Source organism: Saimiri boliviensis, chromosome 6 (genome assembly GCF_048565385.1).
Source record: "Saimiri boliviensis isolate mSaiBol1 chromosome 6, mSaiBol1.pri, whole genome shotgun sequence".
NCBI classification, from domain to species: domain Eukaryota; kingdom Metazoa; phylum Chordata; class Mammalia; order Primates; family Cebidae; genus Saimiri; species Saimiri boliviensis.
In genome coordinates this window covers 41845513-41989691 of record NC_133454.1, presented here as the reverse complement: position 1 = coordinate 41989691, position 144179 = coordinate 41845513, and the positions used below count along the sequence as shown (strand labels likewise).

General features: G+C 37.4%; 2 protein-coding genes across 6 annotated transcripts; one reads left to right on the top strand and one right to left on the bottom strand.

Annotated features, from left to right (window-relative positions):
* Positions 1-84280: 84280 nt before the first annotated feature.
* AASDHPPT (aminoadipate-semialdehyde dehydrogenase-phosphopantetheinyl transferase) lies at positions 84281-105663 on the bottom strand. Its single transcript, XM_003923752.4, has 6 exons — positions 105293-105663; positions 103493-103718; positions 92072-92193; positions 91286-91447; positions 88059-88130; positions 84281-86194 (listed from the first exon to the last, which is right to left on the bottom strand). The coding sequence occupies exons 1-6, from the start codon at positions 105473-105475 to the stop codon at positions 86030-86032; spliced, it is 930 nt and encodes a 309-aa protein (XP_003923801.1). The 5' UTR covers positions 105476-105663; the 3' UTR covers positions 84281-86029.
* Positions 105664-105752: 89 nt separating this feature from the next.
* Positions 105753-131112, top strand: KBTBD3 (kelch repeat and BTB domain containing 3). Of its 5 annotated transcripts, none has more exons than XM_003923754.3 (3): positions 105754-105878; positions 123773-124017; positions 127741-131112. In XM_003923754.3, the coding sequence occupies exons 2-3, from the start codon at positions 123785-123787 to the stop codon at positions 129344-129346; spliced, it is 1839 nt and encodes a 612-aa protein (XP_003923803.1). In that variant the 5' UTR covers positions 105754-105878; positions 123773-123784; the 3' UTR covers positions 129347-131112. The 5 variants fall into 5 exon arrangements, with proteins under 5 accessions (XP_074256612.1, XP_003923803.1, XP_074256611.1 ...); XM_074400510.1 differs by lacking the exon at positions 105754-105878 and adding an exon at positions 105893-106396; XM_010334601.2 differs by lacking the exon at positions 105754-105878 and adding an exon at positions 106411-106668.
* Positions 131113-144179: the final 13067 nt, after the last annotated feature.

Below are 144179 nucleotides of genomic sequence, written 5' to 3'. Positions count from 1 at the left end.
ACCTTTCATTATCTTTTATTACATAAAAATTTTTTATGAAATAGAAAACCAAATTTTGTGTTTCCATTAGTGTATTTTTAGTGTTACAGTTTTTAGTAATACTCTACAAATCTGTTCAGTTTTAGTTAGTTTGATCATAAGGTAAGACTTTCATAAACCTTTTATTACTCTTTAATTTTTTTCCTCAGAGCAAATCAATATTCTAAGAAAACACTGTTCTGCTTCTATGCCAATATCTAGTTTATGGGGAAAAAAACCTGAATAGCCATTTTAACTTTAGCCAATATGTTCATATAAAATCTTAATTTTTATAAACATTTGATCACTTGTTCAAACCTTTAGCTTTAATGTAAAACAACCCGTTAGCCCTCTAACCTAGGCAAAAATTTATATTGCCATACATTCTTATAACCTTACAAAAACCCATTTTATTCTTATATACCTTGTCTTTTTTATTACCATGTTAACTCTTAGCTACTTTTACTTTTAGTGAAAACCTTAGTAAGGGAATAGAAATGCAGATAAGATCTGAGTCTTTCCAGCTTCTAACTCTGTGTGTCCTGGTCCTTTCTTGGCTGTAAAGCAGGCAAACTGTACAGTTAAGAGTCAGAAAGGCATTTTATGAAGCATTTAGAGGGCCTAATCACCTTTCAATTGTACAACATTTCTGGCATAAATTTCTTTCCCTAAATTTTTTTCATGACTTAGATCATGTAGGACATATTTAGACTTTATGACTTGCCCTGAACATCCTTTTTTTCTTTCTTTTTTTTTTTTTTAAGACAGAGTTTCACTCTTGTTACCCAGGCTGGAGTATAACGGTGCAATCTCAGCTCACTGCAACCTCTACCTCCTGGGTTCAAGCAATTCTCCTGCCTCAGCCTCCCAAGTAGCTGGAATTATTTTTAGTAGAGATGGGGTTTCACCATGTTGATCAGGATGGTCTTAAACTCTCAACCTCAGGTGATCTGCCCACCTCAGTTTCCCAAAGTGCTGGGATTACATGCATGAGCCACCACCCCTGGCTGTCAGTTTTTAAAAGTTTCTTAATTGGTTATTGACTTCAGGGTGGAAACCTTGGAAGACCAGGGCCAGGAAAGAGGTTTCTGGTGCCTGCTTTTCCCAAGGAGTTCAGGCTGTTAGAGCTGGAATATCTGCTTTTTAAGCTGTCTTTTAATCATAGTACTCTTTAATAGTCCTTTTAAAATTTTTTATTACCTGATTTCAACCAGGCCAAATGGCAGGATATTTCTGACTTTTGAACTTTACCAAAGGTAACCTCCCAGGTGCTCAAAGAAGATTAAAGGTAGTTCATGGAAAGGAGACCACACAAGGTTAAGCGGACATGAAACCAGATAGGACTTACTTTCTAAACAGAGAATCGAACTCAGCCCACCAGTGTGAAAGACCAAAACCTCCACTACTGAGCTACAGAACAGGGGAGCCTCTATTGTCCTTTCCAGAAAGAATCTAGAGTAAGTCTGAGCTTGCAGAAGCTTTTAACTGGTCAAGATAATTTTTAGAGCTAACTATGACATAAACCCTAAAATTTCTGTTTCCTGGAACGCAGAGACCAAGAGAAAGTACAGCCAAGTGGTAACAAGGCCAAGATCCCAAAAACATGAAACAAGATGGAGAACCCCATCCAGGTTTTTTTGTTTCAGGGACCTGCAGGAAAATTTATTATAGGCCAGTTTGCTGGGCTGTCTTGAGCAGTTAGCTTATAGGGTCCTAAGATTACATTTTATCCTAAGGCACCCCTTGACACAGAAGAACAAATTCATAGCACAAATATATCAGTTTAAGACTAGCATCAGAATTTTTGCATTAATCAAAACTTGACGGAAGAGATATACAGTGATTTCTACCATTCATTCAACAGTTTGCACAGAGAAAAGTCAGAAATCTGACTTGTAAGATTACAAGCCTTACCCTTTTGCTGGGATACCAGTCGTCTGGGTTCCCTTTCCCTGAGTGGCCCTAGCGACCCAGCTTGCTGTACTACCATGTTGGGAGCCAAGCCACATCATAAAGGAAAATTCCACTTGGCCAGAGAAAACTAAGTATGATAAAACAGACAGTAGCCATGCTGCTTAGCCCCCAATTTCAAATTGGCAAGGCTTAAATTTGCCCTCAGATGGGCCCCATCGTCTTTAATCCAACCTCCAACTAGGAGTTTCAGCTCATGGTCTCTAAGCAAGACAGCTGCCCTGAGTAACAGAAAAAATAAAGAGGGAAAGGAGAAAATCATTGCCTGCAGCAGGGTAGGAAAGGCAAAATCCTCCAGGAGGCCAGAGAAAGACCCACCCAATGCAGTGTCACTAAGAAGTTCAGGAGGCTACAGCTGCTGTTGTGAACCAATTTTTTTTCCAGCAACCCCATCAGCTTTCAAGTTTTCCCTTTTGGGGGAGAACAAATTTCTCCATGTCCCACAATCCTGTACATGACCCATCTTGTCACCTATGGTTGTCAGCAAAGAGTGCAAGACAGATTATTCCAAAGAGAAAAGCAGTTGACACCCTGTGGTGCCAAACCTGTTCTTAGCCAATAGGGACTTTACCAAGAGCCCTCGTTTTTAAATGTACTTCAATGCATTGTTGTTCATTCAGGACGCTGCACTATAATTTATTTTTAGCAAGATTTTGCCCTTTCTGTCAAGACGTCACTGCCTCCCAGGCCTAAAGTATAAGCCAGAAGGAACTCAGTTTTCCACAAGTTAAAAAATCCTATTTTTACCTAAAATATTGGCTTTATGCTGAGGTTCTCTTGATTAACTTAGCCAATTATTTTTTAATTTTCCTACCTAAGCATGCAATGAAAATGAAAGGGGTAGAACACACACACAAAAAAAAATCCCATGAATTTTCAAAAGAAATTTTATAACCCCTGCAATATTACTGCTCACTGACAGTTCCTTTCTGACCCAGTCAGATTTAAGAGGCCTCTAACTGGATCCAAGTCAGTTCATTCCTGGATCAAATTCATTCCTGGACCCAGTCCAGTTTCTGTTGCGACTTCAAACTCAGTTTGGATCAGAAATTTGCTGTAAAACTCAGAGAGCTCAAAACACAAATCTGTGGAGCTCTGAAATCTGAGAGGGAGCTTACCCACAATCCCCAGTGGCTCTGAGAGATCAATGGACAAAAGTGCATCCTGCAGATACCTTGCAAGTTCGCTCAGCACTCCTGCGGGGGTTGCTAGAAGCTCCACTTCAGATTCCACTTCTGGTAACATTGATAAAAGAAAAACTTCACAATTTAAAGGAGTTTAACTGAGCAATTAATGATTTGCAAATTGGGTGGCCCCCAGAATCATAGCAGTTTCACAGACTCCATGGTCAGAATAAATTCGTAAGCCAAAAAGTGATGTATAAGAATCAGAAATGAGATACAGAAACACCAAGATTGGTTACAGTTCCTCCTTTGCCTTTTATGAATGCAGTTTGAACATTTAGCAGTGTATTAGTGGTTGAAGTATGGCTGCTGGGATTGGCCAACACTCAGCTATTGTTACAGGGACATACAATTAAGATAGGTTTCCAATTTTGTCTATTAAGCTATGTTACAGTTTATCCACAAGTACTCCGATACAGAAGTACAGAGTCCTTTACAGGCCACACTTAGTTTACTTTAACATATATCATCTTACAGACAGGTAACTGATCTTATCTCCAAAGCCAATTGATATCAACTGCCCAGAATGTTGCATTGTGGAGAAGTGTGAGCTTTATTGGAGCTCAGCCAACAGTCAGCAAGTTCTGCCATGGGCCCATATGAGAACGACTGCAACCTGGCTGAATGGTGTCTCCCAGGAAGATAGAGCCACATCCTAATACCTATGCTGTCAGAAATATTTGTGAGAGATCTGCAGAAGAAAAAACAAAACCCAGTCTGCTCTAGAATCTGTGTTTTCCTAAAGTCTTAACGTGAGCAACTCCATTTTGGTTTGGTTTGCTGGAGACTAGTGCATGAGCCTAGTCTGAAACAATGGCCTCTCACAATTTTGTTTAAAAGAAGATTCCCCCTTTTTGGTGAGGCTCTCACTTAGGCTAGAGCATAACCAAAATTTGGGGTCTTAGCGGCTCTCTCAGTTATCATTTTGGGTTTCTAGTCCCAGCACATTATAGGTTACGGTGCCCTAATTTTTGCACTTTTTTTTTCAGCTCCTATTATTCAAGTTGTAGAGACAACATATGACATCCTAAAGATGGCTGCCTGCAAGCATTTGAAACCTTTGAGAGAAGGCAGCACACCAGGGAGACTATCATGATGACTATGGGGAGGATAATACCCAGAGTTTGGAGTCTGACCCGTCCCCAAGCTCCCCCAAACCACACCTCCTAAAATCAAGCAGATCAAAGAATGAGATTATAATAAACAAAGAGTTTACTCACTTAACTAAACAATCTGTTAATCCCCTACCACCCAATCCATAATCTTCATTTGATGTATTCTACATAGGCTGCAGGTGTCAGCAGCTCCACAGGTACTTCTGCTTAGCCAATTCTATCATAGCTTTCACAAGAGAATTTGGAGTCTATTGTTTAAGTGTAGCCTCTCTATGGCTTACTATGAGGGATACATTTCTAATCATTGCTTCTTTTACTTTAAACCATAGAAAAAGGACCAAACAAGTGGTTCCCTTTTAGATGGGTGAAGACCTCTGGCAATGTGTTAACTCATGATGTTGGTTAAGAGGAGTGAACCAGTTTTGTTTTGACATAGTATGAGGCAACTCACGTTTCTTACCTACATTGGGCCTTCATCAATTAAAGCATAAATTAATCCATGTACAAGGTTGGCTGCAAACTCCTTCACAAATCAAAGTAAAACCCATTAGTGCACATAAGAGACTCCTTTTCCACTTATATTGTTCACAGAGGCTTAAGTGAGAAAAAAACATTCAAAGGTAAGAGTTTCATGACAGAAGTCTTAATCTGAATTTGAGAAAAGCTGTTCACATCAAGGATGCCATCTCCTTCTTGGAAAAAACTTCCCTGGTTAGCTTTACCCCAAGGATTCCAAGGGGTGCACAGTTACAGCAGTGTGGTGGGACCCTGCTCAGTTGTGAGACCATAAACCCAAAGCCCAAAGTCCCAAAGTTTTGTTGTGGTGTGGATGGCAAGGACAGTCCTTTTCTGATGTTTCCAGAATATTCAAACTATAAAAAACTTTCTTTACTTGATAAAAATAAACTGTAGCATGATAATCTACTGTCACAACATCAGCCCTCTTGCATGGGAAAGCTTTTATACAACCAGAAATCATGCATTGCAAATAACAATTGAATGAAATTTCTCTATATAAAATCTTTCAGTGACCCACCTGGTGACAAAATGCACCTGAAGCTTTGTTTTTCCAGGAATATGGAATCAAGCATTGGTTATAAATGATTTTAAACAATTTGTTTTAGCTGATTTAACATGAAACCATTTTCTTGTTATTTAATTTTGTTTTATTTGGGTTAGTACCTTTATACAAGAAAATCTGGTTATTTCTGTGATTTACAATAACATAGCAACTATAATTGTAATTGATATTACATACTTAGACCTTAGAATTTTAGAAATCCCTTATAATTTTGGAATATATATTAGTATTATTCACAAAAATATTACCTAAAAATTGAACATTATTTTGGCAATCTCATGTACCTAAACACGTCAAACCTAATCCTGTTTACCTCTTTTCTGGATGTTTTCAAGGGACCTCCAATCCATCCAGAAACTCAGTCATTAGTAAAAACAATTTTGAAACCGAAGTTTGATTTTGGAATTTTAGATTACCATAAATTTATTTTGCCAAAATGACTCAAATTTTAAAGAAGCAAAAACCTTTTATAACCTTTAAAAAAATTTTAAACACATTTTACTGTTTTCACACACCTTGCATGTGAAACTGTTTCTAATTTAACTGCATGTTATAAAGGCAACTCTTAGCAATTTTAACTTTAATGTAAAACCTGCTAAGTTACATTCTGATAAGGTTTGACTTTTTCCAGCATAGCTAGGGAATGGCCAACTCCACAGGTCCCCAGGCCTTACCTAGTTGGAAGGCAGGCAAGTTAAACCGTTTTGAAAAGCAAAAGAAGCAGGTTTATGACCTTAAAGTATTTAGCAAACCTAACATTTGAACATAATTTAGAACACATGTTTTCATTTTGAAGACAATTGTATTTAAAACTGTCTTTATCTCCTAAAGACCGCTAAAGTCATGTGAACTAAAAGGCATTACGCTTTCTAATTTTCTGACAAAGTATTTTATTAAGCAGTGTACACATAGAGAAAGAGGCCAGAGACTGGTAAAAAGTTCTTAACCTTCTGCCGGCATGCCAGGTTTCTAGGTTCTTCCCCTGAGCAGCCTTGGCAACCATGCTTGACTATGGAACCAAACACATTACCATTAATTAATAATATTCAAGAATAGGTTACAAATGTTGAAGAAACTAAGAGAGAGAAATATGACTTAAGTTCTATTTCTAAGAGTATACTCAACACTTAAAATAACAAGAAGCTGGCCAGGTGCGGTGGCTTATGCCTTTAATCCCAGCACTTCGGGAGGCTGAGGCGGGCAGATCACGAGGTAAAGAGATGATTGAGACCCTCCTGGTCAACAGGTGAAACCCTGTCTCTACTAAAATACAAAAAATAGCTGGGCTTGGTGATGCGCCCTGTAGTCTCAGCTACTCACAAGGCTGAGGAAGGAGAATTGCTTGAACCTGGGAGGCAGAAGTTGCAGTGAGTGGAGATCTCACCACTGCACCTTTTTGCATCTTTTAACTTTTAAAAAATAAAAGTTTTTTTAAACTTTTATTAAAAGTTTAATAAAATATTTAATAAAATAAATATTTTATTAAATATTTTATTAAACTTTTTCCACTGCAGCCTAAAGCCTGTACTCCAGTTTTTTTCAGACTCTGTCTCAAAAAAACAACTTTTATATATATATTTATATATATATATATATTATTTGATTAAGCAGGGTACAAGAAAGAGGCCAGACTGGTAAGAAATTGTTAATCTTTTTCCAGCATGTGAGGTTCCTGGGTTCCCTCTCTGAGCAGCCCTGATGACCATGCTTGACTGTAGGTAAACACACACATACACCACTAAGAATATAAATATATGCATATATATATTCAGGATGCCTCAAATCCAAAACGTTTAAGGATAAAAAGCTGGTGTGCTCTATTAATTCCTGAAGCCTGACAAAGGTAGCTTAGGAATTCCAGATAAATGGAATGAATGAGGACTTGCTAGAAATGCATAGGAAACAAAACTATTCACAGAACCAAGTATAAAGCCTTCCACTACAGTAAAAAGCCCCATGGTTTTCTATTATGGATAAACAAGCAAAGCCAGAGGGGAATAAAAAGCAAAGGAATAAAAACAAACAGGAAACCATCCCTAAATTTTTCTACTCAATCTACCGTGGAGACTACAGTGTTACCTAGGGCCCCCAAAACCCCACATATTTAGTATTTTATTCCTGATACACAATTCAATATCCTTAGGTTCACCAATATTGTTATACATTTTGTGCAATCAAGAAATTTTTAGACACATGACTAATCAGTACTTTAGCACCATCCACTCAGAACAGTAAACACAGGGCAAGGCAAGGCAAGCCACATATGTGAAATTTGGCTCCACACTAAATCTAGCTTCAGGCTTAGGTATATTGAAAAAGAATGCCAAATTCCTGATGCATTTATACAATACCTCTTTAATCAAGACTAAGCTTTAACTATGAAAATGTTAAGTAGCCAAATATTTCCAAGTCTTTGTCAGATATTAAATATTTTATTAAACTTTTTTCACATCTTTCTCCCCTGCTTAATGATTTCTTACCATACTGTTTTAAAATAATCTTTTCAAATCTGTAATTTGAATTACTTTGTTTTTCCACTAGTAACATAACCCTTTAGTGAGATACTAAAAAGCAAGAGATTCTGAACTATCACATAAGGATATTTATAGGAAAGAACAGGCCCACGATTTTTGAAACATATTTCCCCTATCACAACGCTTTCTTAATTGGAAATAACCCAGATATTAAATGAGCATCAAAAATAACTTTAAGATTTTAATTTACACAAAAGTTTACCTAAAACTTTTTTTTTATTCACTTATTTTTTTCACTTTTAACAGGGAGACATAAGACATTAATCAACATACGTAAAACATTGGTTTGGTCTGGAAAGAAGGGACAACTTGAGGTGAGGACTGGGCTTGGTGGCTATCACAGCACACGTGGAAGACAAATGGTTGCATTCTTTTGAGTTTCTGATTAGCCTTTCCAAAGTAAGCAATCAGATATGCATATATCTCAGTGAGTGTTTGGACAGAATGAAAAGCAGGCTCCCCGCTCCCCACCCCCACCCCGCCCCCAGTTCCCAGCTTTAATTAACACTGACATTTAAACATATCTAGCAAAGACAAACCAAAGGAAAAAAAAAAAAATCACGCTGATATGTGAAAGGTTCCCTTATCCCCCTCACGGGGCGTGCAATGGGGGTGCAGCTCACTTCCTCAGTGCCTAGCTCCTCAAACTTCTAGGCTCCAACCCACAGCAGTGTCCAGGGATAAATGTTTACAGCTGAAGCCCCAGTGAGTGGGTGTTACAGGGTGCGCTTTGAGTTTGCCATCTACAGGTGGTTTGCATTAACCAGTTCAATGAGACCCCTTTCTTTACCACAAGGATAGAGAGATTTCTCTATCCTAGGGTTTCTTACCTTGGTGTACCAGAAGAACTGGAGCATACGTGGGCTTGGAGAATGAGTGCAAGGTTTTACTGAGTAGAAGTAGTGCTCAAAAGATGGGGGAAGCCAGAAGGTAGACGGCTTTCCCCTGGAAAACTGCATCATTCCACCAGCAGATAACCTGTGGAGCTGCTTCCCCTGCTGCTGCAGGTCCTTCCGAAATCCAACTACTTCCGCGTCTGCCTGCTAGGGTCTCAGGCTTTTATAGGCCCAAGATAGGGGTGTGGCAGACTAGGGTGGTCTCGGGAAATGCACCATTTGGGCAGGAAATGCCTGTCCTCACCTAGGTCCGTGGGGTGGAGCCCTAGCCAAGGACCCGCCTTTCTCTAAGCAGCACTTCCCTTCCCCACTTCTGTATCATTTAAAGGGACCATGCTCTTCCCTTCCCAGCACTCTCGTACCAAGACAAAATATATGCTGACAATTTTGAAGGCCTTTCTATTTTTTTTCACCAATAATTTTTAAGCTAGCTTGTTTAGTAAAATTACTCTTGGGCCATGTGAACTTGAAAATTGTTTAGACTTATTTACTCAATTTAGGAGTGCTCTTTTACTTATAAGCCAGTTTGGTAGACACAACATATAACAATAAGTGTGCATACAAATAAACACATCTAGACATGTATACACATACATAAACAAATATTCAATAGCTTGGAACCTTAACCATGAGAAAGCAATACAAGCTTGCCAGTTTTACTTTGTCCCAATAGATAATCCAAGGAAGGCTTTGAACCAAAATTTCAGCTAAAGCAGTCTCCATGACAGTCTGATTTTTAAAGGCTAAACCTCCCCAGACTCCAAGGAGCACTGGGACCAAATAGTACCAAAGCAAGGAGTCAAGCATTAGCAAGGCCCTCTGCTTACAACAGCAGCACAAAAGCCTGTATACACGCAGTGCCATCCCGCTTTCCCATTAGACAGTAAACTTCAGATTCTAAACAATTTGGGGGCCAAGCAGCATTACAACTGTGATAGAAAACTCTAAGGATGAGTTCATACTAGACCTCAGAACCTCTGCCCAGGGCATCCCCTTTGGGGATGTTGAGATTTGCAGGACCCCCAAAGCATCCTCCTGTGGGGTCCAATCTTAGAGTTCCAGATGTCTCTGGCTTTACTTAGGTAGACACCAGTTCCACTTTGCATGCATTCCCTACAGAAGCTGCTATGAGCTTTCCTTTGGTACCTAAGTGTCATACCCAGGTTTAGCATCCTTACAATTTGATAAGGCCACACTTTCCCATGCTTTCCCTTCCAGGACCTTTAATGATACGAACTGGAGGCTGAGTAAGTTTTCTTTGCCCTCAGCCACTTGAATAGGGGAAGGGAAGAATTTAGCATAAGAAAAGAAGGTGTAACTCACCTGAAACATATTCGAGTTTTCTCCAACCTGAGACACAGATAGGGATCAGAGACCACACAGATAAGAGAAAAAAGTCCTTCCCCATTCAGGGCAGGGCAATCATCCCATTCACTTCTAGGCTTTCAGACAGTATCAGGGAGTGACTCCAGCTAATTGCCCTCAATTTCCAAGGAGCTACTAGGAAACAGCTGCTGAAAGTCTGAAAAAGAAAGAAAGGGGAAAAAAAAGAAAAAGAAAAAGACCCAAGCTTCTTAAGAAAACCGGGTGGTGGTGGTCAGGCTTCTCCACATGAAACCCCCTTGGTTTCACTGGCTATGGCCAGACACCTGCAGTTACATTCACGTTTAGAAAGTACCCACCAAGGGTCACTGGCTGGAAAGGAAAAGAGATTTCCTGTATGAAGCAGAAAGGAAAAGAAGAAAGGAGAAGTATAAATCTCAAATTTTGGGCTTACCTCTTCCTCCTGGCTGAATTACTAAAATATGCTAATGGTAGAAGGGTGTCCAGGTTCTTGGCATCTTGAGCAAAGAATTGGACAAAACACATAAACAAAGCAAGGAAGGAATGAAGTGATTTATTAAAATACACTCCACAATGTGGGAGTGGGCCTGAGTACAGGGACTCAAAGGCCCCATTACAAAATTTCTGGTAGTTTAAATACCCCCAAGAAGATCCCATTGGTCACCTGGGGTAAGCCCTATGTGAAAGGAGAGGATGAAGTAAAGTTACAAAGTCATTTACTTGGTCTATGCCAGGCATCCCCAAACTACGGCCTGAGGCCATTTATCCGGCCCCCCGCTGCACTTCAGGAAGGGCACCTCTTTCATTGGTGGTCAGTGAGAGGAACACAGTATGTGGGGGCCCTCCAACGGTCTGAGGGACAGTGAACTGGCCCCCTGTGTAAAAAGTTTGGGGACGCCTGGTCTATGCCCTATGGAGAGGATACTTCCGTCATAGCTGAAGTATGAATTAGCCTTGTGTTCCCTGCCTTCACACCCTATTTTCCTGCCTCATCTAGACATATGTGTCAAATACAAGAAGCTCCTCTTCAAAAGGTTTAGTTGGGTCCCTTGTTTTTTGTTACCCACTTTCAAGGCCAGACTTCTTTATCCTTTGTGCCTCCCTGTCCTGGTTTCGGTAAACAACTTTCTCCTTGATCCTAATCTACAGAGCCATACCTGCTACTCACTTTGTAAATTACCCTTCCTGCCCCAACAGCTCTTCCCACTGAAACTGCCCTTCCCTCCTCATTACACACAGCCCTGCACTCTTCAAGTTAGTCAATCAAGCTCAGCTTAGATTGTGCAGTACAACTCCAGCCAATGGAGGCAGGACACTGTAGCAGGGATAAACTGCATTAGAAATAAAAAACTTCTCCCTTCTTTGTTCAGTGTGCTCACATGGCAACCAGCCCTGTGAGCAGCACCCTTCTGCAGAAGTAAATTTGCTTTGCTAAGAAATCTTTTGCTTCAGTGCTTATTTTCTTTGAGACTCTAAGCTTTTATTCTCAACATATGTAGATACATTAATATATACCATTGTGTTACATTTACATACAGTACTCAGCACAGTCACATACTGTACAAGTTTATAGCCTAGGAGTGATAGGCTATATCATATAGCCTAGGTGTGTCATTAGCTATATAATCTAGGTTTGTGTAAGTACACACTATGATGTTAGCACAATGACAAAATTGCTTAACAACACATTTCTCAGGTTGTATTCCCATTGTTAAGGAACACGATTGCATTTCATAGGGCTACTGTCAGAATTAACTGAGATAATTTACATAAAGCATCCAGAAGATTATCTGGCACTTGGTTTTCATTTTGTAAGTTTTTGTAGTTGTTATTATTAGTATTATTACCAAGAAGTCTTAAAGAGGATGAGACAGGAAATCATATGGGAGCTCAAATAATAAACATAAACCATTGATAAAAATCTATTGCATGTGCCTCCAGCTGTCTGTATTTATTCCTATTTACTTCTTACACCAGGGCCTTAACGGGTCAAACATTTCCTGAAAAGATTGGCAAGTCATTTCAAAAGAAACTGCATGGACTTTTCAAAAGACATCTTTTAGTTGTCTTCTGTCAACTTGAAAGTTGGCTGTTTCTGTCTGAAAGTGGCTATGTGTACTGCTCTGCATACAGAGGAATGGGATGGAGGACAAGTGTATGGATTCTCTGCCTCATGTTCCTCTGAACCTAGAAAGTTTGAGACAGGTCTCAGTTAATTTAGAAATTTTACTTTGCCAACATTGAGGATGTGCCTGTGACACAGCCTCAGGAGGTCCCAATGACATGTGCCCAAGGTGGTCAAGGCACAGCTTGGTTTTACACATTTTAGGGAGACATGAGATATCAATCAATATACATAACAAGTACACTGGCTCAGTCTGGAAAGAAGAGCAACTTAAAAGAAAGGCAGGAAGACTCAAAGCTGGGAGGAAGCTTCCAGGCAACAGATAGGTGAGACACAAAGGGTTGCATTCTTTTTGTTTCTGATTAGCCTTTCCAAAGGAGGCAATTAGATTTGCATCTGTCTGAGCAGAGTGATAACTTTGAATAAAATGGGAGGCAGGTTCGCTGTAAGCAGTTTCCAGCTTATTTCCAGCTTGAGTTTTCCTTAGTAATTTTGGGGGCCCAAGATATTTTCCTTTCACACTCCCAAACAGCCCTCTAGTTGCAAACTTTTTGTAGAGCTCAGAAGTGTCTGTTACCGAGTACCAGCTTGGCCATATAGACCCTCACTCAGGTGGTGCTGAAGGAACTGCGAGGCAGACACCCAGATAGAACAACAAAGTGGGACTATCTGAGGGGCCAACAGCCTTCCAAGCTGAGATCCTCAAGTGACTGATAGCATTCCTGGTTGAAGGCTTCAGCAGACTCTGACCCACGCATTTATTCTCTCTGAACAGGTGATTATTACTAACAAATAGAAGTTCAGTCTTTTCTCATAACACAAAATATGCCAAGTAGGCAGCTGGTACCTACTTACCACTGATCACAGACAAGCCAAAAAGTAGCTATGGGGGCAGAGTCAGATATCTTAAAGAATTTTTTTAACTAGTGTATGATATTTATACATTGTCCTGACACTTTAGAATGCCCCAAGTAGGTTTCTACTGGGAGGGAAGGAGAGATGGCTAGGCTTTCCTTGCCATCATTCTTCCTAGCAAACAATATATATTATCACACACTCAGCATTTCTCAACATTCATAAACTTAACATTTCTCAATATCAATATTCATAAACTTAACATTTCTCAACAGTCTGTTATCTCAAAGATAATAAAGTGTTTAAGGTTAAAAATTATCAATTCCATCCTCTTGAATACAGAGACAGTTCACCCAGACCCAGGCAAGAATATAACTTGCCCAAATTCCATACTTACTGATAACTATAAACAGATTCCCTAATGTTAAACGAAAATTATAGGAGTCCATTGTTTTGGACTAAACTCCTGCACTAGACCACAAGAGATGAGACTAAAATAAAAATGGAGTCATTCATGCTAAAGTCACAGTCACAAACTAAAACTAAGTTGTTATCTGACCTTCCAAGACATCATGAGAGGTAACAGCCAATTTCTGAATAGGTCATTTTCAATCTTCAATCAGCAAGATAATGGAGTTCTGTTTTAATCCTTACAACAAAAAGTAGCCTGAGGTAACCTGATGTTAACCAATAAGTTATATTTCTATTATTCTGTCTCCCTCTCCTCACATGATCAAGCCAGTTTTACTTTCTTCAGCCCTTTCTGTCTATAAAACTAACCGTCTTCTCAGCTTATTGGAACATTTATTTTTATTTTACAAGGATGAGGTTTTTATCCTAAAAGGAGGAGGCTAAGACACAAAATATAATTTAAAGACTTTGAGCCAAAGTTAAGACACCTGCCCAAATTGCCTTGGGGCATATTATGGCAGCCTTTATTACAAACAGACTGTCAAAGCTCAGGAAAAAATGGAAGAAAAAAAGAATAAAACAATCGCAGAAATGAAGACAAAACTGAGGGAGACACAATGAAGTATTCTAATAATTAAAGCAAAGTAGAAGGCATACACTTCAGAAAGCTAAAAGCAAAAAAAATTAAATTTAAACAAAAAATGTCAAAAAGAATTAGAAGATCTATGTCCACTTAATGGCAAATGGTTGTATGGGGGCCAAGGAAAAGTTTTATAATTAGTCCTTTGAAGATTCACTGAAAAATTAACTCACAAAAGGCAGATTAATAGGAGAAAAGGCACATCAAATTACTTGAGTATACAAGGGACCCTTCAGAATGAAGACACAAAGACATAAGGGAAATGGTTCATTTTTAGCTTAGGTTCATTCCAGTATTGACAGCCATGTAGAAATATGACTGGACAAAAATGGTGTGTCTATTGGACAAAAATGGATGGGAAAATCCAGCAAGGCCTCTCTGTCTAGCAGCTTCTTGGTCTCTGTGAGCATATACTCCTTCCTTCTGTGTACGGGCAGAACCTTCTGTGAAATGGGGGTCTTGACCTACAGTCAAGGCCTTGTACAACCTACAGTCCAGCAAGTTAGATCAGATAATTTCTTTATGGACAGTTTCTAAATAGAATATTTTAGATTTTCTGGCTGACTTTCAGGATAAGGGGTTTTGGTTTCTATGACACACCTTGGGGAAGAGAGATTTTAGTTTTTATGGCTAACCTCTGGGAAGAATGGGACTGAGAGATAGGAGGACAGGAGAAGGTCAGAGAAAATCTTCTGCTTCTGAGGCTGCTGCTGAGGCCTTCATTTGGAGGTACTGTTTTCTGAGCCCCAACAATTGCAAAAAGCCATCATCCTATCATTCCTATAACAATGAGAAAACACCAAGGAAGGAGGGAAACTATTTTTTCCTTTAAACTCATTGAGGATCTGTGGAAACAAAGTTAAATAAATTAGCAAAAGGAACAAGGCTTTTTTTAGATTAAAAAAATCTCCATGGTGGTCACTTTTACCTTCAAGGGCATATTTGAGGAATCTGGAAGCATGGACAAGTGGAAGAGCAACCTTGTCTTAGTGGCAGACTTTTGCTGAGACAAGTTAAAACCAACTGAACTTTTATGGGCTTCATGTTGATTGGCACATTTGGCTGGAATCTAAAGAAGCTCTAAACACAGGCTAGCTTTTCTTGTACACCAGTTTTCCTCCACAAGACTTTCGTTGAGTAAGCAGTGGCATAGAGGATGTTCTGGAAGAGAGAAAAATCTTGTAGATTTGCAATTGCTTAGACCCCAGACAAACAGGAAAAAGTAATTATGGAGAATTCCCTAAAATGGATGAAAGACATCAACTATGCATTCAAATTTGGCAAACTGTAAGCATATCAAATGAAGAAATCCATTCTTTGGTATATCATAGTGAAAATTAAATGTAAAAAAAAAAATCATGTAAGAAACCAGAGAAAAAAGACAATAAGGGACATGCTAAATAAATTATAGTACATTAAGAAAAAGGAGGAAAAAAAGATACTTTTGCTTCAATCGAAACCACCTGGCACTGAAAGAAGTCTAGCATTACTGACTCCATCTTGCTTCTAGCCTCACAAGTCAGCTGTCCTCATTCTTTACTGGGCATAGGCCAAGATATCATAGAAGGATCTTAGTTTATAGTTTAACTTTGAAGAAAGAATGCTAATAGTCCCTCCATAAAACTGATCCCCTCCCTGTTTGGAAACTAATACCATCTCTGTAAGATTAATGAAAGGCCACAAGATTAGGATTAAAGGAAGGGTCTGAATTCAGCTGAAATGTGGGCATAGGTTGCCTTTCTATAATTGTTTATTGTGCCAGAGGTCACAAGATTTGTAACTTTCTCAGTTGCTCCTATAGAAAACATCATTAAGATTGATCTCCAGGTGCGGTGGCCCATGCCTGTAATCCCAGCACTTTGGGAGGCCGAGGCAGGTGGATCACAAGGTCAAGAGATCGAGATCATCCTGGTCAACATGGTGAAACCCCGTCTCTACTAAAAATACAAAAAATTAGCTGGGCATGGTGGCGCGCGCTTGTAATCCCAGCTACTCAGGAGGCTGAGGCAGGAGAATTGCCTGAACCCAGGAGGTGGAGGTTGCAGTGAGCCGAGATCACGCCATTGCACTCCAGCCTGGGTAACAAGAGCGAAACTCCATCTCAAAAAAAAAAAAAAAAAAAAAAAAGATTGATCACTAAGATTGATAAAAGAAACTAAGATTGGTCTTTTGAGATGATTTTCAGACTTCTTTATTCTGTTGACTGATTTACTTCACCTAGATCCATGACTCATGACTCAACTGGTCCTATGGGCCCCACCCAGAGGCTGACTCAGCTCACAAGGACTGTTTTTCACAACCCTATGATGTCATCCCCAACCATTCAGCAGCACCCATTCCCTAGTCTCCTGCCAACCAAATTATTCATTAAAAACCCTAGCCTCTGAGTTATCAAAGAGGCTGATTTGAGTAATAAACTCCATGTTTCACTTTGCTAGCCATGCATTAGTTAAACTCTTTCTTTGCTGTAAAAACCTACTGTTCTCAGTGCATTGGCTTTTCTGGGTGGTAGACAAGATGAACCAATCAGGCAATTACAAAATATGCATAAATATCTGTAACAATAAACACTAGACTGGTAACATTAACAATCTTCATGAGGGTGTAGAAATGCTAATGAAAAAGGCAAACTCTACAAAATATTTTAGAGATTTATTCTGAGCCAATATGAGTGACGGCCTGGGGATCATTCTCAGGAGGTCCTAAGAAAGTGTATCCATGGTTAAAGAAGTCAGTAGAAATAAATGCTTGAGTTAAGATAAGGGGGGTTGGGAAACCAAGGTTCTTGTTATGTAGAAGAACCCACCAGATAAAATAAATGGTAAATATCTCTTTTCAGGCCTTAAAGGTTTTATACTCTCATTTAATCTCTCCTAGATTAGGGAAAGGGCTAAAAGGGAAGGAGATTCTTGTAGATACAAATTTCCCCCACAAAACATTGCTTTACATAACTATTTCAAGAGATGTCAAAGAAATATATTTTGGGGTAAAATATTTTTATTTCCTACAGGGCCTATTGGCATGTGCTGCTATACCAGAGTCAGGTAAGAATTTGGCATCTTATTGCCAAAGTGAGTATGTGTTGTTAGTCTTATAATCTATGTTAATGTTAACACTGGTCAGTTGTGTCTAAACTCTAAAAGGGAAGGTGTTTAATGAGGCATGTCTGACCTCCTTTCCCATCGTGGTTGGGAATTCAGCTTTTCAGGTTTCCCGTGGCCCAGAGGGGGTCCATTCAGTTTTTTGTGGGGAGTTTAGGATTCTGTTTTTGTTTACAGTTAGCAGAGACTGTATAGATGGAAAACACATTTATGAGGAAGATTTTTGTACATTTTGATTTAAAAACAATAACCATATTACTATTTAAATCATATATAAATAAAATGTAAATCTGAAAATTAAACACAGTATTAGTTGATCATGTATAATTTATTGCAAGTTTAGAGAAAGGAAGAGTTGTTGCAAAGAAAGAGGAAATGTTTCCATTCCCTTTTCCTTTCCCTTTTGCAGAAAATGAAACCAAACTTTATCAACAAGCCCTGCTTTGGTCTCTCTCTCTCTCTCCCTAAGAGGGTCTCATCTCCACTTTCTCCCATGTCTTGCTACAGTTTCCTCTCTGAAGGCCAGAGGCCTCTAAACAGCTCCTTGGTCTGTTCTGCCATGGTTTTGGCTCACTTGTAACTGTTAATCTGCATGGCCCTAATTCTGGCTTCATTTCTACACAACCTTTCAGCTACATATTCTCATTCTGTCTTATGAACGCTGCCTTTCCACCTTAACTCCATATGTATAGGAAAAGAAGTATAACTGGCCTGGCAAACATTACCCTTGGCCAAGTAAGTCATAGGTGGGTGGCAATATAGAACTCTCCAGTGCTGCCATGCTACAGGTAGAGTTTATCATCTAAGAAGAGAAAAAAACTAATGCGACTCTCTAAACAAGGACATAAAAAGTCTCCCACTGGCAATGGGAGAATTTAGTACAGACGCTAGAGATATTTTTCCCCTTACAGTGGGTAAAGGTTTATAAGATCCAATTAGGCGATACCAGGTATCACCCTGTAAGTTTTATGCTTCAATGTATGGTTCTCTATTGCTGTGAAACAATATTACTACAAACTCAGCATTTATTGTCTCACAGTTTCTGCGGGTTAGTAGTCCAGGCATCGCTTAGTTGTGTTCTTTACAATGAAACTATGTTCTCATCTGAGGCTTTAATGGGGAAGAATCCAATTCCAAGCTTACGTGTTTCTTGGCAATACTATCAGTTCCTTGCAAGCTGCCAAACTGAGGATTTCAGTTTCTTGTTGGCAGGAGTCTGCTCTCAGTTCCTTGCCACATAGCTCTCTCCATAGAGATGTAAACAAGATGAAACTTGCTTCTTCAAAGACAGCAAGGAAGAAAGGGTCTCTTTACAAGTAGGAAGTTGTGATCTTATTTTTTATTTTTGATACGGAGTCTTGCTCTGTCGCCCAGGCTGGATTGCAATGGTGCGATCTCGGCTTACTGCAGCCTTCACCTTCTGGGTTCAAGTGATTCTCCCGCCTCAGCCTCCTGAGTAGTTGGGATTACAGTCACTCACCATCATGCCCAGCTAATTTTTGTATTTTTATAGACACAGAGTTTCACCATATTGGTCAGGCTGATCTTGAACTCCTGACAGGTGATCTGCCCGCCTCAGCCTCCCAAAGTGCTGGGATTACAGGCATGAGCCAATGGGGTCACCCAGCCTGGAAGTTGTGATCTTATTTAATATACCATGTATGCATAATCCCATACATCTCATTTCCTTTGTAATATTCTAATGGTTGGAAGCAAGTCACAGGCTTCTTCTACCCTTGGAGGAAGAGGAGGAGTGGAGGACGACCTAGAGGTGTAGGAGGAACGAGGCAGGATCATAAGGGCCTCGTTAGAATCTGTCCACCACACTCAGCACCAGAAAGGTGAAGGTTTAGTATTCTCTAATCCCAAGTCTTAATATTGGCCTTCAAGAAGTTGAGTAGTCTTCTTTACTTAAATATTTGTCTTCTGCTCACCTGCTCTCCACAGCTAGATTTTAAGTGCTCTCTGGACAAGGATGATTTCATTGCCTGTTGGTTTGCTGGCTTAGTTTTCTGTTTGTGACCCACATCCCATTCCTATTCCGCCTCCTACTAGTTCAATAGATTATCTGCAAACTCTTAGCTGAATGCATTTATTTCTTCATGATCCCTATCTCTTTTTAAGAGCTGTGTTGAATACTAAGGAATTACCTTGGAAAGAAATTTCTGGAAGGAAGACAAGTAGGCAAGATTTGGCCCTGACCTTCAAATCAACAAGGCTATATTTAGAGGGGCCAGTGGGGCTGCTTGTATCACCCTGATAATTCCACCACCTCATTAATCTTATCTCTAGAGTTATTTCCAGGTGTAAAAAGTAAAAATGCATTTGAATTTACTGTTTCAGTTGGCCAACATAGAAACCTCTTTTAAGAACTATTTTAACATTAGTTCTTCGACCTTTTATATATTCTAAACCCAACTCCATGCAGAATATCTCTGGGAACATTAGTCCTCCCTCTGAGAAAATTGTCATTGCAAGTTTTCTTGTGCAGAAACACTACATGTCAATATTTTCCAGTAGTGTTGTTTGTTTTTATACAGCAAAACTCACAGTATGCTTTTCCATTTAACTGTGAGCAATAACGTAAATAAATCCCATTTCTGAAGTGATATCTGTACAGATTGGTTGATTCTAGTAAAAGGGCTTATACAGCAAAAGAAATTGCTTGCTTTTAGTTTCCTGTGTGTTCTTTCTACTTGTTCTCTAAGCCCATGAAGATTTCTTTAACCATAAAACAACTACATCTAAAGATTTGCGAGAATCATACATTTATTCTTGAGACACTTCACTCTGTAAATAAAAAAAAATCTGAGTATTTAATATAGAAACAGAGAGAGAAAAGGATAGAAACTATTGTCCAACTCATTCTGTTTATTAATTGCCATTTCTCCCACTCATTTCCTTTCTCTTCTTTATTTCCCCAGCCCTTGCAAAGTATTACTTTATATTCTCTCCGTCACTATTTCTAAATTAGCTTTTGAAATTGCTTTTACCATGAGGTAGAGCTGAACATACTAATGCATAAAAATGCTCACAATAGAGTAAGTGGATGGAGCAGAAATCAGAACAGTTATACTTTGAGTCTAATTTTTGTTTAAATACATATGTACATTATATATAATAAATGAACTATAATATATAAATACATGCATTTATAATACACATACATAGTGTGTGTATTTGGAGAGAAAGAGAGCGAATACATATATTTAAGAGAGAAAATACACTAAAATGTGAGAAAAACACATGGCAAACTTTTAGCAGAGGGATTATGGGGAAAGGTGAAAATTGGGAAATGAGACATTCACTTGATAGATATAAATTTTCTTGCTTTTAAAAAATAGATATGTACTACTTTTGCAAAGGAAAAATAATACTACTTTCAAATTGCTTCTATTTGTACAATATTCGATTAGTCCCAAGGCTGTCCAATCTTTATTACGACCATGACAGATACACTGCAGGATTTGGACAGGGATGGAGTTTAGCAGTAATTGTTTTCCTGTTTTCTATTATAACATGTCGTTACCTCAAAAAAATTCTGCCTAAAATTCAAACCTAAGTGTATATACCTTTCACTCAGAACTTGTCGGATTCTCCCTCTGTGTATTTCCATAGTACCTATCTGGATAGAATCTCCTCCCAGAGTTTCCAGCTGTTACCAGAAGTGCAAACCTGCTGCTGCTGCAGTGAATTGCACCTGCCTGCAGCTGTCAGAATTATGAGGTTAGCTAGTAAATGCTTCCCCAGGAAAAGCTGAGATTATGTCAAAAAAGTCAATTATAAATCACTGCACAAATAGGATCCAAAGAATAATTTTACAAACAATAATAACCAAAATTATTAAACTCCATGCTTGGAGAGTACTTTATACTTTTCTGCTTTTTATGGGTCCATTTTCTCTTTTGGTTCTTACAATAACTTCATGAGTTAAGAAAGGCAAGAACATAGAGTGCCTGATTATTACTACTTCGCATTTCACTGATCTGCTCATCAACACTGCTAAAAATCCTTACGCTTTATTTTTTCTGTATTATTTTGCTTAATCATCAGTTCACCTGCAATCTCCAAAAGTGCTCAGTGCTTGCTATCTAGGGAACATAGCTGAAATAAGCACTTTTCTTCTCCTGAGAGGAAACACAGTATAGGAAGCACATTGGGTTTGGAGTCAGATAGATTTCTGATCTAATCTTGGCTCTGCCACTTACTAACTCAAGCCACCTTGGTCAAATGACTTAACCTTCTTTGCCTCAACTTTCCTATTGTAAAACAAGTTATCATTTCTATTTAATAGGGTTGCTGTGAGGATTGTGTAAGAACCTGAGATAAAGCAGCTGCTTCAAAGAAACCTCAGCTTTGGAATCTTGCTTGGCAAAATCTTTTCCCTGGCCCCATCTGCTGGAGAGAAAGAGTAAAGGTGTGTTTATAATTAAGCAAAATAAAGAGCTTTCAGTATGTAATTGTTCTGTGATCCAACGTCATTAAAAGAAATTCATAATGTTGAAAAGCAAGAAATAACTATCAGTCTTCCTGTGTAATGGCAAGAGTCACACAGCTTCCTGGCAGGAGAACTTAGAATCCATAAAACCAAAACAGAAGATTGGTAGAAGAACGGATATGTGCAAATGGAAGTAACAGAGACCAAGAGATGAGTCAGGAGGCAATGGCTGTCACCTGGGTGCGATTTGCTAGCGATGGTGGCAGTGGAAACAGATCCTAAGAGTCTGTTAAAAGAATGCAACCTATGGCTGGTTGTGGTGGCTCACACCTGTAATCTCAGCACTTTGGGAGGCTGAGGCGGGTGGATCACTTGAGGTCAGGAGTTTGAGACCAGCCTTGCCAACATGGCAAAACCCTGTCTCTAGTCTCTACTCAAAATACAAGAATTAGCCAGGCATGGTGGTGGGTGCCTGTAATCCCAGCTACTTGGGGGGCTGAGACAAGAGAATTACTTGAACCTGGGAGGCAAAGGTTGCAGTGGGCTTAGATTGCACCACTACACTCCAGCCTGGGCAATAAGAGTGAAACTCTGTCTCAAAGAAACAAACAAACAAAAAAGTCAAGGTTCATCAATTCTGAGTGTTACCATTCCATAAATAAATAAACTGTATCTCAAAAACAGAAAAAAAAGAATGTAACCCAAATGGCAGCTAAAATTACCTTGTCCTTTGAGGTTTACATGAAATTGGCTTAGGCTACTTCAATATATAGGAAATTCAATATTTTTCCTAAAGTTTCTGTACATTCCTAGGGGCCCAAATGATCGCTTTGGCTCCCTTTCTGGTTTGGGTGAAATCTCTTTGCCATCTCCAAAGCCCTGTGGCTTCTTTATGTCTCTGTTTCATAGAAACTCAGATATAGACCCAGCTCAACATTGAACATTTTTATAGTGCTGCTAAATTAGCCATTTAAACTGAATATTAGACATCCATGCTCTGACAAATTCTAAGTAGCCACAGTTCATCATTAGGAGACTTTCTCTGGAGACTCCAGCTTCCCACTTTGTTGCCCAAATCCCTTTCTCTCTTGAGTCTCCATTACTTCTTAATTCCTATTCTTTATCATATAGAAAATTTCAGTTTTCCACCCACTCCTCAGCTTTTAACTTGCATTTGCATAACCAAACATCCATTAATAAGATCTGCTAAAAATCAAGGTTCAGGCCAGATGCCGTGGCTCACACCTGTAATCCCAGCACTTTGGGAGGCTTTGGCGGCAGATCACTTGAGGTCAGGAGTTCAAGACCAGCTTGGCCAACATGGTAAAACTCAGTCTCTACTAAAAACACAAAAATTAGCTGGCTGTGGTAGCAGGTACCTGTAATCCTGGCTACTCAGAATGCTAAGGCAGGAGAATTGCTTGAACCTGGGAGATGGAGATTGCAGTAAGCGGAGACTGTGCCATTGCACTCTAGCTTGGGCAACCATAGTGACAATCTGTCTCAAAAACACAAAACAAAACACAGAAACAAAAAAATCAAGGGTTCATCAATTCTGAGTGTTACCATTCTGTAAAAAACTGTCAGAGACTAAAGTTTCAGTTGTGCTTTGCTTTTCATATCCAAAAGCCTCTGTAAATAAAATGAAGCAGTGTAGATATTTACATGCCCCCTGAAATAAATAGTGCCAATTCTCTCCACAGTTTCCTCCCAAACTTGCACATAAACCCAGAAAGAAGAAGTAGCTGCAGTTTATTTTGACTTTAAATTGCATATTTTTCATTCCATTACCAAAAGAAATCATACAAATTGAAAGTTTACCTGTAAAGATTAAAGAAGAAAGAAACATCAAAAATAATATTAGCACAAAACTCAGGAAATTGGAAGGAGAGGCCACTGAGAACCATGATGAAGTGTTTAAATCTGTGTACATTGCATCTGAAGTCCCTTGTGTTGACTACACGGACATTTTAAGTAGTGAGCTGGACATCCAGGCTCAAAGCAGGAGGATGAGGGCAGGTCAAGCTTGGATGACACAGAGATTCACATAAAAGTGATGATTAAAGCTATGAGAAAAGCTGTGCTTTTCAAAGAGAAAGGAATGAAAGAAAGTAAGGAAAGAACAAAGACTGAGCCTTAGGCAATGCCTACAATGAGCAGCTGGTAGGAGAAAGAAAAAAATGACAAAGAAGGAGCCCAAACATTGTAGTGATTGGAAGATAATCAAAAGAGCATCAAAACCAGGTGTCATCCCAATAGCACAGGAAGAGAGAACTTCAAGTAAGAGTGATCAGTAATATCAGAAGGTCAAGTTAGGACAAGAATAATCACCTCAAAGGTGTACAAAAAGGCGTAATTGTCCTAACACTTTAGTTTTTCAGTGTGTTGGGAATTAATTCCAGTTGTCAGGTGATAGTAGCAGCAGTGGTAGCATTGTTTAACATTAACTGGGCATTTAATATACGTCCAGGGTTACCAGGTGAAATACTGAGTCCTCGTGTAAATTTAAATTTTAGACAAATAATGAATAACTGTTAGTATATATTCCATCTCAGATAAACAATAAATAATTTTTAGTATAAGTTTGTCCAATTTCAGATAACCTGAAATTTAAATTTAACTGGGCATCTAGTATTTTTATTTGTTAAATCTGGCAACGTTACATACACCAAGCACTAGGCTGAACATTTTGCATACCTAACTCATTTAATCCTTTTAACAGTTTTGTCTTTCCTATGCATTACTACAAAATAATACCTGATTTCCATTCCTGAAATAATTTTAGGTAACATTTAGCTTACAATTTCCTAGTCAGTTTGTTTTCCAATTTCATGGAATTTTATCCTATGCATGCATATTCAGCAAAGACTCGTAAAAACCCCTTTGCAGATTTATGCAGCTCTTTTCTGGTGTAATTTTCTCCTCATCAGAGCTCTCCTCTGAAACTTCCAGTTGCTTCAAAGTGCCTGAACTCTGATCTCCATCTCATCACAGGAGACCATTATGATCTGCTTGGAATGTCCCTCCTTGCTACACATTCAAGAATGTGCCTGTAGCCAAAATGCCGCTGTAGTCATCAGGCTAACCTCATTTGTTTCTTTCCTTTCAGGTATCATGGTCTTATGCTTCCTGTTGTTTTAATGTCTGAAAACAGTTGTTTTACGTACTTTGTCAAGTTTTCTAGTAGTTTAAGACAGAAAGTTAAATTTCATACCTTTACTCTATCATGGACAGAAATAGAATCTGTCATATCATGTTCTAATTGGGAATAATTAATTCTTCAGTCTTTTTGTTTTTTTATAACACTCATTTTTGAAGAGTACAGACTAATTGTTATTAAACTGTTGTTCAATCTGATTTGTGTAATCCATTTCCCTGTAACTAGATTCACCAACTCTCAGTACATATATCAGAGGCATATGATGAATTGATCATTTTTGAAATATATATTTGGGTTCTCCATACCTTTGATGTAGGATTTTTTGTTCCTTGGTTCAGCTTAATTTGGGTTCTTGTCTCATGACCAGGAAAAATTAGGCACACAGATGCATTGAAAGATGAGGAGGGCAGAATTCATTAAGCAAAAGGAAAGCAATTTATTAAGTGAAATGAAAGCTCTCAACAAAAAGAGGGGACCTTCATGCATGTTTCCACCTCATAAATTTAGTATCAAGCCACTACACGCAAGTTGAAGAGACCAGGCTCCTCCCCAGCATAAGGTAGAAATTCCTGGTGGCTCCACCCTCTTCCCCCAGTGCTCATGTGGACCGTTTCTCCAAGCCACTCCACATTGATTTATTTCCCATACTGCTCATGTGTTAAGGGACGGAATTTTTCACCATAGGCATGTTTAGGCAAGCTCCCATGCACAGTGATGTGGGTGGGTCGGAGGTTCTCCAGGGACCCTTCTTTATTTGCCTAACTATTTGGCTGTTTCCTGCCTCCATCACCTTGAAATGATGACAGACTGAAACTGCTTAGCTCTCCCTAGTGGTTAAAATGTATGATCAGACTAATTACTGAAAAATGCAGTTTGATTAACTGATTAAGTCTATTTGAGGAAAGACTAAAATCCAGGACCGAAATATTGACACAATGGCAAGAAAACAGTACAGCTAATGAAAAGCCATGATGTTAATTATCTGGTACAATATAAAGTAACTGCCTGAGAAAGACAGTTGTAGTATTTCTTCCTTAGGCTCAGATCTGATCTTTCTTACTGGTAAAATCTCACATTTTTCCAAAATGTTTAGCCTTTTCTTGCTATTTATTTATCTCTATTTGTTCAACAGATTAGATAGATATGTATTTAATATGTATATTTTTAAATATATTTTTGCACTAAATATAAATATGGATAAAATATATATAAATGAAATAAATGAAATATATGTTGATGAAATACGCATATATATTTTCTAGATGAATACTAATACACATTGAATAGAAGAAGGAGACATCTGTATACTTCCATAGAGCACATTATCCTGAAAATATCACTTGGCATTATATGATAAATAGCATTTTATTAATATTTATACTAACAGAAAATGATTTTGGTTTTTCATATTTTTTCTTTATAAAACCAAAATCTATGACTTTATATTTTTATTTGATCCAAGTTTGACTTCTTTCCCCCTCTGTGATTCATAGCTCTTGACAGAGAAGAGGTTCTCAATGGTTGGTGTATGTACTGCCCAATTTACTATGGCAGTTTTCATTAAAAATTACAAATGAGAATATAAAATATCTTAAAAGCATCATTTGAATAATAGAATCAAATACGTTGCTAAGATATCAACTGTTACAGTTTTTATGCTAAAAAGCAGAATATCATTTAATACAGTTGTTAGCACAGCATTCACCTTAACTAAACAGTGTTCTCTTCATCATGGTCTCTTCTTCTCTCTATCAAGGAGATAATCACAATGCCCCCCACAGCAAAAAGAAAGATGTTTTATTCTGACACCTGTGTTCCTCTCTTCTAACACTAATTTTGCATGTGGTTAAGATTTATTACAAGACTAGACCAATATTGGTTTTTTTGCCAATCCAAATATTAATTTTCAAAAGCACATTTTAATCTACAGTACCATGCTAGAGCCACCTCACGATACAGTGAGCACTGGCTATGTATTGCAGCTAACTACCTCAACTATGCAAATGAAGCTGTAACGTCTATAATTAGAAGAGATCTCTCTACAAATCATTTGACATGAATAAGCATCCTCATTGCACTTCACAAAAGGCTTTTTAATTAACAAGGTCTAATAATTTTAAAGGCTTAATGAGCAATTACACTAAAACCAATGATAGCACCATGATGATTCATCATAATTTACTGTTTTTTTTTTCCCCTCAGATGTGATTTCTAATTATAGTGTAGGCAGGATCATGATTGAGGTTCTACCCTTATCAATATACCATTTTTATTACAAAATGAATCCTCCTGCTGCCTAATGATATGCATTCTAACAGGAAGGAGAAAGATGAAAAGAACTTATATTTATGAAATTTCACTAATATAAGTTTTCTTACACATTAACTTATCATACACACACACATACAGGAAATATGAGGAAACACATACATGTTCAGAAACTTCTCCAAAGATTACAGAAGTAACAAGTGAAAGAATTTGGGTTGAACAGAGACTTAACAGACTTTACATCTAATACTCTTTCCACTATATCACGTCTCTTTTTTTTATAACATTGTAGTTATGTATTGTTATTAATTCCACATCCAAAACTTGTATTTTAACTTCCATTTCTATTTCTGCCATTTAATAAATAATTGACTTTAATTTTTAATTTTTTATTTAAGGTGATCTTGTTTCCAATGAAAGACAGTGTATTTAATATGCCATATGAATTTTAGATGTTCAGCTACTTTATATATTTAAAAAAATTGGTTGATAGCTATCTATTTCTGTTAAAATTAATACTGTCTTCATTACATCCATTACTTCTGCTCATTGTCCGAACAAAAAGGTCAATATCGCTTTCCTGAGACCCCTTATAACACTCACCATTGTCTCTTGAACTCTGAAGCTTCTACATTAACTTCTGTTTTTCTCCATTCACTGCCAAGCTGGTTCATTAGCTTGTCCTATAAGCAAACAGACTGCAGCATTTCAAAAATTTTCTAAACACAATGCCAATATATAGATATGGTACACTTTTCCTTGGAACTCAAGAGCAGAATATAGTAGCAATTCTTAACTCAGATAGACAAAGTATCTGGTTTTTTCCACCATATCTTATCTGTTTTGTTCACAATATTATTAGTTGAACGTATTGAAAGCATGACCTGAGAACCCTCATTTGTTCTGGACTTTTCACTTAGAAGGTTTGTATTGTAAAATCAAACTTCTGGAAATCCCAAAATACTTAACTGTTGGTAGTAATGGCCTATTAGAATTGATAATGTAGACTTTGTCTCTGTTAATTTAAATCTTCCAAACTATGATCATCTGAACATTAAGCAAATAAGTAAAATTTTCATAGTTTATTTTGCCCTTAAGGGAAACTTATTTAATGTCAGTAAAATTAGATATGAATTTGTAAGGTAATAAATATCTGGACAATAAACATAAGAAGATTATCTTCCAACCACATTCACATCCCCAATGCCAAGCACAAATGTATCAGCTGGGAAATCTAATTTCTCCAGAGGAATAAGGTCATCAAACCTTGTGGGCTCCACTAAGGCTTCACATTTTACTTTAAATTGACACATGGCCCCACCGAGTTAAAACTCCACAGCTCATATACAAGTGCAATGTAACTCAGGTTCTTATTAAACTGACTCAAAATATTTTCAAATTAAAACAATCATCCTAAAGGAAAATGTGCTCTGCCAATGAAAATGGTAACATAAAAACATTGGTTCTAATATACCCAACAAGTCCAAGAGTTGATCCAAAAGAAAACTACAAAAGGCCCAAAGGATAACCACTTTGCATAACAGCTCCCAGTCAGTGAGGACTAATTACAAACCAGCCACCCCATATTTCTATGAAATGAAAACATAAGTGTGACTGGGGAGTAGATAGTTAAGTCCTCTTCATCTAGCTCTGTATTAACAAAACAAAGCTATTTGCTTCACTATTTAAAAATGTGCCACAGTGTCATGTTAGCCAAGTCACAGATGTTTAATGACAGAACCTATCAGAAAGGAAATTTAAATCCTAGACCCTGTATCAACAACAGTAAAAATGGGACATGTAGATCTTGCCTCTCTTCTGATACTGTCTCCCTATCTTCTTCCCTTAGTTTATTGGCATATGTTGGGTAAGAGAAAAGCACTATACCAAGCACCACAACTATATAAAAAGAAACAGACATGATACTTAGCATGCTTTTGCAGATTCCATAGTTTGTAGGGGTTGGGGACAGGCAGAGGAGGAAGGGAAGAAAGGATAGAAGAGAAAATTAGCATTTATTTCTAGCAAGAAGCCGAAGTGTACAGCAGTTTAATATGGGCTCTAGATGCAGATCACATTGAGTTCATATCCCAGCACTACCACCTACCAGCTTTGGGATCTTGAGTAAATTACTTAACAGTGTCTAAGTTTCCTTACCTGTAGGATGGGTGATAATAAGTCTACCCATACCCTAATAAGGATAAGCAATGAAACATTTGAAGTAAGTCTTCAATAAATATTTAACACTAACACCAGATACTACATATCTAGTGCCATCCCCAGGTGCTTTTGGAAGTACTCACTTTTGACATTCACATGACCCATAATGACCATTATGGTAGTTACCCTATTATACAGATGTGAAATTGGATGTGCAGAAAATGCAAATTTAGTGTCAAATAATACATAGTAGATAGTAGAGTTAATTGGAACTCAGATCTGGAATATAGAAGGCAATCAATAAATATAATTTGAACAAATAGATGAATGGGCTCTGAAGCTTATATTGGCAAAGCTTATATTGTTTTTCACTACATGTGCCTACCTGGCATGTAAACATCTATAAAGCATTTTACCACATGCCAGCTCTAATAATTTTTTACAGAGCTACAAAAATACAGTCAATGCTTCCTACTATATTAGTCAGGGATCTCCAAAAACATTTATTATAGAGGCCGAGAAGCCCCAAATTGGAGACTCAAGCAAGCTGATAAGCAGTTCCATCCATGCGTGGATGCCTAAGAATAGGAGTGCCATTGGTGTGAGTTCCAATTCAAAAACCAACAGGCTCAAGGCTCAATAGAGGAATGTTTCAGTGTCTTGAGTTCAAACACTAATGTTTCAGCTTAAGCAACCAGGCAGGAGGAGGTCCTTCTTATTCATGGGCGAGTCAGCCTTTTTGTTCCATTCAGGTCTTCAATTAAGCCCATCCACATTGGTGAGGATAATCTGCTTTGTTTAGTCTACCAACTCAAATGTTAGTCTTATCTAGAAACAGCCTTACAGACATACCCAGGATAATGTTTGTCTAAATGTCTGGGCACCCCATGGCTCAAATTAACACATAAAATTAACCATCACACTTACTTTCAAAAAAAAAAAAACCTAAACTGGTGCTTGTATAACATGACTTAATAAGATTTCCCTTCCATTTAAGTAGACCTAATTAACTCGTGTCCTAATTATCCTGAAAGTGAACTGCAGATTGATTTAATCTTGTTTACTTCACATTGGTCTTCCTCCTCTCTTGTAATGAGGAACACACCTTTAGGATAATTATAATTTGCTGTACAATTATGTCCAGAAAACTGAGTTTTCAAAATTCTGTTACAGCAAGAAGAAAAGGGCAACACAAGTTGCCATATAAGGTGATGGATACTACAAATTACCCTAGGTTCACAGGGCATGCTTGGTGCCCAAAATCAGATTTACTCTTAGATATGGCTCTTGATTCAGATATCGTACCACTCTTCCTCCATTTCTCAGTCTTCCTAGCTCAAGACCTTAAGATTCTAGCATGTGCAGCTCCTGAATCTATTTAGTTATTTGTTCAAAATATATTTACTGTGTGCCTTCAATATTACAGGCATTGTTGTAGTCTCTGGGGAGGCAGCAGTCAACAAAACAAAGCTCCTGCTTGCATGGAGATAAACTTTTTAATGGGGAAAAAATGTCACAGTTGTGATTAGCTAGGGCCAATGTCATCAGCAATAAATAAAATTACCAAGACATTCATGGGTAAAAAAAAAAAAGGCAGATTTATTACAAAAAGTATAAAAATATGTTGCAAGGTTGCAACAGACAGCACAGCAGAGAAGGAGCTGTCTGCAAAATGGCAGGGGCTGGAGGGAAGTTTTATAGGGTCTTGCTAGAGGGGGCTACATGCAGAACCAGGTGGTGCTATTGGGACTATGTATGGAATGAGGTCATTGTGCCCATGGGTTGCTTGTAATTAACCATCTCTCAGAACAATTGTTCATCATTCTTTCCCATCTGGGGCCCTTCCCAACATGGGGCACCTTCCTTGTTGTTGCTTATTTATCTTATCAGGACTTAACATTCCTCCCCTGACAGAACAACAATGGTAAATCTTTCGTATTGGGGTGGATATCTCACCTTCCAATGGTTTCCTGCCAGCCTGGGGCATAGAGGTGAACCTACCTATGGTTGATGGTCTGCCAGGAGAAATTGTTTGTTATTGTCCCAGATTGTGGGAGCTAGGATGTTGGATCTTGCTAGAGGAAGTGACTCACCAGAGAAGGAGAATATGTCAAAACAAAACTCGTGTCCAGTTGAATTTAGGGGAGATTCATAAAAGTAGCAGGAATCATCGGGAGAGACTGATATTCTGTTTTCAGCATTTTTTGAAGGTGAAACTGCTGAATTATTGACAATAAAAGCTTGTTTCTTAAGCCAGTTACCAAAAAGATTTTTAAAAAAATCTTTTGTGGTGTGGCTTTTTTGCCTTATTGAAAGCCCATTTAGATGACCTGGAAGTTAAACTTGATGAAAAAATGTTTCAATTTAATTAGACATAGGAAGAATGTGTTCAGAGTTATCAGTATATCAGGAGAAGACAAGACTCTTAGGAACAACATGAAAAGTTTATTTTTTATTACACTGAGAACTTAGACATATCAAGAAAAGCCAAGGTACAAAATTAAATTATGTTAGAGGAAAACATTGCTTAAAGATGGAACATTTTAGTCTTAGGCCGTAATAACAGTTAGAACCAAAGGAAAAAGTTACAGAAACTGACAAAAACTGGAGAGATTTATTATCTTAGGCTTTATCCTGAAGAGAAAAGGCTGAAAGCATCAGGAGACAGCAGAAGTTGAACTTCTGAGATATAATACTAAGAAGTTTTTTAAAGAAACATTTACAAAAATAAAAGTAAATCTTCTTGCAATTTTATTAACAGCAGATTAATACCTTAAGAAAACCTTTTTTTAACATAGTGGACCAACATTAGAAAGATTGTCCTAAATAATCTCCTTTCAATTATAACCAACTTAATCACATGTAAAATTCCTCTCATAAATTCTCCTTCATGAACTTTCTCACAGACTATCTATGACATGCTTGGAGTTTCTGACTTGTCCTAAACATCTATTTAAAAAAAAAAAAAAAAAACCCACTCATTTTACTTTAGGACAAAAATTTACCCTAGAAGATTCTTTCTCATATAAAATCTCTTATTTATAACCATTTTACCAACAATATTACTTTGCCTTTATAACCTTTTTATATCTCTATTATTTCCTGCTTCCCTTTAACTTGTTTTATATATACCTTTAAGTAGCCTTTAAGTTAGACAAAAATTAGTTTCCTTTTGTTAGAAACTTAAGGTTTGTACTGCATGATGCTGTGTGAGCTCTTTGAAGAGGGAGCAAATGAGGAGGTTATCTATGTACTGTAGATAATCCCTCAAGAGATTGCTCAGATTTATTGTTACGGCTTGTTTGAATAAGTGTTGGTTATGTTTAAACCCGTGAGATAGGATAATCTAGGTGGGAGTTATTGGTTAAAGATTTAGGTAGCTTTCACAAAAGAAATAGGGCTAATAGAGGGAAACACGAATTCAGAGGTTAGGTAAATATTAAGCAGGTACCCAAATTAGAAAGCATATGTTTGCCCCTAAGGGGTGTGGGGTAATTAGACATTACCAGGGACTGGTGAGAAAATGGTAATTGATCCCTTAAGTAATATAATGGGGTGAAATTTTTTTCCTTTGTAGGGAGGGGATACAACTAGCTCCTAGTACATGACAGGATTTGGAGAACAGTTGCTCAGAGAATATTAGAATAGAATAGGCAGTTCTTTAACCCAAAAGGGAAATTTATAATTTTATTTGCCACCTCCAGAGATGCTCTGAGTTTTGTCTTGTTGATGATGATGTCTGATTTGGAGGCCAGCTAGAATAGAGAGCCCCTTCAGCTCAAGGCCATCAGAGGTTGTGATTCTGTCCCAGGGACCATTTGGCCTTCAGAAGAGTCCTGTTTCTAGTGGCTGAGCTTGTGGTATGGGGACAAGACATGTGGGACTTTTTCCCATTTATTTCATTAGGACAGTTTGCTTTCCAGTGGCTGGGCCTTCTGCACTGAAGGCAGTTACCTGAAGGAGTGTCCTTAGGGCAATTGGAGGGTCCAGAAGAATTGTAAAGCAGCCAACCATTGAGCTGTCCCTGCATTTTTCTTTCTTCTTAGACCTGGCCTCCTTATTCTCAAGATAGACTAAAGACTTAATTGTAAGACCCATACTATAAAGACTCTGAAAGACAACTTAGGCAATACCATTCAGGACATAGGAGCTGGTAAAGGTATCATGACAAAGATGCCAAAAGCAATTTCAATAACAGCAAAATTTGACAAATGGTGATCAGCCCAGATGTGAGGAAAAAGGGTAAAGGAAGAACTCAGCCTTATGCCAACCTAGAAGAGGAGACAAGAGTAGGAAGACTCACCATTCTGAGGCTGCTTCAGATCATCTGACTTGAAAACCTCCAGAGTGGATGGTCTAGCTGTCTTTGCAGAAAAATTTAGAGTGAGAAAGAGGGTCCGAGTCTCCTAAAATGTATGTGAATTTGCTCTGGACGAGCTACTGCTGCCAGTCACATTCTACATAGGGATTAGGGACTTTAAACCAGAAAAGAGAGTGATACAGGAGTTTAAAAGAAATTACTTGGGCAGATAGTAAAAGTAAGAAAGTCCTTGGTAGGGTTCTCCTTTTAATGAAAAGGAGCCCACAGATTATTTTATTTTTTAACAAAGAGCATCCTGCAAAATCAAGCTGCAGACAGACAAGCAAGCTGAAAGTTTACATGGATGAATGCTGACAGTTGTGCCAATAGGATAAGGCTGCCTGTGAGTAGACATAATAAAAATGGTGGCTTCATTTTCCCTTCTTTTTGCCAGCCATGTGTACAGTAAGGAGCAGACAATATGGTATCAGTCAAGCAGAAAGCCAATTTGCACAATAAGAAGATTAGGGTGGGGTGGCCAGCTTCCCTGTGTGCTATGTAAATGTCATACCTGGTGCAACCAATCTGTGGGCAGTATGTAAATCATAGCGCCTCCTCAAGCCTGTCTGTAAAATCTGGTGCACTCTGTCATAGACCAGACATCTCATTCAAACCCCCTTTTCTCTTGTAAAGGAGAAGCTGTTCTTTCTCTTTCTTTTGCTTATTAAATCTCCACTCCTAAACCCACTTCTTGCATCTGGGTCTTTGATTTCCTTGGTATGAGATGACAAACCCCAGGTATTTACCGGCAGCCAAACCCCTTCACCTTTTGGCCTTCAGGCAACACTAGAGAGCAGCCCTGGCCAGTTACCATCAGTTTTCAGAGGGATATTAGAGGCTGGCTGCTGAAAGACTGAAAAGGGAAAATAAACTTAGGTCCCTCACCCAAAAAGGTGGTGGAAGTCTGACACTTCTATATGGACACCGTTCAGTTTCACCAGAGTGCAGCCTTGGCCAGAGACCTTCAGTTGTCTCCATCTTTAGACTCTGTCCTCCAAGGATCTGGAGTTGGAAGACAGAAAGGGAGAGGACAGAGTCCCACATAGGGAGAGAGGTCTTCATATACTCCCTGTATGGGCCACCAAAATGTCACAGGTGCAGCTAGCTGGGGACAGTGTCATGGGTGGTAAAGAAATTTACCAAGACAGTCATGGGTCAAGAAAGGCAGATTTAATAGAGAAAGTATGAACATATGTTGCAAGGTTGCAACCGGAAGCACAGCAAAGAAGGTGCTGTGTGCAAAGAGGCAGGGGCTGGAGGGAAGTTTTATAGGATCATGCTGGAAGGGGCTAAAGATGAAACAAGGTGTTATTGCTGGGGCTAAGTGGGGAACGATGTCATTGTGCCTGCAGGTTGTGATTCACCATCTTTCAGAGCAATTGTTCATTGTTCTTCCCCACCTGAATCCCTGCCAGACCTGTGGCCCCTTCTTCATTGTTGCTTACTTAGCTTATCAGAACTCCACAGAAGAGATGTAACAAATCAATAGTGTATCCAGTGGTGAGCTACACAATGGAGAAAAAACAACAGAGAAAAAAAAAGATAGTGTATGTCATCTAGAAAATCTTACAATTTTAAATAAAATGATCAAGGAAAATTTACTGAAAAGATGACAGTTAATCAAACCCAAATGTGAAGCCCAATGGAGGAATACTTCAGTCAGAGATAATAAGTGCAAAGACCCTTATGCTAGAAGATGCCTAATGCATTTGAGGAATAGCCAGTAAGGCAGGAGTTTGATGGACAAGTGGAAAGGTGTAGAAAGTGAGGTCAGAAAAGTAAAAAGGAACTAGATTGGGGAACAGAAGAAATCAATATTAATATCTCACAAAATATAAGGAAGGCAAAAAATATACCAAGGAATATTATATACTGGTAAAACAAACAACAGAACAAGATGGCATGCCCCATTAACATCATTGCACCTAAGAAGAGTTATTCAAAGCATTTCAAGCAGCAATTGACATAAATACAGAAAAAAATATGTAAATAAAAAACAGTACCTGGAGATTTTAACACATCTGTCTCTGAAACTGATCGATTAAAGAGACAAAAATAAACAGATATCAAGAATTTGAACATTAAATATATCAATGCTAATACACACGCACACAGAAAAAAAGACAAAGAAATCTATATTCAACAATAAGGCACTCAGGAAACATTTACAAGAGTAAACCATATGTTGAAACAAAAATGAAGCAACAATAAAAGCAAAAATGTTAATACTATGCAGACTATATATACCAACCATAATGTAATAAAATAATATTAAAATTTAGGCCATGAACAGTGGCTCACACCTGTAATCCCAGCACTTTGGGAGGCTGAGTTGGGGAATCACTTGAGGTCAGGAGTTCAAGACCAGCCTGGCCAACATGATGAAACCCTGTCTAAAACAAAAGTTACCCAGCCATAGTGGTATATTCCTGTAGTTCCAGCAACTTGGGAGGCTGAGGCAAGAGAATTAATTAAACCCAGGAGGCGACAGTTGAAATGAGCCGAGATTGCACCACTGCACTCCAGCCTGGGTGACAGAGCTAGATACCATCTCAAAAAAAAAAAAGAAAAGAAAAGAAAGAAAGAAAGAAAATATGTATTAGAAATATTTAATTAGAAAATAAAAAAAACAAAATAGGTTTAAAATGTATGCATTAGAAAAAACTAAATGGCATATTTCTAATAAGGGAAACCACATGGGAAATTTAATATTTTGATATTAGTGATCATGAAAACAATATATGTTAAAATTAGGGAAATATAGCTAAAAAGAGTAAGAATATTTTTACCCTCAAAGAACCAATTTTCACTTTTTGAGGGTGACACCACCCCTGTTGAGAATGCACGTCCTAGATCTATCTCTCAATTTACAGGAATTGCAGGGCACAGAGAGACAAATTAGGCAACACCACAGGGATGCAATCAGCAAGACCAGAGAGTGCTTATATGTTGTTTTTTTTAATAGAAGGATAAAACCAAGAACATTTTTAAAACGTTTAACTCTAAGGAAATATAACTAATAAGGTGGAATAGACAGTGATAGAAACCAAACTTATTTTAATATATCTTGTTTTGTAAAACTGGCTTTGCAACTATTAGTTTTAATAATTAAAACTAAAATTAAATTTTAAAAAATGAATTTTCCAAATCTGAAATCAAAAATAAAGCAAATGAAAGTATAAGACTAACTATAGGAAAGTTTAGTTTTTTCAAAAAATATTAAAAAATTGAGAAGGAATACATAGATCAAAAGAAACTTAAAAGATATAACAAATTATAATATATAGAACATTTTTCAATACTGATTCAAACAAATGACCTATAAAAAATTTCTGAGATAAGTGGAGAAAATTACTAGTAATATATCACTCTGTTATTAATATTGTAAGTGCAATGATGACATTGTGGTTATTTCAAAAGACAATCCTTATTTTTTGGAGATTCACATGTAAATATTTGAGAATAAAATGATACACTGTGGGAGGAGAGAAGTGGGACAGAGTACAGAGGGGGCTACATTGTCCAGGACTAATTGCTATGCTGGAGGCATGGTAGATGGAGATTCTCCATTTTGTTCTCTTTCCTTTATTTATACTTGAAATTTTCCATTATAACAGGGTTTTTAATGACTAAGCATTCATCTCAAGAAGCTGGACAAAGAAAATCAGAACAAATCCAAAACAAATAAGAATGAAGAAAATAATAAAGGTGAGGGCAGAATAATAGCAAACCCAAATGCTGGTTTGTTGAAAAGATTAATATATTAAGACAAGTATACACAAAGTAAGATTAAGTAAATGAAAAAAAAGAAAAGAAAAGATACACATAAGCCAAACTAAATATGAAATAGGGAAATGAAAGAACAGAGATCTAAAGCTAAGGAGTAATTATATACAACTATACACTAATAAATTTGAAAATATAAGTGAAATGGATACATTTTTTAAATTGTGTAAAATGCAAAATTGGTGCAAGAAAAATATAATTTTAATAGAGCAATCACAAAGGAATTGAAATGGTAATCAAAGACTGCTCCTTCCAAAAAAAAAAAAAAAACTCAGGGTATCTTAGCTTTACAGATAACCATCTATAAAATTTTCAAGAACTAATTCTTTAGTGTCTTTTTAAACATTATTTTATTAGGTTGGTACAAAAGTAATTGGGGTTTTTGAAAGCAATGGCAAAAACTGCCATTACTTTTGCACCAACCTAATATTTAATGCTTTCAATAACTTCACAAGTAAGCTTGTATTCATTTTATTTCGCATATAAAGAAATTGAAGTTTAGGTGGTTTATGTAATTTGCCCACAGACATGAATAGTAAGTGATGGAATCAGCATTCAAACGTGTCCAATTAAGACAAAAGCCATGATTCAAAATGGCTGAATAGGAACAGTGCTGGAGTGCAGTTCCCAGTGAGAGCAACACAGAGAGTGAGTGATCACTGCATTTCCAAACAAGGTATGAGGTGCATCTCAATGGGACTGTTTGCACAGTGGGTGTAGCCCAAGAAGGGCAAGCCAAGGCAGGGTAGGGCAATGCCTCACCTGGGAAATGCAATCCCTGGAGGACCCCCCTCCCTACCCAACGGAGGCCATTGGGGGCTTTTCCATTCACTCCAGCACTCTGGTTCAGATGCTATGCTTCTCCCACAGTTTTTACCACCCACAGACCAGAAGATTCCTGGGCCAAAAAGTGCCATGAGTTTCTAGCATGGCTGTTTCAGCTGGTGCCGCAGGTTTCTTCAAAAAAAATTACATAAATCTGGGTAGCTGTTTCAACTAGCCCCTGGAACACCTAGGAGAAGGAGCCACCCATTCAACTGAAAAAGAGGGGGCTGAAAGCAGGGAGCCAGGTGATCTGACTTGGCAGGTCCCACCCCAACAAAAACCAGTAATCTGAAATGCTCTGGATTGAGAGTTTTGCAGCAAGTGCAGCTGGACCCAGGACAGTCCATGCTCTGTGGGGGGAAGGGCATCTGCCATTATTGAGGCAGAAAACCACTACTGAGGAAGTCTGCCATTACCAAGGCAGTCTGCTATTACCGAGGAAGTCCACCATTACCAACCACCATTATTGAGGCAATCCGCCATTATTGAGACAGACCACCATTACTGAGGCAGTTGTAACTGTACCTTTCTAAACAAAACCACGATGAAGTTTACACAGAAGCTGGGTAGAGCCCTTGGCAGCTCAGCAATGCCTCTACTGGCAGTCTGTGACTAGCCTACCTCCTTGTTTGGCAGGGCATCTCTGAAAAAAGGCAGCAGCACATCAGGACTTACTAATAAAGCCCCACCTTCCCAGGAAAGAGCAACTGGGAAAAGAGGCAGTTATGAGTTCCACTGCAGCAGATGTAAATATACCTGCTGAGCAGCTCTGAATGGAACAATGGCGCTCCCAGCACAGCCCTTGAGCTCTGAAAAAGGACAGACTGTCTCCTCAAGTGGCTCTTTGACTACCATATATGCAAAGAGGCACCTCATAAAGGAGAGCTCTGGCTGACATCTGGCAGGTACCTTTCTGGGATGAAGATAACAGAAGAAAATGGCAGGAATGCTTACTGTTCTGCAGCCCCTGCAGATGATTCCCAGTGAAGCAGGGTCTGGAGGGGATCTCCAGCAGTACTGCAACAGAGGGGCCTGACTATTAGATGGAAAACTTAAAAAAAGAAAGAAAGAGCTTCAACATCAACAAAAAGGATGCCACCAGCTCAGAGACCCCATCTGAGAGTCACCAACTACAAAACCACAGGTAGATAAGTCCACAAAGATAGGAAGAAACCCATGCAAAAAGCACCCAAAACCAGAACGCCTCTCCTCCTGCAAGGATCACATCTCACCAGTAAGGGAACAAGACTAGATGGAGAATGAGTCTGATGAGTTTACAGAAACAGGCTACAGGAAGTGGATAATAACAAACTTCTCTGAGCTAAAAGAACATGTCCTAACCCAATGCAAAGAATCTAAGAACCCTGAAAAAAGGTTTGATGAAATGCTAATGAGAATAAACAGCTTAGAGAAGAATATAAATGAACTGATGGAGCTGAAAAACACAAGAACTTGCGAAGCATACACAAGTTTCAATAGCCGAATAGACCAAGCAGAAGAAAGGATATCAGAGATTGAAGATCAACTCAATGACTAAAATGAGAAGGTAAGATTAGAGAAAAAAGAATAAAAAGAAATGAAGAAAACCTCAAAGAAATATGGGATTATGTGAAAAGACCTAATCTACATTTGATAGATGTACCTGAATGTGACAGAGAGAATGAATCCAAGCAGAAAAACACTCTTCAGGATATTATCCAGGAGAACTTTCCCAACCTAGCAAGGCAGGCTAACATTCAAGTTCAGGAAATACAGAGAACACCACAAAGATATTTCTCAAGAAAAGCCACCCCAAAACACATAATAGTAGGATTCACCAGGGTTGAAATGAAGGAAAAATGCTTATGGCAGCCAGAGAGAAAGGTTGGGTTACCCACAAAGGGAAGCCCATCAGACTCACAATGGATCTCTCAGCGGGAAACCTACAAGCCAGAAGAGCCTGTGAGCCAATATTCAACAGCCTTAAAGAAAAGAACTTTCAAACTAGAATTTCATATCCAGCCAAACTAAGCTTCAAAAGTGAAGGAGAAATAAAATCCTTTATGAACAAGCAATTGCTCAGAGATTCCATCACCACCAGGGCTGCATAACAAGAGCTCCTGAAAGAAGCACTAAACATAGAAAGGAACAACCAGTACCAGCCACTCCAAAAATGTACCAAATGGTAAAGAACATTGACAGAATGAAGAAACTGTGTCAACTAATGGACAAAACAACCATCTAGCATCAAAACGGCAGGATCAAATTCACACATAACAATATTAACCTTAAATGTAAATGGGCTAAATGCTCCAATCAAAAGACACAGACTGGCAATTTGGAGAAAAAGTCAAAACCCATTGGTGTGCTGTATGCAGGAAACCCATCTCACATGCAAGGACATACACAGGCTCAAAATAAAGGGATGGAGAAAGATTTACCAAGCAAACGAGAGCAAGAAAAAGCAGGAGTTGCAATCCTAGACTCTGATAAAATGGACTTTAAACCAACAAAAATTAAAAGAGACAAAGAAGGGCATTACATAATGGTAAAAAGATCAACGCAACAGGAAGAGCTAAGGATCCTAAATATATACATACCCAATACAGGAGTGCCCAGATACATAAAGCAAGTTCTTAATGACCTACAAAGAGACTTAAACTCCCACACAATAATAGTGGGAGACTTTAGCACTCAACTGCCAGTATTAGACGGATCAACAAGACAGGACATTAACAAGGATATCGAGGACTTGAACTCAAATCTGGACCAAGCAAACCTAATAAACATTTACAAAACTCTCCACCCCAAATCCACAGAATATACATTCTTCTCAGCACAACATCACACCTACTCTAAAACTGACCACATAATTGGAAATAAATCACTCCTCAGCAAACCCAAAAAACAGATATCATAAAAAACAGTCTCTCAGACCACAGTGCAATACAATTAGAACTCAGGATTAAGAAACTCACTCAAAACCACACAACTTCATGGAAACTGAACAACTGGCTCTTGAATGTTAACTGGATAAACAATGAAATGAAGGCAGAAATAAAGATGTTCTTCAAAACCAATGAGAACGAAGACACAACATACCAGAATCTCTGGGACACATTAAAAGCAGTGTCTAGAGGAAAATTTACAGCAGTAAATGCCCACATGGGAAGCAAGGAAAGATCTAAAATCGACACCAAAATTGAAAAAGCCAGGGGAGCGAGATTAAAAAAAAAACTCAAAAGCTAGCAGAAGACAAGAAATAACTAAGATCAGAGAAGAACTGAAGGAGATAAAGACACAAAAAACCCTTCAAAAAGTTAACAAATCCAGGAGCTGGTTTTTTGAAAAGATCACCAAAATAGACCATTAGCCAGACTAATAAAAAAGAAAAGAGAGAAGAATCAAATAGATGCAATAAAAAATGACAAAGGGGATATCACCATCAATTCCACAGAAATACAAACTACCATCAGAGATTACTACAAACAATTCTATGCAAATAATCCAGCAAACCTAGAAGAAACCGATAAATTCCTGGACACTTGCACACTCGCAAGCCTAAACCAGGAAGAAGTCAAAACCCTGAATAGACCAATCCAAAAAGAGGGAATCCTTCCCAAATCATTTTATGAGACCAACATCATCCTGATACCAAAACCCAGCAGAGACTCATCAAGAAAAGAAAACTTCAGGCCAATATCCATGATGAAAATAGATGCAGAAATCTTCAATAAAATACTGGCAAACCAATTACAACAGCACATAGAAAAGCTTATTCATCATGATCAAGTAGGCTTCATCCCGGGGATGCAAGGCTGGTTCAACATAGGCAAGTCTATAAACATAATCCACCACATAAACAGAACCAAAGACAAAAACCACATGATGATCTCAATAGATGCATAGAAGGCCTTTGTCAAAATTCAACAGCCCTTCATGCTAAAAACTCTCAGTAAACTAGGTATCAACAGAATATATCTAAAATAATAAAAGCTATTTATGAAACACTCACAGCCAATATCATAAGGAATGGGCAAAAACTAGCAGCATTCCCTTTGATATCTGGCACTAGAAAAGGATGCCCTCTCTCACCACTCCTATTCAATATAGTATTGGAAATTCTAGGCAGAGCAATCAGGTAAGAAAAAGAAATAAAGGGTGTTCAATTAGGAAAGGAGGGAGTCAAATTGTCTCTATTTGTAGATGACATGATTGTATATTTAGAAGACCCCATCATCTCAGCCCAAAATCTCCTGAAACTGATAAACAACTTCAGCAAAGTCTCAGGATACAACATCAATGTGCAGAAATCACAGCATTCCTATACACCAATAACAGATGTAAAGTCAAATCAAGAATGAACTCCCATTCATAACTGCTACAAAGAGAATAAAATACCTAGGAACACAACTAACAAAGGATGTAAAGGACCTCTTCAAGGAGAACTATAAACCATTGCTCAAGGAAATAAGAGAGGACACAAAAAGATGGAAAAACATTCCATGCTCATGGTGAGGAAGAATCAATATTGTAAAAATGGCCATACTGCCCAAAGTAATTTATAGATTCAATGCTATCCCCATCAAGCTACCTGTGACCCTCTTCACAGAACTAGAAAAAACCACCTTAAACTTCATATGGAACCAAAAGAGAACCCACATAGCCAAGACGATCCTAAGCAAAAAGAACAAGGCTGGAGGCATCACATTACCTGATTTCACGCTATACCACAAGTCTACAGTAACCAAAACAGCAATGGTACTGGTACCAAATCAGAAACATAGACCAATGGAACAGAACAGAGGCATCAGAGGCAACACCACACATCTACAACCATCTGATCTTTGACAAACCTGACAAAAACAAGCAATGGGGAAAGGATTCCCTGTTCAATAAATGGTGCTGGGAAAACCGTCTAACCATGTGCAGAAAGCAGAAACTGGACCCTTTCCTGATACCTTACACTAAAATTAACTCCAGATGGATTAAAGACTTAAACATAAGGCCTAACACCATAAAAACCCTAGAAGAAAACCTAGGCAAAGCCATCCAGGACATACGCATAAGCAAGGACTTCATGACTAAAGCACCAAAAGCATTGGCAACAAAAGCCAAAATAGTCAAATGGGATCTAGTTAAACTCCAGATCTTCTGTACAACAAAAGAAACAATCATTGGAGTGAACCAGCAACCAACAGAATGAGAAAAAAATTTTGCAATCTACCCGTCTGACAAAGGGCTAATATACAGAATCTACAAAGAACTAAAACAGATTTACAAGAATAAAAGAAAGAAACCCATTCAAAAGTAGGTGAAGGATATGAACAGATACTTTTCAAAAGAAGACATGTATGAGACCAACAAACATGAAAAAATGCTCATCATCACTGGTCATTAGAGAAATGCACATCAAAACCACATTGAGATACCATCTCACACCTGTTACAATGGCGATCATTAAAAAATCAGGAGACAACAGATGCTAGAGAGGATGTGAAGAAACAGGAACACTTTTACACTGTTGGTAGGAGTGTAAATTAGCTCTACCGTTGTGGAAGACAGTGTGGCGATTCCTCAAGGATCTAGAAATAGAAACTCCATTTGACCCAGCAATCCCATTACTGGATATATATATATATATATATATATATATATATATATATATACCCAAAGGATTATAAATTGTTCTCTTATAAAGACCCATGCACACGTATCTTCATTTCAGCACTGTTTTCCATAGCAAAGACCTGGAACCATCCCAAATGCCCATCAATGGATAGACTGGACAAGGAAAATGTGGCACATATACACCATGGAATACTATGCAGCCATAGAAAATGATGAGTTTGTGTCCTTTGTAGGGACATTGATGAATCTGGAAACCATCATTCTCAGCAAATTGACACATGAACAGAAAATCAAATACTACACGTTCTCACTAATAGTTGGGTGCTGAACAATGAGAATACATGGACCCAGAAAGGGGAGTATCACACACTGGGGTCTGTGGTTGGGGATTAGAAGAGGGACAGCAGGGGGTGGGGAGGTTGGGAAGAAATAACCTGGGGAGAAATGCCAGTTATAGGTGACAGGGGGATGGAGGCAGCAAACCACCTTGCCATGTATGTGCCTATGCAATAGTCCTGCATGATCTGCCCATGTACCCCAGAACCTAAAGTACAATTAAAAAAACAAAAGACAAAGGGCATGTTCTTCCCTTTTTATTTTACCCTTTCCCTTTTTTCTAACTTTTATTTTAAGTTCAAGGGTACATGTGCAGGTTTGTTATATATGTAAACTCATGTCACAGGGGTTTGGAGTACAGATTATTTTGTTACCCAGGTACTAAGCCTATTAGACAATAGTTATTTTTTTCTAAGCCTCTCCCTTTTCCCACCTTTCACCCTCAAGTAGACCCCACTGTCTATTGTTCTCCTCTTTGTGTTCATGTATTCTCCAACTTCCAAGTAAAAACATGCAGCATTTGGTTTTCTGTTCATGCATTTGTCTGTTAATGGCCTCCAGCTCCATTTATGTTCCTGCAAAGGACATGATCTCATTTTTTTATGGCTGTATAGTATTCCATGGCATATATGAACCACTTTTTCTTATTCAATCTATTATTGATCGACATTTAGATTGATCCCATGTCTTTGCTATTGTGAATAGTGCTTCAGTGCATATATACCTGCATGTGTCTTTATGATAGAATGATTGATATTACTTTGGGTACATTCAGTATGAGATTGTTACATAGAATGGTAGTTTTAGCTCTTTGAGGAATTATCATACCACTTTCCACAATGGTTGAACAATTTACACTCCCACCAACAGACTATAAGTATTCCCTTTTCTCTGCAACCTCATCACCTGTTTTTGTTTTTGTTTTTGTTTTAACTTTTTAATTACAGCCATTCTGACTGGTATGAGAAAGAATCTCATTGTGATTTTGTTTTGCATTTCTCTAATGATCAGTGTTGAGATTTTTTTCATAAGCTTGTTGGCCCTCTGTATGCCTCCTTTTTAAAAGTGTCTCTTCATATCCTTTGCCCATTTTTTATAGGATTGTTTGTTTATTTTGTTTAAGTTCCTTATAGCTGGATATTAGATTTTTGTCAAATGCACAATTTGCAAATATTTTCTCCTATTCTGTAGGTTGTCTTTTTACTCTGTTGATAGTTTCTTTAGCTGTGCAGAAGCTCTTTAGTCTAATTAGATCTAATTTGTCAGTTTTTGCTTTCATTGAAATTGGTTTTGGCATCTTTGTCATGAAATCTTTGCCAGCTCCTATGTCCTGAATGGTATTGCCTAGGTTGTCTTTCAGGGTTTTTACAGTTTGGCTTTTACAATGAAGTCTTTAGTCCATCTTGAGTTGATTTTTGTACACGGTGTAAGAAAGGGGTCTAGTTTTAATCTGCTGTATACGGCTAGCCAGTTATCCCAGCACCATTTATTGAACAGGGAGTCCTTTCCCCATTGCTTGTTTTTGTCAACTTTGTGGAAGATTAGATATTGTAGGTGTGCAGTCTTATTTCTGGGCTCTGCCTAGAACTTTTTATTAGGGTAGAGTAATCTTAATTTCAATGTCAGATAAGGACACTACAAAAAAAGAAAATTAGTTTTGTTTCATTTAAAAATGTACATAAGAGATACCTGAATAAAATATTAGCTTAATTAAATCCAAAAATGCCTTCAAATAATAGTAATATTGAGCTGAAGAAGCCTTGCCCAAAGAATTTAAGAATGAGTCACCTCAAAAATATTAGAGTAATTCCTCATTCAGTAGATTAAAGAATTATCTTTGTTGATGCCACACAAAATAAGATTTGACTGGGCTTGACATGTGTTTATAACTCTGTATTTTAAAAGAAAGCTATAAATGGAAGAAATTCTCTTTTTTTTTTTTTTTTTTTTTTTTTTTTTTGGAGACGGAGTCTTGCTCTGTCGCCCAGGCTGGAGTGCAATGGCATGATCTCTGCTCACTGTAACCCCTGCCTCCTGGATTCAAGCAATTCTCCTGCCTCAGCCTCCTGAGCTGGGACTACAGGCACATGCCACCACACCCAGCTAATTTGTGTAATTTTAGCAGACATGAGGTTTCACCATATTGTTCAGGCTGGTCTTAAATTCCTGACCTCATGATCTGCCTGCCTCAGCCTCCCAAAGTGCTGGGTTTACAGGCATGAGTCACTGCCCCTGGCCAGAAATTCCTTTTACATGCAATAAAAAAAAAATTATAAAAGTTATTTTTGTCAAGTGGTTACTATGTCAGACACTATGCACTGGGCTTCATATATCTCACTAAATCCTTACGGCAATGCTATGCATACTGAAGAGTACTCTTAGAGAGATTAATTTATTTGCCTAAAATCATAGAGCTAAAAAGTGGCAAGGGATTGATTCAGAACCAGGCCTTTTCAAAAACAAAGCCAAGTGGAGTTTCCATACTCCATGCTGACTCTGTACGAGAACCAAACCAACTTGATTGGTTTCCAACAAAATGTGCCATTAAGACGTGACTTTGTAGTGGGGTCATTTTGCTCTGAGTAGGTGTCAGTGCTCCTGATTACTTTAAATACAGGTCTCTATGTTTTGGCTAGGAATAATTATAAAGAACTTCAGATGCTGTGGGGCCTCATGGAAAGAATAATTCAAAAGGCAACTGAGAAAATAGTAAATGTGATCCCAGTGGTCTCAAATACGGTCAAGCAAATCAGAATTCACAGATAGAAAGATTCACACATCCAGCATAATCAAGAGCATTCTGAGATGCAGTATACTGATTTCAGTAAGTGAAAAATGGATGTAGTGAAAAGCTACAGAAGAGTTCCAGGAACCCTTGTATATAACCTTCCCAGATCAGCTTGACAAAACTGGCAGAGCCCATCTAGAAAGTTAGAGAAAGGAAATGCTGAGGACAGGTAAACCTGGAAAATTGGTCCTTGATTTGCCCTCTCTATAAGCACTCAGGAATATGCTGGTGTTGTTACTAGTTATATGTATCTTGTTGGCAAGCAGAAGAGGAGCTGGGACTCTACAAAATAGTCAAGAGAGGCAGGATTAAAAAAGCAAAAGGTCTCAGAGAAAAGCAAAGGACAATAGCAATACTCATGCAAAACTCCTGTCCCAACTGATAATATCATTGGCAGCACCGTGGTTGGGCCCTGAAGACCATTGACAGCTGCCCCTGTGGCCAGAATTGTGGCTCTCTCTACTGGCCTGTGTAGCATCTGCATGTTCTTAGTTATATCCTTGACCCATATTAAACGGAGTTGTTTTCTTTACCAGTATTTATTGGCATCTTTCCATTAATCATATTACAATTCTATTATGACAACAGCAGAGGAAAAAAAAGGCTGAAAGATCTCAAAGTCGTACAATTTTTATTAGGTTTTGACAAACAGTACTTACTGATATTTAGCTTCTAGTTCTTCTTACTTGGCTATAATGCTGCCTTATTAAAATACTAAGTGTATATTAGAAAAAATAACTGTGAAATGAAGGAAGGGATTTGGGACCATTTATTGGCCACCACCTGTGCCAAGTAATGCATATGTTATTTTAAACCTTTATAGCAAATCATTTTATAAAGAACAAAACTTTTGCCATGTATGTGAATGAAAGACTACATTTTCCAGACATATTTAAGTGTCGACATGTGACTATGTTCAGCCAATGATATATATATAAAGAAAGATTTTAAGAAAATTCTGGGAAGTGTTCTTTAAAGGTGAGATCATGCCATTCTTTGCTTTCTCCATTCAATGTGTGTGAGGCTGGAACTCCAGCAGCTATTTGAGATCTTTAAGGCAAAGACCATACCTTAGAGGCTCAGAGCTGGTTTATGCCCTATCATAAGGATTCTGTACTATACTTCTTGTCTTCTCCTGTATGAGAAAGACGTTTTTAATACAATTTAGCCAGAATTGATTTAGAGTATTCGTAATATGCCACCGAACCTAATTGTAACTGGTAGGAGAACATAACTAACATTCCAAGTTCACAGATCTAGTAAATGAGAAAGGCAGGATTCAAAACTGCTTCAAGTCACATCTGAGTTAGGTCAAAATATTCTAGAAAATAATCCAGTGAAGACAAATATGTCTTTTAGATTCAGTTCTTCAGGAAACAGACTCTGAGATAGAAGTTGGAGATGTGAATAGAAGAAACTTAATGGGAAATTCTGTCAGGAACCACTTCCATAAGGACTGGACATAAGAAGAAAATGAATTGTGAATTCAGTCGCATTTGAGGATTCAGCAAATTCCACGGAAAGCTTTAAAATTGTATGACCCTTTAGAGATGTCTCAAACGTAGGGAGGAGAGCAGGTTCTTTGAACCCCACTTTAACCAGTCATTGAATGCTGGCTGTCCTCAATGAAGAGTCATAGCCTTGAGTGAGGTGGCTCCTGGGAAGGGGCTCAGCTATGAGCCAGCTCCTGAGCTAACATTACAAACTAGAAAAACAAGTGCCTTTGTTCTGCAGGGGTCCCTAGGTGACACTGGAGCCTCTGCTGTAATGTGTTCACTGTTAATGACATAATCAAAGAACTTAAATCTGTTTCAAATATGATCTTAGAACATATGATCATAGTCACTCACTCACTTCAGTGGCACACATACCTGAATATCCAATGTATGCAAGGCGCTATGCAGACTACCATGAGAAATACAAGGATGATTTGGATATATGGTTAGTTCTCAAGAGGACAAAATGTAGATGACAATGATGTATCATGCAAGGCTGAAAATGACATTTGTAATAAAAGAAACAAACATATGTCCTGAGAATTCAGAAAAGGAAGACATAATTTCCATCTGAGAAATTAGGAACATTTTTATAGAAATTCCAGCACTTGAGGTGGACCTTGTAAGTGGGTAAGGCTGGAACACGTAAAGACAAGAGTGGGCTTATGAGAGGTATTTTAAGGTAAGAAAATAATGGCAACAGAGATGAGTAAGAAGAAAGTTTCATTTGGTTTAAGTATAAAGTAATGAAGGGAGATAGAAAAACTTCCCATAACAAAAGAAGTTTGAGAAATATTTTGCTAAGAGTTGCAAATTATGGAATTAATTCCATAAGCATTGGGGCCACTTGATGTACTTGGAGCTAGAGAATGACACACCAGAAGCTTTATTTCAGGAATATTAATCTGGATTAGAAAAAAATATATGCTCTTAAAAATCATCATCATCTGTTCTTTAGTGAGGAAGAAATATCACAACTATTATCTCTCAAGCAGTTACTTTATATGTTGTAGCAAATAAGTAATGCTATGGTTTTTCATTAGCCAATTTTCTTCCCATTGTGTCAATATTTCAGCCCTAGATTTTAATCTTATCTCAAATAGACACTGTCTTTATTCAAATGGCTTTTTCCAGTAATTAGTGTGATTATGCACTTTAACCACTAGGGAAAGCTCAGGGATCTCAGTCACTCATACCAGCCTGAGATCTAACAAGGGCCAAGGTCAAAATACAGACTTCAAGGACAGCCAGTGGGGACAAAATTAGCACCACAGCATACCCAAACTTCCCAAAGAAAATAATTTGCTGTCAGAGACATGCTGGAAAAAAAAATCTACTGTTTATTAAGAAATATGTCACCATGCTATTACTTACATAATAGGAAAAAAATTAAAACATACTGAAACAAATAAAAATGCACACTGTAGCCTAATTCAGTGATGATGACAGTTTTGTCTCTACGTATAGTGGTTAGAAGTGCAGGGTCCAGAGTCCAATCCTTGTTCTGTCACTTACAACCTGTATTCCTTGTCTAAATTACTGGATAGCTCTACACCCAATTTTTCATCTGCAAAATTGGGTCACTAATTGTGTCTGCCTCAAGGGATTTATAGATTAAATGAGTTACTATGTATCAGTCCCTTACAACAGTGTCTGGCACAAAGAAAGCACCCAGTAAACATCAAGCATCATCATCATCATCATCATCTTGATGATTCATGTCACCTACCCACACAATTTTTTCTCATGTGAACATATTTGCATAGCTTTACATAGCTCTATATACGCCTTTCTTATCATTCAGTTATTCACATTCAGTTATTCAACACCAATGTTTAGTCAACTGTGTTTTCTTTCTTGACAACTCAGATTATTTTTAAACAATATTCAAATGAAACTACTTCTTTTTTAATCCTGAAAATCTCTCAGTAGCTGTAATTCTCTAGCAGCATCTTTCCATCTGTTGCTTCCTCTCCACCCTGCCACCTTCCTTTCCCACATTTTGTTCATAAATAACAGAACAGATTAGGCTGCAGTCATCAAGATCCCTGGATCCCGAAAGAGTGTGTCCTACTGCACGGTGATTGCTCAGGACCATAAACAAACTGACTTAAGCCAACAAAAACCCTTTCCTCCAGACATGATTCATCCATGCTAGGTTTGTGTTAGCACCATAGGGGTGGAGTTGGATAGAAGGAGGCCTTCTTTCTCATACAATTTTCTCTTTTGTCTTGCTCCCAGTTTAAGTTATGATTGTGCTAAAAAGGCCAAGCAGGATCAGAAAGGCACCTGCAGGAAAGGTGAAACATTCATATAACTAAGAAGGAGGGAAGTCCTTCTTAAGTTGGCCACAAGTTGTCCAGCCAAGTGCTCTCAATCTAGTGATCATTTAGTCATCTCTAAGTGAGATTAAGTTTAAGAAGAAGGGGACGGATCTCAAACTTTCCCTTTTCTAGACCACCTTCCAAGCATGTGGGACTGCAAAATTCCCTTCCCAACCAGCCCATAACTGCTGCCAGAGTCTGCTCACTTCACTGGCCTTCACTAGATCCAGAGCAACTATTTATACAGCATGGCCAGAGTTTAGATGTGCTGACAATGGCATCTACCCATGTAATGTAAAGCTCCTTGTGATACATGACAGAGGCCAGGGTATGCAAAGAATGGAGCAGGCTACAGGCCTTGGCTGGGGGGCTAGGGGCCCTATGCCCAGTGCTGCCACATTCCAGCATGGAACCCCAGGAACTAAGGATTCCTAAATTCAAACTTGACCTTCCAGCCAGCCATTGTGAAGCTAGGAACAAGATAGGAGGATAGAACGTAATTACATAACACTTTGTTAGTTTAGTTAATAACTCTTTTAATATTTATGTTGTAAGCCCTGCTTTGTACTCTTGTGCCACATCATGTTAACATGAGCATTTGCCTGGAGCACGCTCTATATTCACCATTCCTCTAGAACCAAAGGTGGCCTAAAAGATCAGAGGCCTAACAGGATTTGGGTCATGAACCAAGACAGGTTTATACTTAATAGTACAGAAACCAGCAGGGACAGGTACTTTAAAACGCTTAGATGATTCAAATATCTTTGTAACTCAGCACCTAGCATAGTGACTTGTCAGATGAAAAATGAAGAAATGAATGAACTCCAACTTGCCCAAAGGCTCATACAACTTGAGAAACTTGAATATAACCTTCCATTTGGCAGCGGCATTACTGCTAATATGTGCAAGTCTCTTTGTGCATGAGAAGCAATGAAGCTGATAAGCAATAACAATAGCTTTGAAATCTGCATAAAATGCATATAGGAAGAACTGTTTTCTGCTTTTTAACAACACATTGAGGTACTCACATGTGTAAACCAGGAATGCTACACTTAGAAATAAGTGCCACTTACGCTTAGCTCCTTGATTACATATTCAAATAAATGTACACAGTTTTATTTGAATGTGTAATCCTATGTGAATGGAAACATTCAAACAAACTCATTTGGTCCATTTATTCAGATCTCTTATGGCTCATTATAGTAAAATGTGTGTCCTTTTCCCATTTTTCTTTTCAAACCATTAGCTGGAAGAAACATAATTTGAAGCATTTTGTTAAAATAGCATTAAGGATGTTGGTTTTTTTTTTTTCTCCTTTGTTTCTGGCACTACTCCATTGAACTGCGATGCATAGAAATGAATGCATTGCTACAAAAATGAATATGTATTACGTACAACCTCAACAACATTCTACTGAGTAAAATGCTCTCATGTATAACAATGAACTTTTTTATGTATAAAGAAAAAAAATTGGTTCCACGAGAACTAAAGAAAAGAAATGCTTCTTTGCCTCCTCCACCACTTCAACCATTGTGGATTGCAGGATTGGTTGGGGAGAGATGGAAAGTAGGTCTTTATCATTATATAAATGTTTAGCAGGTGACGGGAAAAAAAAAAAAAGCAGCTCCAGGAAATTAGAAGAATATGTTTGTGTGTGAGGTGTGTGGGCTTTTCTAATCTTATAAGTGTGCTCCACAGCCACTGACCTGGGAAGTGATGGGATTGGAGCTGAATTTCCAGAAGGTTAATCTGGGAGCCGTGTGTAAAAGGGCAAAGGAGAAAGGAGAGTAAATAACTGTTAGTCGCAGTTAAAATAACAAGGGCCTGAAATGGGGGTCATGTCAACTGCAAAAGGAGATGGGGATGTGCTCAGCAGATACTGGTAATGGAGAAAGGAATGCAGGATTGGCAATCAAAAGAGTATTACTGCCCGGGCCAGGCGCAGTGGCTCACACCTATAATCCAAGCACTTTGGTAGGCCAAGGTGGGCAGATCACCTGAGGTCCCAAGTTCAAGACCAGCCTGGCCAACATATACTGAAACCCCATCTCTACTAAAAATACAAAGTTAGCTGGGCATGGTGGCGCAGGCCTTTAGTCCCAGCTACTTGAGAAACTGAGGCAGGAGAATCACTTGAACCTGAGAGGCAGGTTGCAGTGAGTCGAGATCGCACCACTGCACTTCAGCCTGGGTGACAGAGCAAGATTTGTGTCAAACAAACAAACAAACAAAAAAGTATTACTGCCTGCCTTCTCTCCTGAACCACAGCCCTTCATTTGAACCCTCTGATGGACCTAACACACAGGGGTATCTTTCAGAAACTCAAAATGTTCACGATACAGCCTGAACTTACCATCTTTTATTTTTGTTTTTGTTTTTGTTTTTGTTTTTTTCACATAGTTTAGGGATGTGTTAAAATTTCCCATGGTCCTAGAAAACATTCTTTAATACTATTTCTCTGGTCAACTCTGAGTCTCTATCATCAAACTACCCTTGCCTCTCGTCTCACACATATTCAACCACAAACACTATTTTCTTACTGCCTCACTGTTCAAGAAGGAACAGTATTTGGACAAGGACGAAATGGCAAAATGAGCCTTAGACAGAAAGGGTAAAGGGATGTGCAACAAGTGCCTGCCTACCTTTTAGGCTTCTCGTCTCTCTCTGGCCCATTTCAGAAACTCAAAATGTAGTTAAACTCAAAACTCAGATAGTAAGATGAGGCATAACTGGGAGGAAGGTTTCCCTTCAGGTATGAGAGGAGCCAGGGTGGGCCCAGAGGACCAACCTGAGCCAGCGTAAGCCCCACCCAGTTTATCAGAATGAAAGAAAATAAAAATTCAAGCCAAGACCCCCACAAAAACAAAGTGTGCATTTGGCTGCAGCAGCACTTTGTCTTATTCTGAGCAAATACAACCTGGCAAAAGCCAGGCCACTCTTCGCAACTGGCATAGTTGGAAGGAGAGGCTCCCAACAGCAGGAAAACCTACTCATGGCCTCTACCCAATAGAACCTTGCTTCCATCTCCACTGCTTTATGAAAATTACTCTAGGAAATGACCTTTTCACTTCCCATCTGTCCACCCTCTACCTTGCACTTCCTGGCTTTCTGTGGTGGTCCCTGGGCACTCCTGCTTCTTTGTCTATAGGTTGTGTCTGGCTCCCTCTAGTCTCTCCAACTGCTCATGTGCAGCCTGTACCTCAAGCTCTCCTTTCTACTCCTCCTTCTTGCCCTTATCTCTCTTCTGTATTTTTTTTCTCCACCAGAAATCTGAATTCATCATATGGCTTCAAACTCCACATCCACCCAGCTAACTCCTACATCTCTATCTCCAGTTACAAAATCTCACTTAAGCTCCAGCTTCATATTTTTAAATGTCTGCCAGGAATCTCCTGATATTTTTCAGCCTTCTCCAAATGAATGCATCAAAAATGAAGCTTACCAGCCTACTTTGCAAACCTCCTATTTCTTCTAAATTTCCCTACAACACAATGCTCCCCGACATTCATACTCAAAGTTTGTTATTTTTTTATTTGCTGAAAGAAAGCCCTACCTGTCACACTCCAGGGATTGAGTCAGCCTCTGAGTACACATTCCTGCCTCAGGCACCTTTAACTCATTTTTTCTTTTTTAGTCCATCTATTGCTAAATTCTAACAACTCTATTTTGGTAATACCTTGCAAATTCACTCTGTCTTATGTAGTTTGGCTTTTACTATTCAAATCCAGACCTTTGTGATTTCTTAGATCATAAGCTCCCCCAGTATATTCCTCCTTTCTAATTCATTTGACAGTTGATCTCCAAATTGATCTTTTCAAAACACTATTTTCATACATCAGAAGCCAATATAGAGAGTGGAAAGATAACTGCATCCCAACAAGCTATGTGACACTTTGCACATCACTTACTACCTTTCCTTAGCATGTTTCTTCTTTGGTAAAATGGGACTAATGATACTTTACTCATCCACGATGTTGCCAACATTAATGAAATGATAATAACATTATTTTAAGCACTTTCATATATTACATTAAGCACTTTCATATATTACATTAATTTATACCATTAAATCCTTTCAACTGTGTCATGAAGTATGTATTATTAGAATACTCTTTGCATAGATAAGGAAACTGAGGCACAATCAAGGAAAGTATTAATAATTTGCCTTAACTCATACAGCTGAGTGGTATAAATTCAGGATTGGAACCAAGGCAGTCAAATTCTAGGGTATAGGCTCTTGCTTAACACAAAATAGGCAAAAAACAGGAACTAAAATGTCAGTTCCTCTCATCTTCTCAGATATATGAGCTTATTTTTCTCCTTTTGACACAAACTAGATAGAGTTACATTTCTAACACTTGCAACTGAGTCTTAATATACGTGCCAACCAGTTGACTTCAACTCTGGTGAAGAGCAGGAAGCACAGGGGCATCTCTGTTGACCAACAAATCAAACTCCACACCAAGCCTTGTAACTTATGCGTAATCTCTTTCAAATACATACAAGACATTTTGTTAAAAGGAAGAATGCACAGAAAGCTTACCCAAACCATATTTTTCATGTATATTCTCTAAACAAAATCTCAAATGTTTACTCAAAAGCACAGGTAACTTTCAACTATCAGCTTTGTAGTTCAGAGTGGATAGTTTAGAGGTTGAATTTCCTCTCTATACAGGTATTGCTAGTATACAGAGGGTGTTGCTAGTGGAACCTGTTGACAAGCTAATAACCTTGAACTAGACACATAATCTGCATTTGTTCTTCCTTTTCAGGTTATTTATTTACTCATTGAACCATCAGTCAAATATTCAAGCCAAGTTTTATATTAATGTGTTAGATAGCATTTCCACCAGACAAAGGGTTGTTAATCATGCCCATGTCTACTTTTCATTGCCAAATAAATATTTCATTCAATAAGAGCTTTGTCTCTTAATCTTCTTACCATCCTGAAGCCAAAACAGTACTTTTTATTCCCCAATCTTTCCCTCCTCAGCCATAAAATGGACTCTATCTTTAGCCCTGGAAGCATTCTCAGCATGTCTTCTCTGCAGCAGGGCTTAGTTTGAGAGCCATCATTTAGGCTGCTCAGGTTTATCTTTATCTTTTTATCCTGAGGCTGCACATTGCACATACAGAATTTCTTTTTAAGTTATGTGATTTAAATTAAGTAGTTTCAGCTATGCTTGGCATTGTAAGCAAAGAATGTGGAACAGGAGCTTTGAATTGTTTCTCATAGAGTGTCTGCATGTAGAGATGATGAATGCTAGTCTAACTTTACAATAATGTTGTATAAAAATCAACCAACTAAATGAATTTAATATACATCAGATAAAATAACAATACACCTGGCTGTATGTAATTTACAGGATCTTAATAGTTTGTATTGAGTTTTCAATGCTCAAGACTAAATAAAATAAATCACCTGAAGTTTGAGTACTAACGTATTACCAGTATCTTCCTACATCCACATACAGAAGGCATAAAGCTGAGCTGGATGTATTGTCTGGGTTAGAATTAGGCATCTTTAGACAGGCAGATGGTTTTTTATTTTCATACAGCTTATGTGAATTTTTCTCATCTCTGAAGCAAGCTTCATTAAGATTTATGGGCTTTGCAAATAATCCTGAAAGTTTTTATCGAGCCACAAAGTTGTTCTTTGAAATATCCAATCTCATGTGTGAGGAAGATGATAAACAGGTAACTTGGTCACTTCCATGTGACTCTCTCAAACATTGAGAGGATTGACTATCAATAGATAAGCTCATATTCTTTTTGAAAGGTTGGGTTTTTAAATTTACCTTACTTATCTGCAGATAACAAGTACATCAGAAGGATGAAGCATCTGTTCTAACAGTTCCACTAAATCTCCCTTTTTTTGACTCAAGAAATTCAGGAAATCCCAAGAAAGACTTTAGAGTAATATCAACAGCTTTATTAACCATCAGAGTAATCCATTACATAAAATCCTCCCAATGGCTTCCTTCCCGTCATCTACAGAATAAAATTCAAATCGCTTAGTCTAATAAATTATTGATGATCACATCTCATTGTAGCCCTCCTTACAGACAATTTATGAACCTTAGAAGCGAATTATTCTTCCACCTAATCCACCCATATCCAACACAGAGAGCCCATGTTCCATGCTATTTCCTACCTTCGAAACTTTGCTGCTGCTTCCCTCTGCCTAGAATCACTTCTCCCTCCTATTAGGCCGTCAAACAATACTTTCAAGAATCAGGTTAAGTATAAACTCCCTCATGCAGCCTTCATAGGACTCTATTCCCACCCAGCAAGAGTTGACCTGCTTCTTTGTTTTAGATCATACTCTGCATATATTCTTATAATAACATCAGTAACACTTTATTATACTTATTATTTACATGTCTATCACCTATTAAGAGATTATGAACTCCTTGAGTACAAAGACTATTTTATTTATCTTTATACTCTTAGTGATTAAAACATAGCTCACATAGATTAGGTAACAAATGGTGAGTGAATAAACACACACATGAATAAATAAACTTTGCTTCTACACTAAAATTGTAAACTGGAAGGAAAGTTGAGCTGGGCAAGTTAGCTCAAATTTCTTAATGATCCTTTAAAAGTTCTATCTGAGCAGACAAGAAATGACTTAAAAGCCAATGGTTTTTTTCTGTTGAGAACAAAATCTCTGAAATATATGGCCACATATCTAATGCCCTTAAAGTCTGAGGTGATGAACACAACAAAGTTTTTATTACTGTTTTGGAAAAACCAACTTTTCACACAAACAACTGTTGTTTCATAGAGAAATAAGCACCTTAATTTTTTTTTAATTTGCCATTTAGGCTCGGCACAATGGCTCACGCTTGTAATCTCATCCCTTTGGGAGTCTGAGGCGGGTGGATCACAAGGTCAGGAGTTCGAGACCAGCCTGGCCAGTATGGTGAAACCCCATCTCTATTAAAAATACAAAAAATTAGGCGGGCATGATGGCTCATGCTTGTAGTTCCAGCTACAAGAGAGGCTGGGACAGAAGAATTGCTTGAACCCAGGAGGTAGAGGTTGCAGTGAGCTGAGATCATGCCCCTGCATTCCAGCCTGGGCTACAGAAGGAGATTTCATCTAAAAAACAAACAAATAAATAAAATTTGCCATTTAATGGTATGCCTGTTTAAAATACAGATTCCTTGATCCATTCTAGCCCCACTGAATGAATCTGAATCTCTGAAGATGTGGACTGCGTGGCTGCATTTTTTTGCAAGCTTACCAATGTTTCCTAAAGTTTGATAACAACTTCTCTATAGCTGGTAGACACTGATAAGCATCATTTTATGCCAAAAGTCCAGGTACTGCTGAGGGCTGCGATTGTTTCTCCCCATTTCCTGACAGTTCTTAGAACTGGAGCTTTTTATTTTTCTTCTCTGATGTAAAGCTAGCAGCCCAATTATACATGACTTTCTCACCCACAAATCATATTATTGCAAAGCACATTTTTAGAGGTTTGCTTTGAAAAGCACTTGAAAGTGATAGATAATCCAGACATTCTCTGATTTATCTAATTAAAACTCTAAGCCTTGCTGGGCACACCACATCTGTGCTCTGCTTTCTGCACTAGTAGCATCCAATTTGCTGTAGAGCACGGGTCTATGGGCTTGAATTTCATCAACCATAACATTAGGTTCAGATTATGTTAATTAATATAATTATGTAATTAATGCCAGTAAGTGAATTAATACAAGATTTTGTGGGGGTAAATGATATGCATTACCTGTTAGAAATATGCTATAAAACATTTTCTATCAGCTAAAATTATATTATTATGGTATTTTCAGCCAATTTACACAAATGTAGTAAGATTTAATTGTCCTCTTATATATCCAACTTACCAGGATATTATTTTATTCTTTTAGCTCTGGAGCCTGAAAGCTCTCCAGATCAGGCCACAGTTACATTATTATTTTATTGTTGACCTCAAGAACTTTTCAACTCATCTATGAAGTAGAATTTGATCTGTTTGAACAATAGAGAATATATGAGTTTTTGAGTAATGAGTCAAATGTTCAAACAATAGTTTTTTTCTGAGATTAGTGGCACAATTGTAAAATAAACCATTTCCAAGAAAGTCAAATGGAGATCATTCCTCAAATTCTTCTCTTCTTAGAAAAATGGGCTGTGCCTTGAGGTGGTTGCATGTTTTTTGTTTTGTTTTGTTTTGTTTTGTTTATTTTTTTTATGTTTTTTTGCCTTTTCTTTAATTTCATTGGAGAGTAGATTTACTTTTACTTACATATCATTTACTTCCACTTATAAATTTATAAAACTATAGAATATATAAGCCAGTGGGATTTTGAGGTTAACTTCCTTGTTCAAGGTAAGGTCAGTGGCAAAAATGGGACTACACCCAGCTCTACTTTTTCTACAGTAACCAAATACCCCATTTTTCTAAAAATTATCTTCAACCTCTTTTCTTTGTCTCTGTTTGTTCACCTTTTACCCAGCTCTTCAGAAATGCAATGATAACCTTTACCTTCACTCCACCAGGCACTTCCTGCAGTGAAGGTTTAGCTATGTGTTTACTCAGAAGTTCCAGGGGTGGAAACTTGAAACAAATCAGGCAATTCCAGAACTATCTCCCCTACTCGGCGATTGCCTCCAGACAAGGGTTAATTTACAGCCTAGCTTTGCCCATGATGGCACCACCACGCCAACCAATGAAAAAGACACTGAACAAGTCACGTAGACCCAACACCTCCTCACTCACTTCACCGTGTGCTATTCATGCTAAGTTCCCCTTTAAAGCCCCTGCTTTCTGCCCTGAAAGCTGAGTGGTGCCCTCAAGGCAGGTGCCTGTATTATCTCCCCTCAACTAGCACGTGGAATAAGGTCACTTTGTGTCTACTAGACCTCGCTCTTGTTAACTAGACTATGCAAGTGGCAAGCAACTGGACTTGAATTTGGTTACAACACTATGATGCTTTCTCCTGCTCTATAAATTCAACTTAATTGATTTAACATATGCAAATTAGATACCTATTTTGTATAAAGGAAACATCTTAGGATGCCCACTCTCACCACTCCTATTCAATATAGTATTGAAAGTTCTAGCCAGAGCAAATAGGCAAGAAAAAAAAAATCAAGGGTATTCAATTAGGAAAAGAGGAAGTCAAATTGTCTTTATTTGCAGACAACATGATTGTTTATCTAGAAGACTCCATCATCTCAGCCCAAAATATCCTGAAAGTGATAACCAACTTCAGCAAAGTCTCAGGATAAAAAAGCAGCATGCAGAAATCACAAGCATTTCTATACACCAATAACAGACTAACAGAACCAAGTCATGAGCAAACTCCCATTCACAATTGCTACAAAGAGAATAAAATACCTAGAAATACAATTAACAAAGGATGTAAAGGAACTCTTCAAGGAGAACTACAAACCGCTGCTCAAGGAAATAAGAGAGGACAAAAACAGATGGAAAAACATTCCATTCTCATGGTTAGGAAGAATCAGTATTGTGAAAATGGCCATACTGCCCAAAGTAATTTACAGATTCAATGCTATCCCCATCAAGTTACCAATGACCTTCTTCACAGAACTGGAAAAAACTACCTTAAACTTCATATGGAACCAAAAGAGAGCCTGAATAGCCAAGACAACCCTAAGCAAAAAGAATAAAGCCGAAGGCATCACGCTACCTGATTTCTAACTATACTACAAGGCTACAGTAATCAAAACAGCATGGTACTGGTACCAAAACAGAGATATAGACCAATGGAACAGAACAGAGGCCTCAGAGGCAATGCCACACATCTACAACCACCTGATCTTTGACAAACCTGACAAAAACAAGCAATGGGGAAAGGATTCCCTGTTTAACAAATCGTGTTGGGAAAACTGGCCAGGCATGTGCAGAAAGCAGAAACTGGACCCCTTCCTGACACCTTACACTACAATTAACTCCAGATGGATTAAAGGCTTAAACATAAGACCTAACACCATAAAAACCCTATAAGAAAACATAGGCAAAACTATTCAGGACATATGCATAGGCAAGGACTTCATGACTAAAATACCAAAAGCATTGGCAACAAAAGCCAAAATTGACAAACGGCATCTAATTAAATTCCAGAGCTTCTGTACAGCAAAAGAAACAATAATTAGAGTAAACTGGCAACCAACAGAATGGGAAAAAATTTTTGCAATCTAACCATCTGACAAAGGGCTAATATCCAGAATCTACAAAGAACTAAAACAGATTTATAAGAAACAAACAAACAAACAAACAAATCCATCCAAAAGTGGGAGAAGGATATGAACAGACACTTTACAAAAGAAGACATATTTGAGGCCAACAAACATATAAATCATCACTGATTATTAGAGAAATGCAAATCAAAACCACATTGAGATACCACCTCACGCCAGTTAGAATGGCGATCATCAAAACCATCTGAAGATAACAGATGCTGGAGAGGACGGGGAGAAATAGGAACACTTTTACACTGTTGATGAGAGTGTAAACTAGTTCAACCATTGTGGAAGACAGTGTGGTGCTTCCTCAAGGACCTAGAAATAGAAATTCCCTTTGACCTAGCAATTCCATTACTGGGTATATACCCATAGGATTATAAATAGTTCTATTATACAGGCACATGTGTGTTCATAGCAGCACTGTTTACAATAGCAAAGACCTGAAACCAACCCAAATGTCCATCCTCAATAGACTGGACAAGGGAAATGTGGCACATATACACCATGGAATACTATACAGCCATAAAAAACGATGAGTTTGTGTCCTTTGTAGGGACATGAATGAACCTGGAAGCCATCATTCTCAGCAAACTGACACAAGAACAGAAAATCAAACACCACATGTTCTCACTCATAGGTGAGTGTTGAACAATGGGAACACCTGGACACAGGGAGGAGAGCATCACACACTGGAGTCTGTTGCGGGGGGCAAGGGAGGGACAATAGGGGAGTGGGGAGGTCGGGGAGGTATAACATGGGGAGAAATGCCAGACGCAGGTGACGGGGGGTATGAAGGCAGCAAACCACATTGCCATGTGTGTACCTATGCAACAATCCTGCATGATCTGCACATGTACCCCAGAACCTAAAGTGCAATTAAAAAAAAAAGATTTTCTTTAGGTAGGACACGATGTTTTATGCTTATAATTGCCTGTAATCCCAACACTTTGGGAGGCCCAGGCAGAAAAATCACTTGAGGCCATGAGTTTGACACCCTTATGGGCCACAAAGGAGACCCTATGTCTACAAAATATTTTTTTTTTTATGTTTTAAGAAGTTTTTTAAAAACACGATTGCTGGAGTGTGGTGGTTCATGTCTTTAATCTTAGCACTTTGGGAGGCCGAGACAAGCAGATTGCTTGAGACCAGGAGTTTGAGCATAGACTGGGCAACATGGCAAAACCTTGTCAATACAACAAATGCAAAAATTAGCCAGGCATGGTGGTACATGTCGATATTCCCAGCTACTGGAGAGGCTGAGGTGGAAGGATCACTTGAACCCAGGAGATGGAGGTTGCAGTAAGCCAAGATTGTGCTACTGTACTCCAACCTGGGTAACAGAGTGAGACTCTGTTTCAAAAAATAAAAAATAGGGCCGGGCGTGGTGGCTCAAGCCTGTAATCCCAGCACTTTCGGAGGCCAAGGCGGGTGGATCACGAGGTCAAGAGATCAAGACCATCCTGGTCAACATGGTGAAACCCCATCTCTACTAAAAATACAAAAAATTAGCTGGGCATGGTGGCGCATGCCTGTAATCCCAGCTACTCAGAAGGCTGAGGCGGGAGAATGGCTTGAACCCAGGAGGCGGAGGTTGTGGTGAGCCGAGATCGCGCCATTGCACTCCAGCCTGGGTAATAAGAGCGAAACTCCATCTCAAAAAAATAAGAATAAAAATAAAAAATAAAAAATAAATATGATTACCCTAAAGTATCTGTCACAAATCTCTCTTTTAATATGAGACACTATTTCTTTATAAAGTTTTTGTTAAAACTCAATGATAACCAATAGTAATAACATTAATCTGAAAACAGAAATTATTATATGGCCTTTCGTGTATTTTCTCATTAATCCATTCAATCATCAAGCATCTATTGAGAGTCCCATTATGTCAGGCACAGGTAGGTCTAAAGCTATGTAGATGAACAAGAAAGGGTTTCTACCCTTGAGAAATTTATGGTTAGTGGGGAGAGACAGAGATATCAAACAATAATTTCAAAACATACAAATTTTGATTGAGGCCAGGAAATGCTGAAATAGTGGCTTAAAATATAACATGAAGAAGTCAACATGATAACATTTGTGGTGGGTTTTGAAGTATAGCCTGATCACCTTTTTTGAATGTTTGAGGGAAACATTCGTGCTTGGAGTTACCATCTACCAGGTTTAAGAAGTTCAGACTCACTCTACAGCTCTCATTTTCTCCTCTTTTACACACCAAAGGAGGAGTAGGTTTTAGTTTTGCTCTTTCCCAGTTTGCCAATTCATGGCAACTGGACCTTTAAAACTGACTTTGGCAGGCCGTGTTGGAAGCGTGGTAGCTGGGGCTCAGTGGTTACTCCAGGGAATAAGGCAGCATCTTATCACAGTTATAAAGACTCTTTGACAGTGGAAGAACCCATTCCCCAGTATTATGCTCTGAGAAGAGACCTATTTTATATAAAGTAGGCACCTAATTAGTATATGTTAAATCAATTAAGTTGAATTTATCAAACAGTAGAAAGCATCATTAGTAGTGTAATCAAATGCAAATGGTCCTTGAAGATCAGTACTCTATCATCCTTTCACCTCTTTACATTCACAGAGCACAGAACTGTCCCAAAGTGGTGAGGTTGCTCAGGTTGCAGAGGGCCTGTCAACTTAGAGGATGGTGAGTGGGGTAGCCAGCAAAGGAGGGTGTGGACAGTGGCATTCTGTGGAGGAAGCTGTCTCCAAAGGCTATTTGAGGAAGATACAGTGTTGGATTGAGAGGACTTCCCGCCCTAATGGGCCCAAAGTGTTTGAGACTTTCCTGAGCCATTTTTTCAGTTCACCTGTCCAGTTGCTTCCTGGAGAACAAAGTGGCTGGGTAAGAACTAGTTCCAGGGTTTGCTGCATCATGGAAGCAGAATCCAACTCTTTGTTCCTTCCCAAAACTCAAAACTACTTCCAGTCCTGATTTTCACAATGGCAACAATAACTCACCTTTCTCTGTCACTGAGCTTTGGTAAATAATGTCCTAGTCCACCAGAAAACCAAATCCCAACTCAATTTCTTCTTCCTGGAATGTCCACTATGCTTCTTATTTATCCAATCCTTTTCAAGAACACACTGATTGCAACACTAAGAGAGGCTGGCTTCCATAAATCAAAAGAAAATGTCTATATACATTGTCCACATAAGAAATGGATCCTTAATACCTACTCAACATTGAACTTCTATCTCTAAGCAGTATAGGACTGTGGCTCAAAGTGAAGACTTTAGAATCTTATTCCTTGCATTTGAGATATCCTGGCTCTATCACTTACTATCTGTGTAATTTTAAACTTTCTGTGTCAACTCATTAGAAAAATAGACATTGTAATAGCTCCTACTTCATGGAGTTGCTATACTACCTATAATTAAAACAAATAAAGCATTTAGCTCAAAGTAAGTAAGCACAATATAAATGTTATTGAGTACTACTATTTTACTAAAAGCAGCTGGAAGCTGCCTTCATAAGAAACAACTATCTCTGTAGTAGAATGCTTTACTATAGAAGGAAGAATAAGCAATTGATAAACAAGCCAGGCATGATAGCTTGCACCTGTAATTCCAGCACTTTGTGAGGCTGAGGTAGGTAGATCACCTCAGGTCAGGAGTTCGAGACCAGCCTGACCAATATGGTAAAACCCCATCTCTACTAAAACTACGAAAATTAGCTGGGCATGGTGGCATGCACCTGTAGTCCCAGCTACTCAGGAGGCTGAGATGGGAGAATTGCTTGAACCCAGGAGGTGGAGGTTGCAGGGAGCTGAGAGCATGCCACTGCACTCCAGCCTGGGTGACAGAGACTGCCTAAAAAAAAAAAAAAGAAAAGAAAAAAGAAAAAGAAAGAAATCATTAAGCAAACATTCAAAATATCTCAAAAGAAGAGTTAATATAAAAGTATGAAGGTTTTCAATCTCTCAACAAATATTTATTGAGGCCCTATTCAAAGCAAAAGGAATACAATGAACAAAACAGACCACAGTCTCTACCTCCAGGGATCTAATATTTAATAGGGGTAGAGGGAAAGATAAATACACAAGGCATTTAGGTAAAATGACAAACAGATCATGAAGATAACTATGAGAAAAAATAAATGGAATGGGGGATAGAAATCAGAAAAAATGGTGCAATTTCAGTTAGGACGGTCAGGGAAGGCTTTACTGACATGTTAATGTTTTTCCATGGGCCAGAAGAAGGTAAGAAGTCAATCCACTGGCAAACCAGGGGAAGATTTTCCAAGTTTTTTGTAAAGTTTTTCAAGTAGAAACTTGCACCGTGTGTGTGAATAACATCAAGAAGGCCGATACAGTTGGGGCAGAGTAAGAAAGAGAAACAGTGGTAGAAGATAATGTTAGAGAGGTAACAGGAAGCCAGATAATGTATGCCTTCTGTATTAGTCAGGGTTCTCTAGAGGGATAAGACTAATAGGATAGATGTATATATGAAAGGGAGTTTATTAAGGAGTACTGACTCACATGATCACAAGGTTAAGTCCCACAGTAGGCCATCTGCAAGCTGAGGAGCAAGGAGACCAGTCTCCAAACCTCAAAAGTAGGCAAGCCGACAGTGCAGCCTTCAGTCTGTGGCTGAAGACCCAAGATCCCCTGGCAAACCACTGGTGTAGGTCCAAGAGCCCAAAAGCTGAAGAACTTGGAGTCTAATGTACAAGGGCAGGAAGCATCCAGCACAGGAGAAAGATGGAGGCCAGAAGACTCAGCCAGTCTAGTCCCTCCACATTCCTCTGCCTGCTTTTGTCCTAACAGCCACTGGCAGCTGACTAGATGGTGCTCACTCAGATGGAGGACCTGCCTCTTCCTGTTCACCAACTCGACTGTTAGTTTCCTCTGGCAACACCCTCACAGACGTTCCCAGAAATAATACCTTGCATCCTTGCAACCAATCAAGTTGACAATATTAACCATCACAAGTCCACGCCTTGTCAATTTGAACCCATACATAACTCTTAAGATCATATATAATCTTCAAATAAAAGCAATAATAAGGTCATAATTATACCTAACATAATACAGCTTTCCTTTGTACAATCAGAAGTGCAGCAATTCCCAACCCAAATACTATTAGGTAAAGTTAACAACACTTAAATGCTGATACGAAATCAATAAATCTTATGTCACATGATAAAGAAAAAAAGGAAATAAAATGAAGATATTTGTAGTTCAAGCATATGCATGCATAAACATGTTCTTAACGAAAAGAGGAGGAAATACTCATGACAATTACAGTTCTAGTTTCTGCAACTGGTAATGTGGTTGTAGCTGGTATTGATGACTACCTTGTTCTACTACTGATTCTGTATTTCCTCTGCCTTCAGCAAGCACGTCAGCAGAATGTGGTTTTTTACCTGGCGGAGTGCACCAAACCTTCATTCTTGAAGGGTCTGGGGCCATTTGTAGTCCTGCCTGGATTGGGTTGTTGTTGTTTCCCATTGACCTTAATCACAGGGCATGGTAATACTCGAGACACCCTAACGGATCTCCTGTATTCCACCTATACTCTTCCTCACCTCCATTGTAGAGTAGATTGATTTCATCTAGATAGTCCAGGTCAATCACCCCAGACAACCCTGTAACTCCCTTCTTAGCCTGTTGACAGTGGTAGAAGGAGCCCCAAGTGGCCAGGTGGCAATTTTAACTTCTAGCTTAATGGAATCAGTGTTGCGTCTCCTGTTGGCAGCATTTCTCCCAGTGGGACTAAGACCTCTAGGCAAGCAGAACATGATGTTGTGGGCACAGGAAGTAAAATTTTGCTAGTGGGTCACTAGAAGTGATGGTGAGTGATTCCTCTTCCTCTTCCACCCCTTAATTCCTGGACCCGTGAATCCTGGCTATAGGAGAAACGGTACTGTATATTGGACTCTGATTCAGAGCATACTCAGCCTTTTGGAGAACCTTGCCCCAGCCCTGCAAAGTATTGTCACCTAGTTGGCATTGTAATTGTGATTTCCAAAGGCCATTCCATCATTCTGTTATCCTGCTTCAGGATAATGGGGAACAGAGTAAGATCAGTGAATTCCATGAACATGAACCCACTGCTGCACTTCTTTAGCCATAAAGCGAGTGCCTTGGTCAGAGGCAATGCTGTGTGGAATGCCATGACAGTGGATAAGGCATTCCGTGAGTCCATGAACAGCAGTCTTGGCAGAAGCATTGAGTACAGAATAGGCAAACCTGTATCTAGAGTAACTGTCTATTCCAGTTAGGACAAACTGCTGCCCTTTCTGTGACAGAAGAGTTCTAATATAATCAACCTCCTACCAGGTACCTGGCTGATCACCCAGAGGAATAGTGTGATAATGAGGGCTCAGTGTTGGTTTGTGCTGCTGGTAAATTGGGCACTCAGCAGTGGCTGTAGCCAGGTCAGCCTTGGTGAGTGGAAGTCCATGTTGCTGAGTCCATGTGTAACCTCCATCCCTGCCACCATGGCCATTTTGTTCATGGGCCCATTGGGTAATGACGGGTGGGCTGGGGAAAGAGGCTGAGTGGTGTCCACAGAATGAGTCATCCTATTAACTTTATTAAAATCCTCTCTATTGAGGTCACTCTTTGGTGAGCACCCACATGAGATACAAATATCTTCACAGTTTTTAACTACTTAGAGAGGTCCATCCACATACCTCTTCCCCAAATTTCTTTGTCACCAATTTTCCAATCATGCTTCTTCCACGTCCCTGACCATCCAACCAAACCATTGGCGACAGCCCTTGAATCAGTATATCATCACACATCTAGCCATTTCTCCTTCCAAGCAAAGTGCACAATGAGGTGCACAGCTTGAAGTTCTGCCCACTGGAAAGATTTCCCTTCACGGCTGTTGTTCAAGGATGTCCTAGAAAGGGGCTGTCGTGCTGCAGCCGTCCACTTTCGAGTGGTGCCTGCATATCATGCAGAACCATCTGTAAACCAGGCTCTAGTCTTCTCTTCCTTTGTCAACTGATCACAGAGAACTCCCCGTGAAGCCACCAGTGCACACTAGCTGGGAGAAGGCAGGCTGGCAGGAGCGGGGACCATAGGCATTTGAGCCACTTCCTCATGTAACTTACCTGTGTCCTCAGGATGTGCTCAAGCCCAATCATGTGCATGTCACTTTCATTTGATGATGGAATGCTGCTGTGCACATCTTGCTTTATGACTAGATGAGTCAGAAAGCACCCAGTTCCTGACAGGTAGTTCATGTCTCACTATGACTTGATGACCCATCGTCAAATGTTCACTTTCTACCAAAGCCCAGTAACAGGCCAAGAGCTGTCTCTCAAAAGGAAAGTAGTTATCTGCAGAAGATGGCAGGGCCTTGCTCCAAAATCCTAGAGGCCTCTGCTGTGATTCACCTATGGGGGCCTGCCAAAGGCTCCAAACAGCATCCCTATCTGCCATTGACACCTCAAGCACCATTGGCTCTGCTGTGTCATATAGTCCCAGTGGCAGAGCAGCTTGCACAGCAGCCTGGAACTGTTGCAGAGCCTTCTCCTGTTCTAGACCCCACTGAAAACTGGCAGCTTTTCGGGTCACTTGATAAATGGACTGTGAAGAATGATGGTGGCTTGGACTACAGTGGTAATTGTTGAGGTGATGAAAAAGGGGTCTGATTTAGATATATTTCTAACAAAAGGCCAACAGTACTTGCTGACAGACTGGATGTGAGGGTGGGGCATGCAAGAAAGGGAAGACTAAAGGAAACTCCAAGATTTTTAACTCAAGCCTCTGAAAAAATTGAATTTATTTTAATCATGGAGACATAACTGTGGGATTAACAGACTTTAAGAAAATGAAGATTTCAGTTTTGGACATAATGTGTTTGAGATACTTTTTTGACATCCAAGGGAAGATGTCAAATAGAGAGATACATGAGCCTAGAGTTCAGGGGAGAGGTCTGGGCTAGAGACATAAATTTGGTGATAATCAATGTATAAAAGTATTTAAAGAGAATGAGGATAGAAAGAGTAAAGATCTGAGAACTGGATCTAGGACCTGCCAACATTTAGGGTTTGGGGAGATAAAAGGAATTAGCAAAGTAGACTGAGAAAAACTGACCAATGAGAAAAAAAAAAAAAAAAGAGGAAAACTTGACTGATGTGGTATTCTGAAAGTGAAGATGTTGTATCAAAGAAGAAAGCATTTACAGTGAGTTAAGTGCTGCTGACAGGTCAAGTAGGATGTGGACTGAGGACTGTTCAAAGGACTTGGCAACACGCAAGTCTCTGGTGACTTTGTAAAGAAGTATCATCAGTGGTCAGTGAGGCAAAAGCCTGATTTGAGCTGGTTCTAGAATTATTATAATACATGAGAAGAACTGTAGATAAGGAAGTTATCTCCAGTTTTTGCAGAAAAAGGAAACTGAAATACTATCCAAGAGGGACAGATGGGCAAAAAAAAGGGTTTCTTTCTTCTTTCCTTCCTTCCTTCCTTCCTTCCTTCCTTCCTTTCTTCCTTTCTTTCTCTTTTTTAAAAAAGTATCAGTTTGGTGAAAAAAATTAGAGGGTTTCTTTAAGATGAGAAAGGTAACAACATGTTTATGTTTCTGGGAATAATGCCATAATTGATGGGAAATTGATTGATTTTCCAAAGTACATTCTGGAGTAGAGGGAATGAATCTAATGTCCAAATCAAGGGGCTGGGCTTAGACAGGAGCGTGGACATTCCTCTCCAGTGGCAGGAGGGAAGACATTCTGCGGAGGCACAGATGCAGCAAGGTGGGTGGATGTGATGGAGGAAGCTTGGGGAAATTCTCTTCTGAAACATCTGCTTTTTCAGTGGAATAGGAAGCAAGGTAATCAGTAAAGAGAGAAGATGGAGAATTTATTCAAAGTTGGAGAAGAGAAGGGAAAGTATAGAAATGTTATCTGGGTGACTGGACCAGGAATATGCATGTTTGTGGGGCAGCACTACAATCCATTTAATATCAGGGTCATGAATTGAAATGAGAGCAATCATTTGGGAAGGACAAGCACAGAAAATGCAGAGGGTAAATGGATTTGGGGGTCTGAAGGTCAATAAGGAGCAAGTATAGCTAAAGTGTGGCATAGTGAAATAAAGTTGAGAAGTGAAGATCTGGTGGAGGTTTGTAACTGGAGTATTGTAAAGCCATATTAAGGAATTTATACTTGAGCCTAGAGAATAAGAGTTAAAGTCCTTATTTTTCAGGGAAGACAATGGCACAATTTAATTTGATTTGCAAGAAAGATAATTCTGGAAAGTATCAACAGGATGGACTAAAAATTATATTAGTATATATAAGGGCCATGTAGTACCTATGATGCCTTCTTAGAAACAGGACATTCTGTAAAACTAAATTGGCAAATAAAATGTTTCCTAAAGAAATGTTGAAGAATCTGAACCCATCTTGCGTACCCTTTAAGCTTATCTAAGTGGTTTTCTTAATTTTCCTAGAAACCTCACATAAATGAACTTGTGCTCTGAAACAAATGTTTGTTCTTGCCCTGTCTCAAGGTCAGCAGAAAGAAACTAATTCTCTTTCAATTGGCATGTTAGAAATAAAGAGGAAAGAAAATCTATTTAAAATAAATCAACCATTTCTCATGATGAAAACTCTATGCTTTGGACATAATATATTGCACCTGTTTCTGGCTGACGCCTCCTAAATTAGGCTTTTAAGTGATCAAATACTGCACATTTTCACACATACCCTAAAATAGCATGAAATGCAAGTGACTGGAATAAAACATATCTAAACTAAGGACATAAAAGTGTCACTTTTCTATAAAATTTAAATAACTGCTTTGGAAACAGTATTCTATTTGATAGCTACATGAGTATATCTATCTTGACATATCAACTATCTTTGAGAAATATCATTTTTAATGATAATTTTAAATATAAATGTGGTTAAAGTCCAGGTAGAAGTAAACATTTTTTCCCTTAGTAAATTAACCATGCCCAAAGTTGAAAGAATGTCAGTTTTGCAAGAAGCAATTTTGACAAATGATGTATTTGATATTTGAACCCCAATTTCTGCAAAAAAAAAAATGCAGGAAGGCTGTGTCCTTAACTCAAAATTATACGCCATTCTTTTTCACAACTCTGTAAATTCTTTTCCACATGAAGATTATCCTCAAGGGATTGTATTTATTCAACTTCACTTTTCTTTTAAGATTCCAGGATAAGGCTTTTCTAGCCTAGCTCAGCTTTAAAATGGTTTTAATGAATGTTTCAAGATGCACAGCATAACCCTGAATATTGAAATAAAAGAAAAATACCTCAAATTATTATGATTTTTTTTCCTGAGAGTGTCCTGCTATATTGCCCAGGCTGGCCTCTAACTCCTAGGCTCAAGTGATTCTCACACCTCAGTCTCCAGAGTAGCTGGGACTACAGATGTGCACGGCTGAGCTTGGCTCAAATTCATTCTTGGATTGTTAAATAAAATAGGTCTCCAACAATGATACAAACCAAATGTCACTAGATTATGCTTACCTCTTCCATGTTACTGAAAGATTAATGTTTTCAGTCAACTAAATGGCCAACTGCACTCATTTATATATGAGGGGTTCCTAGGAAAACAACAGGAATTTATACTTGAAGGTTCAGGGTATGCATTTGTTTTAATTACCATTCACTGTCAATGTTTCATTCATTGTCCACAGGTCTAATTTAGAGCTATTTTAAATCCCTAAATGTATATCAGATTTCACAGGTATTGATTATTATCTAAGTAAGTCTTTAGCTCTTTTAGAGTGTTCATATGCTCTGAAAAAATATTTATTTGGATAAAATGCTCTAACCTTTTGTTTTTAGGAGCTACATAGGCCGGGCACAGTGGCTCATGCCTGTAATTCCAGCACTTTGGGAGGCTGAGGCAAGTGGATCATGAGGTCAGAAGTTTGAGACCAGCCTGGCCAATATAGTAAAACCACTTCTCTACTAAAAATAAAAAAAAATTAGCCAGGCATGGTGGTGAGCACCTGTAATCCCAGCTACTTGGGAGGCTTAGGCAGGAGAATTGCTTGAACCTGTGGGAGGAGATTGCAGTGAGCTGAGATCGAGCCATTGCACTCTAGCCTGGATGACAGAGTGAGACTCTGTCTCAAAAAAAAAAAAAAAAAAAAAAAAAAGGAGCTACATATACACACAAATAAAAAACCAGTAAACATTTTCCTTACACACAGCTTAAAAGTCAATGAAAGCACCGTCTTTGTACATCCACCTCGACACCAATTTAAAAACTATGATTAAATAGCCACTAGATCATCATCCACAAACTCAGAGCAATAGTTTGAAAATGCAAAATAAAAATCAGAGTTCAACAGTTATAAGTAGTTGCACTGTGACCTATAGTATTTCCATTTATATATCAATATTATGGACAGCTATTTTTTTGTCAACTAAATGATTTCACTATTAGTATCCTCTGGTATTATGTTTTTCAATGTCAACATAATATATACTTTAAAGCAAGGCTCTTTCTAAAATATAAAATCAATTTTAAAAATTTCTATTTTAAACAATTATCTACACACAAAGAGATAATGATATTCATTTAATTATAAATAACTGGCTTTCAAAGCCTACTATGGTTTTCACCAATAAAACCCTGGATTTCATCAAGAACATATGTTACACTCTTAACAAAAGCAATGACTTTGTCCTTTACATTTTTTGATACAATTATAGCCATTACTTTGACATTATTAATTCATTCTGTAATTCTGACACTTTCATAAGGAAACATAACAATATTTTTAAATTGTTAAATTGTGCACAATAAATTTAAATGATCATCAAGGACAATTACAATTTGTAGCAGTAAAACATACAAATAAAACATCCAAATTCAATTTATGGGGATAATTATTCAAAATCTAAACTTAATCTCATTTCCTCAAATGGGAGACTTCCTTCAAGGGAAGCTTCACTCACAACATCTAAGGCAGAAGTATGGCTTCCCACCATTCATCTTGATGCCAATGTGGTATAGAAATAAAAGAATATGCGTTTGAGTCTGTGGAAATTAAATTGAAATCAGAATGACATCATTTAGTAAATATGACCTCAGAAAAATTGTCTGATTTCCTTGGGCCTCAGATTGTATATTCTTGAAATGTGAGTAACTGTGCTTACTTTGCAGAGTGGCTATGATGTTTAAGTTAAGAATATTAGTCAAGTGTTAACAGAATGCCTGAAACTCGAGAGGCCAAAGGTAGAAGGAAGAGAGAGAATTTATACAAATAAATATAGAGATGTATACAGTTATGTGACAGATCATGACATTTTGGTCAATGATAGACCACATACACAATAGTGGTTCCATAAGATTATAATGGGGATGAAACATTTCTATTGCCTAGTGGCATAACAGCTGCTGTAACTTCACAGCACCATGCGTTATTCCTGTGTTTGTGGTGATGTTGGTGTAAACAACCAAAGTCTATTGCAAACAACTATGTTCAGTACAGAATACTTGACATAAATGACTGTTACTGGTTTGTGTATTTACTATATTACACATTTAATTGCTGTTAAAATTTACTCCTACTTCTGTAAAACAGCTTTAGGCAGGCTCTTTAGGATATATTCCAGAAGGCATTGTTATCAATAGATGACAGATCCCTGTATGTTATTGCCCCTGAAGAACTTCCAGTGGGACAAGATGTGGAGGCGGAAGACAGTGACACTGACAATCCTGAATTTGTACAGGCCCAAGCTAACGTGCATGTATTATGACTTAGATTTTAACAACAAAGTTTAGAAAGTAAGAATAATTTTCAAAATTTCAAAAATAGAAAAAAACTTATCAAATAAGAATATAAAGAATGAAAATGTTTTTGTACAGCATACAATGTGTGTGTTATTATAAAAGTAAAAACATTTTAAAAATAACATAATTTATAAAGTTTAAAAGCTATAGTCAGCTAAATTTAATTTATTATGGAAGAAAGAAAAATATTTTTTATAATGTTATTGTAGCCTAGTTGTAGAGTGTTGAGAACATCTGCAGGAGTGTACAGTAAGGTCCTAGGCCTCCACATTGACTCACCACTCTCTCACTGATGCTTGCAGGGTAACTTCCAGTCCTGTAATCTCCATTCATGGTGATCGCCCTATACAAAATGTACCATTAAAAATGTTGCATTAAAAATGGTGTACCACTTTTAATCTTTTATGCCATATTTTTACCGTACTTTTTAATGTATAGATATGTTTAGATACATAAACACTTACCATTATGTTATAATTGCCTACAGCATTCAGTACAGTAACATGCTGTACAGGTTTGTAGCGTGGGAGCACTAGGCTCTACCACATAGCCTAGGTGTGTGGTAGACTGTTGCGTCTAGGTTTGTGTAAGTATATTCTATAATGTTCACACAATAATGAAATCACCTAGTGGACGCATTTCTCATATTATATCCCTTTCATTAAGCAACACATGACTGTAGTTGAAAAGTGGGATATTGGCAAAGAAGGAAAGAAATTAGCATTATGTGAGCAAATAGAGAGGATAGAAGGTAAGTAATTCATCTGAGAATGTAAGTAACTATGTCATCGGGGTAAAGACATGCTATGGGATGAATTTTGTCACCCCAAATTTATATGTTAAAGTCCTAAACCCTAGTATCTCAGAATGTGACAGTATTTTGACATAAGATAATTAAGGGGTAATTAGGGTTAAATGATATCCTTAGTGTGGGCACTAATCCAATATGACTGATGTCCTCATAAGAAGAGAGAAAGACACAGATAACATAAAGGAAAGACCATGTGAAAACACAGGGAGAAGAGGGTCATCTACAAGCCAAGGAGAGTCCTCAGAAGAAACTGATCCTACTAGCACCCTAATCTCAGACTTCTAGCCCTTCAGGACTGTGAGGAGATAAATTTCTGTTTAAGCCACATAGTCTGTGGTACTTTGTTATGCCAGCCCTAGACAACTAAAACAAAAACGCATCATTCATTCATTCAGCAAACAGTCGTTGAGCTTTTATATCAGCTAGGCACTGTTATAAGACCATGGGAAAATAGGAATAAACAAAACTAGTTTAAATCCCTGTCCTCCTTGGATCTTATAGTCTGACAAGGACTGGAGCAGAGAAAGACAATAATCAAGGCACTAACATATATGCTGTGTTAGATGGTGGTTAAGTCTCACAGAGAAAATAAAGCAGAGAATGGAGATCAGGAGTGTTGGGGATGGGAAATGGAATGATGTGCAATTTTAAAGTGTCCAGCAGAAGGTCACTAAGAAGATGACTGTCAAGTAAATGTCTGATGGAAGTAAGAGAACCACGTGGGTATCCAGGAGAAGAACATTCCAGACAAAGGGACAACAAGTGTCAAGGCCTGAAGCAGGACTGCACCTGGTATATTCAAGAAACAGGGAGGAGCCCAGTGTGGTTGCAGTAAAGTAAACGAGGGGAGAATAGCATTAGTACTTGTGGTTTTTGCCCTGTTGGAATTTGCCATTTGATATTGGAATACATTCTTAAATAAATGTGGTTATGTTATATATCATTTTAATGGGCATTTCTCGCTTTTTTTTTTTTTGCTAATGACTTATTACTTACTGTTTATTTATGTTTATTTTAGACTATGGGAATGATGTTAGACAAAAAGCAAATTCAAGTGTTTTCTTATTTAAGTTCAAAATGGGTTGTAAAGCAGCAGAGGCAACTTGCAACATCAACAACACATTTGGCCCAGGAACTGCCAATGGATGTACAGTGTAGTGGTGGTTCAAGAAGTTTTGCAAAGGAGATGAGAACCTTGAAGATGAGGAGTGTACTGGCCGGCCATTGGAAATTGACAACAACCGATTGAGAGCAACTATCGAACCCTCTTAACTCCACAGGAAGTTGCCAAAGAGCTCAATATTGACCATTCTACTGTCATTCAGCGTTCGAAGAAAATTAGAGAGATGAAAGAACTTAATAAGTGGGTGCCTCATGAATAAAGTGAAAATTAAACAAAAAAGTGGGGTCTTCTCTTATTCCATGCAACTACAACAAACTATTTCTTGATTGGATTATGATGTGTGATGAAAAGTGGATTTTATATGATAACTGGCAATGACCAGCTCAGTGGTTGGACCTAGAAGAAGCTCCAAAGCACTTCCCAAAGCCAAACTTGCAAAATAAAAGGTCATGGTCACTGTTTGGTCGTCTACGCACTGTATTAGCCAGGCTGCCTTTTCCTTGAGTGGGTTTTGCAAATAGAGGTTGGGGAAGGTATTAGCAGAAGTCTAGGTAGAAAGGGAAATAGGATGATTATCCTCTTGCCTTCCTGCCCTGTAGCGGCTTGGAAATAGCTGTCTTCCTCACCATCACAGCATCTGACATAGCCTTCTCCTCCATATATAGATCTCATGGGTTTGGGAACCACTTTTGCATTTTAGGAGTAGAAATGCTCTTGCTTAGCCTAAGCTGCTGAACCATTTCTCGTACATTTCTGTTATTCTTGCCTACACCCTCTTTGATCATTTCTTTTGGTTGTGCCATCTGTCTCCTGCTATAACCCTGTATAATACAGTAATTTGTTCCATGAGTAGCCCTGGGAAGGTGGAATACTAGAATTGGATTGCTCACATATTTGATGTATATACAAATGACTTCTTTGTCAGGGGAAATTAATGCTTATCATTGGTGGCAAGTGGTGATGTCACAGTTGCTCACATTATCACTAGTGGTGGTATGGAGACATGGAATACAAGTAGGGGGCACTGTCAGAAGATCAAGTGGCTGTGGCACATGGTCACTATGGTCATGGTAGGGATTACAGAGATTGTTCGGAGGACTGGCTCTTTGAATGTCTAGAGCATTACACAGGGTAAAGAATAAATTGAAAGCAAAGGGAAAAAAATGGGTAAAAATGGAAAGCATCACAAAATCTATCGCAACTCTAGGGGAATATCTTGTGTTTTGTAGATATAGCTAAGAATCAAGCCTAGTGCTTTTAAGGGCTATAGAGTTGTAATACCAGTTTCTGACTAGTACTGTGACTCTCATGCTAAGGTAAGGGCATTGGTACGGATGGAATGGGGCCTTCAGAAATGAGATGGGGACGTTTGGGTCACCACAGGTAAGGCTGAGAAACTTGAACCGTTTACATTTCCATGAAACTTCCCTACTGGCAGAGGCAGCCCCATTTGTCTGAGGGGAAGGTCTTACCTCCTGATATAGTTTGAAATTTCATGTTGAATTTTAAACCCCAATGTTGGAAGTGGGGCCTGGTAGGAAGTGAATAGATCATGGGGGCAGATTTCTAATGAATGGTTTAGCACCATCCCCTTGGTGTCCTTGTGATAGTGATTTCTCCTGAGATCTGGTTGCTGTAAAGCAGGTGGCACCTCCCCCTCACTTTCTCACTTGCTTCTGCTTTCTAGTTACCCCCACTTCACTTTTCTCCATGAGTGAAAGCTTCCTGAGGTCTCCCTAGAAGTTAAGTAGATGCCAGCTTCATGCTTCCTGTAAACCTGCAGAACCATGAGCCAGTTAAAATTTTTCTTTATAAATTACTGAGTCTCAAGTGTTTCTTTATAACAACATAAGAATAGCCCAGTGCACATTCCCTCCTGCCCCGCAAAGGAAAAACAGTGTATCAACGAATTCACCTGAGATGGTTCTCCTGCCTCTTCCTCAGCCCAGCTATCATCAGGTAAAGATAACAAGTAGGAAACAGGTTTTGCCTGAGCCCCTTCCTCCAATAAATAGAAAAACAGACAAGAGAGACACCACAGTTATGGGTCCTTGTCTTAAACAAGCAGCATTAGAAGGTGAGCTTCCCGCACTTCCTGCTAGGGACGGCTTTGACTTCTAATGCTTTTCCTTATAGATCTTGCACTACTGGGCAGTTCCCCCCAGCAGGCCACAGCCACCCAGCAGCTGGAGGGAGCCAGCAGCACAAGTGAAAAGCCGCACAGGCAAAAAGCCACTTAGGCAAGCGAAAAGCAGCCGCTACCCGGAACCTGCGGCGCTGATCCCTAGCTCCGCTGGTGGCCCATGAGAGAAATTTCATGTGTTCCTTGTTTACTTACAAGCTCTGCTAAGATTTAAGTACAATTTAAAAATTTGTAAGACCTTTTTCTGATAATGGCTACTATTGTTATTCCAACGCTACCTCTACCACAGCTATCTCAAAATCCTATTAGAATGGAACAATAGCCTCTGAAGGGAGAAAAATTACAGCAAACCCATGAATTAAAGAGCAATCAAAAGTCAGCCAAATGGCTTTGCTCCTCAGTAGAAAAGAATTTCCTCATTGACTGATAAGTTGCAAAACCTGTTTGCTATCTTAAACGGCAACGCTATTGGCACAAGCCTTATGTACCCTTAAATTTCTAAATTTAGATGACAAATTTCAATCAGCTGTAGAAAAGCACGTTGCTAGATCAGACAGAAACAAAGTGAGACTAAGGAAAGAGTGTAAAAAAAAAAAAAAAACAGGGAAAGTGAAAGACAGGGAGGCAAAGAGGGAAGGAAAGGTAAGGAAAGAAGTAGAGAAAGAAATGTTAAAAAAAGTTATATAGATACAAGAATGCACCTTTAGTAAGAAAGGTTATAAAACAAAGAAAGCTAAGGCGTGTTGAATATCTGTGAAGGTCATGAAAAAATTATAGGAACAAATTTATGCAGAAAATGTTGTATAATATTTGTTTTGAAGGTCTAAGCAAGTTTTAAAACATTGTAAAAGAAATTCTGTGTGTAAACATATTGGCTAAAGTTAAAGAATTATCATCCGGTTTTTCTGTAAACTAGATATTAAAGCACATCAGGTTTTTCTTAAAGCACTAACCTGCTCTTTTACAAAGATTGTAAAAGGTCTCTTAGCAGAGGCACAACTCCTCGAATTTCCAGTACACCAGCACCAGCCTGGAGACTACGTCCTCAACATAGGATGGAAAGAAGAAAAACTCGCATCAGCCTAAGAAAGACTCTGCCACAACTTCAGGCAATGGAGCTTCCTCAAATCACACACGCCCTGGACATCACCTGGGGAATGCTGAAAGGATAATGCAGGAGGCTGAGCAAGTCCTGCTCCCGACACAAACATCATTCACTCTAGATAATTTATTATTTATTCTCTCACTCTGCCTGCAACCTGTATCTGCTATACTCTATTGAGCCCATCTTCTAAATCTACCTTTTTTCTACCCTGTTAACATAGATGAAGACCCCCTTTCCCAGCTTCTAACAATGCAATAGCTTAGGTAGGAGGGATAGCTTTACCCCTAGTGGGGTCCCTCAGTAATGGCACCCATTGGATTAAGGTGCCAGATAACACTACATATCACTCCACTATCCTCCCACTGTGTGTAAGTTATAAAGGTCCTAATCCTTACTGTTTACCTGCCCAAAAACAAGTATGGCTACACCATGGCAAAGGAGATACCTTAACATTCTTAGCGGCAGGTAGCCTCAAACCAGGCAGTGTAATCCATGCCGCCTTCCCAAACATTCCCTCCTGTGCAAAAGAAAAAAGCTGGCAAAGTAATGGATTCTACTTTGGTTGGGAGGTCTGTCATGGGAAACAAGCCCATAGCCTCCAGTTAGGCAATTATAACATCTCAGACTGGAGCCCCCATGGCTGATTGCAAAGCAGCCTTACTAATGTCTTCATCCATCACAGCATTAATCACAGTTTCATAGCCACATCTTCTTCCCCTATAATTTGGGCCAATGGGGAGGATGAGATATTCCAGACCCCAAGTAAAGTCCATGCCACACGAAGGCACCTTATGGCACCTGGGACATCTTAGCACTTCCCTTAACACCTGGCATGGGACATAGCATAATTTTAGTCGCAACTATACTATAACCTTTATTCATAATCACACTGATCGGTGCCTGATTTGCACTACTCATCCATATGTTTTCCTTATGGGAACTAACATTTCCATTACACTCCAAGGCCCCAAGTTTGTGACCTGAGTACAGAGACAGACTTGGTTCGCCTCATGTATCACCAATCACAACATATCTAATTTAAAAATTACTAGTGTCATGGTATTAAGAAGACAATCTGAGGCATTCCTACCAGTCAATTTAACATGTGATTTGCAAGGTTCCTCTGCCCTTGTCACCTTAGAACATGCCGTATCCCAGGTCAGACACAAAAGATTCATAGTTACACTTACAGCCTTTATAGCCTCAGCCACAGTCATCCTGGCAACTGCCAGCATTGCAGTGGCATCTATTACTGAGTCAGTACAAACAGCTGCTTTTGTAGATAATCTGGCCAAAAAATGTGTCTAATGAACTTCTCTTACAGCAAGCTATGGCTCTCACACGTCTACAAGCCCTTGAATCTGCTGTGGAATATGTGGGGGAGCAACAAGCTACACTGGCATTCTGAGGGCAATTAAGCTGAGACTGGGAACATAAACATATCTGTGTCACTTCTCTACCATGGAATCTATATAGTTGGGATGAGATGACACAACACCCCTTGAGAACCTTTCATGACAATTTAACAGCAGATGTAAAGCACTTAAAACTAAAATTTTAGAATCCCTTCATGCTATAGATCTACATACCCAACAAACAGCCATATGGAAAGGTGTGCAAGATCATCTTTCCTGGTTAGACTCCTGTTCCTGGGACTGTCCTTGACTGGAAAACAATGTTGCTAATTGTACTTATAATCGTCTTATGTTATTAATTCTAGGATGCAAAGCTGGAATAAGAGCAATGACCGCCTAGCCTGACAGACCCATGGCTGAGCACACTGGTGCCTGTCAGTCAACGGAGGCTGATATTAGAAATATAAAAGGGGGGCCAGGCGCGGTGGCTCAAGCCTGTAATCCCAGCACTTTGGGAGGCCGAGGCAGGTGGATCACGAGGTCAAGAGATCGAGACCATCCTGGTCAACATGGTGAAACCCCGTCTCTACTAAACATGCAAAAAAAAAAAAAAATTAGCTGGGCATGGTGGCGCGGGCCTGTAATCCCAGCTACTCAGGAGGCTGAGGCAGGAGATTGCCTGAACCCAGGAGGCGGAGGTTGCGGTGAGCCGAGATCGCGCCATTGCACTCCAGCCTGGGTAAAAAGAGCGAAACTCCGTCTCAAAAAAAAAAAAAAAAAAAAAAAAAAAAAGAAATATAAAAGGGGGAGATGCTGGGGCTCACTCAGGATGGTGGCAGAAATATTAAGGGAAAGTTACAGAATATGATAACAAACCCTTTTGGAAGGCCTAAGGGCTTTTTATTATTTGGCTGAAGGCAGCCTTGTCCCTTTAGTTAAATAATTAGATAAACTCCCCACATTCCTTTGTCTCTGCTCTAACTAGCTTGTTTATTCATGTACACTTTGAGTCATAGGGTCCTTCATGGGGCAGGGGAGGGGGCGGGGGCAGTGGGGGGAGGTTGACCAGGGAGATTATCCTTTAATGGTGTTTGCTCTGGGCATTGGTACCTGAACTTTAATCTTTTGAAGAACTACTCTGTTAACCATGTTAATTATCCACAACGCGGTTATTCAAAGCCTTTGTTGTAAATCTATACTGAATAAATAAGAGGAAGGAGAACTAGTGGTTGTTGCATAGCTGCGATCTCACTCAGCAGGAAGCGCACAACCCCCTAGTCCATTTGTTCACTGTACTCTGGGTTTGAGTCTATTTATTTATCCACCATGGAATCAGGGTCTGCAGGACAGACCCCACAAGTGGTGACCCCAACATGACCAATGTCACACATCCTAATGTTTCAATCCTAATAGGGAAATATAAGATTTAATCACAAGGCTGGGCAAGGTGGCTCACGCCTGTAATCCTAGCACTTTGGAAGGCTGAGGCAGGAGGATCACCTGAGGACAGGAGTTTGAGACCAGCCAGACCAACATGGAGAAACCCTGTCTCTACTAAAAATACAAAATTACCTGGGAGCGGTGGTGCATGCCTGTAATCCCAGCTACTCAGGAGGTGGAGACAGGAGAATCACTTGAACCCAGGAGGCAGAGATTGCGCCGAGCCAAGATCATGCCACTGCACTCCAGCCTGGGCGACAAGAGCGAAACTCCATCTCAAAAAAAAAAAAAAAAAAAAAAAAAAGATTTAATCACGAAACACTACACATACACAAATAGAGCATAAAAGTGCAAATATTGGAAATTATCTCTGGAGAGGGAAAGATGAAGGGGTGGTAACTGGGGGACAGGAAGTCTTTAGCTGCAAGCTGCGTTTGTTTTATTCCTAAAATGAGGGGGAAAATGGTCTGAAGTGATTATGACAAAATGACAACACATGTTACACCTAGGTGTTGGTTACACGTCATTATTGCATGGAATAAGCAAAAGCCACATATAAAGGCCTCTCCTTCTGTGCCCCAGGATTGCTGGTTGCTAAATATTTATTGGCACACCACTAAGCATAGTGGTTGAATTAGGTTCTGGATCTAATCAGAGCCTAACTGATCAAGTAACAAGCTTCACTATTCAATGAATATATAACCTTTGGTAAGTTAAGAATTTGTAACTTATTTTTCTCATCAATAAAATTCCATAAAGTTGTGAGAATAGCCTCATGCATGAGTGCTTAAGATGCAGAATAGCTTCTAATGTAAATACCACAGGACATATACAGCAGTTACCTGACATTAACTGGTAAACTGGAAATATATTCAAAGACTTTTGCTAATCCCAAATTCACAGACACTATAAGGCAGGTGTCCCCAAACTTTTTACACAGGGGGCCAGTTCACTGTCCCTCAGACCGTTGGAGGGCCACCACATACTGTGCTCTTCTCACTGACCACCAACGAGAGAGGTGCCCCTTCCTGAAGTGCGGCGAGGGGCCGGATAAATGGCCTCAGGGGGCCTGCGGCCCACTGGCCGTAGTTTGGGGACGCCTGCTGTAAGGTGTATTTATTCATCAGCTCTCTTCACATCCTCTTTAAAAGTACTGATACTTGGGAGTTGTTTTCAGGAATATTTTAAACTAAAGATATATTTGCCTATGTATATTTATAAATCTATTTAGTCCTCAAGTTCAGATGGCAATAGTTCAACTAGTGAGGAGCTGCTGAGTTACTCAAACGTAACTGGTATTTGAGTTTCAGATACTGAATAGAGGTAACAATTCTAATTTTGATAGTAAAAATTTTAATTGAAAATTTATCCAAACCTTTTCAACTTCTGAGTCTGAAATGGAAGAGACACAAATACACAGATTCATTTTAAAAATCAATGTGTGAGAGTTCCCATGCAGGAAACATATTAACAGAGACCAATAAAGCCATACATTCATCAGTATGGTATAACTGGACCCTGCAGGCATGACTATGAAGCAGCAGGTGCCAGCCCAGCACAAAACTTGGTATCTAATACTTTGGAAGAAGTGGATATAAATATAGAATTAACAAACAGCTTCACGTGGAGGGGGATAGGATAATGGGTCTAAGAAATAACTAGATCCCTATACCATTCTGCATAGGGGAACTGCCCATTCCTCTTATAAATCTCAAAAAAAAAAAATGTAACTCCTATGCCTGTGTTGTTTGCGAAAAGCTATTCCACATATAATAAATCTCAGATGTGAGAGATAACAAATGGGGAAACATAAAGGAGGCAAACATTCCCCAGGATCATGGCAAAGGAGATTCCAGGATTACAGCTGTACACCAGCCATAGAAGGCAGAAAGTCCAACTGGACAAAGCAGATTGCTCTAGGAGTGATTTTTTTAAAGACGAAACTGATGGAATAACTGGTGTGTCTCAACATACAGAGAAGACATTCATATAAATGGTACAAATCTATGCAAAGTCAATTAAATCAAGGAAATAAAAAATTAGTATATGGCAAGGATAATACATCACTCAGCTGTACACAGCAGTTACATAATCTCAATAAGGTGCACATATTCTTAGTGTAATCACAGTCAACAATGTAAACATTGAATTATGATATAATTACGTTGGGAGGAGAAAAGGGAATAAAAAGGGAATGTGTAATGCTGGGAAGCAGAAGAGGGAAAGTTTGAGAATCAAAGTAACAATGCTTGAAATTTAAAAATCAAGTAAAAGCAACATAAGTATGTCATTTAGAGATATGGTAATAAATAACAGAAAACAGATAAAAGAGTTGAAAGGGCTTGCCCCGGAGACAGGAAATGGAAGAAGTCAAAGCAGTGAGCTTTTCCTTAGGAAAATCTTATAGCTCTATTTGATTTTTTAAAGCTATGTACACATGAAACTTTGGTTAAAAGTTACAGAGAAACTAGAAACTAAAAAACACAAATCCAAAGCAGTATCAGGCTCATAGAAATTCCATAATAAATGTACTTTTATTATTATAATGACAAGACAAAGTTTTTCACATCACCATTACACTCATGCTAGGGATAACAATACTTGCTCTATTATAAATGCTACTTGACCTTTATTTACTATGCTTGGTATAACTGGACATGCTTAATAAAATAAAAAAATTATAAAACATTCAATTTTTTACGAATCAAAGCACCTAATTTTATACAATTTGCACACAACTTTTAATGTTAGTAATGGAAACAATGAAATTATTTGACTTCTTGATACGTAAGACTTTAACTCCAAGACATGCACTCAACCACATAATACATTTTTGTCATCAATATGATGGTCTTGGCATCTTATATATTACATTCCCACTTTAAATTAAGTACTACTTGCTAAAAGGAAAACAGGTAAAGACATCAAACAGACGGTTCACATTAAGAGGAATACGAAAAGCCAGTAACAACACTAACATATTAACCTCATTTGTAATGAAGAAATACAAATTTAAAAGATGATATATCATTTTTTAGTTATATTGGCAATTTGATGGAGTATTTTGGATGGGTGGGGGGAGGGAGGTCAACACATATAGTACTAATTAGAGGGGTAAATTGTACAATTAAAACCCTGTGAACCAGTCAAACCATTCCACTGTCAGAAACTTTCTCAAGGACATAATTAAGCACGTACCTCAAAATGTACAAGGACATTAACTCTGCCACTGCTTGTAGTAATAAACTGCAGATAATCAAAATGTCTTAACACAGCAAAAAATGAATAAATTATGGCAAACCTTTCTTATGGGAAGGCAGTGGGCTTCCCATTCCATTCTTGAAACCTACCTTAGCTTTTTTCTTTTCAACAGAGTTTACCAGAGACTAACAACGTTAGACATTGCCTTTTTTGGTAACCTGATCTAAGTCAATGGAAACTGAGGGGAAATCTTCTGGAGGCTTTTGTTAAAAGTCTGCCTCATGAATAAAACAAATGAGAGAAGAAATGGCCTTTTCTGCCTTTGAGACATAATTTTACAAAGACGTAAAACTAGAAGTTATAGCAGCAGCTCTTATGATTGAGAGGTGGATTAGCCTAAGGCAAAACCAAACGAGGTCAAGACAAAAAAAGTGTGTCTTTAATGACACCCCTGAACCCTGTGTTACTTTCAACAACGTCCTTGGTTGCTTAAGCCAATTATATTTGGACACTGTTACCTCTGGCCAAGAACATCCTAACTTGTATTAGCTATACAACAGAGTACGTTAGAAGCACATACTCTTATGTTACAGAGGTATATTTATGAACAGTAGATGTGTAGTTCAAAAAAAGTACAAAAACAGTATGTTCCCATGTTTTTAAAAAATCAAAATGTGTTAATATGGATTCTTTTCCAAGAAAAGGATACAGAAAGATACTCAAGGTTTTAAGAGTAGTTTTCTCTGAAAGATAGCATTTAAATGTTTCCTTTTGCTTACGTGCATTTTCTATTTTTTTCTACGTTTGGAATGTATCACTTTAAAATTCTGCCATCCTTCTTATTAATTCAATGCAATTTGGGAGAGAAATAGGTAAACATGTATTCCAGGGAGCTATCTTGAATTGGAAGTCTGCTTTTTTTTTTTAATTGGAAAAGTTTCTGTTTTTTAAAAAACTTTTGTGAAATAAAATTTGATACTAACAAGCATTTATTTGTCAGTGAATATGGAAGATTACAAACAGTTTTCATTTCCCTTTGTTATTCAGGGAACCATCATGACTTTGTACCATTTCGTATTGGAATTTCTTCTGTGAAGCAAAAACAGTCCCAAAATGAAGGATCTTCAGGTGTCATGGGAACAGCAGATGATATTAAATCATTATAGTTCAGAATAGTAAATTGCCTCTGGGTTGGTTTAGAATCATCTTGAGATGGAACCTAAAAGAGAAAAGCAGATTATCTTATTGTTATATTGCATATTAATCTTATGATCGATTTCATAATCATGAAAATAAGACCAATTTACATTTCAGTTCTATTAAATGACAACACAGTAGGATCCTAGAACGTAGTTTTTATTTCTTTTTTATTCCTATTTTGTTAGTGTTGCCAATACAACAAATAAAAAAAAACGAACTAGAAAACCTGGTTCTTGAACTTTTTTATATAACAATAACCTGTGATATTTAAAATGTAGATTCACTGGGCCCCACATCCAAAAAGTGTATTCAGTAGATAGAAGGGACCCCAAAATCTATAATTTTAACAAGCAGTCAGGTTATTTGGACAGAAGTGAGTAAGAAGGTGAACTTTTGTGAAATACTACTCTAAAAGGTGGGTCTGATAAACTGCCATAACTATACAGAGATGCATACGTCTTTAGGAAATTATTTATCCTATATTAAATTCAAACTGTATCTTATATTCTGAGATAGAACACTTTTTATTAACAAAACATTGCTCATTTGGGGTTTGTTTGATGTTTCTTAATAACTGGATTTAGGTTATGCCTTCTCAACCAGAATACTACATTCTCAACCTAATGTAGACCCTCTTTAATATTCTACACATTCTAGTATAAACAGGGCTTGGGTTTTGTATAGTGCTTTAATATGGTCCAGTACTTATTGTATATGACTGGTGTCATAGCTATGTTGTGATATGGTCATCTCAATTTTATGGATGGGGAAGCTAAGGTTCAGGAAGAGCAAACAATTCAAACAATTTGCCCAAGCTTAAAACAGGTTAAATGGTAGATATGAGCCTGGAACCCAATTTTGTGAATTGTACGCTAGTTTTCCCAATATGCCATTGTCATCTAAACATGCTCTATCCAGGGAAATAAAAAGTAAGTGCTGAATGCGCAAATGTTTCAAAAATTATAAAGCTCTATGGAAACAAAAAGTATTTTTGCACAGAGTGTGAAGCTGAGATTTAAAAACAGAAGGACCAGTAACCTGGGTCAGAACATTTTTGGATAACAGGTATCAATTTTAACATGCCATACTTTTTTTAAGGAAGATAATCTATAGAGAATTCTTAATCCTGTGATTAATCTATCAAAGGTGTGGTGTGTTGCCTGAGCTAGTCTTCTGGAAGTAATGATGCACATATATAGATCATGCTACATTCTTTCATGTTGATTCCCTAAAAATGACATGCATGTAGTTTTTATTAAAACATAACAGTTTTCCTTAAATAAATACTTCTGCAGAATCACAATTATATGCAAGCTAAGAGTCTTTGACCCTAAGTTTTTCCCCTGCATTTGCTTACTAGGTAATAGGATAAGTAAGTACAAAAACATTGTGACTGAAGAACTAAAACTGATGTGATGCCACAGAACGACACAAGGTCTCTTACATGTCTGACACTGTAACTATGGGAATAATTCAGGATATTACTTTAAAAGGAGAAGTGGATTCAATTTGCAAGGTAATTCCATTACTTATCAACCTTCAACATGGTACTCTCATATGCAACACAACCCCAATTCACCAAGAAATAAATTACTATTAAGATGACTAAGATAGTGATTATCTTGGATGTCTATTGGAAATATGAGTAGTATTAAAGTACTAACCACATTTTTTGTTGTTGTAATACTTAAGTGTATATGAATGTGAAGAAGCAGGTAACATGCTTTTAAAAACATTTCTACAAAATCCCTAGTGATCTTAAAGATTTGCTAATCTTAAAAAGTCCCTCTAACTGATATAAGGCAAACGACTATTTCCATCAATAAACAGCAAACTTAACATTGACTCATGCTTCTTAGAAAAAGAGAAATCCTGAAGCTTACATCCTGATGTCTAGATCCATCGGGTTTCCTAAGAGCTACTGCAACAAAATGGTGCTCATCTATTTTGCTTTCCTGAAAAATAAAAGGTAAATAAATATAGATTATAAAATATGTAAACCTAGATAGCAGTTTTGTTTACATTTTCTAAATCTTATTCTTTCTCTCTATATATACACACACACTCACACACATGCATATATGTATTTCCCCACCTCCCCTAAACCACTTTACAAGTTACATACATGCTAGCCCTTCACTCTTAAATAATTCAACATGTATTTCCTAGTAGGCACATTCTCTTACATAACCACAGCAATTAGTAACTGCAGTTAAGTCTAACAATGAAAAAATATTAACTGTATTCCAAATTCTGTGAATTAATCCAGTACTGTCCTTTGTGGCATATCTCTTCTCCAGAACAGGAGCCCAGTAATGGGCAACTAGGGACAAGTATTGCATTCGGTTGTCATGTCTTGTTAGCCTTTGTTTTTTTAATGACATTAACGTATGAAAACAGAAATTCCCCCAAATCTGCTTTTTATTAACAAAACATTGCTCATTTGGGGTTTGTTTGATGATTCTTAATGACTGGATTTAGGTTATGCATTCTCAACCAGAATACTACATAGGTGATGTGCCCTGTCTAGAAGCACTTGATAGCTATCTTGTCCTTCACTGGTGATGTTAATACCGTATGTATAATAAAGTGCAGGTTAAAAAAAAAATCAGGTTGCAACACTGGTATGTAAACATTTAGTTAACTACATAGTATCACGTATGAAAAATCATGGTAGAAATTTACAGGTAATACATAACCAATATGCAATTTTCTATTTTCCCTTACATATGAGACAAAGAGGAAGGTAGCTTTAAAATGTAATACAGATTGAGGCAGTTACCAGAAAAAATTATAAACACTTAAAAGCTAAACAAACTTTTCACTGAAAAGCCACTTTACTAATGCATTCTTCCATAAAACATGAGAAGACACTACAATTAGAAATAGTACTTAGGGAGCTTTTATTTTTTTATCTTCTTTTTCCTATCTTCATACCTTCAGCTACCCAAATCAGCAAAAAGTGCAATTCAATAAGGATACATTTAAGACATGTTTAAAGAGGAAAAATATATGACTAAGTATCAGAAGATTTACTATGCCAAAGTTATCACAAACTAAGTCTGCTATGTAGCCCTGTTGTTTTTTCTTTAAACAAACAAGAACAAAATAACCTGAATGTGCAAATTTAAAAATATCTAAAACAATTTTTCAGAAATTTAGAATATAAGATATAGTTCTTATATGTATAGAATATTTCAGTAAATAAGAATCATGCTTAACATATAATTAGAGGTATTATGTATCTAACAACTGACAGTTGGACACTAAAGAATGTTACCTAATGGACATACTGTTTTCAACATTTCATTTTTAAAATTTTTTGTAGAGATAGTGTCTCAGCCTCACAAAGTGTTGGGATGACAACCATGAACCACACACCTCGCCCCTAGCAGTTTTTGACTCAGCTCTCTTTCTCAAAATGCCTTTTGTCCTTGGATCCCAACACTACTCTCTTATACCATTTTGGTCATTCTTTATCTCCCCAACAAATCCACCTTTGACTATTAGTACAGATGCTCCTCAACTCACAATGATGTTATATCCCAATAAACCCACTGTAAGAAGATATGGTTAAATGGAAAATTCATTTAATACATCTAACCTACCAAACATCATAGCATAGCATATAGCATAGCATAGTATAGTAGAGCCTACCTTAAATGTGTTCAGAATACTTACATCAGCCTATAAGGGCGAAATCATCTAACACAAAGCCTCATTTACAATAAAATGCTGAATATCTCATGTAATTTAGTGAATACTGTACTGAAAATGAAAAAAGGAATGGTTGCGTGGGTTCTGCAAAAATGAATTCTACTGAATGCATTATCAGTTTCACACTGTCATAAAGTCAAAAAAAGCTGAACCATCATAAATTGGGGACCTTCATTACATTTTAAAGCTCCCTCCCGCTTTGTCTCATACGTATTCTCAGGGCTCTATTCTAGGCCCTTTAACTTCTCGTGGCTTCAATTTGCATTTCTCTCTTCACAGATTCAATTTATAGCTGCTCCTTAGGTAATCTCATAGTTCTAATTTTAAATCCATGGTTTTAATTATCATTGACATAATGGTTAAACTTATAACCATTATAATTATAGTTTTTTTACTCTAGCCCAGCCCTCCATTCCATTCACCCACTTAACATCTTCACTTAGATATTTGGTATCTCAAACGTAACATCTCACTTATTTTCTAGTATTCTGTATCTCAACAGATGATCTTATAAGTCAGAGAACTGTTCTACAGCCCATTTGCTGGACTCTGGACGTCTGACACAAGCAGGACCAATCACAGTATAGTGACTGGTCTAGAGATAAACACCTAGCCCAAGCAAGGCCAGGGAGTCCCTTCTCTAGGATTTTTGGGCTTGGAACAGAAAGCAAGTTTACCAGTTTGTTTGGATTTTTTTAAATGTAAATTGTTTGTAAACTGTAAATTATTACATGCTACAGTATGATACATGCAAGAGCTATGTCTTCTGTCATGCAGAACAGAGAAGCTGAGAAAGCTGGTATATAGAATGAGAAACAAGGGTAGGAGAAAAGTGAAGCCAAAATGTATAGAAAGGCAAAAGTAGGAGACAAAAAGGCTCTGAATATTTCATTTCCTAATTCTAGCTAATACTGGGGACTGTTACTGAATTACTCTAGTAAACCATAATTCTGTTTTTTGGCTTAAATTAGTGTGTGTTGGCTTCTCTCACCAGCAACCAAGAACTGCTAGTGACAGAAACATATACAGTAGGGAGACCAAAATCTTTAACCTGATTAATAACCTGCAGGATTGACCAGCCTAAACTGGAATGTCTCTCAAACAACCTCACTATGACCCAGCCAAAATGACTGTGTTTGGCTGTTCATACATGCAAAGCTCCAGTTCAGAGCCTCTCTTCCTTTCCTATTTTTGCTGAACTCAATGCCTCATCTTTCAAGTATTAGTATAAATGTTATATGCTCTCACACTAGCCCTGTTTTCACTTTCAGAGGACCAGGAGTGGCAACCAGATTCAGTGACTAGCCTACCCAAATTAATCATAAATACATGCATTAAAAAATGGAAATTCTTAGTTATAACAATTCTAATTTAGGTAAGGTAAATTTCTTACCTCAAATGCCCATTCTTTTTCTTCCTCTCCATCCAGGTACAAACGTGTTTCTTTATAAACCGGGCCTATATCCAAGTTTAATGGAGATATATCAAATTCAAGCCGCTGCAATTCAAATCCTAGTCCAACACCAATGGCTTTTATGAAGCTTTCTTTAAGTGCCTAAGATACAGAAAGACATTTTCTCTTAGAATTCATTAGATAAAATTTTTCATAGAATCCACAGGCCCAACAGACAGGGACTTTTAACACTATACTACATTATAGCTATATGGTTGTAAGCTTTTTTTTTAAAACCCTTATAGACAAATCATCTATATGATCTTAGGGCAAATCATTTAAGCTCTCTGTACCTGTATCCCCTCATGTGTAACCTGCGATGATGATAACAATACCTTCCTCATAGGATTGTTAAGTACATTAAATTAACTAACTTAAGAGCTTGAATAATGTTTTCTGGCATGTAGTGTATGTATCAGTGTTTGTTACATAAGACTTCATGTGTATTAGTTCCTTTATGACAGAAAACATTACTTATAAATGGTGATAAATGTTTTGTTTTAGCTCTAAGTACTTTCTAACTGAGCATTACATATAGGTTAAATTTTCTTAAAATGAAATGTCATTATAATGTAATACTGTATGCATAAAATCCATAAAGTTCTCAAGCAATCACCCATTTACTTCAAGCACTATTTGGACACTACTGGGTAACCAAAGGACTTTGATTTTAAATAAAGATAATGGAATCATTATAGACTTTTGTTTTCAAAATTAGAATTATACCCAATTCCTGTAAAACATATCCAGCTGAGTCCATTCATCTTTAAAGCTTCTGATTGTTTCCCATTCTTTGTTGGTAAACTTTCTTTTCATAATATGAAAGAATTCTGGAATTGAACCACGACCTGTCAATTAAGGAAATACAAAATTAAAAACAGCAGTTCTATTAAAATATAAAAGGCTACTCTATTACTAAAACTGTTCAAGACAGCACCCCTCAAAGAGCTACAGGGCAACCAAATTTTTGAATACATTTTAAATAATCCTAAACAAAATCTCAGCAAGTCAAAGCAAGTTGAGAATTAAGAGTAAATACACTATGACAAGTAGTGGTTAGCCCAGAAACACAACGGTAGTTTAACAGGAACTGGTGATATTCTGTAAATTATTAATTAAACAGGAAAACCATACGGTTGTTATCAATATATGCCCTAAAAAGTTTTGATAAATTTTAGCAGACAAAGCTGTTATAAATAACAGGAAATTTTTTATATAAAAGAATATTTATCAGAAGCCCACTAAAAATACTCCTAAAATAAAGTCATATTATTCTGAAGTTTTATTTTGTTATGTAACAGAGAGAAAAAAAAGAGAATAATTCTTTCATTACAATTTTTAGAAAATAAGCAGAAAGCTGAAAATTGTTCCTTTAGTCTACAATATCACCATGGCTAAAGAATAAATACTTATTTTCTTCAAAGTGTTTTCCAACTTGTTTTCTAATATAACTTCTCCAAATAAAAAGATTTTTATTATTCTTTTGTGGTTGCAATTGCAAAATAAGCTCATTTTTAAAAACCTGAAACATATCTTTAATGCCACTATTTCATAGATAACAAAATATTACACAGAATTCTAAAAATAAATGACAAAAGATACAACTCAAAGGATCTGATTCCCAGAACTAAGGGGTAAGATACATGTTAAAATTCACAGTAGGCCTCCAGTATTGAATTTTCCAAAACATTAAAATTATGTGCTTGTGTGTCTTTAACCACCAAGCACAAACTTTCTACCACCATTCATTTTTTTATACAAATATGCAGAATGCGGATAAATATTTACACAAATATGTATTCAACTAAGTATTTTTAAAAATTGATCACTGTTCTTGCCTTTTATACTTGCAGCCTAATTGGCCTGTAAAAAAGCCTGCTCCAAGGCAGGTAAACCACAAACATTTACTAAGTGTATACATAAATGTTAACTACCATATGGTAAATTACTTCCTAAATATTCTACTGCCCTGTATCCTTAGTTCATTATTACATTATTTTCTAGAAAACCTTTTGAAGGTAATCCCTTTGAGGATTCTATTAACATGGGTTGTTTATTCCAACTCCCACTTCTAAAATACCCAACTCCAAAATCTGACATTCTCAAATGGTTAATGCAACTCTGAAAGTGATAGCTGATACCACACTCTCTATGGGCATTTCTTAGGTGAAATATGCAGAGAAAAAAGATGTTGAATGCCCCCTTCTTAACACTTCACTGGCATTTAATCACTAATTCTCTCTAGGAGAATTAAACAATTAGAATTCCATTATGACCACTCAGTAAAAATATACAAGTGCTAGGTAGCAGGAATATCATGATGAGCAAAACAGACATGGTCCTTATCTTCCTAGAGAGTTTACAGTTTCTCCTGCAGTAACCAAATACCTTTCCCACACTCATCTCAAGGGTAGAAAACATTAAAAGTCAGTTCTCTCATGAAACTATTATTTTTTCCAGTACTCCTGCTTCAAGACAAAATTGTCTCCTCTTAGTTCATCAGGAAATATTTCTGCTGATCCTGTTGCTGGTATGTGGTACTATGAGTCAAGACAAGGATCCTCATTCATTTTCAGGCACTGAAATATTAAATTGTGATCTTGAGAGTTCAATGGCAAGAAATTCTTATCCCTTTTGGGTAAGAAATTTTTTTGCCATAAATCCTTCTGTTTGTCTGGTGCTTACTCCTCAACACCTTCCTGAGACTAACATTAACAGAAGCCCCTCAATAAAAACAGTTTTGTTCACTATATCAATAGTACATACAGGCTTGATAAACAGCATCTTAAAGAACACCTTAAAGACAGTAAAGACAGAAAGCTTCTGAAGTAAAGTAAATCTGGAAATTTTAAACACTGGGAACACTGTATCTACAAAAATCATAAACTGTTTCCTCTTGAATGGATTTTGGCACAAACAGCATAAGTAATAACAGTGGGAGGATATACTATCTTCAGTTTGAAAGACTGTATTATATATTTTGAGAGAAAGTATAATATCCAAAAAACCTGCATTTAAAAAGATATGTATTTTGTTATCAACAGTGTCATTCTGCTTGCTGGATTTTTCAAATTTTTTTTCATAACCTCCAAGAAGCCTTTTGATTCTTAACTAAATAAGATGGGGCAATCAAGGAAAAAAATTTAAATAAGCGTGCTAATAAAAAACTGATTAACATAAAAGGCAATCAATCTGGCACAATCACTAGAAAGCAATCATATAACTCATTATGTACAGCTAAAAAAGTATCCAATATAAGTGCATTTTCATATACTTTAGAGAGCATCTTATTTAGTCCACAAAATAAAAATTTGACAGCAACAGGCAAAGTGAATTTGTAAATATTCAGCCAAAGCACAGCAGCACCACACTGTGGCACTGTGGTGGATATACAGTGGGCAAGTGTTCTGCTACGTATTAAACACAGTTTACCTAAGAAACTGGAATAAAGAAAAATCATTAGAAGAACAGTGAATTTGTCCCTGAAACCTATTTGAAGACAGTACAATTACTGGACATATATGTTGGCAAATTCTAATAATACCATTATGTACACAGAGAATCACCAGTCAAGTTTAGAAAAACCTGATCCTCCATCTTATAGCTTGATCTTTAGGGAGAGCAGTGTTAGATATTGTATTCTGCAACAACAACTAACCAGGACCACACAGCAATTAACGTTTTATTTTAAACACAGTAGTAATCTACAACAAGATCATTTAGATCCGGTGCCTTGGGCCACTATTGCAGGTCCATGAAAAAAATCCTACCAGTACCAACCAGAACCTCAAGGCCTACCTACATGAATCCCTCTCCAAAACAAGGTCACCAATATGTAAATATAACAGTACCTCAGTCTTTAGGAGAATGGGCTGGTCATTTTGGGGGAAAGTGGAAGGGAGTGAAGCACTGCCCATCTATGTGCTTGCTTTAAAGTACCAAAATTTAGCCTTATATAATAAATCATATTGGAAATTCTAATAATTTCATTTTCTAAGTACTGAACTGTATATAATAGAATTATATATAATTTTGCTTCTATGAGAAGTGAACGTCTTCTAAGATATGAGTTAGTATGTATACTGCAGCTCATTTGTCCAGGAACTTACCCAGACAAAAACACAGAATAACACAAAAGTATCTGAGTTGCCAATACAGGTTTCACAAACTACATGCACAAAGCCTCTTGCGAAGAATACTTGCAAATACTGTCAAAGGATGTATTTAAGCCCTCAATTCGTGGAGTACAGCAGAAAAAACGCTAGTTTGAAATATGACAACCCAGGTTTGAAACTCACCATTTAGGCCATTCTAAACTTCAGTTGCTCTTACCTTGTTTACCAACACATTATAGGTATTAACATACAGAGGCAAGAAACCAGCTGATAGAGCTAGAACTACTGAGCTTTGAATGTTATCCTTTCAGGAAGAACTCCAGAGAATGAAAAAGAGGACCAAGAGGACAAAGCAAGCAGCCTTTTATTTTCAGGCTTTGAAACCTAATGGAATTTACCCTGCTGGGTTTGGAATATGCTTGAGAACCACGACTCCTTTTTACTTCAAACTTCTTTTTGTAATGGAAATGTCTACCCTATGCCTTTCTCACCACTGTATTTTAGAAGACTTGTTTTCTGCTTTCACAGGTCCACAGATGGAAAGAAATTTTGCCCCAAGAAGGATCATACCCAGTTTCACAAATAGTTGATTTAGATGATTGAGAGGATGAGATTTGCCACTTTTTGAGTTGATGATATTAACACTTACACAAGGTTTAGAGTTAATGCTGGAATGGGCTGAAAACTGCTGATGTTGGGATGGGATGAATTTACTTTGCGTGTTAGAGATACAAATTTTGAAGGGAGCCAGAGAATGGACTCACTAAGAATGTCATTCTCTACAGAAAATGTCTCCTGAAATTCCTGTCCACCCAGAACCTTAGAATGCGACTTTATTTGGAAATAGAGTCTTTATAAATGTAATCAGGTTAAGATGAGGTCATAACTGTCCAATGCTGGTGTCCTTACAAGGAGAGATAGACACACAGAGAGGAGACAGAAAAAGTCATCTGAAGGTGAAGACAAAAACTGGGGTGATGCAACTGCAAGCCAAGGACTGTCAGGAATGAGCAGAAACTAGGAAGAATTAAGTAAGGAAGGATTCTTTCTTGGAACCTTCAAAAAGACCATGGCCCTGCTGACACCCTGACTGATTTCCAGCCTTCCAGAACTCACAGAACTTTCTGCCACTTTAAGACACCATGTTTGAGGTACTTTGTTAGGCAGCCTGAAGAAACTAATATATACATGCATACAATTTAAATTATACAGAAGTATACGCACTCAAGTACCCTTAGGAGCTTTAATTTTATGTCCCTGGAGTCAAATGTTCAAATGCTGGTCTATCACCTTCTAGCTACAGACTGAGTATCCCTAATCTGAAAATCTGAAATCAAAAATGTTATAAAACTCAAAATTTTTTGAACACCAAAATTATACTCAAAGGAAAAACTCACTGGAGCACTGTCGATTTCCCACTAAGGATACTCAACCTGTAGGTTATTTATTTAACATTTACTTAACATCTCTATGGCTGCTTCTCAAGCTGTAACATAAGTACAAAAATTGGGCAGATTAAGAATACTACTTAATTCTTCCTAGTTTCTGTGCATTCCTGACAGTCCTTGGCTTGCAGCTGCATCACTCCAATTTGTGTCTTCACCTTCAGATGACTTTTTGTCTCCTCTCTGTGTGTAAAATGCCTTGAACTATCAAGTACTTAATAAATATTAGCTGTAAGGTTGTTGTGAAAGTCATTGCTAAATGTGTATCTTCTTTTGTCAACTGTTCTTGGTAACTTAAAAAGTCCTTCTTACATCCATCAAGTATGGCTTAAGCGGTTTTCCCATTGATATTTAGAGGAGTACTGCATATCTTAACAACATTAAACTCTGTCTATCAAATTTGCCATGAATATATTCTCTGGTTTGTGAAAGATGATTTAATATGACATTGTATCTGTTGACTTTGATGATTTATTTTTACCTTTTCAAGCTTCAAAAGGCATCTTTCGAAAGGTTGCTCGACTATACAATTATATTGTGTTCTAGTAACTGTTAACAAAACCTTAATTTTGTTATAGTGTGAGGCAATGACTTTCTAATAATATCACTCATAAAAACTGGTAAACGGGCTACAATTTTTCTTTTTGTTAGCTCTGTAAATTACATCCAATACAGTGTTTTCCAAACATTAAGATGCCTAACAATCAACTGGGAATATTGTCTAAATATAGAAACCCAGCTGGTTACGGTGGCTCAGACTCATTATAATCCAGCACTTTGGAAGGCTGAGGCAGGCAGATCACCTGAGGTCAGGAGTTCGAGACTAGCCTGGCCCACATGGTGAAACCCAGTCTCTACTAAAAATACAAAAATTGGCCGAGTGTCGTGGTGGGCACCTGTAACCCCAGCTACTTCGGAGGCCGAGACAGGAGAATCGCTTGAACCAGAGAGGCAGGGGTATTAGTGAGCAGAGATGGTGCCACAGCACTCTAGCCTGGTCAACAAAGAGGGAAACTCGGTCAAAAAAAAAAAAGAAAGAAAGAAAAAATCCTGATGTACTCTCAGAAATTCTGACTGCCATAGGTCCGCAGTCGTTTCAAGGAATTTGTATTTTTAATGAGCACCCTGGCTGATTTTGATACCCTGACCAAAATTTAGAAAGACCATTCTATGGTCCTATTATTATTAGAGAAAAGAAATCTAAGACTAAACTGGCTCTGGTTTCTTTCAAGATAAATTATTTTATTTTTGGATATCAGCAGAACTGTTCCACTTTCTACAACATTTAATTCTGATAATCTATGTATGATTTCTTCTCTATTATAGTATAATATTTATAATTTCACCCATTTTTAAGTATACAGTTCAGGGGTATACAGTCCACTCACGTTATTATACAATCATCACCACTACCTATCTCCAGAACTTTTTATTATTATTTTTTAAACTGGAACTAAATTTGTCTAATCCCAAATCTCTAGTTTCCTATGAAATAATTCATTTTTGTGTCTTATCCATTTAATCTGTCATCTTCTTCAATAGTATATTTCCGTAAACCAAATCTCTTATGTTCATTCTTCTTTATCTCCTTATTGATTCCTCTTCATTCTGGAAGTGTTTCTCAGATTTATTTATCAGATCTATCCTAGATATCATCAATTCAATTTTGTGTAAAAGCTAGTCTATTTACAGCTTCCTACATAGATTCTTTCGTTACTGACGTTTGTGGGAAAGGAGGATTAAGGATTTTGTAGGGGACAGAGTTGCATGTTTTTAACTTGAATTTAGTAATAAGGACAATCTTCTTTTAAAATTAAAATTAAAAAGGTTCATGGAGAATTTTTATCTCAGAAAAATATTTCTCCTAAGTATTAGCTTTTGAAATTTTTTCTTATAACTTTCTAAGTTTTAAAAAATTATTTTACATAGTTGGTTTTTAAAGGGATTGAGAGGCATTTGTTTTTTAAAAAAATAAGGTTCTGCTATAGATGCTTTTCTATAATGTGATATTGGCTGGGCACAGTGGCTCACGCCTGTAATCCCAGCACTTGGGAGGCTGAGGCAGGCAGATCACTTGAGCCCAGGAGTTCAAGACCAGCCTGGATAACATGGCAAAACCCTCTTTTATAATACTAAATATATATACATATTATAAGTCCCTTCAGGTTCATATAGACCTAACTCATTCTTTTATTACAGCTAATAATTATCTGTAGAATGCATCCACCATTAATTTATTTAACTAATTTCTATTATCAGCATTCAGGTTTTGTCATTCATAAATTGTTTGGATACAGTACCATAAACAAGATCACTAAATCATAGAGTATGTGTATTTTCAATTTTAACATGGTTTTCCAAAAAGCCTGTAGCAATTTCTAGTGCTTCCATCTATGTATGATTGTTCTTTTCCGACAATTTCACAAGTTCCAGTGTTTTACCAATTTTCTGCAAATCTGATGGGCATCTCATTGTTACTTTAATTTGCATTACTCTAATCATTAAGGTAAATAGCTTATTGACTATTGAATCTGTTCTTCTGCAAGGTGCCTATTCATATTTTCTGCATTAAAATTTATATATTATGGATATTGACACTTGTATTTACCAAATTTATTGTAAGAATCTTCCTTATTCTATTATTTATCTTTTGTATTTGATTGTATTTTTGGAATATAATTTTTTAAAATAAAAATATCTATTATTTCTTTGATAAATTCTGAATTCTGTCTTGTTTGAAAATAATAAATACATAAAAAGATTTACTGCAACTCAAGGTCACAGTCAACTTTATCTTGTTCTAAAATTAAAATTTTTGTTTACATTTAGGCCTCTCATTCCTCCAGATTTGTGTATATAGTATGCTTTACATCCACATGACTAACCAATTCTACGAGCACCATTTAATAAATAATCTCTTATCCACTGAATTGAAATATGTATATATCCTGGGCTCTAAGATTAACTCTTCCAGTTGTCTATTCTTTCGCTAATATCATACTCTTTTTCGTTTATAATGCCTAACGTAAGTTTTTGTAAATGGTAAGGCAAGGCTCTTCTTACTATATTTTTCATATTCCTAGTCATTAGTTCTTCCACAGCAACTTTAAATGTATGTAACCCAGTTTCACAGAATTTTTCATATTTTGGTATCTGGAAATTCTTTTAATAGGAATCAATAAAATCTCATACTGAGAGGCCATATACAGTAGAGAGCAGAGGTTAAATAAATGAACTTTTTAGCTGAAGTCAATTTGGACAAATGTCTTTACCTTTTATATAAAATAACAGTAGTACTTACACAATAGTCTTAAGAGGATGAAATAATACCTATTAGGCATTTAATACAGTGTTACACACTTGCAGGAGTTGCTCAAGAAATACTAGTTACACAATTAAATCCTACAGACAATGGAAAAAGACCCACCTGTAACTGGGAAGGGGGAAAACTCCTTGAGGGTGGAGACTTGGTTTTCCAGTAAGGAATTCAGAGTACAACGTGATGTATAACTTTATAAAACTACTTAGAGATTTTAAAGCTCAAAGGCATTAAAAAAAAATCCAGCAAAGTTTATTTTAAAAATGTAAAGATGAACATGTAAAACCATGGGGGGAAATTCGGGTCCTTTCCCAAATTTCAATTGTAATTTTCATGTATTTTGTCTCTTTTATTTTGCCATATTTTGTAAATATGGTCACAAAACTAAACAATTCAAAAGTTACCCTTTATGTTTATCACTGCTAACAACTTTAATAGAAAAAATTAGAAAATGAAGGGAAAACCAACCAAAATCTTCCAAATGAGGGTAGTAAATTAAGGTGAAGATAAGGAAAACACCATTCTTCCTAAGAGTAAGAATGTACTGCCCTGGCATATAGTAGGCTATATACTAGGTATGTTCTCTTCTGTGCTGCCACAGCAGCAGTGGGAGAACAGGTAGAGGGAGGAAACTGAGCTGCACTCGGTAGAAATGGTTAGTGCATCATGAAAGGAAAAGACTCTCAAAGTTCCTACAGGATTCTTACCTACGGAACAACGTAAAGTAATGGAATTGACTTTTTCAATGCACTAATGATAACCCCCAAAAGCCAACTCCGTATTTAGAGCTGACAATCTAGTAATGACACCTAGTACAAAACACAGTACTTCCCTTGCTGCTATCCTAAGTTTTGCCTAGCACGATTTGGCAAGATTCTTAGAAAAAAAATCCCTTGCTTAATCTCCTTACTTACTGCAATACGTAGAGCAATTCAAAGAATCTCCAATGAAGGAAGCCAGTGTCTACTTCCAATCCTCACTCATTAAAGAAATCATGCTGCGTCCATTCATTCTTCAGAAATCAGTGGCATGGTAATAATGCTAGTGACAATTAGAAAATATCTCTTTCCTTTATATGTTACTGGACATAGCAATATGGTCTAGACAAAAAGGCCTAGACATTGTGATTAGTCAAATAAGATTTTAAAAAAAGCTTGTGAGGGGAGGTCTAATAAAACATAATTAACAGAAAAACTAAATCTTAAATTTTTGCTCGATTGTCTATCATTTATCAAAAGCTTCAGTTATTAATTACTTGATTATCCAGTAGTGACCACAGCCAACATTGCCTGTTAAGTTAACTGGTAATAAAATCTGTTTCTTAGAGGTATCATTCCCAAGCAGATACCAACCCACTGGGCCAATTTATTACTGTGTAGTTGTGCTGACTGCATTCTAAGAAACAATGAGCTTTCCATTTCTGCTTTTAGAAAAAGTTCCTGTAACGACAGCAGAAAGCTGTTAGGTTTTGTGGGCTAATTCCCATGCTAAGAATCCTCTATAGCAACAATTCTTTTAGAGTAAGCCAGTTATGTCCCTCTTGAATACCAGAATTTTTCCTAAGAAAATTCCACCTGTGCACATCACTAAAAATGTAGCAAACAACTTCAGGAAGTTACAAAAAATTCCTTGACCCTTATCCAGGGAATCAGATCAAAAGCTATTATAAGGTTTCCAAAATCCCTAGCAGGGCCTTGTTCTGAGCAAACTTGAGACTAGAGTTGTACTGGAAAGGCTTATGAGGAGGTAAGAGAAAGAGTAGCTAGTAGGAAAATGCAAGGTAAGGACAATAAAAGCAAAAGAGAGAAGAGATTCACAGCCACACTAAAGCACATACTCTAACAGCACAATGTTTATTCATTCATTTGAAAAATATTTTACTATTATGTACTAGGCAAGATACTAAGAGATAGTGTCAAACTCTGATGTAGCTAACATGGTTCTTGCTTTCATACAGCTTTCAAGTATCAGGAAAAGACAATCACCTTGATGAATAATCAACTGAGATACATTAATAATAAAGAAAATATATTTTATGAGAGCCTACAACAAAAGAACCCAGCTTAGATTGAAGGCTCACAAAAGCTTCCCTAAATTAAGGTTAAGGTGAAATCTAACAATAGGAGTTCTCTGCATAAATGGGAGTGGGAGATAAAATTAATATAAGCCTTACAGACTGAAAGAACCATATATTCAGACCACATATGGTACAGGGAGTATAGAGATTAGACAGTTTTACTATGAAATTAGGAAGATGTGGGTTCTCTTATTAACAGCTTTCTTCTTAGCCTGTTACTTCTGTAAAAATTGCAGTATATGCAGCATAGGGTAGTTGAGAGAATTAAATCAGAGAATATATCTAAAGCACTATATAAAATGCCATGGCACACAGTTAAGTGTTCACTAAACATTAGTGATAAGTATACAATAGTTAAGAGAACCTATATTTAGTATGTATTAAATTGCCTGAGTACATTCAACCCCATAAATATTAGTGGTCCTTAAAGCCACCAGTAACAAATTTCTAAAGCAATATATAAGGAACTTAAATATTTTAATAATGCTTGCTCCTCATTTTTACTTATATAAATGTGCTAAAAAGAGCTGTATTTAGATACAGAACAAATAGTTGCCCATTGGTATCCGCTGGGGACTGGTTCCAGGACCCTCCTCAGATACCAAAATCTGTGCATGTGGCCCTGTTGAACCCGCATATGTGAAGTCAGCCCTCTATATCCTCAGACTTCATATCCTGCAAATATGGAATCTTGATATGTGTCTGATTGTGGATGTAGAATCTGCAGGTACAGAGGGCCGACTACTGAAAAAAATTCACGAGTAGACCCATGCAGTTCAAACTTTTGCATGGATCAACTGTACATGTATCTCCACGTAAGGACTACAATGTACTTTACTATTGATTCTTTAAAAAAACAAAATAACAATTAACTGAAAAATTGTGGTTAATGTTTAAGTGAAATAAGTTGAAGAACAATTCAAAAAGAAAATCTTTATATTTCACTTTACCTCTAGGCAAAGTATTATATGGATCCCCAGTAATAGATAATGCACTATTTATGTATAACTCTGTAAATATTCACAGAAATACACCCTTTTCAGACGTATGCTCTCCATTACCTTTGTGTACTGAGGACATTTTCTCTAAAGTTAAATATCTCTAATACATCTCCTGGCCTGAGAATGCTCAATAGATAAGAACTGAGGCATCAAGACACTTAACTGCTTTACTACAACAATGCCACATTACCTGGAAAACTAGTCTTCATTATATCAATTCCAACTTGCAGCTCAGGTTCAGCAGCAAGCACTGCATAATCCCCTTGATGAGAGATGTTAAAGTTGAAATTCGGATAAGGATTCGATGAGTCCTTTGCAAGAACTGGTTTTCCTTTTGCAGTTCTTTGCAAACGAATATGATTCCAAGGGATATTCAATTTCTCTGCAACTAATTTCCTTATCATCAGACGACCAGCCTGTTAAGTACATAAAACATTTGGTATGTATTGATGTCTACTAAAGATATAAGCACATTGTGTGTAAAAGTGTATTTTTTTGGTTCCTAAAATTTTCATTTTTAAAACTTTTCAAAATACTTAAGTATTAAACACACTTTAATTACAATGCTTAAGTAGATAAAAGGTTAAAGCTGGCCTTAACAATTCTCTCTCCTTCACTAGCAACCAAAGTTAACAGCTGGCATCCTTTCAGTCTTTTCTGTATTTAAGTGTGCATTTACATGTTTTTGCTAACTCTACATATAAACACAAACATGAGACTATACGTCATATCCTACCACATATAAGCTTTTACATTTATAAGAATTGGGAATTATTTGATGTCTGTACACATTGGTCCGGTCCATGCAGTTTTAGCTGTAACATACTTCATTAATATTATTTCCCATTTATTGGACATTTTAGGTTGGCTTTAGACTTGCTGTCATAAATAACTGCAATAAGCAGCCCTATTGTATCTACATATGTGCATATGTATTTCTGGATCCCATATATTGATCACTCAGCTTCAACAATTAGCAAGGCATGACCTATCTTGTTCTGCTCTGTCTCCATTTATTATTTTTTTAAAAATTACTAAACACACACACACACACACACACACACACACACACACAGACACACACAAGAATATAAGATGACAAAGCATATATTTTAAAAAATATCTTTCAGGGGTTTCTACTTTAATTCTAACACTGATTAAATTTTCAACACTGCAGGCTTTTAAAAGTAGCTCATTTCACAACTCCTTACAAATTATAAGTGTAAAAAGTGTTCACCAATGTGCCTTAAAAATTATAAACTAGCCTACATTTCAAACAGAAAGGTGTTTTAATATGTAACATTTTTAATAAAGGACTGTCTTTTAAAATGAGAGTAATGCACGATTGTTTCAAATTGCGCTATATAGTAGATTGTTTTGAAATCCAGTTTTCCATTTGTTGCTTCAAAATACATCGCTAAAACAACTCTACATAAAATATTGTTTCCTATGCCATCTAGTGAGGAAGGTTATCTTCTCCGGGCTTCAATTTCATTGGCTTCAATCCCAGGGAGCGCAGGGCTAGAAACTAAATCATACTGACAATTTCTAGGGCCTACCACGTGTAGGGTGTCCCTGGAGAATGGTGGGATATTTAACAGGCAGAATAAGCACGGGCTATGAACCCATGCAAAGAAAAAAAATTAATAAAATTTATAGATAAAGACATAAAAACATTCATTACTGAAAAAAAAATTTGTCGGCCTTCCCTACACTTATTTCACGGGTTTAGTAGGGTCTCCATTTTCAATAACCGGGAAAGAGATAATTTTTACAGCGATCGAGGCCTCCGAGGCGGTTACAATGGCCGTGGAAACCAGGCCGTGTGCGGCCTGCAAGCCCACGGCGCCGGCCATTGTCGCCCGGGCCGGCCACAGGCTCCACAGCGAGAGCGCCGCCGACAGGGCGGGAGTGTGGGGTCTCCACAGCCTGGCCCGCCTCCCCCAACATCTGCTACCAAGACTCTAAATACCAAAAACACCCGCAGTACCATGGCTGCCTTAGCGTCCCGGGCAAAGACGAACTGGCCAATGCGCTCCTTCTCCTCGGGCTGGATCGATCGCACTGCCAGTAGCCATTCGGCTCGGCTCGGCAGCCAAGTGCCGCAGGAAAAGGCCCAGCGCACGCCCTCCATGGATGGCACCGAGCAGAACCGCTTGGCAGGGAAAACCATACACTGAAGGAGGACTTCGCCGCTACCTCGGGCCCGACGGCGCTGATGCAAACGTGGCCCCACCCCCTTCTTCCCAGCGTCCGTAGGCAGGGGGGAGGGACGCCGCTACGCAGACGGGCACGTTGCCCACCGAGAACCCTCCCAGTCCACCCCCAACTCAGCCACCTCCTTTCGGAGAAAAAGCAGCTGGGGGCGGAGATCAGCCCTGCGCTTTGCGGCATTGTATGACGTCACGCAGGCGTGGCTTCGGAGACGAGTGAAGGGCGGGACCAAGGCCGACAGCCCGACAGTTACGCCACTCACACTTGCGGAAGAGTTAACGGGACAGCGGTGCAGGCCAATCGCAACCAGTCCTCTGGAGGCTGGGAGACTGGGGTGGAGACTTCGGAGACTGCAGTTGCAGGTGGGTGAGCTCCGGGGTCTGAGGGAGGAGTGGGATGGTAGCCCTTATTCCCTGGATCTGGGTTGGCCCCTGTGACCCACAGAGACAGCTGCTTCTGTCGCTCCTTCGTGTACAGGGAACGAGAGGTCTCCACTTCTAGGAGGGGGGTCTGCAGTGGTGCCCCCTGGAGTTGTGCAACGCGGCAGCCCTGAGTTGCTTCTTTCCCTTCCCCCTAGCCCCATCGGCCTAAGACCCATCCTCACACTGTACGCTCCCGACCCTTAGCAGCCACCTACCTGAAACCGTCCGTCAGAAGGCCGAGCAGAGGCACTGCCCCCAGTGCGGAACACCGACCTCGCCTGAATCCGAGGTTGCCAGCGAGCAGCTGGCAGTTTATTTGGGGGCGATGAAGCGATCCAGGTGCTGTTTTCTATTGCCAAGCCTGGGCTAGAGTCCTAGCAAGAAAACAGGATTCCATTGTTGAGGCAGCAGTGTTTCCATCATGACAGAGGTCCTTTCTCTAACAGCAGCAGAAACAAGTAAATAACTCTGCCCAGTTATTTTCTCAGGCTTTATGAAGGGTCATACTGATGTATGTCTGTTTCCTTAGTTGTTCCGTGTAGGCTGTTATTGACTCTCATATGAAAGCCCACGCGATCCAAGTGCCCTGCAGGTTTTGTCCCAGGGAAAAGGTCTCTGCAGATGCCTGTAAATGACTACCTGGAGGTCGATTAAAGTGCAGTACTGCGGGATTCAGCCGATTTCCTTCTTCCTCTGACTGCCAGGAAATACCAGCCAAAGGCCAGCAGTAGTAATTAACACAATTACCTTCCTATTATCTCTGTCCTCTTTAAGATGTGTTCTATTCTGTTTTTATCTATACTTGTTTTCGTTAACTTTTCATGATATCATAAGCCCCCTTGAATCCCTCGAAAGTAGATGGGATTCTGCGCGCGCACACACACAGAAATTCATATCCCTAAAGGACAGTAAAATGAACTATTGGCTTAATATATCATCTTAGCTAAACAAAAGCCTGTGTCACCTACCATATTGAAAATCTGCTTACCAGCTGCAGGGAGCTTACAATCTGGTAAGGCAAATAAATCATATGCATAAAAAGTACAAGAGACAGTGTAAAGATGCATAAGGTAATACTAATACCCATGTCATCAGTGATCATAACTCACTTCTTTATTTTTAAGAATCATATAACTTTTCCTTCTTGCATTTTAAATTGATTTTTATAACTTTGGTACATTATACATTTCTGCTTCCAAAACACTTCTGTGTACGTTATCTCACATGTTATGTGCAGCACTTACTACTGACAGAGACACTGAGCTCAGAAAGAGAATTTGTTTAAATTCAAGTTTAGGAATTCATATCCCATTATTTTCCCATCAAACAAGATCTCTGTGTGTCAAATCTATGGAGTCTAATACACAGACAGTAATGTAGGGATTATCTGTACTTGTTCTATCTAGAATATTCTCCCCTTCTCCCATTATCACATTCCTTGTTTCCTCTGTATCATTCAGCCCCAAATATCCTACCAAACAGCGTATCTGTGTTCACCCAGTCTAAAATAGCTCACTCTCCCCACTCCCAAACCTCAGCCCCAAACCTAGCATCCTAGTGAATATATTTTATAGGTTTGTTTAATCCCCTTCCCTGTGTACTTTTAAAAATCTTATGTGTCATCCTCTAGAGCTTAGCTTAAACCTTCTCTTAGGGCCTCCTTCACAGTACCTTTTCTCAACAGTATTGTTTATATAATTCATTTGGCAGTTAATCTAGTATTGCCTTATGACATCTCTTTTACTGTCCTGAATTATTTGCATGTGCAGTATCTTGCAGAATAGAATGGATAGTACTTGAGCAGGAATGGATAGTACTTGAGTACATTCCTGCTCAAGTAAACTTTTACAAATAGGATACATGAATAAATATTATTAATGCCTCCACAATTACTGTCAAGGGTAACACTGCTTTTTATATCCCATCTGCCTTTACTTCCCTCACTCACTTTTGTTAAAGAAATATAAATATGCAGTTCATAACTTGCTTAACTATGTTAAATGAACCCAACAATGTTATTAAAATATTTTTTATTGTATTGGTCAGGGGAAGAAGAGGACTAAAGTAATAGAGGCTCACTCAGTCTGTAATGATTGTCTTGCTTGATGCTGCTGATCTGTGGCTTCTTAGCAGGATTCTGGGAGACTCGTATTCTGTTTCCAGCTCTACTACCAATTGTCTGTGTGACTTTGGTTACAGAGGATCCTATGCATGATGTAACCTTTTCCAGGTATTAATTTCAATGGAAAGGCATTGGATGAGATCATCTCTAAGTCTACGTGTTTTTTAGATATATTCACTAACTTTTTATTGGGTCACAAACTTTATTGTACCTCAAATCTTTCCCCCCCGCAAGACTTCTTTGAGTAGCTCCCTAATTCTACCAGTTTCTCAATGAAAAAAGTATGACAGTCCTTTTCTTTGACTCCCTATATCCAATCCGTCACCAAATGTTTTTGGCTCAACTTCTAAAATACAGCTAAATCCATTTATTTCTCTTTATTTCCACTGTTAACACTCTGGTATAACCCACCATCACTTTTCATCTGAAATGCTAATCATTTTTCTAGCCTGCCTGAGAAAGGGGAGCACTCTCTTCCAATGTCTGTCTTCCATGCCATTGCACAACCTGCTTTCAGAGCTAAATCTAGAAATCCATGCCCTTAATCTTTATGCTATATTGCCCTCTAATTAGACTGAGCAGGAGAGGCCAGCAAGGTAAGAAACCTGAAGAATGTTGTGGCACAAAAACTAAAAGATGAGTGTTTCAAGAAGGACTCGTTAACAGTGTGAATATTCCTAAGAGGTGAAATAAAATGAGGAGAGAGAAGTGAGAATTTAGCTTCAAGATGGTACTGTGATGACATTGACAAGGGCAGTTTTAATGGAGTAAAAGAAAGAAATTTTATTGTAGTGGGTTGAGACAATAACTGGAGGTGATGCTACGACAGAGTGTTCTTCGAAGTTTTTCTGGATTTAGGAAGTAGAAAAATAGGATGGTAGCTAGAGGGGAATAAAAAGTCAGATGGTAGATTTTTGTCTGATGTTTGTTTAAAGATGAAAGATAGTAGAAGTGGCATGCTGATGGAAAATGTCCAGAAGTGTGGAGAAATCGTTAATGTAGGAGAAGGGAGGGGTGTGTGTGTGTGTGTGTGTGTGTGTGTGTGTGTGTGTCTGTGTGTGTGTTCACCATTCTAAAGTGGACTCCAGAGTAGAGAACCTTGTCTATGTTGTTTTTAGCTGCATTTCTAGTATCTAGAATAGTGTCTGCCACAGTATTTGTTACTCCACAAACTATGTAATATTTGTTGAATAAATGAATGACTTGGACTCCTCATACCTTCTTTCAATTCATTCTTGATACATTAGCTACAAAAATATTTTTTTAAATGATGTCATTGTCCAGTTTAAAGTGATCAGTTGTTCCTATTTCACTTGGAATAAAATCCCAGTTCTTGTGACTCATAGGATTCTGCCTGAGGCAGCAACTGCTTTCTGCAGCCCTATCTCCTGACCCTCTTGCTTTCATTAACTACTCCAGCCACATTGGCTGCCTTTAATTTCCTAAAACTGAAGTACTCCTTTCCCCCTGTAGGGCTTTATATGTGATTTCTCTCACTATCCCCCTACCTTCTTATGATTCAGTTCTCAAATGACACTTCAGAAAGGCTTTCCCTAATAGTGTAGTGGATGAAAGCAAGGGCTCTCAACCCAGACTGAATTCACATACCAACCTCCCCACTTACTTGCTATATGATCTTAACCAAACTACTTAAATTATCAAAGCCCATTTTCTCTCTCTTAAAGTGAAGATAAGTATCTGCTTTTTTTAGTTTTTTTCAAGATTAAAAGAGTATGTGTAAAACATATAGCATGGGCCAGGTGCGGTGGCTCATGCCTATTGTCACAGCAGTTTGGGAAGCTGAGGCGCAAGCATCACCTAAGGCCAGGAGTTTGAGCCCAACCTGGGTAATATAGTGAGAGCCTATCTCTTAAAAAAAAAAAAATTAGCTGAGTATGCTAACGCACACCTGTAATCCCAGCTACTCAGAAGGCTGAAGTGGGAGGATTGCTTGAACCAGGAGGTTGAGGCTTCAGTGAGCTGTGATCCTGCCACTGTACTCTATCCTGGGTGACAGCAAGACTCTCTCTCAAAAAACCAAAACAAAAAACATAGTACAAAACATGGCACATAATAAACACTATATAAGTGTTCACTGTTAACCCTTTTGTTACTATCTGAAATTGAATGCCCCATTGTTCATTTTTATTTCCACTTCCTACTTATGTCTTCACAGTATTTATAAAAACTTATAGTACCTTATTTATTATGTCTTCTTCACTGGATACTGAACAACAAAAAAGCAGGACCATGTCTGTGTTTTATTCTCTTTGCTATCTCTAGTGCCGAATTCAGTGCTTGTCATATAGTTAGCATTTATAATAAATATTTACTAGAACAGGCCAGAAATCATGCCACATATTGAAACATCAGTGACCAAACTAAGATCACTGTAGGACCCAATGAAATTAAAGCCCAGATCAGGTAGAGCACAGCTTTAATGTTCTACTTTTATCAAGTAGCATTTGATTTTTGTCATTACTTTTTATCAAAGGCTTCGTTCTTAGGCTTGACTCTTGTACCTTTATTGATTCAATTATTTAAATCAAATTTTAATGGAAGACTTTAAAAAAATAAGAGAATCATTTTTAAAATTGAATCAGTGTTTTGGGCAGGAAGGTGTTTCATTGAAGCTAGGATGCAATCTTATAAAGTACACTATTATTTTATATACTACTAAGAAAAAAATGCCAACGATGGCACAACTCTTTATCACTAAGAATTTTTTCTACTCACACAAAGAGCTCCCTTTCAAAAAACCATGTAATATCCTTGCACCTACATACAAAGAACATAAGCAAAATTAATTGCCTGAGGCACTCCTAAAACTACTTAACATTCAAAGTGTCTTACTGATTTTCAACTCAGAGTCTCCATGTCTATGTTTTGTTTCTATAGTATCATTCTCTGTTTAGAGCATTAGTGATACATCATTTCTTAAACCAATGTCCATTATTATCTCCAGGGTTTTCTTCCAAGATGCTGATATCCATATTTCACATTTAATACACACGTAATGACAAATATATCATGACTACTACCCAACCAGAGTGATTATAAGATGCCTGTCAGGTGCAGATAAGTGCGAAAAAGTTTGTGTCTTAAAATCAGTGAAATAGCATAATTGAATTTGAAGATTATTTGAAGAAAAATAATTGCCTTGTAAATTTTTGCCAAGAATTAAGAATTGTTTAACAGTTAATGTTATTGATTTTAATCAATATTTATATATAATTTGATAATATTAACTTAATATACATTGTATCATTTAAGTCTCACAACAGTCCAGTGTGATAGGTATGTCCACGTTGCAGATGAGGAAGCCAAAACTTCAGAGAGCCTAAGTAGGAGTCACTAGTTAGTGATGAACCATTTAGGACTCTTATTTCTCTAGTTCTGAATGCCATATTCTTTGTTATTTGCAAAATACACTATACAAATAGGATTTACTCAAATGAAATTTAAGAAATGGAAATTTTCAGCTCCTTGGATTTGTCATTCTGTGTAGAATAAACATGGCAGATTTTTTTTTTAAGTGTTATAGCTATGTATGATGCTTATATATTATTTTAGGATACTTGAAATTTTCTAATAAAGCTGATTTCTGTTACTACTTATAGAAATAAAAATAACTTTGTATTTATCTCATGTGGTCACTTATTCATGAACCATGAGGCTCAATAATTAATCCAACGCAAGATCTAAATTACATACATTATTTTCATGACAAGAAGTTAATTAAAAGTGTTTGTGGTTGGAGTTTTAAAAATTGATATTCTCAGGACCTATGCCACTATGTAGAAATATAGTTTTTATTCTTTTGGAAGTATCTCTTTTAGTCACCTTTGTACTGTTTTATTTACTATTTATTTTAAAACACAGAGGAATGATTTTATACCATTGAAAAAATGAGGGTTTATTTGCATTTTCTATGTTTTGAGCAAGAAGAAGGCTGGAATGTCAAAATAATTTCTGAATTGAATTGATCTTTTGTTATTTTTTAATTTTTTAAAAATAATTATACAAGAAGTTGTAAAGCTAGAGTTTCCATGTATACTTAACCCAGTTTCCCCAAATGGGCACATATATAAGTATAGTAAAAGATCAAAACCAGGAATTTGACATTGGTACAATGTGTGTGTGTAGTTTCTTATCATTTTCTTACATGTGTAGATTCCTGTAGTCTATCTAAATTATGTGTATCAATACTTCATCCCTTTTTAATGGTGAGTAGTATCCCATGGTATGGATGTACCAGGATTTGTTTACTCATTCACCTATTGCACCACATTTTGGTTACTTTCAGCTTTTGGCTATACAAATGAAGCTGTTATGAAACATGTACAGGCTTTTGTGCACATGTAAGTTTTTATTTCTAATGAGCAGCAGCATGATTGTTGAGTGATAAGGTATATGTAGGATGAGTTTTTTTTTAAGAAACTGACAAACGATTTCCACCAGCAGTATATGGGTGATCCAGTGTCTCTGAACACCCTCACGTATTTGGTGTTGTCATTATATTTTATTGAAGCTATTTTGATAGATGGGTAGGATATTTCACTACAGTCTTAATTTACATTTCCATAATGACTAATGATGTTGAACATCTTTTCATGTACTTACTTGCCATCTGTATGTTCTTTTTGGTGAAACAGCTCTTTGTGCCTTTTGCCCATTTTTTAAATTGAATTCACTGGTTTTTTAGTGGTAAGTTTTCAGATTTCTTTCTAGATTATTTCTTTATCAGATTCAGTTTGCAAATATTTTTTTTCCTGGCTCACAGCTTGTCTTTTCATCCTCTTAACTAAAGGGACTTTCACAGAGGAAAAAATATAATTTTGATAAAGTTCAATCTATTAATTCTTTTCATTTATGTGTTGTGCTTTTGATGTCTAAGAGCCCATTAAGGAGACCCTGGTTACAAAGGTTTTCTTCTATATTTTCCTCTAAAAGTTTTATATATGACATTTAAATCTATGACCCATTTTGAGTTAAGTTTTACATACAGTATGAGGTAGAGATCAAGGTTCATTTTTTTATTTCCTGTGGATTTCATTTTCTTCAGCATTTTTTTGTTAAAAAGATTCTTTTTCTTCCATTGAATTGCATTTGCACCTTTGTTAAAAGTCACTTGGCTATAATTGTATGGGGCTATATCTCAATTGTGTATTGCGTTCCACTGATCTATGTGTCTTTCTTTTCACTAATATTATACAGTATTGACTATCATAGCTATAGTAAGTATTGAAATCAGGTAGACTGATGCTTCCCCCATTATTATTATTTTTGGTTGCGTTAGATATTCCAGTTTCTTTACCATTCCATATAAATTTTACAGTAATCTATATATACAAAAAATCATGCAAGGACTTTGGTTTCTCTCTCTCTCTCTCTCTCTCTCTCTCTCTCTCTCTGTGTGTGTGTGTGTGTGTGTGTGTGTGTGTGTGTGTGTTGTTTGTATGCATCAAAAGCACTAATTTAATAACTAAAATGTTACAAACATGCCATAGTTTTAGAAACTCTGTTTTGAATTGTCTTGACTTTTAAAAATATACTGGGACCCTCAGAGAAGGGGAGTGGGCTGGGCCTTTTTAAGTTTCTGAGAAGTGCTGGTTGGTCCATGCCATGAGCTCCAGGAAGATTTCTTCCATGCTAGTGCACTGGTGACTGTCAGTAGGTGTCCTGTGCACCAAGCGAGATGGTCCCACAGGGGCTGGTCGGGCCTCCCCTAGCCACATTTGCACCACGATCCCAGCGACAACCTCAAAAAAGATTCCTGGGTTCTTTTTTTTGAGATGGAGTTTTGCTCTGTCACCCTGGCTGGAGTGCAGTGGCATGATCTTGACTCACTGCAACTTCTGCCTCCTGGGTTCAAGTGATTCTCCTCGCTCAGCCTCCTGAGTAGCTGAGATTGCAGGCGCCCACCATCACACCCAGCTAATTTTGTGTATTTTTGTAGAGACAGGGTTTCTCCATGTTGGTCAGGCTGGTCTTGAACTTCTGACTTTGTGATCCGCCCACCTCAGCCTCCCAAAGTGCTGAGATTACAGGCATGAGCCACCACACCCAGCCAATTCCTGGGTTCTTTCTGAGCCACATAAGTCACCAACTCTGTCTTCTTCCCTTTCCTGCTCCTCTTGTCCAACAACACACATGCCTGATTCTCAAGCTCCAGAGAGTCTGCTGGTTGCCTGGGCAGGGCCAGGGGTCTGGGAAGACACTGAGGGAATCTCTAGCACACTAAAGCGTGAGAACCTCTGTCTTAGGTACAGGTAGAGAGAAAGAGAGAGAGACCTCAACTTTGCGGGCTACAACTCACAGCAATAGAGGCTGATCCGGGTAAGTGATAGTCCTTGTGGAATGGGGCCAGGAGGGATCCTTCCTGCTGCTGCCTTAGAGTTGGGTGAACTCAGCAACGTTCTTTCAGTTCACCGGATCCCCTATTCCCACATGCTAGGACTTTGATAAAAAATGTGTTAAATCTTTCTATCAGTTTAGGGAGAATTAAAGGGACATCTTTATTATGTTGACTTTCCCATTAGCAGGGATGGCATGTCTTTCCATTTTATTAGTCTTCTTTGATTTCTTTTGTTAGCATTTTATATTTTTCAGCATACAAATCCTGTGCATGTTTTGTTAGCTTTATACCTAAGTATTTACTTCAGTTTTTTGTTTTAAACTATTGTACTTTTAATTTTTGTTCTTGTTTTAATTTTTGTTTCTATGTATGTATTGCTGGGATATAGAAATATGACTGATTTTCATGTGATGCTCTTGTGTCCTGTGGCATTGCCAAACTTGCTTATTAGTTCTATGAGATTTTTTTCTGGTAGATTCCTTTGGATTTTCTACACATACTATCTTGGAATTTGCAAATAGAGGCAGTTTTGTTTCTTCCTATCCAATGTATATGCCTTTTATTGAATTTTCTTGTTTTAGTGTGCTGGCTAGAGCTTACATGCACTTGGAAACTGAACAATACACTTCTAAGTAAGTGTGTACTATGATGAATAGCAGTGGTAAGGGTGGATATCCTTGCTGTTTTCCTCATCTTAGGGGGAAGGCATTCCATAATGTTTCTTATAGTTTTTTTGTAGATTTTCTCTATCAAATTGAGAAAATTCTCTTTTGCTAAGAGTTTTTCCCATAACTGGGTGTTGTATTTTTTCAAATGCTTTTCTGCATCTTGTAATTTTTCTTTTTTAGCTGCCTAATAAGGTAAATTACGTTAGATGGTATTCAAATATTTAACCAGCCTTACATCCTTGGATAAACTTACTCGGCCATAGCCTGTAATTCCTTTTATATATATTACTGAATTTTTTTGCTAATATTTTTAAAACAATTTTTACATCTATTGGTCTATAGTATGGGGTTTCAGTTTTTGTTTGTTTGGGGTACTGTCTTTGGAGTATCACAATAATATTCACTTTATAAAATTAATTGGGAATCTTCCCTTTTCTTCTGTTTTCTTGTAGTTGTACAGAACTGGTATTAATTCTTCCTTAAACTTTTGGTAAATTTAATTTCCTTAATGGTTACAGGGCTGTTCAAATTATATATTTCATATTGGGTGAGTTGTAGTAATGTAAGCACTTAATGCTATAAATTTTCCTCTCAGCACTATTTTAGTTACATCTCACACATTTTGATATATTGTATTTTAGTTTTTATTCAGTTTAATATATTTTTAAAATTATACTTGAAACTTTCTCTTTGACCCATGGATTATTTAGAAGTGTGTTATTCTGTTTCCAAGTGCTTGGAGATGTTTATGTTATATTTTTGTTACTGATTTCTAGTTTGATTTCATTGTGGTGAAAGGATATAATCTGTGTAATTTCAATTCGTTTAAATAATTTGAAGTTTGTTTTTGTGGGACAGGATATGATTTATCTAGATATATGCTCCATGAGCACTGGGAAGGAATATGTATTCTGCTGTTGTTAGGTGGAGTTTTCTATAATTGTTGAGTTCTCTATCTTTCTTGTTTAGTTCTATTAATTTTAGAGAGAAGAGTGTTGAAGTCTCCAGCTATAATAGTGGATTTGTCTTTTTTTTCAGTTTTACCAGTTTTTGCTTCACATATTTTACAGCTCTATCATTTGGTGCATATATATTTTTGATTGCTAGTCTTCTTCGTGGTGGGTGGACATTACATACTATCCCTTTCCCTTGCTCAGGTCTACTTTATCTTGTAATTATATTGCCATACCTGCTTTATTTTAATTAGTGGTTTGCATGGTATATCTTTTCCTATTCTTTTACTTTCAACCTATATATTATATTTGAAGTGATTTTAATTTTAGGAAGCATAAAGGTGGGTCACTTTTTAATCTACTCTGGTAATCTGTCTTTTAATTGGTGTATGTCGACTGCTTACATTTAGTGCAATTATTGTTATGTCAGTATTGAAGTCTGCCATTTATTTTCTCTTTTCTATTTACTCTGTTTTTATTTCTCAGGGTTTTTTTTTTTTTTTTTTTCTGTCTTCCTGTGGTTTACTTGAACTTTTTTAGAATTTCATTTCAATTTAGCTATTAGTGACTTATGAATGTTATCTCTTGCATAGATTATTATCATTATTATTGTTTTCTGAGATGAAGTTTTACTCTTGTTGCCCAGGTTGGAGTGCAGTGGCACAATCTCGGCTCACTGCAACCTCTGCCTCCCGGGTTCAAGCAATTCTCCTACCTCAGCCTCTCGAGTAGCTAGGGCTACAGGTGCCCACCAACACACCCGGCTAATTTTTGTATTTTTAGTAGAGACGGGGTTTCACCATGTTGGCCAGGCTGGTCTAGAAGTCCTGACCTCAGGTGATCTGCCTGCCTCGGCCTCCAAAGTGCTGTGATTACAGGAGTGAGCTACTGCACCTGGCCTGCACAGATGTTTTGGTGATTATTTAGCCTTCTCTGATATGATTCTAGTTGGGGGATAGGAGGAGAAAGGTAGACGCGCCTCATTATAGCCTATCCTTGGTGAAATTCTAGGCTCTCCATTGTACCTTTGCAGGCTTAAGTGGGTATAGAGCCAGAATTTTTTTTGTGTGGTCTTCTGCTGTGGTAGAGTGGTTATTTTCTTAAAACTTTTTTATCTTGTTAGGTTGCTTCTTTCCTGGTTCTGTGACTTAAAAGAGGGCAGTTTGGGGGCTGCTTATGTGTGTGCCTGTTGGTGTATCCGGTTGCAGCTTTTGTCGAATCTGGAAGATATTAGGCAAAAGAAAAACTGAGGGAACTCACCACTGTGTTGTTCCTCAGGTCACTAGTCAGTTTGATTTCACCTTTCCCTTTTCATCGTCTTCATTTGTCTTCAATATATGTTTATTTATATGTATATGTACCTCCAGGGTTTGTTTGTTTGTTTGTTTTGTACTTAGCAGGAGAAACAGAGAAAGGTATATCTAAACCTTACTGGAAGCACAGTCTTTTTTTTTTTTTTTTTTTTTTTTTTAAATAGGGGTTATATTTATAAGAATCAAATTAAATACTATGTGAATGCTGTAGGCCAGTGCCTGGCACAGCTTACTGGCTCAGCAAATATTAGCTATTATTATCATGTATGTCATTCTTACTAATAATGATCTTAAATTGCTGTGGTAACTTTTGACAAGTACATTTATGGTTGTATCTAAGGAGCACTAAAATTGCTTTCTGGGCTTTTATTTAATATTAAACTCCAGGGTCAGAATGACTTGTTTTGGAAAGAACATGGACGTTTAGTGGAACAAGCATGTTTCTACTAGTTTTATGTTTTTAGGCATGTTATTTAATCTCTGAGCCTCAATTTGCTGTGTGAAAAAGTAATCTATTAATACCAATCTTAAAGGATTATTATCAGTGTGGATGAAATAATTGTATAAATTATTTATGATAAATCCTGATACCTTCTTTCTCATTACATCACTAAACAACTGTAAAAATTCAGTTTCTAACCACTTATTTGCCTATCAATGTTTACTTGTCAAGAAAAATAGAAGTTTTCCTGTATTGTTCTCCAATTTACTGGTTTAAAGGTCCAATAACTTTTGCTGTGTGAGGTGGATGTAGATATTGAATTTAGATTGTTGTGATCATTGTCAACATTTTCCTCTATACATGCCCTTTATTTTCAGTGTATTAACATGCTCAAGTTTCTCCCATCTATAACAAAACAAAACAAAACAAAATTTCCTGGTATCTACATGCTCCTCTGGCCTCTACTTTGATGAACATTTTTGTTTTTTGAGACAGAGTCTTGCTCTGTTGCCCATGCTGGAGTTCAGTGGTGCGATCTCAACTCACTGCAACCTCTGTCTCCTGGGTTCAAGTGATTCTCCTGCCTCAGCCTCCCAAGTAGCTGGGATTACAGGTGCCCACCACCATGCCTGGCTAATTTTTGTATTTTTTTTTTTTTTTTTTTTTTTTTTTTGAGACGGAGTTTCGCTCTTTTTACCCAGGCTGGAGTGCAATGGCGCGATCTCGGCTCACCGCAACCTCCGCCTCCCGGGTTCAGGCAATTCTCCTGCCTCAGCCTCCTGAGTAGCTGGGATTACAGGCACGCGCCACCACGCCCAGCTAATTTTTTTGTATTTTTGGTAGAGACAGGGTTTCACCATGTTGACCAGGATGGTCTCGATCTCTCGACCTCGTGATCCACCCGCCTCGGCCTCCCAAAGTGCTGGGATTACAGGCGTGAGCCACCGCGCCCGGCTAATTTTTGTATTTTTAGTAGAGAGAGGGTTTCGCCATGTTGGCCAGGGTGGTCTGGAATTTCTTACCTCAGGTGATCCACCTGCCTCGGCCTCCCAAAGTGCTGGGATTACAGGCATGAGCCACTGCGCCGGGCTTTGATGAACTTTTTTTTTAAAAAAGTACATAAATTGTGCCCATTATTTCCACTTAACTCCACTGTAATCTGTTCTCTCCTCACTCCACCCCTAAATCATTAGTGACTTTTTTCTGTCTCCTTTTCACGATATAGGTGACAACTTCATATTCGAAACTCTCTTCCCTTAGTTTCTACTACTTCTCCTGGTTTTCCTGCATTTCTCTCACTGTTCTTTGTGAATTCTTCCTCTGCAATATACCTTGCTCACTTTGTGTCATTCACAAATTCTATTTCCCAATATACTTTCAATCCATCTAGACCAGCACCGGGTTTGTAGCAAGTGCTCCATAAATAATATGCATACGTATTGATTGCGTATAGAACAAAAACATTGTGAAACAGGTATTCAGTATCTACCCACATCCTTTTCTCCATGTCTCCCCTGCTGGATAGCCTGGAGGTCGGGGTAGTTAATTACTGTTTTAGAATGTTCCATGTTGATCAAATATCCCTGCCAACATCTATTATGCTAATCTTTGAGAGAACTTTTAGAAATCCAGAGCAATCTAAAGTTATAGGAGTTAATTTATCTTTTGATCCTCAGCATCTAACTTCCTCTAATACCTAGAGGTATTTAAATACATATCTTTTAGTGGATAAAAATATAGAGCAATTCCAAGGGGCATCTAGGTGATCTGGACTGAGCCAACCACTTCTGTAATTATTTTAGACAGGTCATAAAGATGCCCTACATTACTGTTTTAGGTTATTGATGCCCTACCTCATCACTAGACTGGAGAATGAGACCAGGAGTAACATCTTGGCTACATTGTGACACTGAGAGGACACTTGGATCTTCTGCACAGCATTAACATATATCTATCAAATTAGTATAGACTGTTCTCAGTCATATTGTCTGTTTACCTGCTTTGCATGCCCTTTTGCATAGTATAAATACTTCATGGCTATTCCTTTTATTTTTATTTATTTATTTATTTATTTATTTATTTTGAAACAACCTCTTACTCTGTCACCAAGGCTGGAGTACAGTGGCATGATCTTGACCCACTGCAACCTCCATCTCCCGGCCTCAAGTGATTATCCCACCTCAGCCTCCAGAGTAGCTGGGATTACAGGCACCTGCCATCATGCCCAGCTAATTTTTGTATTTTCAGAGAGACTGGGTTTCACCATGTTGGTCTTGAACCATGGCTGGTCTTGAACTCCTAACCTCAGTTGATCTGCCCGCCTCAGTCTTCCAAAGTGCTGGGATTACAGGCATGAGTCACTGTACCCAGCCCCTGGCTATTCCTTTTAAACATATATTTTCATCGTCATGAAGTTAGGGAGGCTGCCTCAAGTCTCCCACCAATTCTCTTTATTATTTCCCTTGATTCTGACACTCCAGATAAAACTAGACTTTGCAATGATAGCTCTTGTGTTCAACTTTGCTCTTATGCCCTAGGAATTATTAGAGAGCTTCTTCTCTTGTCCCTTCCCCCACTATTTTATAAGTGTAAACTTCTTGATTAATGTCATTTAAATGATTTGCTTTTCTGTTAAATTTCTTAGAAAATAAGCCTTAACTTCCACTTATTTCACACATAGTATATGCTAAATTATGTTTTTTAATATTCTCAGCAAAACAACTAGATAGATTTAGTTTATCCTCATTTTACAGATATTGAAAATAATAAAATATTAGAAGTTATTTGCCTCAAATATGACACAAGTAAATGTGAACCACCATTGGAACTGATTCTGATTACCTACTTTTTCTTTCATTTCTCATTGTTAAAAGAAAAGCTTTAGATACATAAAATTTAACAGAATTTGAGCAAAGAACAATTCATGAATCAGGTAGCATTCAAAACTGAAAGAGGTTCAGAGAGCTCCACTTCAGCAGTGTAACCAGCAAGCTTTTATAGATTGAACATGTAAACAAAGTTGTGAAGTTACCTGATTGACTACAGCTAGGCATTTGCCTTATTTGGATATTGACTGATGGAAGTTCCCTATTTGTAACCAATAGGCTGGTTGGCTGTTTGTGATTGGCTAAGGCTTGTTTTTGGTTTTTGGTTTTTAAGTCAGTTACAATAAATGTTTCCAAGTTAAGTTTCTGTTCTCCTATATGAGAGGGCTGGTTACAGAAATAACCTCAAGCTAATGGCCACCTTATTTAACAATATTATATCATACTCTTGGGAAGATATATGATTTTTATGCAAGCAAACACAAAATTTTATACAAGGAAATATATAAATACACAATTTCACATCTGTGTATTTTATAAATATTAGAAAAGAAGAGAAAACATGTATAAGTTTTAAAAAAGTCTTACAAGTGACTTATGAAGATGTCTTGTGAGGTGAAGAGTTAGTCCTGGGACATTAGCCATATATAATTGTCTTTATGCCTCACTCTAATTTGGAATACTCTTTTTCTATCCTAGGTCATATGTCATCAACATTGTTAAGTCAACATTTGAACTGTTATGATACTTAATTTCACATATAATCTTGACTGGGCCCTCTGGTGCCCAGACATTTGGTCAGATATTCTAAATATGTCTGTGAGGATATTTCTGGATGAGATTAACATTTGAATCAGGAGCCCAAGTAAAGCAGATTTTCCTGTGTGGTGGGCCTTATCCAATCAAATGAAGAATTGAATAGAATAAAAGACTTGAGTAATAGGAAATTTCTCCTGCCTGTTTGAGTTGGGACATTCATCAGTCTTTTCCTGCTATTGGACTCAAATTTAAAAACTGACTCTACTTGGGCCTGCCAGCTTTTGGACTGAAACTTAGCTGTGGTGGTTCTCAGGCCTTTGGATTTGTGCTGAAACAGTACTGTCAGCCTCTTGGAATACCCACTCAGGGAGAACCAAGCTTTATTCAAGAAGCCGAGCCACTCTGAGACTGTCATTCTATGAAGAAGCTCCAGCTAGCCATTTGGAGAGGGTGTGTTAAGATCAGTGAGAATGAGCTTTTCTTCATGTTTGTTGAACAGATAAATGTCGTCTTTTGAGAAGTGTCTGTTCATATCTTTTGCCCACTTTTGGTGGGGCTGTTTATTTTTTTCTTGCAAATTTGTTTAAGTTCCTTGTAGATTCTGGATGTTAGACCTTTGTCAGATGGGTAGATTACAAAAATTTTCTCCCATTCTATAGGTTGCCTGTTCACTCTGATCATAGTTTCTTTTGCTCTGCAGAAGCTCTTTAATTAGATCCCATTTGTCAATTTTGGCTTTTGTTGCAATTGCTTTTGGTATTTTGGTCATGAAGTCTTTGCCCATGCCTATGTCCTGAATGGTATTGCCTAGGTTTTCTTCTAGGGTTTTTTATGGTTTTGGGTATTACATTTAAGTCTTTAATCCATCTGGAGTTAATTTTTGTATAAGGTGTAAGGAAGGGGTCCAATTTCAGTTTTCTATGTATGGCTGGCTAGTTTTCCCAACACCATTTATTAAATAGAGAATCCTTTCCCCATTGTTTGTTTTTGTCAAGTTTGTCAAAGATCAGTTGGTTGTAGATGTGTGGCCACATGGTATGTGATTTCACAAAAGATTGAATAAAGAAGCAGATATGAGAATCTGGTTGTCTTCTATTAAGCCAGATGCTTAAAGAGATTTGCAATAAACAGTGTAACCCTTCTCAAGAAACCTTTTTTTTTGTTTTGGAAAATAGTTATTTTACAGTTATCCATTTATATGTTTTTATAGTTATGTACAGTTATATATATAGATATAAATATAAAATGGATATATGTGAATAGAATACATATATTAAATAGATATATTCAATATAATTATATAAAATTTATTCTTATTTTTAAATGAATGAATAAATATTTAAGTGTTCTCAGAAAAAAAAAACAATAAAAGGAGAAAGAGCCCCATCTGTTCAAGCGATCCCAGCTGAATCATAAGAAATGTGAATGAGGAAACCATACTGAACATGTAATCCAGTAAGGCCTTCAGATGGCTTCAGCCACAGCTGCCATCTGCCTGTAGTTATATGAAAGCTTCCAAGCAAGAAGCATCATCTAACCCCACAGGACCATGAGAGATAATAAATTGTTGTCTTAAGCCGCTAAGTTTTGGGATGATAACTGGAACAGATGTAGAATCAAGGTTTTCTATTCGTCTGGCTCCCCAAGTTCCCAATCTTCTTTTCTGTTTCCCACTTCCTTGCTTTCGCTGATACAACTTTTATGTTTAGAGCTGAATTTGCAGTTCAAGATAGTCACAATTATCTGATCTTTACCTATCTTGGATTTCTGACCTCATGTTTAAAAAAATATTTCTTAATTAAGATATATGTGGTTTTCCTTCCTACTTTGACATAGGCCAGCTTGGAAAAGTGCTTGCCTTTTTCTTCTTTACTAAAGCCATAATAAATTAATCTGATCTTTTTCAACCAATTATCTTGTAAAAGTCTAACCTTAGAAGCCATATAGTTTATGCTGCAAGATCCACATTTTAACAGCTACTTTGCTACCAGAAGAGAATGGCTTGAAAAAGTGAGGGATTGTGTTGGGTATATACTCAATAACTATGTTAGAAATAACATGTCTTATGTATAATAATAATATTAATCATGTAGTGAAATCCTACATAAGCTATTTATACAACTTGTACATTTTGCTATTTAACACAATTATATAGCCTTGAATGTTAGCACTTATGAAAAATATACTTTTTATTCCAATGAGGTCAACATTTATGAAAATTCAAAAGGAATTTAGTATTAAATGTCAGGAAAACAAATGTTTAGAAGAAGTTTTACTGTCTTTTTATTTATCTTAATGACCATTTTTGTTTATTTGACATCAAGAGGGCAAAATTTGGAGTCTGAAACTTGCATTAGGTTTCTACTACATCGGTGATTTTTTTTTTAATTCTAGTTCTAAGGACATATGGAATTGGCTATGGATAATTCATATGCTTTCAATCAACGAAGCACCTGTAATGGAATTCCATCTGAGAAGAAAAACAACTTCCTTATATCAGAAGATCATGGACAAAAAATCTTAAGTGTACTACAGAATTTTAGAGAACAAAATGTCTTTTATGATTTCAAAATAATTATGAAAGATGAAATAATCCCATGTCATCGTTGTGTGTTAGCAGCATGCAGTGACTTTTTCAGGTACTTTACCTTGTCTATGCCTCAGATTTTCTGATTTGGATAATTAGGTTCTGTTTTATGCTACTTACAGGAACATGCAACAGTCACTTCTAATTCTTAAAAAACAAACAACAACAACAAAAAAAAACACTAGGCCAGGCATAGTGGCTCACACCTGTAATCCCAGCACCCTGGGAGGCTGAGGTGGGTGGATCACCTAAGGTCAGGAGTTCAAGACCAGCCTGGCCAATATGGTGAAATTCCGTCTCTACTGAAAATGCAAGTAACCAGGCACAGTGGCATGCACCTGTTATCTCAGCTATATGGGAGACTGAGGGCACGAGAATCACTTGAACCAGCTGAGGTTGCAGGTGATCTGAGATTGTGTCACTGCACTCCAGCCTGGGCAACAGAGCGAGACTTTATCTCAAAACAAAAACAAAAACAAAAACAAAGAAAAACTAATTAGAACCAAGATTAACTAATAATTTTTTAGTAGGAGATAATTTAGAACTACCTTTTACTTTAAAGTATAGGTCTTGCCAGGTCACCATTTCCCAAAGTTCTCTGGAACATTAATTATTTGAAATATTCTGGGACAAAAAAAATTTTTTTGATGAGGTCAGGTTTTTGGGGAGGAATCCCTGTATTGTATTATTTTAGAAAAAGCAGACAGGATAGGTTGAAAAAAATGGAAGCAAAGTTTGAAGAAAATGACTTTGTGAGAAAAGTAAATTTCAGTCCTATGTTGTATTCATGTATTATGGGGAGAGGTGGCTCTGACTCAGAGGATTTAAAAATTTATCCTCTCCTTGGCAAAGATACCCTTATATTAGGGAAAAGTACTTCTTAGCTATAAAATATTTCTTTAAAGCACCCAACTTGTTCTAATTCTAAGCAACCTTCTGAATATAATTTGGTTTCCCATGCAGATCATCCTAAAGAGAATGTCCTAGTCCTAACATTGCAGTAATCACTATGATGACAACAGTTTCTTATTCTGCAAGACACCTGGGAGGTGTCTTGATCATTAGACAAGCCCCTTTTGATGAAACCCTGATCTTCATCCTCCCTGGTTATACAAGAAACTTCTAATTGCAACATTTTGCATTATGTTCGTTTGTGGAAGCAATTTTAATATAAATTAAGCAGGGTTTAAATCTCCAATAAATAAACTTGATTTTAAAAAAATAAGATTTAAGATATAGAAATACCAAGATGCATCTTTTATATGCAAGTTAATTTACACTGTTTTGAATCATCACTTTAACCCTTATTTTTTTACCAGCATCTAATTAGACCTCACCCTTATTGCTTTCAGAGTAAATCTTACAAGCTAGATTTCATTTAGCAAACATTTATTGATATATACTTCCTGCTAAACACCTGTAGGGACTCTTGCTTTAAAATTGGGAGCAATGGCTTAGTAGTACAGCACAGTTTACTAGGGCCATGGAGGCTATAACAGTCTTAAACTAGCTGTTTGCCTAATTCGACTACATATCATCTGTTCTTTTTTCTTCTTCTCTTGGGTAATCAAAGTTATTCTTTGAACTTCACTGGGGCCCCTACTGTCTTATATTCTGCCACTCTCGTTTTCACCAGTGTCTTCCCTCCTCTCTTATAACCTAGCGTCTCTTCCATGTAAGTCTTTTCTGCTCCCTTAGCCTTCAGGTCCCCTCTTCATCACAGGAAGCTGTGTAGTACAATGGTTAAGTAGTTGGCCTCTTAATACATATGCCCTAAATCTAAATCCAAGCTCTATCGTTTACTAGATATGTTTTATTAGGCAAGTTACTTAACCCCTTCAGGCCTGAGTTTCCTCATTTGTAAAAAAAAAGTATTATAAAACTAGGACTTAACTCACAGAGTTACTATATTGCTTAAATGAAAAAATATATGAGTAATAATTAGCATAGACCTACTACATTCAGTTAATATTAGCTGCAATGATTATTATTTCTAAACCTAGCAAAAAAATATAACTAATCTGGTATAAACACACAGCTTGATTTCCCTGTAATGTTTTCATGCTAATAAAATACTCTTATGTAGGCATTTGAATATGTAGTCTTGCACTCTTCTTGATGTTATTTTTTAGTAAATTTATCTACACATAATTTTTGCCCATAGTTCTTTGTTCAGCTTACTGCTAGTTTTTTATAGGTCTGCTTTTAGTTTTTAAAATTACTGTTAAACCAATGTATTTTTAAAGTTTTCTGCCTAGTTTAAATAACAAAAATATCAAATCCTTTATTATATATACTACTTTATTAAATGAGTACACAGTTCACATTAAAATATGTACATATGTAATAGAAATTTGACAATTTATACTCTCCTATAATGCCACTAATTCAAAATATGATCAAACTCACTTAATAGAATATTGGAAATGTAAAAAGTGTCAGAAAAGTACACAATACATGAAAATATCCCTCTTACAGTGTTTTTTGAAAATAAAATTATTAAGATAGGAGGTCATTGGAGACAAGAAACTGAAAAGGAATCACACATATTTTATATGTACTGTATGAGATGGTAAATTGGAGATAGATGTCAACTGAATACTTTAAGATGAATAAGGATGAAGTATACAAACATAATCTTACATGTGTCTTCTCAAAGAAAATGTGGAAGCTGATAGTAAATATTTATAAAGTGATAAATAGCGTTGTACGAAGGCATTTTGTCATCCTTTTTCTAAGGGATATTCCTTATTTGCAAGTCTCATATTTTTCAGTTGGATGTTGTACTTTTTAAATAGATTTCATTAGCTTCTGGAGTATCCTGTAATAAGTAAATTGGCTTTCCCTAGAATACTAGGAACACTGCTCAGAAAGGCATCCTGGACAATACTGGCACAAATACAAATCATTGTTAAACCAGAACCAATAGTAAAATGGATTTTGTTCCATGTCTACACATTTCCAAATAATTTATATTTTTACCTAAACTGAGCCAAAGAAATCCCCAGTTCCTTAGATTCTGTCAGCTTTGCCATGTAGTGATAAAAAAAAACTTACTATGAAGAACTTTCAAGCTGGTCTCATTATTCAGATTTAGGGACCTATCTCCATCTCTCAGTACCTATTAGCAAACTGTTATTTTTTTTCCACCTTTTTGCTTGATGTGGTAAACTGTTATTATTTAGTTTTAGGAAATCACATTCCCTTTTCCCTAAAAAACTATATAAAATGTCTTTTTAGACATGTATCTTATTTGGTGAATTTCCCCCACACAAATAGAGTCACTGGAAACATCAGGTATCTCACTGTACTCTTTTCTCTTTCATTAATATGAAATCGAAGATAAATTTGAAAGAGACTCAAGTCCTAAGACCTAAATAAGTACATTTTAAGTAATTTTAGTTATCACCAGCACAGCTGATACTGATTAATCCATAAATAAAGAAATTTGGCCATCAGCAAGATTTTGCCCTGAAAGTGTTAATAATATATACGAACAAATTAGTATACAAAATTTGAATCTTTTTATAGTACTTTTTATTAGTTGCTATAGCTCAGCTATAATGTACATATTGTGTACTATAGGCCTTTTATAATATGTTTGTTGGCAGATAAAAAATATGGTATATAATTCTAGATATTAAAATAATTAGGATGCAATTAAAATATGATTTTATAAATATATTTTAAGTCAAGAGTAAAGGAAAACTCTTTAAGGTAATATTGAAAATAATTATGGAATAAAATTGTTTTTCTGTGTTCTTTATTTTTGCAGGGCTATGTTTGAAGTAAACATGAAAGAAAGAGATGATGGAAGTGTTACCATTACTAATTTGTCCTCCAAAGCAGTAAAAGCATTTCTCGATTATGCCTATACAGGAAAAACAAAAATAACAGATGATAACGTGGAAATGTTCTTCCAGTTGTCATCATTTCTTCAAGTTTCCTTCCTATCCAAAGCTTGCAGTGACTTTTTAATAAAAAGTATTAATCTTGTCAATTGTTTACAGTTATTATCTATATCAGATAGCTATGGCTCCACCAGTTTGTTTGATCATGCATTACACTTTGTACAACATCACTTTTCTTTACTATTTAAATCCAGTGATTTCTTAGAGATGAATTTTGGAGTACTACAAAAATGTCTGGAATCAGATGAATTAAATGTTCCTGAAGAAGAAATGGTACTGAAAGTTGTCCTTAGTTGGACTAAACATAACTTAGAATCAAGGCAAAAGTATCTGCCTCATTTGATTAAAAAAGTAAGATTACATCAGTTATCTGAGGAGACACTTCAGGACTGTCTGTTCAACGAAGAGAGTTTACTCAAAAGCACAAACTGTTTTGACATAATCATGGATGCAATTAAGTGTGTGCAAGGTTCTGGTGGACTCTTCCCTGATGCTCGACCATCCACAACTGAAAAATACATATTCATCCACAAAACTGAGGAAAACGGAGAAAATCAATATACATTTTGCTACAATATTAAAACTGATTCATGGAAAATACTGCCGCAATCACACCTGATTGATTTGCCAGGATCTAGTCTTTCTAGTTACGGAGAGAAAATATTCTTGACAGGTGGTTGCAAAGGGAAATGTTGTAGAACGGTTCGACTACATATTGGTGAGTCATATCATGATGCCACTGATCAAACCTGGTGCTACTGTCCAGTTAAAAATGATTTCTTCTTGGTATCAACTATGAAAACACCAAGAACCATGCATACATCAGTTATGGCTCTCGATAGATTATATGTTATAGGTGGAAAAACTAAAGGATCCCGGGACATTAAAAGTCTCTTAGATGTTGAATCTTACAATCCTCTTTCCAAAGAATGGACATCTGTTAGCCCATTACCCAGAGGCATATACTATCCAGAAGCAAGTGCATGCCAAAATGTAATTTATGTTCTTGGATCAGAAGTAGAGATTACAGATGCTTTTAACCCATCGCTTGATTGCTTTTTTAAATACAATGCTACAACTGATCAGTGGTCTGAACTAGTAGCAGAGTTTGGGCAATTTTTTCATGCAACATTAATTAAAGCTGTCCCAGTAAACTGTACACTGTATATATGTGACCTTTCCACCTATAAGGTTTATAGTTTTTGTCCAGACACTTGTGTTTGGAAAGGTGAAGGATCTTTTGAGTGTGCAGGCTTTAATGCGGGTGCAATTGGAATTGAAGATAAAATTTATATATTAGGTGGTGATTATGCACCAGATGAAATCACAGATGAAGTGCAGGTCTACCACAGCAACAGGTCTGAGTGGGAAGAAGTTTCACCAATGCCGAGAGCCTTAACAGAATTTTACTGCCAGGTGATTCAGTTTAATAAATACAGAGACCCATGGTTTCCCAATCTATGTGCTTGAACATTCTAAAACAATTCCAGTTGTAATAACCTAAAGTAAATTTGTTAACCAAAATGATAGGTAAAAAGGTCTATACCTCTTAATGAAACAAAATGTTCCTGCTTTCAGTTACTATGTATGCACACTATATATGAATAAACTGTTTCCAAAAACTTAAAATACAAATACATTTTACCAAAAATTATATTGAATATAACCTTGGAGAATCCAAAATACTTAGTATTTTCTCGTGAAACTACAAATCATGGACTTTGACACTTTGATTTTTAAAGTCCTCTGTCCATAAAAGATTTGTACTATTTAAATGGGAGAAATCTCTTGAAAGAGTAAAAATGAATTACTTATACTGTATCTTATATGAAGCAAAAAAATAAATTAGGGGTGAAAAATTTGTTACTGTGGGTATAAGAGTTGTTGAATTGCTATCATTTGTGATGATTGGTTAACTTGTTTCAGGTACCTTTTTTTACCCTTTTTAAGTTCAGAAATATATTTTCCCAGCTTTATAAACTGTATACTAAACATAGTCCAACTTTTTTTAATGACTCATTTTTTCATTAAAAGCATAATGTACCATCTTATAATGCCATTAGCAGTTACTTAAATGCTTTTTGAAAATGCTGATTCTATTAGTTTTCAGTATCAGTTGGTTTCAGTTTCTAGCAGTCTCTCTCATATTCTGGTTCAATCTTAGTAAATTAACATTCTGGATTTGATTAGTAGTTCTAAGTTACAACTGGCCTGAGTTTATGTTTACATGTAATCCTCAAGGGGAAATTTCTGGATTCTGGGATGGTAGTACTAAAATACTTTTTATATATCATTGCTAGATTCCAGCCTAATTCAGGATATGGAAAATTGACCTCTAATTGAGTGGTTCATTATAATAGCAGTTCTTAAACTTTGTCCAAATTGAGCTACATAAAACATTTCAGGATTTAAATTAGTACCAAATCAATTTTCTGTGTTGATGTATACCAACTATAAAGCATCGTGTTGGTTTGCTACTCAAGTAAATTATCTTAGTGAATTACTTCCTAACTTTAAAAAAAAAAAAAAAGGCTAGGCTTTTGGTACTGATAGTAGTATTCACAACCTGCATCTGTGTAGATGTTTGATGTTTACCCAAAACAATGAAAAAGTATTGTCATTGTTCTTAGGTAGGTGATTCTGCCTTCTAAGAGTGTATGTTTCGTTAATCAGTTTAAAAGATAAAGGCATTTAAAATTTTAAGACCCCTGCTTTACATCTCAGGTAATGTGTATATTGTATTTCTCTTGAACCAAATGTAGTTTTCTACACTCAGTTGTAAATGTTAACCTTTCCCAAATGTGCATATTCTTTAAAACTGTGTCTCTAAGTAGAAATATACCTAAATGAAGAGTTTGTTATTTTACCATATAAATTTATGCAACCATAAGTTCAAAATGTATTTTTCAAAATGGAATGAAATATTAGAGTACATTTTCATGCAATTTAAAAATCAAGGACTGTTTCTGATTAGATGACAGGTGCATAAAGAGTTTTCTGTAAAATTGGTGGCCTTCTTATCTAAGCACATGAATAGTTGGTTCTGCATTTTGTGTATTTAAAAAAATGGAAAATTCAGTGGAGCTTTTGTTTATGTGTGTGGCTTTGAAAACAAATTATTTGAGAAAGACCATAACACAGTGAGTAACTTACCTATATGTGGATTTACTGAATTGTTAATTTAAGCATATATATTAATAGAGTATGTTTAAAATAAATATTGTTTTAATCACTGACTTTAGGAATTGTTCGTCTATTTCAGAAAGGAGACACCCAAAATCGAATCCCTTTTTGACATTACTTCATTGTTGCATTATCTTCTTGATTTCCACTATTGTTCTGATTGGCCTTTGCTTTATGCTACTATTTCCAGAAACATTCTTGTTATCAAGGCCTAGGTGGCTCCCTCTGCATTTGATATAATAATATTTTTCTAATGCAAAAGGTTTTCTGCCTTCTTTTTTTTAAATAATTGCTGTGGGTTACTTTTTAATCATTTTCACTGATTGCCATCCCTTCCTTCACATCTGTACCCTTGTTCTATCCACCAATTATCACTGCAAGGAAAAGCCTCTGTCTATCAAAAAACCTCCAACTCTTTATTTTCTTTTTTCCTGGTCACCATAGCAATCGGTGCTAGACTCCTCTCCACTAACCCATCTCCTTTTGGATTTTGCCTCTCATTATAAAGGTCGCATTTTCATTTGATCTACATGCCTTATTGGAAAATGGTTTGTGTCTTCTAAGTCCTCAAGGAACTCAACCACACAGGAACAATGACTAAACTCTGGTTATATCCGCTGGTCTTGTTAATGACTGTAGCTTCACTGTCTAAGAACCGTATATATTATTCTGGCCTCACCCTTCTTTCTGGATTTCTGACATGCAAATCTCATTGATCTCTCAAGTCTATTCTCAGTACCTCCAGAAGGAGCTATTTTTTCTGTCTGTAAGTTTACGTAAGAGAAAATAACATCCTTTAATGGGCCCTTCCCTTGGTCTTTTTAAGTCTATTTTCCTTTCATTATATCCTTCAGCCAATGCTACAGTGTAAGAGACAAAATAATTATGCTCATTATTCAGATTGCTATCATTCCTGTGGAAAAATTCTATTTAACATTTCTAAATTCATTATCGTTTGTCTTGCTCCACTACATTTGCATTATGCATGCAAAAATATTTTAATACTGTAATGTCTTCTAAAATTGAAAGTAGATATATATGGCATTATTAAATACAAAAAAAAAAGAGTATATTTAACACATGAGATCAATTCAAAGTTAATGGGCATTCCTAAAATGTGGAGTACCTTTTGTTCATCTACACCCTTTGAGACTAAGTAGTATGGGGAATATTTGCATAATCAAACAAAGTTAACTACATTCCCATAATTGGCTCTGGTTTGGGGAGTAAAGGAGGTCGTTATCACAGCAATATTCATTATGTGCTACCCTTGAAAGCTAGATTAGCATTCAGTAGCAACCACATGCTGCAATATGATTCCATATTTCTCAGAAACCAAGAGGAGCAATTGAGTATATGTTCAGTGTGCTTATTAGCTCAAGTTATACCATTTGAAAACAAGAATTAAGCACAGAGGGATATATCTGTTTACATTTTGAGATTTGAATGCAATAAATATTATAATGTAATGATTAAGTAGTTGAATATATAATGTTACTTTACGATCATCATGCTCAGTTTAATTGGATTTAGTGTTGTGGAAACTCTTATTGAGAACTGAAAATATAAATCTCAAAAATGTTATCTGAGGGTGCAGCTCTAAATGGCAATCTAAACACAAAGGCTGAAAATTACAGGGATCATATTTCTGTCCACTTTATAAAGTCATACTTTAGAATGAGACCACTTACCAAAAACTGTGGCATATGGAAGATCATTAGGTCAATAATTTCCTATTTGAATTAGCATGGCCAAAGATTTCTACATTCTACTTACACATCTCACTCACCATCATTTCTGATATATGTTTTCTCCTCCAACATATTTAGCATTTTAGGCATTGTGAATAACTTGATTTCAGTGGTTCTTGATACTCAAATTTTTTCCATAGGAGCTGAGGATTAAAACTATACCATTTTTGGAACTATCTTATTCAAGATAATTTTTTTTTTAATTAGAAAAAGTTTGTAAATGGTGCTGACATTTATAGTGAGCTGCTAGTTGGGATTTTTTCCTTTGATTTGCCATAGATGGATGTTCATGTCATAATGAGTAAAAACTGAAAGATCGGTACCTACAATTTTCTCCTGAATTACTATTTTTCTGCATAGTATTTATATGGCAAATATTTTAGTTAAATATATAATTTGAAAGAATATGTCTTAAAAATCTAGATGTGTTTTTAAAATATACTTGATGACTGATACTTGATCAAATTTAATATAAAAATGGGGAATTCAATCACAGGAAAATACTATTATACATTTAACAAAAGAAAGCTCTTCTAAATAATAGACTCATTCAAATTTGAAAATAACCTTGGAGGCTAATGCAGCTTGCCAACCTGATATAGAAATTTCCTCTAAATTCTAAAACATCCTGACATACAATTTTTTTTTTCAGTTTCTAAATTGGTGTTTTCAGTGGTTAAGAATCACTATCTCCATGTTTGAACAGTTCTAATAGAAAATTCTTCCTAACACTGAAAACAACTCTGCCTTCCTGTAATAACTTCCAGCCCTTGGTCTTAGGTTGCTCTCTTCACATGCCAGTCATTTAAGTGTTTGAACCAGTACCACGTCTTCCATTCCTCCAAAATCAAGGCCTCATTTTTATTTTTGTTCAATGCTTGGCACTTTAACATCTCCCACAATAGCTGGTGTTATGTATCTCCTTGTCCAGTTATCTCAGGACAATCTGTCCTACCTAGCTCTATTGCTTTTATGGTGGATTGAGCCTGTCCAGTGTCACAGAATCTGTTTCAGGTATGGACCTTGCCTCCTGTCTATTCTCAGTGTGCTGGATAATTCAGACATGTCATCCCCTCATTTAGCTCTTTAAGTCTTATATATCCCATTTGGACTACAGCCTTGCTGTCTCCCTTCTCCTTCTCATGCCCATCAACATAATCACAGCCACATTTTCTGGGAGAGGAATTATGAAGCCAAATTTTAGTAAGTCAAACAATTTGTCTTTAGATATGGTTTGAAGACTTTTAAAAACACTAAAGAAAACTCCAGAAAGTATACAAAGAATAGAAACCAAACACATCCTTGATGGTGAAGGAGAGGACAATTTGCTCACAAATCAATACTGACCAGCCTTATGATAATAACAATCTAAATTTGGAGATTCATTTGTGCAGTTAGTTCATTTGGATAGAACATGATATTTTCATAAAACAATGCCATAATTAAATAAGTTTATGAGTCAGATAGTTTTGTTCATTTCACTAACTGGCATGCCCAATGATAAAGGTCTAACTAGCTCAACAAATTATGCTGTTGGTCTCAAGGGTAACAAGATTGCTGAAGTAACTCAGAGTATAGTCTTCCGCTAATGAGTATCATATTGTAGCATAAATATTTCTTTATATGTCTGTCTGCCTCATTTAACTGGAAACTTTTAGGGATAGGGACATATCTTCAGCATTTCTGGGCCCAACAGTTGGCAGAGTGCCTGTAATATAATAAAGCTTCCAATAAACTGATATTATATTGAGCCAACATGTGAAGCAAGATATATTTTAGTTGTTTCAGAATAAATTTGGTATATCTGTATGTTTTTTGACTTATTTTCACATGCAAAGGAAATTATTTTACATTTTAGAATGTTATCACATTGTACTTTATTAATGTATGTGTTAATTCTTTTTGTAAAATTAATCTTGCTTTTGTTCAAAGTCTGAAAAAATTGGTTTAGATAGTTTATGCAACTTTAGTTTTTGTAGTAAAATAAATGGAAAAGTTAATCAAAAGCATTTTTTTAGAGTGAAATTGCATTATACAAGTGCACTGCCCACCTTTGGAGAGCATGTATATATTATAGTTTGCTTTATAGTTGGATCTTTAAAGTGAAATTATAGATTCAAAGTCATTTATTCACTTAATTTTTTAATGCTTGGGGAGTATTTGTTTTCAGTTAATTCTCATATTTAATTCTGTGTTTCCTTTCAAAGGCAGTAACGGATAAAACAATGGCTACAAATTTCCTATTTATCCTACAAGAGTATAATAGCGTCAATGACCTTTTTCCCATTCAGGCAGGGGAATAGTGCCCAAAGCTATTTACATTGCACACACAACTTACTTCATTTCTCTGTTAGTGGAATATGGGGTTTTGCATATGCTATGAGAACTAAAATTAGCATTTTTGAGGTCCATGTTAACCATATGAACATGTAGTAAAACATTTCAATTCTATAAAATGATTAATTTAAAATGTATCTCAGAAAAAATATATACTGTCTGTATTTATTGCTATTACAAATAAAAGAGGTTGAGACAGGCGAATGCCAGGATTCTCATTTTCTTGCCTCTCCTTTCCCAGGTGTTCTGGGTTTCTGAGTGGCTTTAATGGTCTCAGGAGTACTAAGAGTGTGATGGTGAAGGTGGAGGATTATCAAAACGGGCTTCTGTAGCTAGGATATGTCCAGCAACATAGATTTCAAGGTGGAAAACTAGGATTGAAATTAATAGAGTGACAACTAGTCTTCAGGTAAGTCATACGTGGAGAGAGATCTCCAGGTCCTAACTGAGCTAAGAACAGACCAAATGTCCACGGGCCGCAGATGACTGCAGCAGAAGCTAGCCAAATCTGCAGAGGCAGGAACTTCCCAATGCCGGACACCAGGCACACCAGGCACACCAGGCATACCAGTCAGCTGACAGGGTATGAACCTATCTACTGCATATACTCAGATGCTCATGGGAGGAGCCAGTGAAGGAGTCAAAGTCTGAGAGACTAAGTAGTACCTCCAAAGGGCTTTTAATGTGTTTGCATTGGACAGATGCTCTCTTAATTCTAGTTCCTGTAATTTTTTCTTATTTCTGGACAGGGCCATTTTCTATCATGTGTCTGGTTTTCCTCTGTGATGAGCTGTCATTTCTAAGTCATATTGTCTCTCAAGTCCTTCTTGAAGACTACAGCCCATGTTGCAACTCATTTCCTCCTTGGGAACCCAACCCTTGAAAAGTGAACTCTGTCCGCATCTCACATGATGGCATAAGGCCACTTGCCTTCTCCAAATTTCCGAAGAGCTCTGGTGCTTACTTGTCAGTCCTTGTTCCAAAAGTATTGTTCCAGACTTCTTTCCTTACTACCTCTAATCTTCTATATGCCTCTAACTTTCTGCAGGTCACTTTGCTTTTTTTCTTTTAAATGCCCCAGGCAGAAGCCTTTATCAGAGTTTATTTTAAAACTTAAGTATACCGTAGGGAATTGGCCTGCCAGGTTGCTGAAGATGTCCTCCTCAAAATGAAGCAGGAGCAGCAAGGAACAAACCTCTCCAACACTGAACTGAGGAAGGAAATGGCTTTTTATCTGGCTGGGAGCTGCAGGGGGCCTACAGCCTCATTCACCAAGCTCCTGAGCTGCAGCTACTCTCCCTTTTTATAGGCTTACAACACTGAAGGGGAAACCGAGGCAGAACTATGCTATTGTCCATTTGCTGGACGTCTGACCTTACAATCTTTTGGCTTCATTGGTTTGCTAATTCATATGCAGCATGAGCAGGGACCAGCAGGGAAGGGGGCTTACAGAGACAAGACAAAGCTAACAGGCTGTTTGTTGGCAGAGGTGTTTCCAGGAGGGAGCCTGGTCTGGGGAGACATGGGGCGGTGAGCTAGTGCGGGGCTCCAGCCGGCAGGGATAACATTCATTTACAGCGCTTTCAAGGTTAACAGATAGCAGATACGCTGGAAATTAAAAGGGGAGTTATCTTCCCAGCTCTTTGGTATTTTATTTTATTTTATTTTTTTCCTTCTTCACCCTCTTTCCCACCTCGAAGGCAGGGGAGGGAGGAGGTGAAATAGAAGGAAGCAAGGGGGTCTCCCCTCTCAAAATCAAGGCCTCCTCTCAGTTAACATTTTAATACTCATAGGCCCTGATTGAAGCTTTCCTTTTAAGTCATTAAGCAGAATGGTTAATCATTGCAGTCTGATGCATTAGCATATGAAGTACTTTCCTGAAATTCTGAACCTGTCTGAATTAGTCCCTCTTCTCCAAGTTAGTAGAAAAAAGGACGGAAGCCCCTCTATGACAAATCTTAATCTCCATTCTTACAGAAAATAAATTGCAAAAAGCATTTAAAATAACAGTTTGTCCCCTTTCCAAGCAACAAGAGTGACATAATATTGGTCTACAGGCTCTTATCCATTGAGAATGTAAGTAACAAAGTATGTTTCATTGAAAACTATTTGTAATTAGCTAGTATACAGACTTTAATTGATTTTTAAGTATATTTTCCAGTGAAAATAACTAAAAATGTAATATTCTTTTCATTATGGATTTTAAAAGTTTCAAAATGTTTACAAAGGGTTTTGAGGTTTTTGAAATAAATACAGAATATTGAATTTTGAGGCAATGTGGCACTAGACCAGTCTCCATAATGAACATTAATTATTTAAAACTGAAGATTTATTACCACTTTTTATAAAACCATGCATCCAGAATACAGTTGCTTTGTGCTTATTAAGTTTTATAATTTTAAAGACTTTTATAAAGCTTAATGAGCCTAAACCTATGATAGCCAAGTTAATAATATTCATATAAAACTTAAGAAATTTGTGGGAGCTATCTTAAAATACAATTTAGGCATAAATATTAAATGTATTATCCTAGTATTTAAAGTGTTAGATTTTGCTACACCTGATAATAAATATTTTTGCATTTCTTCTAAGTTGAGGGCTTAACTTGATTTTTTTCTGGTGGTAATTAGTGAATCTTCCATGGGAAGTTAATTACCCTTTCCTAACCCTGACCAAAATGTGTGCTGTAAAATGAGTTTAAATTTTTTAATCAAGAAAAGCCTTTCCCTGTGGGCTTTTCAGATTTAAAAATCCAATTAGCCTTAATGTTTTTCCTTTTAGAGATTAACCACCCTTTTATGTTATGAAACATTAATTGGAATTCAAACTATTTATAGCCCCTTTTAAAACAACCTTTTAACAAATCAGTACATTTTGTGTTTTCTTTTACAAACAGTATTCGCCTTTTGAATTCAGTATTCTTGAAGGCGTAAAATATTACCACAGTATTCTTCCATTTAATTTCTTTTACAAGAACAAATTAATATGCACCCTTGTTTCTAAGAATGTTCACAAAGAAAACTATTTAATAGTTTAAAATAAAGCATCTACATTTCTTCCATTCATAAAGAAATACTGAAGCTCCAACAAATACTTTCATGAATGTCTATTATGCATGCACAGTGTTAGGCAGTGCTCCTTAGACTTGCTTCAAAAATAAATCGTCTAGGACAGGCATGGTGGCTCAAGCCTGCAATCCCAATCCTTTGGGAGGCCAACATGAGATGAATGCTTGAGGCCAGGAATTCAAGACTAGCCTGGGCAACATAGCAAGACCCCATTTCTACAGAAACAAAACGTTAAAAAGAATTAGCTGGGCATCCTGATTCACATCTGTAGTACTAGCTACTCAGGAGGCTGAGGCAGAAAGATTACTTGATCCCAGGAGTTCAAGGTTATAGAGAGCTCTGATTGTGCTACTGCACTGCAGCCTAGGTGACAGAGTCAGACCAGGTCTTCAAATTTAAAAAATAATAATAATGGCCAGGTGCAGTGGGTGGCTCACTCCTGATATCTCAGCACTTTGGAAGGCTGAGGTGGGGGGGATAGCTTGAGCCCAAGAATTTGAGATTAGCCTGGGCATCATAGTGAGACCCCATCTCTACAAAAATTTTAAGTCAATTAATCAATCATTTGGGGGAAGGGGTGCCTGCTGAAAGTACCAAATGCAGGACCTCACTCTTGGAGATTTTGATTTAGTAAATTCTAGATTTGGGTCCTGGGAATACATATTTTTAACAAACACTGCAAATAATTCTTTTTGGTGGGCAAGGTGGGCAACACACTGGGCTAAAGGTTGAGAAATTAGCTCTGAACCAGACAAACCTGGATTTGAATCTCAGCTCCATCATAGAGATTGTTTTATAAGCGGTATAAGTTTGATTACTTAAAGAGCCTGTGCCCTAGTTTCCTTATCAATAAAACTGAATGAGAGAATTGAAGCACCCACAAAAGTGTGTTATGAGAATTAAATAAAATAATGCATGTGACATGCTTAGCAAATGGAAAATGTTCAATAAATATTTTGTCTCCTTTGTCTCTCTTTCCTTGATTTCAACAGAAGCCATCTTCCACTGTCACAAATGCTATCACAGTCTTTCATTCTTCAATTAGGGATGAAATTTTAAATTTTAAAAGCACCCGTCTGCCTTGGTAAAGAAATTGTTGTGACAAAGTAAAACGTTGCCTAATGTACAGCTTAGTTTTGACTTGGTTCGAAATGTTTCCTCTTAGACTCAACCATGAGTTTCTCATTTATTAATTAATTCATTCAACAACCATTTCCTGAGCTCCTAATGTGTGTTGTCACTATAGTAAGCTTGGGATTATTATAGCAAGAAAACCAGTGTGTTCCCTATTTTTGACTCATGGAGCATCCTGCTGTTTCTGTTGATTTTGACTGGCTTCTATTGCCAACACTTTCAATTTGGCCTGATTTTTGTTTTCCATGCTCTACCAGGACCTTAAGCCTTGAAAAGTTCCTTAGCTTCCACATCTGCTCTGCCCCGAGGAACATTCCCCTTTGCTCCTCGACTCATAGGTCTCAAGATCAACAGGGGCTCCTGTGATTGATGACAGGCACAGCATGAAGCTCAGCTCTCCTGCTCACCCATGAGGAGAGGAGTCAGACAATCAGTTTTCAGAGCCTAGAGTGGTCATTAAATGTGTGAGAGATCTTAGCAGCCTACAAGGAATTTTTAATCTATTAAATAACTTATTTTCACAAAGTGCAATGCAAGAATGTATACATTTTTGAATGAGAAAATCCAAATGTTTTTTTTCTCAGTAATCTCCTACCCTGGCACAGGCACTCAGCCCTATATAATGTTTTATGTTGGCAAACTGTCATATATCATGCAGAGTATTACTTTAATATTTTTTCATTTGATAAACTGAAGGAGAATACCGTTTCTCATTTGTTTCACCATCATATATCCTCACCATAATAATATCAGACTTGAAAATGTGCATAAGTCAGCTTATATATATGTATACACACACACATATATTTATATAAACAAGAATAGTCAATCATGAAAAAGTCCACTTGTATACAAGGATCCCTCTCATTAATACTTTAACATTTCTCCTTAATCCTGAAAATGTAATTAATGTAGCACCAGGAGAGTAAAAGAAAGCAGAGACAAGTAGTCAAGTAGTGAAAATGCCATGTGACCAGGAATATTGAAGGAATTTATACAGTGCAGAGTCAGGAATTCAGTAAAAAAGGGGAGGCTGAAGGAGAGAAATTAGTGATTCTACAAGAGGAGTCTTATCAATAGATGCTGTAGACTCTCACTCCTCAGCCCTGGTCTGCTCAGCTAACATCTCTGGCCTTAAGTAGGCTACATTTATGTATGCTCAGAGTTACGACAATCTGTGTCTTGGAGAAGAAAAAGGTGGGAGGCTATCTTATGGAGAGAGTAGGAGGGATCCAGACTTACAGGTTCTGCTGACAACAAAGAAGAAACACTCAAATCCAGTGGCTGGAGCCCAGACTTTGTTGTTATAAAGTTCCATTCCCATGATAATGACCTCTCTTTGAAATCCACATATGAAGATCCTCACGCTTAATAAGTGAAAATGGGTTTGATTTCTTGCACCTTTTATTTCAGGTCTCTCAATTTCTTAAGCTAGGGCTGACATGCAGTCAACATTTCTATGGAATAACAGCATCACAGTTTGAATGGACACATAAGATGTCACCTGGAAAAGAGCAGTTGGCTACACCAGACAGGTCCTCATTAAGATGGCAGGACCTTGCTGCAGTCACCATGTCTGTATCAGTCACCTATTGCTGAATTACAAACTACCTCGAATTCAGTGCCTGGAAACAATCTTATTGCTCATGATTCTCAAGGTCAGGGATTTGGGCGGTGCTCAGCAGGGATAGCATTTCTTTCTTCCACTTGGTGTCAGCTAGGAGATTTAACTATGGTTGGAGGCCTCTGACATCTGCTGCCTTGTTGCTGGCAGTCATTTGAGATGCATTAGTTCTTCACCTGGCCTCTTGCCTCATGTGACCTCTTTCCTTATGAGTGCACTTTACCAATCTGGTAAGTACTAGCCACGTATCTTTTACATAGAAAATTATATTAATCAAAAGTAAATAAAGTATAAAATTTAGTTTCTCAGTTATGAGTTATATTAGAAGTGCTCAATAACCACATGTGGCTAGTAGCTACCACACTGGACGAATACTTCCATTATAGCAGGAATCTATTGGAACGCACTGTTGTAGGGCACCTCTCCTCAGCAGGATGGCCTAGACTTCTTTCCATGGTGGTTGGCTTCCCACTAACTGAAAACAGAACTACAGGGTCTCAAGGCCTGGCCCTGAAAGTCTCAGATACCACAACTAATGCATTCTATTGGTCCAAGCAAGTCACAAAACAGCACAGATTTCAATAGACTCCATAGCAAACAGTAAAGACATATCATAAAAGGTGAAGAAACAGAGAGATATAATTCGCTGGTTGCCATTTTATAAATTTGAACTTCATGGGTTTTATACATTTCTTATGGAATTATTAGACTCACATAACACTGTTTTTTCTCTTGGTTATATATATATATACATATTTTTTTGAGATGGAGTCTCACTCTGTCGCCCAGCTGAAGTGCAATGGCATGATCTCTGCTCACTGCAACCCCCACCTCATGGGTTCAAGCAATTCTCTGCCTCAGCCTCCCAAGTAGCTGTGATTACAAGTGCCTGCCACCACGTCCAGCTAATTTTTTATTTTTATTTTTTTCAGTAGAGATGGGGTTTCACCATCTTGGCCAGGCTGGTCTTGAACTCCTGACCTTGTGATCCACCCACCTTGGCCTCCCAAAGTGCTGGGATTGCAGGCATGAGCCACCACACCCGGCCGCATATTGCTTTTTTAAAACTTTTAAGTTCAGGGGTACATGGGCAAGATATGCTGATTCGTTACATAAGTAAATGTATGTCATGGGGGTGTGTTACACAGATTATTTTATTATACAGGTATTAAATCTAGTACCCATTAGTTATTTTTTCTGATCCTCTCTCTCCTCCTACCTTCCACCCTCCGATAGGCCCCAGTGTGTGTTGTTCCCCACTATGTGTCCATGTGTTCTCATCATTTAGCTCCCACTTACAAGTGAGAACATGCTGTATTTGGTTTTCTGTTCCTGCTTCAGTTTGCTAAGAATAATAGCCTCTGGCTCCATCCATGCCCCTTCAAAGGACATGGTCTCATTCTTACGGTTTTATAGTATTCCATGGTGTGTATGCACCACATTTTCTTTACCCAGTCTATCATTGATGAGCATTTAGGTTGATTCCATGTCTTTGCTATTGTGAATAATGCTGCAATGAACATACACATGCATGTGTCTTTATAATAGAACAACTTATATTCCTTTGGGTATATACCCAAGTAATGGAATTGCTGAGTCAAATGATAGTTCTGTCATTAGGTCTTTGAGAAATCACCATACTGTCTTCCACAATGGTTGAACTAACTTACACTCCCACCAACAGTGTATTAGTGTTCCTATTTCTTCACAACCTGGTCAGCATCTGTTCTTTTTTGACGTTTTGATAATAGTCATTCTGACTGGTGTGAGATGGTATCTCATTGTGGTTTTGATTTGCATTTCTCTAATGATCAGTGATGGGCTTTTTTTCACATGATTGGTGGCTGCATGTAGCTCTTCTGTTGAAAAGTGTCTTTTCATGTCTTTTGACCACTTATGTCCTTATAAATTTGTTTAAGTTCCTAATAGACACTGGATATTAAACCTTTGTCAGATGTATAGTTTGCAAAAATTTTCTCCCAGTCTGAAGGTTGTCTGTTCACTCTGATGATAGTTTACTTCACTGTGCAGAACCTTTAATTAGATCCCACTTGTCAATTTTTGCTTCTGTTGCAATTGCCTTTGGTGTCTTTGTCATGAAATCTCTTTTTTTTCTTGAGATGGAATCTCACTCTGTCAACCTTGCAGTGCAGTAATGCAATCTTGGTCCACTGCAACCTCTGCCTCCTGGGTTCAAGCAATTCTCCTGCCTCAGCCTCCCAAGTAGCTGGGACTACAGGTGTGTACCACCATGCCCAGTTAGCCTTTTCTCCTTATCTTATTTTTCTGACATAAACTAATTTCTGCTAATATATTAGTACATAATGGCTTAAAGTAGGTACTTAATCAGGAAAATGCCTATAACAAAAAGTTTGTTTTCAAAATTCCGTTCAATACTCTTCTTTCAACTACTGGGTTTCCTTTTTTTTTTTTTTTTTTGTCCCACACTTTCATTTGTCCTGTATTTGAGAATATTTGAAAGTTTCAAAAATCAGTTTTGCAATGTGAAATTATTTTGATTTGAACAAGTCTTTCCTCTTTTATATGAATTTGGTACAGGGAGAGAGAGGGCTGTTTGGCATCTTAGTGATCAGTTTCTTCCTCTAAGAAATGGGAATGATAGTGGTGTTTTCATTACAGTGTCATTGTGAGAATTCAGTGTGTTAACATGTATAGATGCCTTTAGATACTATAAGGCCCAGAATAGCATCACAAAAATTCAAGGGCTTTTTAACTTAGGATGCATACTTAAACGTATAGTGAACAGTATAAAGTAAGAAGTTTTAAATAGAAGTTAATGTATGATCTAACAAATTTTATACTTAATATTAACTAAATCAACATATTTTTACTATATCTAACGTTTATCTACTTCTTTCCTTATTTCATTCTAAGCTTTCTGAGGACAAGAACTGCTCTGAAATTACAATGGTCCAAAAGTACCTAATAAAGTACAGTCCATCCTGCAGATGTCCAGTGAATGTTTAATATTTCAGCATTTTCAAAAACAGTATTTAATGTTTTATTCTTTTATCTTTTGGTAAAGTAAATTGCATTTTTGAGAATAATTTCTTTTTAGCAGTAGAGCTTGAATATACAAATAGTATTTGCAAGGTTAAATCTATTTAAAACCAAGGACACATTTAGCTTTTCCTCTGAACATTTTATCCCTTAACGATTAAATGCATTCATTAAAAAGAATGTAG

Bases quoted from the DNA above. Each gene is read 5' to 3' on its own strand.
- KBTBD3 (XM_003923754.3), top strand. From the start codon at position 123,785: ATGGAATTGGCTATGGATAATTCATATGCTTTCAATCAACGAAGCACC. The intron at 124,018-127,740 runs GTACTTTACCTT...TTATTTTTGCAG, and splicing joins GCATGCAGTGACTTTTTCAG to GGCTATGTTTGAAGTAAACA.
- AASDHPPT (XM_003923752.4), bottom strand. From the start codon at position 105,475: ATGGTTTTCCCTGCCAAGCGGTTCTGCTCGGTGCCATCCATGGAGGGC. The intron at 92,194-103,492 runs GTAATGTGGCAT...CTTAATTGACAG, and splicing joins AATGAAGACTAGTTTTCCAG to GTCGTGGTTCAATTCCAGAA. The intron at 88,131-91,285 runs GTAAGAAATTTA...TTTATTTTTCAG, and splicing joins AAAAAGAATGGGCATTTGAG to GAAAGCAAAATAGATGAGCA.